At 36.3% G+C, this 121,896-nt stretch overlaps 6 protein-coding genes, 1 long non-coding RNA gene and 8 other non-coding genes across 18 annotated transcripts; 13 read left to right on the top strand and 2 right to left on the bottom strand.

Annotated features, from left to right (window-relative positions):
- Positions 1–225: 225 nt before the first annotated feature.
- Positions 226–297, top strand: Trnaq-uug (transfer RNA glutamine (anticodon UUG)). Its single transcript has one exon. It is a non-coding gene; the product is annotated as a tRNA-Gln (tRNA).
- Positions 298–2,024: 1,727 nt separating this feature from the next.
- LOC128866111 (borealin-like) lies at positions 2,025–3,949 on the bottom strand. The gene is made up of 4 exons (XM_054106609.1): positions 3,490–3,949; positions 3,318–3,426; positions 2,678–3,107; positions 2,025–2,615 (listed from the first exon to the last, which is right to left on the bottom strand). Exons 1-4 carry the CDS (start codon positions 3,709–3,711, stop codon positions 2,423–2,425), a joined length of 954 nt encoding a protein of 317 aa, XP_053962584.1. The 5' UTR covers positions 3,712–3,949; the 3' UTR covers positions 2,025–2,422.
- Positions 3,950–12,405: 8,456 nt separating this feature from the next.
- LOC128866428 (H/ACA ribonucleoprotein complex subunit 4) lies at positions 12,406–16,317 on the top strand. Its single transcript, XM_054107147.1, has 6 exons — positions 12,406–12,531; positions 12,671–13,036; positions 13,101–13,352; positions 13,590–13,864; positions 15,248–15,667; positions 15,765–16,317. Exons 1-6 carry the CDS (start codon positions 12,519–12,521, stop codon positions 15,981–15,983), a joined length of 1,545 nt encoding a protein of 514 aa, XP_053963122.1. The 5' UTR covers positions 12,406–12,518; the 3' UTR covers positions 15,984–16,317.
- LOC128868996 (small nucleolar RNA snoR639/H1) lies at positions 14,052–14,187 on the top strand. The gene has a single exon (XR_008455199.1). It is a non-coding gene; the product is annotated as a small nucleolar RNA snoR639/H1 (small nucleolar RNA).
- On the top strand, positions 15,031–15,169 carry LOC128868995 (small nucleolar RNA snoR639/H1). Its single transcript, XR_008455198.1, has one exon. It is a non-coding gene; the product is annotated as a small nucleolar RNA snoR639/H1 (small nucleolar RNA).
- Positions 16,318–16,751: 434 nt separating the features above from the next.
- On the top strand, positions 16,752–16,840 carry LOC128868960 (small nucleolar RNA Me28S-Gm1083). Its single transcript, XR_008455178.1, has one exon. It is a non-coding gene; the product is annotated as a small nucleolar RNA Me28S-Gm1083 (small nucleolar RNA).
- Positions 16,841–17,020: 180 nt separating this feature from the next.
- Positions 17,021–17,107, top strand: LOC128868959 (small nucleolar RNA Me28S-Gm1083). The gene has a single exon (XR_008455177.1). It is a non-coding gene; the product is annotated as a small nucleolar RNA Me28S-Gm1083 (small nucleolar RNA).
- A 180-nt stretch (positions 17,108–17,287) lies between these two features.
- LOC128868958 (small nucleolar RNA Me28S-Gm1083) lies at positions 17,288–17,374 on the top strand. Its single transcript, XR_008455176.1, has one exon. It is a non-coding gene; the product is annotated as a small nucleolar RNA Me28S-Gm1083 (small nucleolar RNA).
- A 180-nt stretch (positions 17,375–17,554) lies between these two features.
- LOC128868957 (small nucleolar RNA Me28S-Gm1083) lies at positions 17,555–17,642 on the top strand. The gene has a single exon (XR_008455175.1). It is a non-coding gene; the product is annotated as a small nucleolar RNA Me28S-Gm1083 (small nucleolar RNA).
- A 181-nt stretch (positions 17,643–17,823) lies between these two features.
- LOC128868961 (small nucleolar RNA Me28S-Gm1083) lies at positions 17,824–17,907 on the top strand. Its single transcript, XR_008455179.1, has one exon. It is a non-coding gene; the product is annotated as a small nucleolar RNA Me28S-Gm1083 (small nucleolar RNA).
- Positions 17,908–19,635: 1,728 nt separating this feature from the next.
- Positions 19,636–22,311, top strand: LOC128866429 (uncharacterized). The gene is made up of 4 exons (XR_008454936.1): positions 19,636–20,506; positions 20,710–21,373; positions 21,578–21,893; positions 22,097–22,311. It is a non-coding gene; the product is annotated as an uncharacterized LOC128866429 (long non-coding RNA).
- Positions 22,312–23,438: 1,127 nt separating this feature from the next.
- Positions 23,439–52,356, top strand: LOC128868677 (uncharacterized). Of its 3 annotated transcripts, none has more exons than XM_054111031.1 (9): positions 23,439–23,555; positions 42,328–44,888; positions 45,221–45,279; positions 45,351–45,511; positions 45,586–46,795; positions 47,161–49,043; positions 49,164–51,442; positions 51,540–51,660; positions 51,734–52,356. In XM_054111031.1, exons 2-9 carry the CDS (start codon positions 42,352–42,354, stop codon positions 51,896–51,898), a joined length of 8,415 nt encoding a protein of 2,804 aa, XP_053967006.1. In that variant the 5' UTR covers positions 23,439–23,555; positions 42,328–42,351; the 3' UTR covers positions 51,899–52,356. The 3 variants fall into 3 exon arrangements, with proteins under 3 accessions (XP_053967006.1, XP_053967004.1, XP_053967005.1); XM_054111029.1 differs by lacking the exon at positions 23,439–23,555 and adding an exon at positions 23,623–23,736; XM_054111030.1 differs by lacking the exon at positions 23,439–23,555 and adding an exon at positions 36,430–36,834.
- A 5,423-nt stretch (positions 52,357–57,779) lies between these two features.
- Positions 57,780–59,612, top strand: LOC128865837 (7-methylguanosine phosphate-specific 5'-nucleotidase). Of its 2 annotated transcripts, none has more exons than XM_054106216.1 (4): positions 57,780–57,879; positions 57,977–58,639; positions 58,826–59,249; positions 59,320–59,612. In XM_054106216.1, exons 2-4 carry the CDS (start codon positions 58,221–58,223, stop codon positions 59,440–59,442), a joined length of 966 nt encoding a protein of 321 aa, XP_053962191.1. In that variant the 5' UTR covers positions 57,780–57,879; positions 57,977–58,220; the 3' UTR covers positions 59,443–59,612. The 2 variants fall into 2 exon arrangements, with proteins under 2 accessions (XP_053962191.1, XP_053962192.1); XM_054106217.1 differs by having other exon boundaries at positions 57,794–57,861.
- Positions 59,613–62,930: 3,318 nt separating this feature from the next.
- Positions 62,931–68,607, top strand: LOC128866430 (ubiquitin-protein ligase E3C). Its single transcript, XM_054107148.1, has 8 exons — positions 62,931–63,572; positions 64,544–65,276; positions 65,344–65,749; positions 65,840–65,961; positions 66,046–66,828; positions 66,951–67,095; positions 67,157–67,856; positions 67,921–68,607. Exons 1-8 carry the CDS (start codon positions 63,237–63,239, stop codon positions 68,086–68,088), a joined length of 3,393 nt encoding a protein of 1,130 aa, XP_053963123.1. The 5' UTR covers positions 62,931–63,236; the 3' UTR covers positions 68,089–68,607.
- Positions 68,608–74,029: 5,422 nt separating this feature from the next.
- Positions 74,030–87,707, bottom strand: LOC128866569 (lipase 3). The gene is made up of 5 exons (XM_054107406.1): positions 86,250–87,707; positions 81,823–81,981; positions 76,221–76,305; positions 74,371–74,516; positions 74,030–74,304 (listed from the first exon to the last, which is right to left on the bottom strand). The coding sequence occupies exons 1-5, from the start codon at positions 87,000–87,002 to the stop codon at positions 74,152–74,154; spliced, it is 1,296 nt and encodes a 431-aa protein (XP_053963381.1). The 5' UTR covers positions 87,003–87,707; the 3' UTR covers positions 74,030–74,151.
- Positions 87,708–121,896: the final 34,189 nt, after the last annotated feature.

Genomic DNA, 121,896 nt, shown 5'->3' with positions numbered 1-121,896 from the left:
CTTGCTATTGTATAGAAAATCTCTGACTTCATTAGTTTATTAGTTCATTTCACAAAATTGCAGTCTACATTAATTAAGACAATAAAGTATACATACTCGTATACCAGAGAATGTTAATGTAAATAACAAAGAACTGTAAAGGTTAACAGAAAAGTAAAGAAATGTTATTGGAATTGTTGTTGACGTTATCTGTTAAATACAACATTAAGATAGGTTTTAGTAAATGGTTCTATGGTGTAATGGTTAGCACTCTGGACTTTGAATCCAGCGATCCGAGTTCAAATCTCGGTAGAACCTTGTGAGATATAATTGTTTCACTTCTGATTCACATTTTGCAAAAAATTTAAATATTGTGCTTATTTTTCGCATATTTTCTATTTTTACAAAAATTAGAAATTTTCATTTTTGTAGAAGCTTTTCTCTTATTTTTACGAATATGTGGACTTTTGAAAAGAAAAAAAAAAATAATTCTTTAGACCTACCACTTTTCATCTATCCAAGCACCCTACTTGAATATTAAGCGCCTTTGGACTATTGCCGCTGATTTTTATACAATGATGCTTGACATGTCAGACTTCTTGCCAATATCCTTTTTACCATTGAGTTTGCGTTCGTACGAAATGAAGTTATTAATTTTCATAATACGCATAGACAGACGAAAATTCCTATGAACTAATGGAATCTGGACATCAAATACATGTTTCTTTAGAGATTTGGATGGATATTGAGGAGATAGGTTTCTGGATTCCGTTGTTTTGCTATACCGATTAACAGGCGCTGATTACTCAAACTTTCTGCAGAATACAATCGACGACATTATTCGGACCAAAAGCAACAAATATGGTTCTAGCATCACGATGATCCAGTTCGTTTTTCGATTGGTGTTAGAGAGTATTTACTCCAAACTTTTCCACGTAGATGGGCCTGCAACATCGTCAGACTTAATCCCACTATATTTACTTCTTTGGGGTTATTTGAGGAGTTTAGCTGAAGTTACGAATTAATAAAAAAATACAACAAAATCTAGCCACTGAGAGAGTTTTAGAAAGAGTTCGAATATATTTAAGACAAAGATTTCTTACCTAAATGGAAATGGACGAGAGGCACTTTGATGATCTCGTGAAACTCTGTTTTTTAGTTTTGCTTTGTGCGTTTGATCGTTGTTGTAAATAAGTAAATGATAGGAAATAAATGTTTCAGAAAATAGTAGTGTAGTAACTTGCCATATATCCAAAACCATTCGTTTACAGAGCACTGTTTAATAACGCGTTTTTGCTTATTTTGGCTCATACAGTTACCCCTTTAAATATTTTACATTTCACATTTTTTTAAGACTCTGATTTTCGTATAAATATATTTATTATTAGGAATGAATTATTTGTCAATTCGCGTACCTGAGAGTTTTTTGAGCCAACAAAACGACGCTGCTTGTCTTACAAGTGGCGCAGCAAAATGCTCAGCAAGCAATTTCTACTTGGGTGATACTGAACCCGTAGATACAACACGCTTCCTTGGCATACCGTTAGATGAGTTAAACAATGCGATGGATGACTACACCGCACTAGCAGGGCTTAGTAAACTGCTACAACAGCAACCCGAGGCCAACATTCGAGACACTATTGCCGAAATAACGCCGCACATATTATGCAAAACAGAGGCGTGCATTTCAATGTGGCACTATACCATACTTAATGGCATAAATGTGGCTTCAAAAAGAAACCAGATTCAATTTCATGGTATTTCACTATGGTTGATTTATTTAAATTCCATTTCCAATCGCTCTTTTATGGCCGCCACCCCATAGATTTGATTCAACAACATACAAAGAAATAAGCGACAAAGCGTCATACGAGTGTTTTATTCCAAACAGATCATCTGCTCATCACACGATTGTTTCTCGTCACTTCTCTTTTGCTCCTCTGTAGAAAGCTATTTATATAAATTTTACCATTTTATTTTTATTTTTAGTACATCGAATTATTTTTATGACTAAAACGTTTATACAAAATATAATCGAACAAAACTTTAAAACATGTGCACATAAATACATATTTATTACTTTTTTAAGTTTTACAATTGTATCTAATTTTACAAAACTATATAGCTCTAATCGTTTTATTAGTTAGTGGTTTAACAAAAGCCTTGTTCTGAGTGAATTCCGGTTTTCATAAATATTTTATACTCAAGGATATAAATCCTTTTGCGTTTATTTTCTTTTGAATTGCCAAAAGTTTGTTGTGCTATAATCTGCATACAATAAACAACATACATTATTTCCAAATTAACTTCGGTTTAACTAGAAAAATAAGAGCACGATATAAAATTTAATAATGTAATGTAAGTTTAATATAAAATTATATTTTGTAGAGAAATTAAATTAATAAGAATTATAAAAAACGACCAATAGATAGATTATACTGCCCTATTTCTGCACTGAACTATCTGCCAGTTTCATAATCATATTTAAGTTATCGTGCAATGTTCTTATTTGGTTGAGTGTGTCTTGATCGATTGCATCGATTATGTCCGATTTCAAGTCATCCAGTTTCTTTGGGCGTAAAGAAAATACTCCATTCCGTGTAGGAATATTTACATTTGCGTATTTGTCCGGCATGCTGCAATAAAAAATAAATTTTAATTATGGAAAATATTAATTTCCCTCACTACTGGTAATTACACTTGCGCTACGACTGGACTTCCACATTTGGATAACACCACTTCGCCAGGTTTAGGCCAACGCAAAAATGCTGCCGCCGGCGATTGCACCGACGTTGTCGAAGGAAATTGTTGCCCACACAATTGCGACGTGCGATCAGCACTGAAGGCTTTGGAACGCGAAGCTGTCGGAGTGCGCATTTTGCTGCGGGAAATATGTGTATCCATTACACTCGATGAACTTTTTGCGGATTTAACTGACGACACGTGCATTATGTCATCGCAAACTGAGCGACTACGACGCGGGCGTCGAGCACGAGCTGAACTTAACGGCCCGGGAGTACGACCACGCTGTGGCTGCTGTTTTACAGATGGCCCACTGTACGCAGTTAAGGTTGACGTCGAGACGCCAATGTTACTGCCGCCATTTGCGCTATCCTCTGTAAGGTAACCTTTTACCAATTTTTGTTTTGTATGTAGTTTATTAGTGTATGAAAAATGTATGGCGAACGAGTGGTGGGTATGCGAATGTGCGAGATTTTTTAGATTGTACAAAAATGTGAAAGCGAAAGATATAAAAAGAAAACATTAAGATAAACAGAAACCGTCACCAAAGCAAAAATGCATTGTAAAATTGTATCCTTTCCAAAATTAAGAATTACCTTCATCGTTGGGGTTTAATTGTTTGGTAGATTTTTTTTTAAGAGTGCCGTTGTTACTGGTAGGTAAAGTATTAGCAAATTGTTTGCAATCTTCGAGCTTTGTCAAATTCTAGAATACCAAAATTCAAATTAAAGCAATGCGTTATACGAATTATTTACGTTCGGTACTTACGAAGGTCAGTAAATCACCCATTACCAATTGAAGAATACTCGAATCTGTGAGCATTAATAACATATCTAGTTTGTCTGCAATGGCTTTGATCTGCGTTTCGCCTTTTGCCTTCAAAGTGTGCATATAGCCATCGAAAGAAGCTTCGAACTCCCGCAATTTCTCTTCAGAATTGGATGTCTCGCGAAACCGCTTAGTGGATTTGGAAACTTTAGTGCGCGGCATTATTCCTTTCTCCCGCCTTTTAGATTGGCAAACTAACTTATGATGTTTAATTTTTTACTGGAAACTTCCCGTTTACGCAAGAAATTGTTTAATGCAGTAAGTTATTTTAACTCTATTTATATTGAATATGAATGAGACTAATATTTTCCTTAAACGAATTTCACTAACTCTACTATTCTCTACAAAATCGGAATAATGCCATTTTGAATTTAATAAACTAACGTCAAAGAATTTTTCAGCTGAATTCAGCAAAAATAGCAGAGTTGCAATACGCCGATTATAGATGACAGGGTAGCCAACACTGAGTATTGTGCAAAGAAGCATAGTAACCGTATTTGAACGCATTTCTTCTATTAATACGTTTACATATAAGTAGATCCTAGTGGCCAGTGTGCTAATTAAGTTAGGGTTATATTGTATATATCTCCTATAAATAATAATCATATAAGTAGATGATCTATTTTTTCGTGCTTAACACCCAATCCGTAATTAAAAAGCTAGATTTCCCATACAAAATTTCTCTCCCAAAATCTGAGATTATAAAATAATTCTAAATAATAACCACATTTTTTGACATTCAATCCCGTGTTTTCTGTGTAAAAGATCATTATTTTTACGCTTATAAAGAAAAGCATCAAAGTAAAAAATAAATAAAATGGATGCCGGCAAAGACAACAGGTTTGTAGACATAATTATAATAAAATGTTTGTTAGGTATTATTAACTATGCATTCATATAACATAAAAATAGCGCGTGTTCATAAACGTGTGCGCTCTGATAACTTACTATAAAGTGTAATATCGAATTTCAAATGCGTATTGCTGCCATAATTTTTGGAAGCCTCAGTAAACGTCGTTAACGGATTTCCTCCAACTGTTTATTATTAGCAACCAATTGCCTTTTTAAACCCTTTTTGGGTGAATATAAATAAGTTTTATAATTATGCCAAAGACATACAAAATAATAATCATAAGATATTGTATATATCAAAAGAAAAATAAGTTATAAACTCCTAGATAAATACAAATGTATGTTAGGATAATGCTTAACAATCTAATTTTATCATCCATTAAGGATTTCGTCAGGCGTAACCCCATGGTTTGGTGCCAGCAAGCCTCCCTTAGCCCTAGCTCTTCACGTCTGAGCCTCTCCTTGATGGTGCCAAAGACATACAAAATAATAATCATAAGATATTGTATATATCAAAAGAAAAATAAGTTATAAACTCCTAGATAAATACAAATGTATGTTAGGATAATGCTTAACAATCTAATTTTATCATCCAGTAAGGATTTCGTCAGGCGTAACCCCATGGTTTGGTGCCAGCAAACCTCCCTTAGCCCTAGCTCTTCACGTCTGAGCCTCTCCTTGATGGTGTGTTGCCCCATGGAAAAGAAGGGCTATGGTCCTATTAGAGGCGAGGCCGCAGCCTCTATCGTCAATGCGTCCGCTACTTTGTTACCAGTAATACCCCCGTGTCCTGGGACCCAAATTAGCCGGATGCAGTTGTGCATTTCTACTAGATTAAGTTCCTCGATACACTCAAGTACCAGTGAGGATCTGATCGCACAGGACGATAAGGCCATGAGTGCCGTCTGACTGTCACTCAGAATGGTGATTCGCTCATTGCGAATATTCCTGTCTAAGTTTATCTCTGCGCATACACAGATGGCATGCATCTCCGCTTGGAAGAGGTTCCAGCGACTATGCCTTCTAAGGTCTTCGAGCCATCTGTGTATCAGTGCAGGGTCCACTCTTGGAGGTTTTTTTTTTTAATGCAGGTCTCTCCAGTTCAATTTATTGTTCAGTTATATTCTTAACTTATTTTCGAATTTGATCACCTTAGTGATATCATCTCTGGGTAGCTGGGTAAGTGCGAGCTGCAGCTTTAGCACTTCCATGTTTTTAGATGACATCACTTTTCCTCTCCCGAAGCCTTCCCTGGTAATACTCAGCAGGGTGCGCTTGGCTGATTGCTGAATGGCTATATGGAGCGACGTGAGCTCGAACATCACCTCCATCGCAGCTGTAGGTCAGTCTGCAAGCGCTGAAGATTAGTTAGTGCTGCCCGCACTGTCGAAAGAATGACTCTCGATGCCCAAGCAAAATATACTAGTTACCATAATTTTTGGCGAAAATATTCAAAATCAATCCTTAAAATCTCTCCACAAAATATTTGATATTGTTAAATGGTCAATTTCAAATATAATGCAGTTGGCAATTCATGCTAAAAATATTTTAAGTCATATATTGTCAATATCTGTGAGGCAATGAGCTGCCATTTTGTATGTTTGACAGCCATTTGTAGTTTTTCGTCATTGACATTGTCAGCATCTTTGATAATTTTAGTTTTCTAGACGGTGCATATCTCTTCTTCATAAATATGATTCACCCATAATCCGGGCGTCCTTCTTTCTTCTTCACCGTATAAATCAAACAATGCTTTAAAAGAATCAAGTGCCTGAAGACAACGTATTGGTCACTTGACTACATTTTCATAATGACCATAACATATCATGGCAAAGCCCTCATTTAATATATTGCCAACGCATTCAATCCAATTTGACAATTGTTATAAAATGAACAATTGAGTGCCGAGACATTAAGTAAGCTAATCCGCAGGTGATTGCTTTTGTAGTATAGAATATATATAACATGGTGCTTACAGGGCACAGTTTTGCAAAGACAATAGGAATATACTATATATTCACAATGCAAGAATTGTGAATGCATTAGTAAAAAAGTGCAGTTTTGCACATCTCACATCGTGTAAACTCCAACTAACGAAGTGCCCATTTACACGAGGAGTCATCTGGAAGGGAAACATTTTGTTCGGTGGTGAAGGACGGCCGCGGAAGAGAGAAGGGAATTTGTCTCCTGTACTGGCGACACGCTTTGCTCTTCTTATTCGTATTTCCAATCTTAAAGCAATTTTTGACAGTTGCTTCATTTGTTTTCTTCTTTTGTGGGAGAAGGTTCTGAGTTATGTGTTGGTTTTCAAGAAAACGGAAGATAACAAAGATGACAAACATCCGAACACTGCTTGGGAAATGCACGATTATTTTTGCTAGTAAAGTATGTAGGTATAATTTAAAATATATTATGGGGCATGTTTATGTTGAATTCTAATTTTCCCCGCATTTCTAGATACTCAAGTTAATTTTAAGTTAATTATTTATGTATGAAGTATTTTTAATTTAATTTTTTTTATTCAAGTACAACTATTTATAAATATATTTAAATAAAAAAACAACACATTATTTATTATTTAACCAGTTTGCATTTTTCATTCATATATTTAAGAAATTGTTGACGAACGTTTTCCGCTTTACATGTAAGCGCGTGCGAGAATACATCCGAACCAGACGATGCTAAAGCATTAAATGTCAAAATGTTGCCGAAAACAATTTTGCCCGTGTGGCCGCGAATGAGACATGAAAAGAGAATTTCCAGTGTCTCCCTTCCAGATGTCTCCTCGTGTAAATCGGGTGTAACGAAGCGTCGCAGTGGAAATCTTGGAAATTCATCGGTAGTTGACAAAATAATGATCAGCTATTTAAATATATTCAAATGTCAAAAAGTAACGGAAAACACGTAAGGGAATAATTTTTGTTGTCAAAGCTCTGTAAGATTGAATAGAAAATATGCACTATTAGGTGAATTTTAAACAATTAATTGGTTCCCCTACCCATTTTTCCACTCATTCCACTTTTACTCATATTGACCTTACATTCTGTTCTACTTCACTCTCCCCCAAAGTTGATTGGCATCGTATTGATGATCTTCATGGAAGCGATCATTTTCCTATCAAAGCTAACATTTCCCACCATAATTCAACTTTTACTAAACCTAGAATATTATTCAAAACCTCTTCAGCTGACTGGCCTAAGTTTGAAGGATTTTGTTTGAAATACTCAGATAAACTACTTCCTTCTAATAATATTTATCAAGAAACTTCCAGGATTCAAAAAATTATAAGATCTGCAGCCAACCAATCCATTCCACAAACCTCTCCTAAGCCCCGCAATAAAACCCCTCCTTGGTGGGATAATGAACTTTCCTCGCTTAGACTTCACAAACAACAAACTTGGCATCATTTCAAATATAATCGCTCGCCATCAAATCTTGTAGCATATAAAAAAGCGAATGCAATTTTTAGAAGAAAAGCTAAGTTGGCAAAAATTAAATCTTTTCAGACTCTCACCTCCAGCATAAACTCCTCTTCTGATCCCAAAATGATCTGGAGAAACATAAAAAGACTATCTGGTAACCTGACTTCCTCTCCTATCCCCTCCCTCAACTCCTCCCAAGGCACTCTACTATATCCTCAGGATATAGCCTTAGAGTTCGCCACTTATTTTTCTAACATCTCCTCTGACTCTAATTTCTCACCTGTATACTCTTCTAACAAGAAATCTATTCTCTTCCATAGTTACTTACCTCCTCCCTTATCACATTCAGCCAAATATCTCGACTCTGATTTGTCTTCAATTGAACTCCATCTTGCCCTGTCTTCTGTGAAAGGTAAAACTCCTGGCTTAGATAAAATTTCCTATCCCATCATCAAACACCTTGCCCCTCTTCTCCTCAATAGACTCCTTAAACATTACAACAATATTTTTCAAACCTCCATCATCCCTCAAGTCTGGAAAACCAGTGCCATCATTCCAATTTTAAAACCGGGCAAATCTCCCTGCGAAGTTACCAGCTATCGTCCTATTTCTCTTCTTCCTTGCCTAGGTAATAATAAATAATAATAATAATTGGCGCGTACACTTCTGTTACGCGTTTGGCCGAGCTCCTCCTCCTATTTGTGGTGTGCGTGTAGATGTTGTTCCACAAATGGAGGGACCTACAGTTTCAAGCCGACTCCGAACGGCAGATATTTTTATGAGGAGCTTTTTCATGGCAGAAATACACTCGGAGGTTTGCCATTGCCTGCCGAGGGGCGACCGCTATTAGAAAAATGTTTTTTTATTAATTTTGCTTTCACCGAGATTCGAACCGACGTCTCTCTGTGAATTCCGAATGGTAATCACGCACCAACCCATTCGGCTACGGCGGCCGCCTAGGTAAACTCTTGCCTTGCCTAGGTAAACTCTTAGAAAAAATTTTTGCTACAAGGCTTTCCTGGTTCCTCCAATTTAATAAGCTTATTCACTCTAATCAGGTTGCTTTTAAAAAAAGCCAAAGCACAATCGATGCTCTTTTGTACCTTGACCACTTCATTTGTGATGCTCTATCTAACAAAAACCACGTTTCCCTTCTCTCGCTTGATTTTGAAAAGGCTTTTGACCGTGTTGGCATACACGTAGTTCTAAGACAATTAATTAAATGGAAGGTAGGACCCCGTGTTTTTAATTTCGTAAAATCTTTCCTTTATAAACGTAAAATCAAAGTTCTTATTTCTGATACATCTTCTTCCACACTTCCCTTAGATAACGGAACTCCTCAGGGATCTCCGTTATCAGTTATTTTGTTCACCATAGCATTTGACGAAATTAGTTCTATTCTATCAAATTTTCCTAATATATGTCACCAGCTATATGCTGATGACCTTCTCCTATTTTCCAAATCTTCCGACCTGAATTCCATATCATCTTCCTTTGTAGATTTCCTTTCCCAGCTATCATCTTGGTCCCTTTCGTCAGGCGCTTCAATATCGTACTCTAAATCTAAATCATTCCACATTTGTAGAAAACAAAATTGTAATTTTCCAACCATTTCATTTAATAATGTTAATATTACATGTTCTCCTACACTTAAGTTTCTTGGATTAGTTCTAGATAGTAAGTATGTATTTAAAGATCACTGTCAGTATATAAGAAATAGAATTATTAAAAACTCAAATATTGTTAAGTACCTATCATGTAAGCGCTCGCTCATTGGCCCAGCTCTATTAATTCAAGTCGTCAACGCTTTAATACTCTCAGTAATAAACTACGCTATTGAAATTTATGGACATCACTCAAAAAACCATCTCAAAATGCTTGCTGCACCCTATCATTCAGCTATAAGGAGATCGCTTCGTGCATTTCCAACATCGCCTATAAAAAATTTATTAGCTGAATCTGGCCTTCCCTCACTAAGGGATAACATGGAAGACAGTACTATGAAACTCTACCCTAGGATTATTCTTGGTTCCAACAACATGCTACGAAAAGTTTTGTTTTCATCGTCATCACGGATCCGATTGCCAAAAATTGAATCAGCTATATACATTTGCGCGATTTTCGCTAAAACAAATAACTTGCCATTAAAACCACCTAAATTACGTAAACTTTGTCATCCACCATGGTTGATTCCTAAAGAATCTTTTATAGACAATCTTGTCCGCCTACCTAAGAACATCACTCCTAATGCGATTTATATCGCTGAGTTTCGAGTAGTCGCGAGCGAATTGAAACATAATAGTTGGAGATTTCTTTACACGGACGGCTCTAAAAACTCAAATACGTCTTTTGCTGTCGTTAGCGAGGAAGGTAAGCCGATATCCTATGGGCTGCTTTTCCCTTTCTGTTCTATATTTATTGCTGAGGCCACCGCAATTTTCCACGCTGTTCTACATGCTTCTAAAAACTCTGGAAAGTATGTAATATGTACCGACAGCTTATCATGTTTTCAAGCTATAAAAAATTGCTATAACCAAACTACTGTCATCAATTCAATTAGAGAATATCTTATTTTATATCAAAAGAAAATTAAGCTAATGTGGGTTCCTAGCCATACTGGTATAACAGGAAATTTTTACGCAGACGAATTAGCAAAAGATGCATCTAACGCGCCCACATTAACACTCAACTTCTTTACAAAATCTGATATACATATATCGTCTCATCAATGAAAAGAGGCACTCGAAACTCTTCATCGATTGGATTTCTTATAATCATCATTATACAATAGTCAACTCAGCAAGGATCAAACTAGTATATCCTGCAACAATTCCAGCTAACTTTCTCACTCCATACATACGTCTCCGGATAGGACACACAATAGCTACGCATGCTCACCTCCTTGGTGGCATAAGAACCAATAACTGTCCATTTTGCAACGACACAGCAACTGTCCTCCACCTATTAGAATTTTGCCCAATGCTTCGAGATAAAAGAGAATGTTACTCTAATACGGATCCTATTTCCCTCCTTTCCAGCCCAACTGAGGAAAACATAAAAACCATATATAACTTTCTAAAAGATTGCGACCTATTGAGAAGAATTTAACACAAATCATTCATTCAACGGTCAGCTGATAGCCTCTGATGCTAGCGCTGCATGTTTTTAGGTTGTACATATGTAAATTTACATTGTATAAGCTTATATAAATAAATAAATAAATAAAAATAATTGAGATACACAAATCTCTTTTTTCTCTCCTCCTTTGTTTTTATTCTAAATTGTACTTGTGTATAATGAAATTATCATAAATCAGATGGTGAGAAAGAATTTTACCAAACGAACAGAAACAACTCAAAAACGTCGTTCACATCAACACGTATTTGCCGAACTGCTAACAATATAAACACCAAAGTAACGAGCTTGTTAAGGTTGTATTCGTTAACTCGGTAAACTTTTCTAAGTGTGAACGTCCTTTGTTCTCTTTTTTTATATTTTATTTTGGTATTGAATCCTGTAAATCAGCTAATGTGTTATTTGCAGAAAGAATAATTCGGCTTGGTGTTTTATTTAATATTGAAAGGAAAGAATAAGACAGTTGTTAGTTAGACGTTTTGAGCGAAGACGAATTTTCAGTGGATGAAGTACTTGATGAAGTCTACTAAGACTTGTGCGTGGTAAATAAGACTCACCGAAATTGATTTACTGGTACGAAGATATTTTAACGTATTTAGATGACAATCGCTTGTGAATATATATTCAAGTTTTAATATTTTATCTAAATAAATTTACATAAAATAAAATAATCTCAAGATGCATTATTTCTTTGTCTAAAGGTGTATAAACGCTTGAAATATGTAACAACATTAATCAGTTGGAAAGCTAAGAATTCCATTGAAATATTCTTTACAGCGTTATAACTTGTTAAGACTTTATTCGGTAAATCGGAAATTTTACAAAAACAAATTAAGCAGCAGAAGTTAATGAATAACGAGTAAACTTTAACGAACTCGGTGTGAAAACCCTTACCAATGTTCAGAAAATTGTTTTCAATATTGCATCATTAAACATGGTACTCTGTTCCTATGTTACGTGTAATAGCGGTCAAAATCCATTTAAAATTCTTGGTGGTAAAATATGCGTGAAATTTCACAGTAATAACGATGATAGCAAAATTTTTCCAGCTGATTAAATTGCATTTGCTATTTAAAATTTCATAGAAAGTGACAATTCGTCGAATTTGAAAACTGTGTTCAAATTCAGCAAGAATTTAAAATATCTGCCTAAAATATAATGGAAATACCAAACCCAAATAAGAGAAAAGAGGTAGTTTTCTTCGTCTCAACCAACAATGACACCATTTTTACACCCACTATGCAAGATTTTTTTTTTATTTAAAATTTTCCTGTTTCGATTCTTTTCAATTTGATTTCTTTGAGAGTAGACGCCAATGTGGACGAAAATAAAATGATGGACGAAATTTCACAGCTGTGAATGAATGGTTCGTAACTTGGCTATCTAAAAATGGCCGCTCTATTTCCAGCACGTGTTTGAATAGGTGGTGTGAAACTGCAACCCTGTCTTTTGGCATTTGTCTATAACCTTTCTTTTACACTTTTGTATGCTGAACGTGTTGCTTTTTAAAACGTGTCTGGTTTCTGTTTTTTGGATTATAGTTTCATAGATTTAAAAATTATGGCAGAAATTGGTAAGAAATGTGTAAATGCATTTGAGATTGGATAACTATTGTTTGAATTGGGGTTCTGAATTTTTGAAAAAAAGTTTAAAGTTTCTGTCAGCATAACAATTTTAAAATTGCCTCGTGGTTATAATCAAACTAATTTCAGAAATCAAGAAGGAAAAGAAAAAGAAAAGGATCAAGGAAGAACCCATCGATGTGGACATCGGTGTATTGCAAAAAACAGGTGACTTTTCGGTGAAGCCGTCTGAGATATCGGCGAAATTAGATGCTTCGCAATGGCCATTACTATTGAAAAATTTCGACAAGTTGAATGTGCGCACCAATCACTACACACCATTACCTCATGGGTCTTCTCCGCTTAGCAGAGATATTAAAGAATATATGAAATCTGGTTTTATCAATTTGGATAAACCATCTAACCCCAGTTCGCATGAAGTAGTCGCATGGATAAAAAAAATTTTAAAGGTTGAGAAAACTGGACATTCTGGAACATTGGATCCAAAAGTTACAGGTAGGTCGTTTGCATCGTGAATAAAAAGGTTTATTCATTAAAAAAATATTTCACTGTTTTTCAGGATGTCTCATTGTATGCATTGATCGTGCCACCCGCCTAGTTAAATCACAACAGAGTGCTGGTAAAGAATATGTTGCCATCTTTAAGTTACATTCTCCAGTAGAATCTGTGGCAAAAGTTCGTCAAGGATTGGAAAAGTTACGTGGTGCCCTTTTCCAACGGCCACCATTGATTTCTGCAGTCAAACGACAATTGCGTGTACGTACAGTTTATGATAGCAAACTGTTGGACTACGATGAGGCTCGTAATATGGGTGAGTTGGGTTCACAAAGAATATTTGTCTTCAATTTTTTTTTATCAATCTAAAAGCATTGATGAAAAGGATATGACCACTAATTTCAATATGAGTGGTGTTATTTTTCGCAATTGTTATTTACATGAAAATGCTAAATTAAAAGCTTTTGTACATAAATGTTCAGAAGCACATTTCATTTTAAGTTTTATGTGGTTAAGACAATTTTTTTTTCTTGTTTTGCCTCATATTCTAAAGGTGTTTTTTGGGTTAGCTGTGAGGCTGGGTCTTATATTCGAACCATGTGCGTGCATTTGGGCCTAGTTCTAGGCGTAGGAGGTCAAATGTTAGAGCTGAGGCGAGTGCGTTCTGGAATACAGTCTGAGCGTGATGGTATGGTCACAATGCACGATGTTTTGGATGCCATGTACCTGTATGAGAATCATAAAGATGAGTCCATGTTAAGACGAGTAATAAAACCACTAGAAGGCTTACTTGTTAACCACAAGCGCATCATAATGAAAGACAGTTCGGTAAGTATTTTAGTATATAATCTACGCATGACGAATATTGTAGACAGATTAATGATGTTATTCTATTTTGATATTGAATGTTGGTAGGGTAGGCTAAGTTAAATATAATTTGCAACATATACAGTAGTACTCAGTATATCATTTATAATTTCTTAACAATGTTTAGAGGCTATTGATACAATTTTCTACCCCATGACATAAGCCGGCAGAAAAAGAATTTGTAATTTTCTCTGTGACTATGATTGGGAACAATAACCTTATTCCGATGTGTGTATATTTTAAAGCGCGTTCATGCTTTAACATAAAGATTTTTTCAGAATACAACGTTTGGTTGCTTAACAAATTTACTAGTACTACATATTTGATACTTGAACTTGTAAATGCAGACTTTAGCAGTAAATTGATTTTATTAAATAGTGTAAGCAGAAGTGTATTCAAACAAATGTGTTTTGTAGTGACAGCTCAAGAATGTGGCATTTTTATTGTGTGTTTTGGATTTGTTTGTTATTAATTTTTTTAGATTTTTTAATTAGATATAATAGAAAAACACCACTGATACAAATATGCACGATGCAAAATGGTTCTTTAAACAATTCTATGGTTCTATGTGACAATTTCTAGTTTAAAACATATAAGCGAAACGAACCCATAGTAACGGGCCTATAAGTCAAATTTATGAGGAAAAATTCCCTCACAGCTTTTGCTTAACCTAAAATGTTAAGAAAAATTTTATGGTAGTCAATGGAAATTACATAAGCATCAACAAAGACTTAAATTAATAGTGTAATATTAATATCATTTCCACGACAGTCGGTTCTACGTTACCGAAACGACCCGGATTTATATCCGGTCAAGGACTGTCACTCCAGCAGCATTCGCCGTATGGAAGTATGGGGAATGTTTATGCTGCTACAATAACAACAACAACTTAAATTAATATCTTCAGACAATACCGAGATGAGATTTTAACTGTTCAAGTAAAAGAAAATTATTTCTCAAGTGTATAATACATTTTTTTAAATTATATATTTATTTAAAGAAAAATCTTAAGGCAAAGCACATCAATAAAAAAAAAACGGCAAAATACACGTGGCAGTTTAGACATAATAAGGATGCCGCCCTTACTACGTACACATATTTCAATACACTTTGGTATGACCGATGTCACCCCATGATATAAGCCGGCAGGGAAAATATTTATGACCAGTTTTCCCTGTGACTATGATTGGGAACAGAAATACTTTTCCGATGTGTGTATGTGGCAATGACATATCTGCATTGCAACAAAGATTGATTCGGAGGACATTTGAACACTTTAGTTTCTTATAAGATTCTTAAAAAAAATTCAGTTATTTTATAATCTGGAAATATGTGGTATTTCAGGTAAATGCCGTTTGTTATGGTGCTAAAATTATGTTACCCGGTGTATTACGTTACGAAGACGGCATTGAGATTGATCAAGAAATTGTTATCGTAACGACTAAGGGTGAGGCGATTTGTTTAGCTGTCGCACAGATGACTACAGCAACAATGGCGTCTTGTGACCACGGTGTCGTCGCTAAGATCAAACGAGTTATCATGGAGAGAGATACTTATCCGCGTAAATGGGGCTTAGGACCGAAGGCATCGGCAAAAAAAGCACTAATTGCTGCAGGAAAGTTAGACAAATATGGACGTCCAAATGAAAATACACCCAAGGAGTGGCTAACTGGATTCGTGGATTATAATGCGAAGAAACCAGAGGCAGCTGTAGCACAAAAAACTACACCAATAAACGGTACCAGCACAGAGGAGGGCAAGAAGGTAAGTTTAAATACATTGAAGAAACTCGATAACACTAACTATAATTAGATTAATAACATTAAGTTTTGCCTAATTTTGTGTAACGTTTGACTTTTAGCGTAAGCTTAGTGCGTCCAGCCAAGATGAAAACACAATGGCAGCAGCTGAGGCTACGTCAGAAAAGAGGGAAAAGAAAAAGAAGAAGCACAAAGCGGACAAAGAGAGTGTCGAGGAAAGTGTGCTAGCTGTTGCGGCTGAAGAAACAGAATCAACAGAAAAGTCAAAGAAAAAGAAGAAGAAAAAAGATAAAGACAAAGAGAAGGATAGCCAAGAGTAAATAATGTGTTTAAACTGCTCGATTCCTTTCTGCGGACGGGGTTTGCAATGCATTTCTTAGATTACTGCTCTTATTGACGAGAATCTTAATTTACTTTTTTATTTTCACTCTTTTTTATGTAAAGTGTGAAGTCGACTCAAAGGTGTTAATAGGTTATTGCATATTGTTGCATAACTTAACCGTCGACCTCAGTTCAAATACAATGTTTACAAATATTGTAGCTATAAGGTTTAAGAAAAGTCTGTTAATTGTAGACTTCACTATAAGTTTTGAAGCTGTAAAAATGTCATGGGACATTTAAGTCTGCTAAAATATATGTAGTCTATAGAATGTATCGATTTGTTTTTGTTAACCAATCCCTTTTTTGAAGGGATTTTCGAATACTTCGTATTTAGGCAAAACAGAGTGGCTTTGAGGTACGTGTCTGCATTATTAAACATAAATAGCCAAGTGCATACAAATTTTATTAAAATGAATATATAGGGATGTTCCGTATATCGTACAATTTGGAAGTAGTGCCGTTTGAAAATATTTCTGAATATTTGTAATCAAAGTTTTTTTTGTTCAGAAATCACTGAAATGGGTTGAGTAAATTGCACTGATTTGAAATCGTACGATTTGTAGAACATCCTCGATAATCTTATTTGTTTTAGACATAAACTTCGCATCTCAATGAGGCCAGACCAGGAAAATGTTAACCTGCTGAGCTGACTAAAAATGGTAAGTTTCCCAAATAATTAAACTATTTACCATATTGTACCATATATATTTTAATGTGATGAACAATTAACTTTCGCCCCTAACTGAAAAAAATATTCATGTTGAATGCGATTGATTGGTCTTACTGAAAAATGCTTCATAGTTTTTGTGCATCTTATTTTTTTTATTGTATTTTTGAAACAGTTGTTAACTCTGCTCCATTCTTTCTCTTTTAGGTCTATAGTTAAGGAAAAAGGAAACATTTCAATCGATCATTCGCCTGAATTTCTAAATAAAAATGTAAGTTTTAATTTAACAAATTTTTGGTTTTAAGTAAATTTTAAATGATGAACAATTAACTTTCGCCCCTAACTGAAAAAATATTCATGTTGAATGCGATTGATTGGTCTTACTGAAAAATGCTTCATAGTTTTTGTGCATCTTATTTTTTTTATTGTATTTTTGAAATAGTTGTTAACTTTGCTTCATTCTTTCTTTTTTAGGTCTATAGTTAAGGAAAAAGGAAGCATTTCAATCGATCTTTCGCCTGAATTTCTAAATAAAGATGTAAGTTTTAATTTAACTAATTTTTGGTTTTAAGTAAATTTTAAATGATGAACAATTAACTTTCGCCCCTAACTGAAAAAATATTCATGTTGAATGCGATTGATTGGTCTTACTGAAAAATGCTTCATAGTTTTTGTGCATCTTATTTTTTTTATTGTATTTTTGAAACAGTTTTTAACTTTGCTTCATTCTTTCTTTTTTAGGTCTATTGTTAAGGAAAAAGGAATCATTTCAATCGATTATTCGCCTGAATTTCTAAATAAAAATGTAAGTTTTAATTTAACAAATTTTTCGTTTAAAGTAAATTTTAAATGATGAACAATTAACTTTCGCCCCTAACTGAAAAAAATATTCATGTTGAATGCGATTGATTGGTCTTACTGAAAAATGTTTCATAGTTTTTGTGCATCTTATTTTTTATTGTATTTTTGAAACAGTTGTTAACTTTGCTGCATTCTTTCTTTTTTAGGTCTATAGTTAAGGAAAAAGGAAACATTTCAATCGATTATTCGCCTGAATTTCTAAATAAAGATGTAAGTTTTAATTTAACTAATTTTTCGTTTAAAGTAAATTTTAAATGATGAACAATTAACTTTCGCCCCTAACTGAAAAAATATTCATGTTGAATGCGATTGATTGGTCTTACTGAACTTAAACTTACAATACTTAATTTTTTTCCTCATTCTTTATGATACTATAAAAATGCTCTCTAAATTTTCAGATATTCACTTTGTTATTTTGCGACCTCGAAGTTATTTTTAAAACGTAAGTAAGGATACCATATATTTTCGTACACTCTATTATAGTATTTGAGTCTAAGGTTTAACTTATTTATTCTTTAACCAAATACGCCCACCCATAGATCTGATTTGATTAAAATTATACAGGCCAATTTACATACATATATAGGTCAGAAGTTGGCATTAGGAAAAAAAAATTAAAAAAAAAAAAAACTTATACACCAAAGGGTTTGACTTTATCTCTAAAATCATTTAAACTTTAATTTTCAACCAAAAGTAACGGAAGGGGTATTTTTTCTTTTTGGTAGAAATCTTTCTAAGTATAAATCTTTTATATTGAAGAATTCTTAATAGAACAATACAATTTGTACAGATTCTAGGCGTTAAAAAATACAATTATTAGCACTGTGAAATATTGTAAAATATTTCGTACAGTTTTAGTATGGACTTCTGTATTAGCAGCTTCTTTCAGCTCTTTGACGATAGCTACAGCTGAAATTTTGGAGTCCTTTTTAATACAACGAGTAATTTTTTTTTCTGCCAGGGGTGTGTTTTTGGACCTTCCGCTACTACCTGGTCTTTCTAGTTCACCGTTTTTCATGAATTTGGTAATAATATACTGCACCGTCGTGTGTCTTTTTTTAACAATTTCGGCTATTCCGCCAGTGTTTTTGTCTTGTCACCAATAAAACATCAAAACATTATTTAAAAAACCGCACACAATGGCTTTCAAAAGAGGAGTTACAGAATTTTTTTTTAAGTATGTTACAATGAATTCGTTTTTACAAATTGTATTAACTTATTAAATATACATATATAAAAATGTTTGTGCATATACAGTGCACTCGCGATAACTCGAACTAATTAAAACAGGCGCTGTTCGATTTATCGAATTTGTTCGACTTATCAATTGAGTGTGCTATGTTAAAAAAACAGTCATCGATATCGATTTTTCGATCGATTGTTGAAAATGGAAGCCAGTAGAAAATTTCTGTGGTATAGTTTCGTTATACGAATTACATTTTGGTCCATTGGCTGGATCAATGGTGTCACATTCGGCGGCATAAACATAGTTAAAATTAAACCATCCTCGGACTTTAATTCGATTTCGTTGGGATGTGATGGGGCATTATCAATTAGAAGAAGAGCCTTCTCAGGTAATCCCCATCTTTCAAATTTTTTCTTACCTAAATATTAAAGTCATTTAACTTGGTTAAAAAAATTGTTTTAATGAATCTGGATTTTACCTGCGGCACGAACGAATTATGAAACCAGTCTTTGAAAATCGCCGAAGTCATCCAGGCTGATTTGGAATTTTTGTACTCCACCGGACAGTTAAAATTTTTGAAAACACGAGGATTTCTTGCTTTGTCAATAACGAGAAGTTTAAGCTTATGGTTGCCGGTAGCGTTAGTGCAAGCCATAAATTGCCTTATCTTTCTTTTTTATAAGACTTATGGTGGACTTGGCTACCCCATATTCCTTCGCTAGAGAAGTAACACTACGTCCACGTTTAATTTTGTTAAGGACTTCAGCCCTCTCTTTTAATGTTAAACACTTCAACCTTTTACGATCCATTACTCACGTGCACTGATATACTACAAATGACAAATTTAAAGCAATTTGGTCAATGCAAGATGTTGTTCCCAGAAAACTAACGGGATATTAACGCCGAAATAATCATATGGACAATACACTAGTATATATATAATTTATATACATATACTATTACATATGTATCTATGTACAAAATGTACATGTTTGAAAAGAATGTGTGTACAAATAAATTTGTTTTTTTGTTCGAGTTATAGCGCTTTTTTATTGTTCGAGTTACAAAGAAGTCAATAGGGGAAAAAATGTGTTCGAGTTAGCACGTCGTTCGACTTAGCGGCTATTCGAGTTACCGCGAGTGCACTGTACTTTTGGTTGCAATCTAAAAGCGCGTATGGTGTTAGTGGTAATGCTTAAGAACCTTTTTTTTAATTTTTTTTTTATTGTATGTACCAAATTTTTATAACAATTTTTTTATGCTAAAATCTCTAATTAAAATTTTATGTGTCAGTTTCAGTGATAAATCGCTTTGGCGCTATTATTTTAAATTTTGTACCGATTAGAATAAGTTATTTTAATTCTTTCTTTCTTTGGACTACTTTCTATTTTTCATACACTTGTTACGTATGCATATATGTATACCAGAGGCCTTGAATTCTACCAAAAATGGCGCAATTAGAAAATGCAAGACAATTCATGCTTAACATCTACGATATTAATGGATTAAAAACAATTTATATGATGAGAAAAGGATTCTGATCTATGTGTCATGATTCACATAAACCGCAACACAACTATCTAAATAGGTCCTACTGACTATTACGACTAACTACACTAAAATCTGTGAAGTTTATTCAATAAAATCTAATGAAAACTTTTCTTTAACAGCGCAAATAAAGTGCTCAACCCTATAGTTCACTGCACGTCATCTTAAAGAACGCTATGGATCTTTTGAAAGGAGCAGAGGTGAGTGCAATGTTTCGTTTTATTTGGTGAAATAATTAAATTTTGTGATGAAAAAAGGAAAGCTGAGTTTTGTGGCATGATTCACATAAACCGCAACAACCAATCCTCAAAAATAGGTCCTACTGATATTTAACTAAAAAATGCTTGCTTTTCGATTGTAATTGAAACAAATTCATATTGAAAATTTATTATATTTTCAACAGATAATTATGTGTATACACACCCGATATCTGGCCATACTTAACTCCAAGGATGATTGAAAATAAGGTTTGGCCATTCGAAGCAAAATTGTGAGAGTAACTTCGGCTGCCACGTCATCGGAGATTCAGCCTGCTCATTTCACACGTCCGACGACACCGAAATGACATGAGCGGAGGGTGCTTCAATTTTTTGTCGTTACTTATATGTTAGTTACGGCAGCCGCCGTAGCCGAATGGGTTGATGCGTGACTGAATCCAGAGAGAACGTAACTTAAAATCTCGATGAAAAACCAAAACAAAGAAAAAGTTTTTTCTAGTAGCGGTCGCCCCTCAGCAGGCACTGGCAAACCTTCGAGTGTATTTCTGCTATGAAATACATATGTGGCGTTCGGAATCGGCTTGAAACTGTAGGTTCCTCCATTTTTTGGAACAACATCAACACGTACACCACAAATAGGAGGAGGAGTTCGGTCAAACACCCAAACGAATGTACGCGCCAAACTTATATACATATATACGTTAGCTAATCAGCTGGCTCCTACAAAACCGCTGAGAGCCGGTTAACGGTCTGATGGTAACCACGCCTCTGGGGTCTGTACATCGCGATGCAATCCTATAGCACGACGCCATTTTAAAAAACGCTATGGTTGTGTTGAAAGCAACAAAGGTGAGTTCAAATTTTTAATTTTATCTGATAAAATAATTTAATTGTGTGATGAAACAAGGAAAGCTGAGTTTTGTGGCATGATTCACAAAAACCGCAACAACCAATCCTCAAAAATAGGTCCTACTGATATTTAACTAACAAATGCTTGCTTTTCGATTGTAAATGAAACAAATTCATATTAAAAAATTATTATATTTTTAACAGATACACACCCGATATCTGGCTATACTTAACTCTAAGGATGATCGAAAATAAGGTTTGGCCATTCGAAGCAAAATTGTGAGAGTAACTTCGGCTGCCACGCCATGACATGAGTGCGGCCAAACACCCAAACGAATGTACGCGCCAAACTTATATACATATACATATACGTTAGCTAATCAGCTTGCTCCTACAAAACCGCTGAGAGCCGGTTAACGGTCTGATGCTAACCACACCTCTGGGGTCTGTACATCGCGGTGCAATCCTATAGCACGACACCATTTTAAAAAACGCTATGATTGTGTTGAAAGCAACAAAGGTGAGTCCAAATTTTTAATTTTATCTGATAAAATAATTTAATTGTGTGATGAAACAAGGAAAGCTGAGTTTTGTGGCATGATTCACAAAAACCGCAACAACCAATCCTCAAAAATAGGTCCTGCTGATATTTAACTAACAAATGCTTGCCTTTCGATTGTAAATGAAACAAATTGATATTGAAAAATTATTCAATTTCCACAGATTACCTCTATATATGATTGTCTGGATCCGGTACCTGATAATACATTGTGGGCCCGTTCTCCAACAAATTAAGACTGCGCATGACGTCACATCTTTTGATGAATATAAGATGACCGCTCTGCTGGATGCGAAATCCTCAGTTATGTGAACGTCAAATATTATTATTTATTTATTTGAATACTATGTAATAAAATAAAAATTAAAAAAAAATTGGATCAGAAATCTTAATTAGCGCTTTTAAATTGCTGAAAACAAAATATTTCTCCCTAAATTGCAATGATTCTAGGTGAATGGGCTGGTATCCCTGTTTTAAACCGTCCCGGTCAGGCAGTCCTTCCTAATTTAACCCTTTACACTCACATTTATTACTTTGATTAGATATCGACTATGTACCCATAAACTCTACATAACCAAGAATTAATAATAAGTGGTGCCCTTTCACGTACTGCATGCAATTTGATCTTACGGTTTTTAGCCAAATGTAATGGCGGGTTTAAGGCAGATAGGACACAGTCTATATATTAGTTGTGATTTAAACAATTCCTTTTATTGACACTGATGTATTTGCCGTTCGAAGGCGGCTTAAAACTGTTGGTCACTCCATCTGTGAACATGAAGACATACAACACAAATAGGAGAAGCTCGACGAAACACCCAAAAAGGGTGTAAGCGCCAGCTATATATACATACATATGTATGTATTATTATTGAGCCATAATGCGCTGCGATCTCTGATGTTTATTGTGAACTCAAGTTTTCGGAATTCTGAAAAATACAAAAATGCACGGGCATTGCACTGAACAAGGCAAATAGAAAATATTAAAATGCCCCATTCACGTGCCCTATCTCACGCTTGGCGCTTAATTTAAAATGGCGACACCTAAGACGCCATTTCATTTTTCGTTCCGTTTTCATAATTCATATTCCGCCTCGTTCCACGTGGTAAAATTTCCCAGTATTATAGTTATCGACTTTCCTCAAATGCATAGCTCAATTGCCGTTTGTTTGGAGGAACTCGGTACAGTATTTCTTTGACACGCGGCATAAGAATGCATTGAAATACAGCTGTTCATTCTTGTTAAAGGTTTTACTTTTAATCTTATATTTTCCTTTCATGGAAGACGCGCTGGTTCATGCGTCATATTTAAAAGAGCCTTAATTTTTTGCTTCATTGAAATAGTTTTACACGTTTTATGAGTATAAAATCATTCACAGTTTATATGACCAAATTCAAAACAACAGCATCTAAGCAGCAAATTATAGTCGCCTTGACACGTAATGACGCCATTCCGTTTCATTTTACACTATTTCTTTTTCACCTCGCAGCTCAACGTCCTATCGCATTCTTTGTGAACCCACGCGAGATGGCAGACTAAATGCGTAATAACAACTTGAGTGATATCGTGTTTTAATAGTATACAAAAAATAACATAAATTCATTTTCAAAAAACTCGCACTGGTAAGTTTTAGTTGGATTTGCACTGTTAGCAGATCACCAAAAAAGAAAACAGTGCATTTGGCTAAATTTTTGCCCTTTGATTATGCTTTTGCAAAGTACTATCGTGCACATTCGTACTTACATATGTAGCTCTCGGTCCGCATACACACATTTGTGTAAGTATGTGTCGTCAGTGATTGCGGTGAGTTGGATAAGTTCTTGTTTTGACCGTTCGTACATCTTCGTTTTGTTTTTGTTTGTGATACATTTTTTTGAAGTATCTAACAATTATCGTTGAAAGTTGCCGATCCCAGCTGCTGTATGTTTGAATTTTAATCTATCACTCTGCACAAAAAAACTGCATATTTAATATTTCTAAAGTGATTCAAAGACGGTAAGACATATTTTACATTGTCATAGCGTGAAGCCTGTGAGAAAGCTGAAACAAATATTGTTCAATTACCTACAATGAAATTATATGTTGAAAAATATTTAAAAAACAAAAAAAAAAAAATAGTTGGAAAATTTCTCTTTAATTTCCTCTTATCAAATTTTCATTGAATTCTACACGTCAATATAAAAAATTAAAAATTACAAAAGTGTTATAAATTGACATGTAACTTTGTATAACCGAGTAGCCATTTCCACAGGTCGTAAAGTCGTAACGAAACTTTATTGGAATTACTAGAAAAATATATTAATCAGGCAATTTGACACATGCTTTTATGTTTTACGGTGAACTATTTTTTTCAAGTCGATCCAAAGGTTTATTGAAGTGAAACTTCTTTAGGCGCGTCGGGGGCCCCAAGGCAGATTGAAAATAGGCGAGTGAAACGGTAAGTTCGGAGCGTTACCGAAATCCATCAAATGGGCGAGGCCAAGGAGCAGCTGCTCCTTCCCACTCTCGCCTATTCGCTCTCTCTGTCGCTCTCTCGCATCGCAAGCGCTGAACGATGTGAGGGAGCCACCGAGACTCGCCGAAATGTATATAGCACACAAGTAAGCATTGAAGTAGACTGGCGACATGCAGGCAACCGACAACGGGTATTATAGATAGCCATAGCCCGTGCAAATGAGTGCTGTGTGTGAGTATCAGATAAAGCGCCGATTGAATGTGTGTAAGCGGGAAAGCAATAAGAAACTGCTGTGAAGTAAATAGATGGTAGGTATGGAGGAGACGAAGCGATACAATGAGTGCGTTTGCCAAACGAGTGACGATAGTTGAAGTAGAAGGTTGTAAAATAACATTTCAACCGTTTCGGTGATCAAAGCAAATTGATTAACGCGCCAAAAGTAGGCAAAAAATACCATTGGAAGTGCAAAGAAATGTCAGCGTCAAGTGCAACACTGCACCCAAGTGTCAAATTTGAAGCTAATAAGGACAAAAATAAATAGTACAAATTTATGTGGAGTGATATAGAAAAAAAATATGAAAACCTGAATTTAACACGAGAGAGGGGGGAGAGATCTAAACCGGGGCTCCCATGCATGGAACAACCAACTTAGAAGTTTCACTTCTACCGTGCGTGAGTCTGACAGACCCTAGTTTTTTTTTTTCATAAAAATTTAGAAGACAGCACCCTAACTAACCCTCCCTGTAAATGATGTATCCCGTTTTCGAAAGAAATCGATAAATTTGTGGATTATATGTAATAACGTCATATCGATTCGATCCAAAATGCTCTGTTGGCCGAGAAAGAGTGCTTCCAAAGTGTATCTATTAAAGGTGGTGGCACTAGACTAACAACAACGTTGTGTATATTAGAACGTCACGACAAAATAAAGTAGAAATGAAAAAGACGAACTACATGAATAGTCGACATACAGTTTGAGATAACAGCATACGACGATGGTGCGAATAGAGAGTTTGCGCCATTTCATTTTGTGCTGACATCCTAACATACATACTAAAGAAAAAAATCAGCTGGCCAAACTTTGATAGATTCACCTTTTTCTGTAAAGCAAATGTGGAATGGCAAGAGAAATGGCAAGCCAATTCGTTTTGTTTGCTTGTTTGGCATTATAATCACGTTCATAAATCACTGAATTTCATGTCAAATACCATAAACTACAAGTACCTCTTTTTTTCGTGAGCATATGCATTTTTATAACTTCCGTCAGTAATGCCACACCGGAAGAGACACGAATTGGGTATTTTTTATGTAAAAATTGGAAATTTTAAGTTTCCACACCATCATTGAGTTTTTCATTTAGAAAATGTGCATTACCGAAGTTAGTAATGGGTACTCGGTTCTCCAGTAGGCCTTTATCACCCATATACACATACGTGCCATAAAAAAGCAGAATCAGTCTAAACTACATAAGTAAAAAGTGGGTAACAAAAACAAGTTCGTAAAAAAACAAACTGAATAAGTTAATGCAAAATAAAACTAACGATTAATAACGACTTTATGTGTTTATTTACATATGTATATATATATATTTTTTTTTTTTTTTATATATTTTAATGGCTTACACCTGATGCAAAAAGAAGGCACTTCACTAATGGACATTAGTAGCCATGTTAGCCATTTATTTTTCAACTATCTTCAATACAAATTCAGATTTATAAATTAAAAAAATAAAAAAAAGATGAAATGCGCATTTTCAAGCTGTAAAGGCGGTATTCAGTTTTTTAAAGGAAATTCCCAAACTCCGATTTACTTAATTGTGCATTGATTTTAAACTGCCAGTAGAAATTTTCAGTAAACAATAATAATTTTACTGGTAAATAATTACTGATTATTTCTATTTTTTCAGTAATCTGTAAAAGTTTACTGGTAATGCATATTAAATTACATTATCAGTAAAAATGGACCGTCCAAGAATGCGTGTCCAACAATGTATTCCAAATTCTGTGGAATATTACTGCTAGTAATATTATTTTTAATATTTATCTCGCCTCGGTAACAACACATTTTTCGCTTGCCTTGATATATTTTTTAAGAAAAATTTGTTTTCTTAATATTTTTTGTTTACATTTGTTTGCTTACGTTTTACGATTGGTTCATGTTATAAAAAGAATTTTTAAGAAATTGTGAGTGAAAATTATACTAAAATTAAATGTGCTAAGCTAGGGTGCGAAAATAAGTTTTGAGAAATGGAGTATTTCATTTTATGCCACAGAATCAGCACGACTTTCACATGCTGGACTTTCGCATCAACCCCATAAAATAATTCTACCATGACCCTATTAGTTTTTACTTTCAGTTATCGCAAGTAATCTCACACGATCACAAGTTTTTCTATTTTTGTATTTCTGAAAATGCATGAATTTTGCAGAAATTTAAAAAATCACACGTCCGAAAATCAAATAGGTTTGCTTTGTTTACTTTTTGTTCGCCAGATAAAACAAGATGGCGTAGAACACGCTCAAAAACTCTACTTCTTTCATTTGCTTGTTCATAGTGATCTGAAGCCCGTTTCTGTATGAAATCTAAGAAAATTGTCGATTAATATGACGCCCCATCGATTGGAACAAATTGATCGATTGGTCGAGAAAAAGTATCGTACCGTAAACTCATAAAAAAAGAAATCAGCTGGTCTACTGACTGTACCAGTCGACCAGGAATATGTGAAATTGAAACAACAATAGTCTATGGCAACATTGAGAAAAGTAAGTATGAAAACCAAAATGTGTATACAGAAATTTCAAGATTGATAAATAATTATTTATACTTTTCCAGAAATGTGCAATCATTTCGTTTTGTACTAAACACGGCGGAATTAGGCCGACGTTTGTATATGGGAAACCAGCATATTAAAGTTCCGTATGCTAATTGAATAGTCTGTCAGTTGCGCATAGGATGGTTGCTTGGAGGCTCGGATGTCCGTTACAGCCGTTGCTAGTCACTTCGTTCAGAAATCTTGAGAATGTCAGTCAACGAAGAGCCGTGCGAAATATGTACTATTAAAAAAGCACTTCTGTTTATCATATTTAAAATGTAGTTAAACAATACCTCCACTTAAATACAGGGTTTGTTTGAAAAGTAATGAGCCTTCCCGCGCGGAGCGTCTGCCAAGCGATCAACCGAATCGGCTGGTGGGGGAAAATAATCGTTGGACCTTTCCCTTCCACTAGAAACCGGTCCCAGTTCGCTCGCAACAGCGGCAGTGATGGTAAATGTAGGGAAAATTCCCTACATGTAGGGATATTTGTCGAAAAAGAAGGACAGATTTTTTTAAATTCTGTAAATGTAGGGAATTTTCAAAAAGGACAGAAAAAATTTTACAATAGCGGGAAATATTAAAAAAGTTCATTTAAAATAAAAAGCCGCAGTAAGATTTCATGCCAGTATTTTTTTTCTTATGGCAGCATACTTTTAAAGCATTAATACGGCAACATTTCCATTTTTTCCTCGTTAACGCTAACGCGATTTTGTCTTCGCGCGAAAATTGTTAGTTGTCCCGGGTTTTTTTTTTTCAGTTTTAGCTTTTTTTATATTTAAAATGTACATAATTTACAGAAATGAGCTCCTCCTCTTCGAATGACTCTTCGGTTGAACACCAGGAGAAAAATTCAAGTATCGGAAACAAAAGTTCAATAACAAGTGGCTTGACGACGACAATTTTAGTGGCTGGTTGAAAGCTGTGGCTAACGATCCATTCAAATGCAAATGCGCTGAGTGCGACAAAGTTTTAAACTGCGGCAATTCTGATTTGCAGAAGCACGCCGAACCAAAAACGTACCAAAAAAATATGAAGGCAATAAAAAAGACACCTAAAATAAACAGTTTTTTTAAGAAAAAGCCGAGTAAACCAAATGGTTCCAGAAATTTCGAAATAAGATTTAGCATGTTCTTCGCTGAGCATAATGTCGCGCTGCAGGTGGTGGACCATTTTATCCCAATCTTAAAAGTAATCGTGCCGGATTCTGAAAAAATAGAAACTCTGTCTTGTTTTAAACAGAACTAAATGTAATGAAAAAGAGTAATTTTTAGTCTTTTTGCTGAATTTTTCTTCATATATGTGTTTATAATATAATAAATATGTGTATTTATATATATTTTTCAAATAAAATGTCTTATTAAAGTGTCTTATAAAGTGTCAAAATAGCACCAAGCCCAAAACTTAAGCAAATAATTCAATTTTGACGTTGCAAGTGCGTCATTATAGTGTAAACACAGGAGAAAAATATGTGGGGAATTTTGTAGGGAAAATTTTTTGAAGCGTAGGGAAAAGTAGGGAATTTTTTTGGGCTGTGTAGGGATTTTTCAAAAAATCATTTACCATCACTGAACAGCGGTGCAGTCAACATCGCTCCGCGCGCGAAAGCTGTTTTAAAAGTGTATTAGGATGTTGCAGTGGCGAAAATGCAGCTTTAGTTGGAGTAACGTTACTCAATCAAATTTTGCGTAAAGCTAAACAGTTTGTACCTCCAGGAAACACTATAAATGCGGCATTTTACAAAGAAGTGTTCCTTCGGCTGAAAAACCGCGACGCCCGGGTTCGGCTCGACCTCGTCAACAATTGGACTCTTCATCTCGACAATGCGCCGGCGCACACCGCCTTTCTCTGCACCTCTGCATTGGCCAAGATGGGGGTTCCGGTGCTTCCCCACCCTCCCTACAGCCGAGACCTGTCCCCTCCGGGGACAAGAAAGTTGAAGGGGAGGCGCCTGAAAAGAAAGCTGAAGGGGAGGCGTTTCGACTTCAACGTGAAAGCCGAATTGAACGCGATTCCGGCAGATGAGTTTTAAAAAAACATAATAAGTATAGATAAAAAATGCTTTTATGTAGACCTACAGTTTTAAGCCGACTCCGAACGGCAGATATTTTTATGAGGAGCTTTTTCATGGCAGAAATACACTCGGAGGTTTGCCATTGCCTGCTGCGGGGCGACCGCTATTAGAAAAATGTTTTTCTTAATTTTGGTGTTTCACCGAGATTCGAACCTACGTTCTCTCTGTGAATTCCGAATGATAGTCACGCGCCAACCATTCAACTACGGCGGCCGAATACTGATCGGCAATATTTCACTTCATTTGGTTAGAGAAAACCTTTCAATTAACTATTCGTACTGAAATATAATAGTCAGTTGACAACCACGATTGGCAATCAATTCGACGCATTTTTAGCGTATCGTGCTTAATAAGAAATGCGAACTATGTACGTAAATACGTACATATGAATATAGAGGGAATTTTTTCGTAATGTTAGTGATGGGCGGGTCCAAAAATGCACTCGCTGCCCGGTAGTACCGCAAGGATGTTTTTCTATTGTTTCGAGCCTTTTCTTTCAATTAATTTCAATTAACCGAAAAATTGGTTTATCTGTTCTCCTAGCAAGATCCTATGGATCTAAACAGTTATGATAAGGCCTGTTATCACCTATACATCAGTGATCTGGACGAGTAGACTCTCTCGTGGGAGTCAGGAGAACTGTATCGCCCAGCATTAGATGCTTTGCAACGGACTCATGAGCAAGATAGATGATAAAGTCAACTCCATGAGCCGACATGGAATCAAAATAGTTGCGGTCCTAAATACAAAACTGCACGCTAGATCCTCCCTGATAACCAGGGCTATAACGTGCACAGAAAGGATCGCGAGCGAGACAGTGGTGGCGGCCTAGCGTTTATAGTCCACCACATGCAAAATCATCTTATCGATTAAGGCAACGACCGCAGGGACAGCCCCTTATAATGTTAAAATATAGCTGTCTGGTCAGGCGATGCCGAGCTCGAAATTTTTAATATATACATATATATACCCTGCCACCTGCTGCCCGGCAGGATATCACCTTGAAATCGGTACTCTTATCAGAGGTAAAATGCACATAGCGATATTTGGCATTCATGCCTACCAAACGATCGTAGGGGACAGCACCTGGCAGAGCAGATAGACGACTCAACACTTAGCAGTGTGGACGACGACGCCCCCACAGGGTAGTGGGCAATTGCAGCAGCTCGCCTGAAAACAATTGCTAGCACTTGTCTAATAAATAGCATAACCTGGCGACCTATGCTATCGCTTACCTCCGACCACTTGCTCATTATCTCTCAATTGAGAAGCCTGTCGAATTTGTTTCCGCGAATCACAAGACTTATATTAACTTTAACAAAGCTAATTCCGCATTCCGCAAGGCGCTCGCGATCCCCACTTAAAAGATCTCAATTTAGAGATCCCATTTGTGGTGTGCGTCTTGTTCCTCAAATGGAGGGACCTACAGTATCAAGCCGAATCGGAATGGCAGATATTTCTTTATGAGGAGTTTCTTCATATCAGAAATATACTCGGAGGTTTCCCATTGCCTGCCAAGGAGCAACTGCTATTAGAAAAAACGTTTTCTTCATTTTGGTCTTTCACCGATATTTGAACCTACGTTCGCTCTGAATTCCGAATGGTACTCACGCACCAACACATTCGGCCACTGGGACCGTTAGGGTCACCCAAAATAAGCGGATTAAATGGGAAGAGCATTTGAAGACCTGCAACTTCACCACTGGAGTGAGTAGGCTGTGGTCCACCGTAAGGTCCTTGTCGGACCCGACGAATCACAACAACAGGGTGCATATTACCTACAATGGTTAAATTTCGTCGGACCCGAAGAGATGCACGAATTACTTTAGCCGGCAATTCATACTGCATCTTCCGGCCGACAGATTCAAGCGTCGTACCAACAGACGGCTGCACAAACTTCCGAACAACAGTGCGCCGCTTGCTTTCTCCACTCATGAAGTCAAGGGGGCCGTCAACAAAATTAAATCATCAAAAGCCGTTGGCCCTGACGGACATAACATGCGGATGCTGAAAAAGCTGGGTCCATTGGGGTAAAGTACCTCACAAGGTATAGTCAGCCACTCCACACTACTAGATGACATTTTACAGTCCATACTCCCCCAGGGCTGAAGAGGTGGTTCGCGAGCTATCTGAGTGGTCGACACTCGTCGGTAATATTTCGAGACCAAATCTCTAAACCGAGAAAGATAAAGCAAGGAAGTTTTCCTGGTCTCCTACGCCGACGACTGTACGATAATAGCGTCGGGCAATGACATTGATGGCCTGTGCGCAAAAGTAAACGACTACCTCACTTGCCTTGCTCGCTTCTTTATTGTGAGGAATCTATAACTTTCCCCCACTAAGGCCACTTTACCACCTGGACAAAGGAGGTCAAAGTTGACGACATACCAATACTGACTGTTAACAACCCCAAAATTTTGCTCTCCTTCTCTGCGCACACAACCGCAATTGCTACTAAAGTCCAAAACCGCAACAAGGTCCTCAAATCGCTAGCCCGCAGTACTTGGAGCAAAGACAAAGAAATGTTGTTGGCACCATTTTAAGCAATTGGCCGGCTCTCAGCTCTTGGAATTATTTTGCTACCGCCTCGTGTACTTCTTCCTTTGTAGGGATTTCATAGGTCACGAATTTCAATTTGCCTCAGATCTGTTAGTGTCCTGACATCTATAGTTTCTCCTAGTGCCACCTTAATAGTTTCATGATTTTTCCAGCAGCAGCAGTAACTCTCCTTTGGCAGTTTTTTTGACATCTTTTATGTTATTATTAAGATCCTAAAGACTTCGCGCTGTCTTAACGCACTTAAAAATTTCGGTATATGAGATGTTACCAGCGCTTTTGACTATGATAGCGTCCTTTCGTGGTGGTCTTCGATTGCTTTTGGTGTCGCTATTTTCTGCTTTCTTTTCATCTCGTTTGAGGGTATTCTGCGTATAACCCTTCTGGTTTGTCTTAGATTTAACCACCTCGCATTTTGTTTGTTCTTGCTGGCTCGTTCGATGTAACTGGCGTATTCGTCAAGACTTTTACAATTTGACACACGGCTCCTTTGTCTGTATTAGTTGGTTTAGTTTAAATCTCACCACTGAATTTTCATAAACATGTAGTTTTCTCCTCCATTTGTTTGTTTTATATTGAAAAGGGGCCTGATGTCAGACTTGTCAAAATCGCGAAAAATAAAATAACAGTTTTGGGAATACACTACCATTTGTAATCAATTCGCCTTGGTGACAACCTAGATGGCGATAGGGATGTTATAATAGGCCTCTTCTATTTGCCATTTCCCGGCTCGCTATCTCTATGCTCGATTAACTTGACAAAAATTTTGCATGCGAAAGCAACAACAAAGTTATAAGATTCGTCGCTAGCGAACATGGTTATACCTCCTTAAACTGGTATAACTCACTATCTTACAAACCCATGCAATTTAAAACAGCTCTATTCCAGCGTTGCCAATATATGTTAATTTATACCAGTTGCTTCATCTATTCGGCACTTGCTAACACTTGGCAAAAAAAAGAGGCCTAATATATGAAAAGGACTTTGTAGAAGCAGAGAAGACATACATGATGTCACAACTGTAAACGAAGAGGATAAATGAGGCGCTAAGCAGTGCTGTGATAAATAACAAAACATCAAACGAAGAGGAATCTGATGAAATTGATGGAGAAAAGTTTGAAAAAGGCACCAAATTATCTGAAAAGAAGAAAACTGAAGGGGACAACGCAAAAAAGATAATGTTGAGATAGCAGACGTCACAGCAATTAACAAAATGAAAGAAGAAATCAAACAAACCTAAATCACCGAATCATCATCTGAATTGAAAATGGATAAAAATAAGATTGAAGCCGCCAAATCTGATTTGCAATCCGACAACTCGGGTAATGCTAGTGACAAATTTTAAAGCGATAGATCTACTACTTTGCTTAGGGACGACGAAGCAAAATCAACAAAATCAAAGGCTTCGGATGCCATTGATGAAACCAACAGTAAGTGCAGCAGTAGCAGCAATTTGTTACAAGAGACACAAGTCATCGAAAAAATAGGTACAGACAGCATTTGTATCCTCTTCATGATTCATTTGATGAGCCAGAGAATGATGAGAGCGAGAGTAGCGGCGCCATTTAGTGGAAGACCATAGTAGCACCGTTGGTGAAGAAAAAGGATCTGCTACCAGATCCAAAAATTATGATAGTTATTAAGTACATGTATATAAGCAGAGGTGCACGCGCATAGGGTTTCAGTCTTAGGTGAAGAGCGTGAACGTGTAAACGAAAAGTAGTAAATTAAATTGTTAAAGTAAGTAAATTGTGTTGCCATTAAATCGTGACTTTTATTCAACAATCCAGTGATCGAACGTAGAGGAATTATTGTGAAAGATTTATTTGGATTTTAACGTAAGTAAATTTTCAGCAACAGTAAAGATATGAGATAATTATTTATGAAATATTAAAAAAATAAAGCGGAAAAATATAATTGATCGATTTTTATTTATATGTGATGGCTATTTACATATATCAAGTTTGAATTGTAACTAAAAATTACATAAATTGTAATGTTTTCTGAGCATTGCCGAATATTTCCAAATATTTCAGCCAAAGGACTTCGGACTTCTTCGAGTTGCAATCACAACCGCTGTGTTGCACGATTTTTAATATTATCAAGTGTGATGTCAAATTCTGGAAGCATCATGGAAATTAAATTGTTCTAACTGTTCAAAATTCCGCCACTGTTACGGAAAATTTAGAAAAATAATTTTTGTTTGTACAATTGCTTAATTTTTTTTCTTTGTTATTTTCAATAGTAAATTTACATTAGTATCGAAGTTATCAAGGAAAATATTTTTGGCAAACTTCATAATTTTTATTTATGTATTCACCTTCACCTCCCTATCTATACTATAAAGGTGAATGTCTGTACGTTGTCCGCGCATCACTACGAAACGTCAACACCAAATGACGTAAAAATTTGTATACATTCATATTTTCACCCAATGAAGGTTATAGGCATGTTTTTATGATGGAACTCCCTTCAAACAGCCCCCAGGCCGCGCCACCACTCTCATTCGTCACTTATAATCGAATATTTGCTTAAATTTAATCTAAAAAATCTTAGGTTTTCCTATTTCCCCACTATTTATATCTATTCATAATCCGCATAAGCTGTTCAACTATGACCCAAATGCAAAGTTCAAAAACGGTTTGAGATAGAAAATTAATAAAAATAATTTTGCTTGAGGCATAGCAACGAATGCCTGGTATTGTAATATTATGGTTATTAATAAAAAATTATTTTCTACGAAATTATTGTTTGTAATTCTTTTATATACATATCCTAAATCCCTCAAAACTACTCCTACGCGAGCGGGCCGCGGGTCAAAGTTAGTATAAAATAAATTTCGAACATTTGAAAAGTTGCAATACTGCCGATTTTGCAATATTTGCGATTTTCAGACAAACAATAATAATACCCATGCAATGGTGCTGATTTTGGAAGTTTGTCTAATACAGATGTCATATGTATGTATATAAAAGTGGTTTTACCTATAAAAAAGGTGCATTAAATATCCCATTTTATAGATAAAATGTTCAAATAGCTAAATACCTGAATATACGAGAAATATTACTGAATCAATATCAATATTTCCGTACCTTGTGTGATATTATATTTTTAAACTGGGTAGTGGGGATAGCAGCTCAAAGTTGTGAGGTTATGGTTCTTAAATCCCAAGGTGTTCTTTGCTCTTACTTTATTCACTTCAAATATTCCAAAAGTTCCAAGCATAGATGAATAATTCGGAATATTTCAAACGTCTTGCTTTCCCTCTGCCAACTGAATGCATAAGCATGTACATCAGCGTGTACCTAAATAATATACCTAACATATGTATGTACAACGCATGAATCTGAAAACCCTTACATACGAATATGGAGTAATAGATATTTATGTATGTATATGTTTTCGTGTGTTGCGTCAGCTTTTTAAACAACGGAAAGATAATACAATGCAACTATACTCTTTTTAAACTAAACCCTTGAAAATTTATGAGAAAATACTAATGAACATGCTTAACATAGGTAACGCATGGAACAGTCATATTTGTTTATTTATTTTAAAGTCTTCAGAATTGAATTTTTACAGACCAATTAGAGCAATTTAAAATAATTAATTAAATAATAAAAATAAATTAATTTAATTAGATAATAAATTTAATTTCTCTGTGTGTTCAACGACTAATGAGGACTTAGCCTCAAGGAATGACAGAGCCAGAATTGCAATTAGCTCATTCCACAGGTTTCTTCCTAAATCGATCTCTGCACATAGACGGATGTTATACCTTGCTGTTTGGGAATTACTGGAAAAACTACCACGGGCACAGATAGCCGGATATGCATACATACATATGTACATATATGCAAACGTACATTCCTAGGTATGCTTTCTAGTTGAAAACACATTTATTTATGTGGAATTTAGCAATTTTTTGTTGCTATGCGTCATAGTTTTGGTTTTTGTAACAGACTATTTCTGATATTTATCCTTAAATATAATAACTTTTCCTCCAAAATCCTAATACTGGAAACTGTGAACGAGTAATACAGAAGCTAATTAAAGAATGTGAAATCAAAATACCGTAATATGAACACAATTCTATTCAAATCTATTCGCATTCGCCCAGCGTTGCATTAAGAATTGGTCTTCTAGAAGGAAATGGAACATTATTAATCGATAAAATAGGGGTATTTATACCAAACTCTTTTTGTTATTATCAAAAGTAAAAAAAAAAATTTAAAGAATAAAATTTACGGAATTAATGAACTTTGCGTGAATCACTGAAAGAGTTATTTGCAAACGTGAAAATTCGCAAACAATTGTTTACTATTAAGTTTCTTCCATAAAGTTAAAATCTGAGAAGAACTAGTTTTGCGTAATTGCTCTTGTTGAATTATTAATTTATTTGAATGTACCAATAATTGGTATGTATTTCTGTTCATTTGTTTTTTTAATTTTTTTTTTTTTACTTTCGATACCGCACTCTGATTATTTCCCATTATTTTCTTTAGAAGCATGTGGTGTATTTACAGCAACAACATAATTGTAGCGATACCTACTACACGAGGTATCAGCGCGTTTCGCATGCTCGTCCATTTGGTGAACTTTCTGTCAATCTACACACGAAACAAGTATAAATTGAAACACAAGTGAAAAGACGTAAAGGTATTACGATCATACGGGAGTTCTTTTATATACAATGATATTTTTTACTTAGAAATCCAACAATTAAGTGAAAAAATGTGCATAATTTGAGAGGAAGAATATGTAAATGCAATTCTCGTCGTGCATGTGATAAATAATGCAGTATTAAGCCGGTGATTGGCAACAGCGAGCAACTGCTTACATACTTCGGAATCTGTGTACATGCTGTTATGTGAAAGTGTGTGTGTCAATGGTGGCGGCATTCAGTTCTTAGTTAATCGACTAGCAATAGTGTCAACATCTGAGTTTACCACGTTGATTAGCTTCTGTTGGATTTTGGTGTCTAGATAGAAGCAGTGGTTGTGGGTGAGTGTGCTTGTAATATCGATGTTTGAATATGTACAAGAAAGATGAATACTTAAAAATGGATTTTATTTTTCTGATACATACAGCTGTTTGTGTCAATTTCATGGTTTCGGTGGTTTTTTTTTTAGTCAACATCCCGAATTGTTTCTACGCATTTTCTTTCGATAATTTTTAGGATCTGGTTCGGTTAAAAAAAATCGAATGTGACAGGGCTGCCAAATCCCAAATATAAATATTTAAATTTTTAACGGTTGTCTAAAGCGTCTTGCCGAATTGTATTTATATTAGGATCGCTTCAATTGAAAGCCGTGGTTATGATGGCAGATATTTGCTCTACGAACATGACATGTTTTTTGGAGAGGGGTGCTTACAATTGAGATTGTTATAGAGTTGTTTTTTGGAAGACAGAAATTTGGTTTTCTTTGCGATTGGCAACACTGATTGAGGTATACAAGTACAGTTTGCCTCACACATTTTTCATATGAAAATATTTGACAAGGAAAAATGTATAGTAAATCCGTATTCTATTTTTCAGCCATTTATGAAAAAAGAACAATTTATTTAAAGTGATTTATGTAGAAAAAAAAGCAATTTAAAAAAATATGTTATATTCATAGCAACAAAATAAAAGATCAAATAAATCTATGTTCATGCTTATTTTCATGGTGATATACATAATATTTGGCGTGAACACCTGCAGCATCTATTACCAATTGAAACCTGCTGGGCATACATGAAATCGTTTTTTTAAGCCATACTTGTGTGGACTCTTCTCGTTCCCCTTTGCTGCACCGTATCAAGTCGCTTTTGGTCCTTTCCTTTTTCAAATACGGCCACAATTTTTCAATTGGGTTGATGTCTTGGCTTTGGGCGGGAGTATCTATCACTTTTGAGCAATTCTTTGAGGGATTATAATCTTGGTATAATTTTAGTGAATATTTATTTGGATTTTCTATATCAGTGAGCCTAAGTTTTTGCGTACTTCGTTTAAAATTTGTCACGCAAAATGTCTTAAATAGATTTCTTTTGTCATGGTGTCTTCAATAATTTTATTTTCACCAACACCTTTGCTATAAAAATACCCCGTACTATGACATACCCCATACCAAATTTCACTATGGGAATAATGACCTTTTTTAAGGCTGTTAGAGGCTTTATCTAAACTCGGTACAGCTATACAACATTTTTGTCTCATCACAAAGGAAAACATTATCCCGAAGTTCCTCTGAGTGCGAAACTTCAGTTAAAGCAAAATGAAGTACTTTGCAACGTTAGCTTGCGATAGTAATGACTTTTTCTTCTTGACAAGGCGCATTCATTAAGGGGTTACATGAGTTTCCATGGTTAAAAAATCGATTTATTTTTTGGCTTATTAATTTCTACAATATCTCAGGAATATTATCCTAAATTTTCAAGTCGATCCGAATAATAAATTCGGAGATACAGCCTTTGGAATGTGTGCGCTCCAAGCCACTTTTATTGTTACTCAAAACTTTAAACACGTTTTTCTAGGAGCCGTGTTTTCAAAGTCGGTTGTCAAATGTTCTCGAAAACTACTCAACCGATCTTGATGAAATTTTACACAGGTGTTCGAAATACAATTTTCTCGTGCTTGAACGAAGGACTTTTTTTTCAATTACAACTATTTTAAAAAAAACAAAATGTCAAGCAAATTTGACCGAAATTTTAATTTTTTTGGAAAAAAGGTCTGCCAAAAATCCAATTTTTTCATTTTTGATGATCCTGTCAGGAGTTATGCTGACAACGCGGACGCACCTTTTTTTCGAGGGGTCACCAGAAATGACGTCACAATGGAGGAGTTTTAATTTTTTTTTTTTAATTTCAGAAATTATACTTCAAATATGTATCTATAAGACAGAAAAAAGTCTGAATTAAATAAATAAATTTTACATAGAAAAAAAAAAAATTGAAAATAGGCCTTTTTTTACCCGACGAAACCCATGTAACCCCTTAAAGGTGGTGGCGCTAGACCAACAACAATGTTTTGTACGTTTGATTTTCCAAGCAAAATATTGGCAAATCAGAAAACAAAGAATGAATTCGCCTTGTTCCATTCTGACCTGACAGCCACATGGATACGGCTGCGGCTAACATTCTTAAGACTTCATTGTTGACCTTTCCATTCTTGGTGTGAACACTGTTGTCTACCACTGAAGTGTTTTAACTATAACTGATTTTCGTTTTCTACGCGATTTATAATGTACATTGTTCTTGCATTAGTAGAAAATATTTAAGACATTTATTTCGCTGATTTACCTTTATGGTAATTATAATTGCATAATATTTACACTCAGCATTATTGCAGAAAATATTTCTTATTGATGCCAATTTTGAGACAACGCAAAATATGACGCAATTTGGGTTTTGTTGTTGTTTTCCCATATTGCACATTCAAATAACTATTTTTGTTTACAGGATCAAAGTGTTCTGCTAAAAATAATCGAATCTACTAAGAAAATAATAGGTCTCTTCTATTCGCTACTTCTATGCTCGCTCACTCGACGAAAAATTTGAATATGAAAGTAACAACAAAGTTATCGAGAAAGATTCGTCGCTAGAGAGTGCAAGAGCTCTGTTTGTCTATTCTTTGACTTTACTTAGTTTTCAAAGAATTTTAGAGGTTGTTACTCAGGAAGTCGTCACGATTGCACCAGCGATATTTCTCATTGTCTAAAATCTCTGTTAGCCAAGACTTAGACATAATTTTACATTGCTTAAATACAACTTCTCACACCAGCAATAGGTGTTTCTGGTTAGTCTAAACTGCACTAAACTTAGAAAACATAAAGAGCTGAAGATTTCAGTTTCCTAAGTTATGTGGTTTACGTCAATCGAGAGCCGTGAGAGAATCATGCCGTCACATAATTTACTTTAAATATTTTGAATAATATTCCTCCGATGTAATACCTACATATCATGTATATCATACAAAATAGAGAGCATTCTATCTCCGAGTGAATTTTTGCCATGAAAAAGCTCCTCATAAAAAACCATTTGCCGTTTGGAGTCGGTTTGAAACTGTAGGTCTCTCCATAAATGGAACAACATCAAGACGTACGCAACAAATAGGAGGAGAAGCTCTGCCAAACACCTAACAAAAGTGTACGCGCGAATTATTATTATTTTTTTTAAGCATATGAAGGCGTGTTGCATGACTCTAAACACATACTAACATGTCCCATTAATCCTACTCACCTAACATCCCTTTCCCTCTGGACCCAACATGTCGAAACAGCACGTTTTCTGGTCCTCCGGTTAAATGAAGATGGTTGGGCGACTACACCGCACTGGCAGGGTTTAGTAAACTGGTACAACAACCACAACAGCAAATCAAAACATTGTAAATATGGACTATCTCTAGATCTAAATTCCAAATCTGCTTACGATATATCATATCTGTAGCCCGTTTTCGTAGCTATTCTCGATCAAGTTCTCTATTGAAATCATAGATGACTAGATGGGAAACTCTTTTTCTCGTGAGAGCGCTGAAAAATGTGCATTTTGTATAACATTTGCCAATATTGCCACACCGGTAGAAACATGAATTGGGTATTTTTTAAACAACAATTGGGAGTTTTTAGTTTCTACACCACCATTGAGGTTAGTAATTAGTGTGCGGTTGCCCAATAGCCTTATACACCTACATATACTAAAAATAAGCACAATCCGTATGAAATATGTACATAAATAAGCAAAAAATTAAAAAATGTATATGAAAATGAAATTATTTAAAACTGAAATGCAAAAGTAATTAAATAATAATAAAGTAATGAACTCGAAAAACATAAGTTATAATTAAATACATGACATATCGCGATTTTTTAATATAACGCAGAAAGTGGGTAACAAAAAAATTCTCAAACAACGAACAGAAAAAAATGAGTCGAATTGATCGACAATCATGGTAGTCAACTGACGTGTTCCATTCCATTTTAGTTCGAATACTCGATTGAAAGGGTTCTGTAACCAAATGAAATGAAATATTGTCGATCATTATTCGCACTTCGCTTTGGGGTGGTCACAACACACATTCATTATTTCAATATTTCCACTATTAGATTTGATTAAAATCGCCGGAACGCTATTATAATATTTCCACTTCGAATAAGAATTTCCCCTTCAATTTGTATAATGTAAGCAACGAAATATGTAGACAAAGCACACATTTTTGACACAAGTGCCCAAGGTGGATTATTCAGCTGATCTACTGATATCAGCTTCTATAGACACACCTTGCTTTTAAGTAAACTTATTTTCACTAATATTTTGCTTTTTAAAAAGTTTGTTTTGGTTTCTCTACCAAATTAACCTATGTGTGACTGCGGCGGCCGCCGTAGACGAATGGGTTGGTGGGTGAATACCATTCGGAATTCAGAGAGAACGTAGGCTTAAATCTCGGTGAAATACTAAAATTAAATTAAATTAGTTAAACGTTTTTTCTAGTAGCGGTCGCCCCTCGGCAAGCAATGGCAAACCTCTGAGTGTATTTCTTCGTTCTTCGTTCTTGACTAATTCTTACTGGACTTTTACACAAACAAACCTTTCGCTTTGTTTTACTTAAAAGATTCTGTAGTCAAGTGATAGCTTTGAACCCTGTCATAATATTAAATAAAAACAGAACGAAGCCTGAAATTAAGAAACCGACAAAATTCTTCCAAATATAACAATGCGTTACCTGAGTTTTTAAAGCGCATGAAGCAAAGGTGATTTAAGCTGAAATTAGTGGTGCCATAACTGTAACCATATCAATCAGCTGTTCTGATCAAAGATGTGGGCATCACTGTAATCGATTTTAGGTGCCTCATCATGGCCATAACCGTAGTCGTGTGCATCTATAGCCGTATGTATGTGAAAGCTGCTTGGGGGTGAAAACTCCAAAGTGAGGCGTGATTATGCTTTTAGTCAACCAAATTTATGATGAATCCGCTTCTTCTATGAAGGAATTTCTCAACTTCGCGATGTTATGTAAAAAAAAAAGTTTTTGCTACATTTTTACCAAAAATGTATTTAGTTTTTCCACTTTTTCACCCTTCTTAAACGCGACATTTTGAAAAGGAGTGTCAGAATTCTAATGTCACAAGTGAGCAAATCTTTAATAATTGAATCATGGTTATGGTTACGGCTATGGCTATGGCGTTATGGCTATGGCCCCGCCAACTGAAAATTCTGAAGTAAATTCCTCTTCCTCACCTGCTCTTCCTCTCTGATGTTGGGAATCTGAGCTGTATTTAAATTTAATTACCTTTTGATTTTGCTATTTTAAATCTTTTGACAGTTAATAAAACCCAACTCTCAATACTCTTAAATTGTTTTTAACTAAAATTTTGCTCAGATGTTTAACTTAAACTTTGGTTATTGAATCGGGATAGATGGAAAAATGATTCTTATTTGTAACTTGAAAGCTTATTTGTCACAATCTCCACAAATTGCAAATATTTCTCTAATTATATATGTTTTTTTATTTTATTCCAGTTAATTGTTGCATACGGCTTCGTAATGAAGTTGACAAAGCATCAGTTGAAGATAATTCCACTCATTCAGCGCAAATACAATGTGTCTATCGGCTTTTTAAAGTCAAATTTGGCCAATATTGAAAAATTCCTTTGGTATGCCTTGAGTCCTCGATTGGTTATAAAACGCATTGCTATTCGAAAAGGCAGCAAACAACGCGTCATATTGAACTATTACCATTTGAGGCGAGTGTTATTTGATCAAGCGGAGCGCAAGGTAATAAAAACTCGGAGGCGAAATGTACAGCAATGGTCCCGACAGATGGTTTGCTACTTGCGTAGAAAATATGGTGTTAAGGAACATATTGAAATCACATCGTGTGCGGATAATATAGACATAATAGATAAAGCAACTGAAGGCACTTCTAGAGGTGGAAACATGGCTCCAGAAGAAGTAAGCAAGCAATTGAAAGAGCAACTGGAACTACTACGCAGCGGAAAACGGACAGTGCCACTCATAGAAAGTGAATCAAAATCTGCTGAAAATGAGATCACCGAGACAGATAGATCGAGGTGTGATTCATCAGATAAAACTTCTAACTGCGCGGCATCATATACATCAGCTTGTGTTGCTGAATGCAATAAAAAAGATATGACGGACTCCAGTGAATGTAGTCATGTCGCAACAGAAGTATTAAATAAGGCTGATAGCGTTGTCCAAAGCACATTGGAAAGGACACCAGAAAAACAAATTATAGGAAGGGTCGAAACTCGATTAAAGCAACCAAAGCATAGCTATAAGACAGATAGGAATATTGATGCTGATGGTGAGACTGTGGAACTGCCTTCATCTGATTGCCCAATAATGATGCCCCATTTAGAAAAATTGCAGCCAAGTGCACCTACGACAACATCAAAATCACTAAGTGGGAATAGTAATTTTTTGGATATGCTTATGAATAAAGTTCGCGGAAAAAATATCTTAACTGAGGTTCCCGCCAACACAAATGCTATTCAACCCTTATCTGGGGGTGACAGGACCCCGGAAAAAAGTTTTGATAAAACGCATGATAACAACGAACATTTTACAGACTCAGGCGAAGAGTTTTTTGGTTTCGATGAGACAGAGCGTTTGCCCGGTATGATGCTTACTCCCCTTGTGCCATTTTCGGCTCAATCCAAGGGCAACGCAAACGTCGCCTTTGTTAGCGAATCGCTAAATGAGTTTATGCGTGAAAACTTGCTAGAAAGTAGTGGGTGTATAGCTGACAACGTTGAAGGTGCCGCTGGGCGCAAGCATCGGCAGGCTACTTTGGATGGATTGGTCACTCCCGAGTGCGTGCCACCGCGTATGGAGATGCCTTTGGTTCCCGAAAGTTTGCAGAAGCTACGAACAGTAGCAGAGAGACGCCAGTATCTTCAGAAATTCAACCGAAATCATAAATTGGCAATTATCAATAACGAAGCGGCCATTTGCAGGGAGCTACAAAGGAAAATGCGACACCATAAATCAAAAAGCGTGTCGCAGCAGTTGTTACAGGCGCCAAATTCACAAATGCCGTTTACACGGCAAGGCTGGCAAGCGGCTTCATTCGTTACCACGGAATTCAACCATTATTATTACCAAACCTTAGATGTGAGGGATGGGCAGGAGCGTCTATGTGTGCGACTTCCAGGAGTGCGTGGCAACAACGAAGAACGCAACAAGCAATCATATTATAGTCGTGTGCCGAGCAATCTCTTAACGAGTAAATGCAATACCGATAATTGTAGTGATGCTTTAGTATGGCGCGATTTGAAACCAGTTAAAACTGAACCAGATAAAAAGAAGTTGAATAAGTCACCATTACCAAGCGTTTTCAAACCTTGCCCACTATCACATAAGCCTTTCCAAAAACCTTTGGACGATGAGACAGCGCCACTGCTGCTAGCTGGCGGAAGTATGGCCGTGGTACGCATGCCAATTGTGGAGTTGGAAGTTTTTCCAGCCCTCGGAAAGCCGCTGCATGAAGTGGCTAAAAGGTACCTTGAGTACATACTTCCACACTGCGACATAACGCGTGAGTGGGCCGAGTTCAGTGTGTCTACATTGCAGCAATCTACAGAGTGTAAGAAAAAAGAAAATACACCGGATCAAACAAATGATAAAGTAAAGTTGTCCAGCGAGTCATCTGAATCATTTTCGTTCCCCATTCCATATCAAAATGATCGGAGCCACATTTTGGTGCGTCGTGTAGTTGATCGTTCAGAGAAACTAGACGAGACATTCGAGACTGCAACATCACCTGTAGAAGATTTTTCCTTTCGTGCAAACATTGATGAAAGCGATGATGTATTAGTGGAGTGTGCAGATGTGCTTAGTGAAATGATTAATAGTGTTGCCATAAGCTGCAGTGAGAACTCGTTCATAAAGTCAGATCCAGACGAATTGCCAGTCGGGAATGATGTTGCCGATATTAAACATGAAAAGGTATCTGAAATATTGAATGCTAAAGACGATAAAATTTGCAACAATAGACCAGCGCTGGATGACTCAAAGATGGGTAACCAAGCTGTTGCGAACAAGAAGCAGAATCGACTTCTGTAAGTAAAAATATGAATACGAATATTAAATAATTAACAAGGGCAAAGCTTCACTTATACTACATACATATATGCATATACAGTTTCGAGCGAAATAATAGCAGTTCTTTAAATAACATTTTAACTACCATTGCAGTTTTACTATTTCGAAAATTTGTCAAATATTTCTTTTTGCTAATGCGTTTATCAACACTAGTAATGAATTAGAAATCGTTGAGTATTTTCAATAAGAATGGTTTCTAAATTTGAAGATTGTGATATGTTTGGGATAATATTAAAATATTTTTTAGTTTATCTTATTCCAAAAACTTAATTATATAAATTTTTTTCAGACTTGAACTACGTCGTCTAAACGCAACAATAATTGATGCAGCTGTAAAAGCGGAAAAAGGTAACTCCATTCAGCATGAAGTATATCGTCCTTTGATTTTTAATTTATGTTTTTAATATTTTTTGTTTTAGGAGTGAAGCCTTGTACAAAAGAATACTGTGCGCTTGGTTGTGTCTGTAAAAGTCTTGCAGATGACTATCCTCTACGCCAACATTGCGGTAAATCTAGATGCGTCATAGAATGTGCTTGCAAATCATCTAACCAGTCTCGTATAATGCGCCTGGAAACAGACGTAAGTTTTATTTAGTGAAAGGAGATCTTGCATCCGGTCTTAAATTAAATAAATATTTTTATGTAACACATTAGGGACGTTCAATCACAACCGAAGACGCATTTATGCTACGTAGACAAGCTACTGCACGGCTGGCTCGTATGGAGAAAGAATTTACATCTACAATTGTTTTAACTGAAAACGAAACTCTGCTCATCAATGAATCACAATATGACAAAAAGCGTCGATGTACGAAAGCTCCAAAACGATACGAAGACTTTGCCGATACCGACGACGACTATATAGGACGATCTACAGCGAATACCCCACCAAAGAAAACCCAAAATGCTGCAGTAGTGTCAATTGAGGCGGCAACGGAATCATCCTTAAATTCTGGTTTCTCAGAGACATCTACTGAGCTACGCGAACCTATATACGTCAAAGACAAAGTATTGGAAAAACTCAAGCATTGTACCATTCCATTGGTTCGCTTTGAAGGTGCACAAAATATGGCTGTATGGTGTATGGTTCATGAGTTATACAAATGCTATTGTGGTGGTCGCGCTACAGAAGGAAAACCGCTCGTCATCGAAAAGGATACTGGCAACCACGCAATTGCTTGTAGCGACCAAACCAATTTAGGAAAGAAGCAAAGTGCACTTGCAGATGATGAATACGTAGTTACATCAACAAAGGCACGTTACTCGTTTGAGAAATTGGAAGAAGAGCCAGAGGAAGACGAAGAAGAGGAGGAAGAAGAGATCCGAGAAGAAAATGAAAATATTAGAAAAAGAACCGAAAATAGAAGAAATGCTGATCTAAAGTCTCAAGGCAGTAGTTTAAAATATATTAGCACAGATGACGAAGAGAGTGGAAGTGACAAGAGAGATGAACCGTTGGAGGATCCACTAGGCTCGGACTTTGATGTTGAAAGCTGCCGAGCAAAGAGACCGAAGATGCTAACAAAACGTCCAGAAAGGCGAGGTCGTCCAAGTGAGATGACTTTCATTAATAAATATTTCAACACTGCATCGGACGGATGCCGTCGAGTAGTTGTAGTGCCTCGAAAAACATATTTACGTATGAACCGTAAACGGCGTGCGGAAGTTCAAGATTTCATAGCGAAGCACGAAAACAAACAATCTATGTTGTTGTTGAACGAACACATTTTGCGCTCAGTTTATTATCACAAACACGAAGTGGAGAAGCAACGCAAGGAAGCAGCACAGGACTCATTGTTACTCAGTAAAAAACGAAAACTAACAGAAGGGGAAAATTCAGAAAAAGAAGATGAGCCAATTCAAGGTAATATTTAAAACCTTTCCTATTATGTACCGGTAACAAAAAAGTTTGGAGGTAAGTAAAGAATTTTGCACTCATTTCGTAATGTGGCCAGAAAATTTTGGTGAATACTATAAAAGTAACAGTTTCTGGTCGAATATAAATCCGCGTCAGTGAGTAAAATTATTCACTGACAATTGTATTGAGTACAATTATTAATTATCAGTGATTTTTGTTAAAATATTATTAGGGAGTAACAACTACATATAAACCAGCAAATGTGTGGTTATATTTTTTAGTGAAGAAATGAATTATTTTACTTTTATTAATTCGTATTGAAATTGCTTAACATTACGCTTTTGATTACAAATATTTTCTACCGCTTTTAGAATCTATCACAGAACCGGTGGCGAAGAAGCCCTTGAATGACGAAGATAGGAGAATTTTAGAATTAACTGATGAAGATTCATGTCAGTCATCCCTTTCGTCGATACTGTCAACATCCTCAAGCAAACCAGCATCTGATAGACGATTGCGTAAAAGAAGCCACCGGCAGCAACGAAATCTGCCAGATGGCAATAGCATTGTACATAATACCCCCGAATTCGTCAAAAGCACTATTCTGGAAGAATATAGTAATGATATGGCAGACGCCGCAACCTCTGCCAAGTCCACCAAGGTGGAGACTCTTGAGCCAGCCGTTAATAGTATAAAGCAAGTCAAGAAATTATCGGACATTGAAAATTCGAATAATGACAATGAGCTTACACTCATCGATGCAGAGCCGTCATCATTAACTGTTTCCGGTCATAAAGGTGAAGGCGAGGGTATTACAGACTTCAGTTCTGCGGCCTCTGAATGCTCAGCCGCACTATCTCTAAATATGCAACCAACGTCTTCCTTTTCACATTCTCGAATAGATTTCTTCAAAGATGTGGTGCGTAGCATGAACAGCTTAGTGAACAAAAAGATGCAGGATATTGGCTTAGCTTTGAAACGTGAGAGTAAAGTGATTCCTGCTCCGAATGATGAAATATTGTGCATCATTAAATGGTCCAACTTTTTGGATGCCTTTATTGAAGGATTTGTTTTCATATGGGAAGTTAAACTTCGGGATGAACAAACTTTCTTTGCAGCCACCATTAGTAATATGATGCCTATGGTGTTGGACGCTGTAGGTGTGGTAAATATCGCAGCCCTACCAATGAAGCAGCTACCGCTACTAGGTCGCATGCTGCTGCAACGCTGCCGCAGCCCTCAAACTTGCGATCTGGCTATTGTGATGCAGGGTCGCTTGAAGTATTGGCTTGTTAAGGGTTTCTTACGCGCAGATAAGTCTAGTGCTTGTGCAAAGCCAACGCCAAAGTCTCACCCGTTACTTACGCGTAAAATTAATGTCCTATCTACTTTACTAGCCAAACAGCACATCCGAGAACTTAATAAAAAAGTTACTCAGAAACAAAAGGAACAACATCCAGATACATCGGAGGAGGATAAAAAGAGCACAACAATTTCAACTCAAAGCGCTAGTCCAGAGCAACATTCCCTTTTGAGGCAGCAGCTCTCACCACCGGTACATCGTGAACAAAAAACTATATCTGCGAGCAACAGTAAGAATAGCAATACGAATACTCGCGACATGCAAAAGACAAAACAAGTTACAACTGGGAGGAAAAGGACACTGGAAAACAAACATCAACCAGCGATAGTCCGTTGTCCAGTAACATCTAGCACATCGACTAATAGTGCATTGGTTGCAAAGGATAAATCAAAAGCGCACACCGGATTGTCAATGTTGCAGGAGTTGATTAACAATAGCGAGTATTCGGACATGAAGACGAACATTGCACTTCGCAAAGTTACTTCCGCTGATGTTGATGATCTGCATGGATTGGACGTCACAACGGGTCCACATCGTTGGCTTGTACTTGAGCTCTACAAAGATTTTTCACATATATATGTCCCAGACTTTCGAGAACTACTGTCGCTCGATCGTATACAGAAAGTCATGGCATTCAGTAGGCAAAAGCAAAAAATTGTCAAATTGCAATTTTTCCTAAATGCCGCTTTCGATGCGTTCGTAACACCGTCTTCTCAACGTAAAATCTACTTTGGTCCGTTAAAACTGAATATGCCTCCGCCATTGCTGATTTTATTACAAAGCGTCGACGGCAGGATGATGCTGCGGGAATCATATCAGCAAATGCACAATATACGAGGGGATTCAGGCGAGAGTACAACAGGTTTTTGGATGGTACGAAAGAATGGACAGGTAAATATTTTTAAACGTTTTTAATTATTACAGCCATATAAATTTCGTTGAGTATTCTTCTTTTCTTTACCGAGAAAACTTGTTCGAAACCTCATTCATGTATTTTAAATAAATTTTAAGCTCGATTTGCAATTGACTGATAGTACTGAAGAGGCCTTGCATGGTGAGAAGCAGTTATTTGGCGAATTGAAGCAGATCAAAGCAACACAACAAAACAATGCCTATGAATCTGATGATGACGATTGCATGATTGTAGATACTGTTGAGCCCCAGTTGCCGTTTTCCCCACTTGTACCACTGTCACAACCAAGTATTACAGTGAAGCCCCTTGCGGAACTACAATCAAAACCTAATCAGGCGGCATTGTCGCGCCAACTTACTAATTTTACTATACAAAAAAGTTCTAATTCCAATCGCTTGCAAATAACAAATGTGGGAACTACAGCAGAGGTGCTCACCTCCCAGTTACAAAAGCTACCAAATACTACTGATGGAAATTTGCTAACAAGCACGCAAATGCCGATAAAATTGCCACTAAATACTCAAATAGCACCGTTATCTAACGCACCCCCTGGCCAACAAATAACGTCACTAGTTGACAATCAACCTACGCCTATTTTGTGTGGCCTTCCACCTAACGCTGTTATCACAGGCGTAACACCGGCGCCACAGGAAGCGCCGTACGCCACTACAATCTTCATTTCCAATCTTGGTTCAACAGCCCCAACAGCCGGCAGTGGTGCACAGCTTTTGGATAAACAAGTAGCATCCATTACACAGCCAACATCACACATTTGCCCCGCCCCGATTCTTTCGAAACCCCTTACCAATAGCAGGTTTCTTACACCGGATGTCCGTGTTACTACTACCGTAAATTCTGTTATTGGTGATGCAGTTTCCACACCTGTATTGACAACAGTGAGCAATATAAATTCCAATATTTTCTCATCGCCAATAGCTGAGCTTCAGAACGAAGCATTAGACAAGAACGAATTGTTGCTAAGCACGTCGAGAAGTCAATCGACAACAGAAGTCGCTGCAAATTTCGAAACAACAACAACAGTCTCCATTGTTAGAGAGCGGCAGCAATTATCGGCAAGTGATTCAAATGCACCCAATAATTCCTCAGCCGATTGGAAACGGTTTCTATTGGATGAACATTCTAAAACATCAACTATTGGTTCTACAACAATTACGAAAATGGTTGAAAAACACGAATCGACCGTTCGGAATTTATTACCTGACAATCCGCTGGAAATCCCGACGAGTCTTGAAGAAGATGAATTTGAGCCAGCTGCATCGATTGTTTTTAAACAGCATGCGTCGCAAACTTCGCCTGAAGCGAATGATTCACGATCTTTAGCCCCAAAAGTTAGCGTGGGAAATGTTTTAAATTCTTACCCTACAAAAAGTATGCTTAATACATCTACTACTGTAATTTCAATAACAGCAGCTACAGCAACGGCAACGGCAACGGCAAGCACACTTACTACCACGACAATAGAGGCGAACACAAAAACTGTGCCAATGACATTAGCACAACCTGTAACAACGAGCCAAATTTCGTCTTCTTCAAAAACAGATACAGTAGCAGCAAAATCTCAAGTTATGGCTCTACCGCTTCGTAATTTGCCAACTAAAGTGGGACAAAACACGTTCAAACAAATTATTGCGAAATCTACTTCGCTTCCGTATGGATCATCGGCGAAGATAACCAAAACTAATGCAGCTGCCACAAATTCATCAGCTATATCGAAAACATCAAAAATAATGATTTCGAAGGTTAATACGTTGAAAAAATCTTGCATTCAACAGTTTAAAATGCCGTCCCAGCCTTTGAAGCTACCTACGACGCAATCTTCCGGTTCTCGTCTATCGTTACCGGCTTCATCTCGTATCTCTGCAACCAAAACAACGATGTCACCAATGACAAATATCAGTAGTCCTGCACCTAAGCCGTTAATAAACGTTCGACCAGCAGTTTCATTACCACAACGTATGGGCACTGGAAGCCCCACAACGCAACGTCGCAGCGATTCTGCACTTTTGGGCCCGAGTATGGTCAGTAAGAAAGTAGGTGGCATAATTACGGCAAGAACGGGACCAACTCAATACACTGTTCCGCAAAAATCTAATGTGGCTGCAAGTACATCTAGGGTATCTTGTAAAGCAAAAGCTGAGCCATCAAAGTCTACAGCACCTAATAATAGCAATACCACATTTAAATCGGGAGAATCTAAACCTGAAGAGCAGTATGGTATTTTTTGTTCTGGTTCCGCCGACAGTTCTCCAAGATTTTGGGCAAAACGCGTAAAAAATGCTTTTATCATCAAGGTACCAGGCCTAAGAAGCGTGGTGCATCGTCCAGATTTGGAAAGCGTAGACACATATCTTAATCAGTGAGTAAAGTCGTTATATTCTTTTTGGCCATTGTAAAAAAAAACTACTGCATTCATATTAATGTCTAATAAAAAAATTGTATTTCAATTTTTGAAGGCATCTCCTGTGGCAGAGTCCCGCCATGAAATCAAAACTTCCGATTAAGTGGAAGTTTGTGCCATCAGATCAATTAAATCTACCAATTAAGATGTTAACAACTAATAAGGATGGAAGAACTGTAAGTATAGCGATTAGCAACTCATTTATAATGATATAATCTACTGGCAATTGTTTTATAATCGACGTTTTAGACTGAGAAAGTTCTTGTGCGACGCGTAAAAGTGGCAGAAAGCGGTGCACCTGCGCCAAAAGTCACATCGCCCCGCCCTGTCTGTAAATTTTTAAAGGATGTGGCGAATGCTGCAGCTTCTACGCCGGATACTAAATGTAGCGAACCAATTTTAATCGAAGATTAAAGATAAGGGTCTCGTCTTATATTAAAATAGTTAAATAAATATGCATAATATTATATGTTTATATTTGTTTCTATTTCTACTTTCCACACAATCGAATCTCACCATTAAATTATAATAATTATTATTTTGAATTTACTTAAATTTATGATAGTATTAAACTTAGGTTTTGCTTGGTTTTTCTGAAATAATTGTAGTCGCCTTATACTGTTAAAGTAGTCACATACGATTTGTTAAAATAATTATTTTTAAGGTTTAATTTTTCCATTGTTATTCTTTTTTAATATATTGCTCGTAAGGGAGACATATATGAACTGCTTTATGAGATGGTTAAGATATTAGTTTGCTTATTTCAATACGAGTTCACGTAAATGGGTGTAAATGCACAAAACAGAAGCGATATGTGGGTTATTAAAATGGTCTGTAAAATATAATAAATATTTAACTTAAACAAAATTAAACGTAGCAAAACTCGTTTCTATCTGCTATTCATACTCATAGTACACCGGATCTAAGTATTGGATTGAGACCAAGGGCTGTGTCCCCAACTAATCATTTTTAGTGCTATGAACGGCACTCAATAATTACAACAAAATTGCGACCCTGTCACTTTTTTGATGTAGCGATTTTAAAAGAATAAGCTGATTTCCTGATGTAACGGTATGCGGCAGCGGCTTTTTTACGACAAAACTGAGATAATTAGTTATTTTTTACGCGTTGTTCCTGGCAACCCGCCATTTCATCTACCAGCGGTTCATCAGTCAGTGTAGGAGGGCCTCAGCTGTTCATCAGCGCTGCCGAGTTCTTGGGCGAGCCCTCACACGAAAGAATATGGCTAGTTTTCAATCTGTCCCCTACAGGCCTCTTCTATTTGCCACTTCTCTGCTCGACTAACTTGACGAAAAATTTGCATGCGAAAGCAACAACAAAGTTATCGAGCAAAATTCGCCGCTAGCGAGTATGGTTATACCTCATAAAACTGGTATAACACAATATTTTATAAACACATGTATTTTTAGACAGCTCTACTCCAATGCTGCCAATATATGTTAGATTATACCAGTTGCTTCACCTATTCGCCACTTGCTAATGCTTGGCGAAAAGAAGAGGCCTACTAAAAATTATGGATGCCGGTAAAGAAAAGAGGTTTGTAGACAAAGTTTGGAACAAAACTTCGCACTGGTGCGAACACTTCTGTGAGCTATTGTGTTTCCCAAATGTACCACCAGAAAACGATAAGAACAAACCAAGTAATAACGAATAAAGAATTAGTATTTAACCGCCATCACTAGACGAAATCGCAAGGGCCGTCAAGGCCCTTAAAAGCAGTAAGACGCCTAAAAGCTTCCCCGGAAACCACTGCCAAGCTATTTAAGGATTGGCTAGAAGGCATACCGTAATAATAAAAGTACCAAAGAAAAGTGATCTAAGCTCGTGCTCTTTCGCTAGTTTACACAAAATATGAAACTCTACCAGTGAACATATTCTAATCCAATATCTTCACAGTTCTTTTATATGATTGCGAGATATGGCTAGCTAACGATAGCCTTAGAAACAAGCTACGCAATATAAGTAACTACCCGTTATACACACGGTAACAACGAATCAGTCGCCACAATCGTACTGAATCGGGTATTTTACTCCCCGGGAAATCGGTCGTTATTCACTAGAATCCCCAGAGAATGCTGGAAAATCATGGCTAGAGCTAAGGATTTAGGAAAAAAATTGAACTCGGTTCATATTGTTATGAATTTTCTAAAATTCAAACAAATCTCTGATAATAATTCCTCTGAGTTCGATCACCGAATTGTCAAATAAAAATCTCAATTTAATGGCAACGCAACTTGTTTTACTTTACGTTCACCTCAAGACTGAATCACTATTACTTTTCGTTTATTCACTTACAAGCTCAACTTACAACTGAATACCCCATGCATGCGCACCTCTGTTAATATACATGTGCTTATTAACTATCGTAATTTTCAGATCTGGCACCTCGTATCTTCTGATGGGGGTCAGATGTTTCGTGTAGAGTGGGTGTAGGAGGGCCTCAAGAGTCTTCACTACTGGGGAAAGGAGAGTTATCTGAGGCCACTCTCGCTGTTTTAATCCTGGTGGATGCGTTGTCGTTTACTGTGTAGAATGTCGAATCATCTATCTACTCTACAAAAAGCTGTCCCCTATGATCGTTTGGTAGGTTTTAGTGCCAAAAATTGTGGTGCCCATTAAAGTCACCTACTATATAACTCGGTTTTCACCACAGATGAGCTCTACCAGTTTCAGGGTGATATCCAGACACGCAGCAAGTTACGGGGAGTATATATATATGTATTACATATTGGGATTCTATGTCGGTTTATGAAGTCGACTATATCGTCAATCTTTCTTATAAGTCCGTTACAGTTGTATTGACGGAATTAAAAGCTCCTCGGGATGGCGGTTGCTATTCGGGGTGTGAGGGATACGTGGGGTTGTCTACTTTGGTCCTGCTGTGCATTCCGCTGTTGCTGTTGCGAGGAGCTCCTTGGAACCGTGGAGGCTCGGTTTGTGGTGCTGGTTGGTTGCGCCAATACATTTATTGAGATGGAGCTGACGGAGCCAAATGGCGTGAGCAACATGTGGCCACATACGGCGTGGACTGCTCTGGCCGGAGCAGATCTTCTGATGGCACCACTTGTCGTACCGTTTTTGGCGAATGCAACAGAAATATACTTCAAATACGAGTATACTTCCCTTTGTTTGTATATTCTCGAACCCTGACAACATAGCGAATATTTTTGATTATACCTCAAGTCGTACAGAATACGGAAGGTGGAGCCTTCTGAAAACCGTTTCTTTATTTGTACAACCGCCAGAGACGTGAATAAGCAAACAAAAATAGATTAAGTTACTTGTTTGTTACACAGTGCAACATGACAATCTCTTTGGCATCCTAGCATCATCGATATTGGCACAAAAGAGTTACGATGTTTAAGAAACCTTTATTGGAACCTGATTGTCGTAATTAATGTTGACAATGGAAAATCACAGGAAATACCCATTTTTAAAGGCGTAAGGCAAGGGTGTATATTATCACCTATCCTTTTCAGCATCTATGCTGAGAAAATCTTCCAAGAGGCTCTTTATGATTCACATGAAGGCATTTAAGTTAATGGAATGCTTATAAATAACATTAGATATATGCCGTTGGCGGCCTTTAGCAGATAACTTGCACGATTTGCAAACATTATTAAATAAGGTTGTTCATTACAACGAAAATTACGGTCTTAAAATTAACATTAATAAAACATGAATATAGAAAGAACTTAATCTGCCATGACTTCAGTATGAATCTTAAAAGTCGTTTTGTGAAGTGTTATGTGTGGTCTGTACTCTTATATGGCATGGAATATTGGACACTGAAAGTCGCTGACATGAACAGACTCGAGGCCTTCGAAATGTGGATTTTTAGGCGAATTTTGAAAATTTTAACTCAGAGTTTCTGCGAGTTAATCGAGAACGTGAACTTCTACAAACAATAAAACGTCGCAAGACAGCTTATCTTGGGCATATCATGAGAAAAACCAAATACCACATGTTACAATTAATATATATAATATATATTATATATATAATTGGCGCGTACACACTTTTTGGGTGTTTGGCCGAGCTCCTCCTCCTATTTGTGGTGTGCGTCTGGATGTTGTTCCACAAATGGAGGGACCTACAGTTTCAAGCCGACTCCGAACGGCAGATATTTTTATGAGGAGCTTTTTTGGGAAACAAGATTCTTCAATTCACTTTTTAGATAACGGGAAAATAATTTCAGCAGCATGTAAATGTGGCACCAAAAAATCTGCGTTCAGCCTGTTTATGTTAATGATACCGTTAATTTTAAGATATTTTTCCGTGTTTATATTAATTTTTGATTGCGCATTACTTCGACTAAATGTTAACAATGCTTAGTTGAACATTTTATTTATAACTGGAGATAATTAAAGAACATGGAAGGAAAGGGAAAAGAAATAAGCGTTTCTGAGAGAAAAATAATTATAAAAATGTGGAAAGACGGAAAAAGTTTCCGAAATATTGGAAAATCTATTGGGAGAACGTATTTCTCTATTTAGCGAGTTGTAACAAATATTCGGCAAACTGGAATTTTTCCATCTAAGCCCAGGTCAGGGCTTCCGAAAAAATTATCGACCCGGTAAGAGCGCTCTATAATCAACTTGGCAAAGGTTAACCCCCGCATTACATACTCAAAATTAGTTGAAAACATAAATCAAACATTTAAAAAAAGTCGCCCGAAGAAAGCCTTTCATTTCTCTTGTGAACAGACGTAAACGGATTCAGTTTGATAATGAGTACATAAATAAGCCTCCCGAGTTCTGGAAAAAAGTTATATTTTCAGACGAAAGTAAATTTTGAATACAGTAGATTCTGTTTTTATGCGGTACATATGTTCCGCAAGAAACAGCATAAAAAAAACCAGCTTAAAAAAGCTACCAGTTCTATAGTAAATCTATAGATACGTTTCAAAAGTGCTAAGAACCGCATAAATCTGAAATAATGTAATAAAATCGCATAAACAAAAAATTGTATTTTTGAAAATTATATCTTTATTTAAGAAACGTCAGAATCGAAAAGTAAATTTACATCGTCAGAAATAGAATCAGATAATACCCTCATGTTGCGCATTCGTTTAGGATTTGGCGTAAAATCACTTCCGTCACTTGAGGAAATATACACGTCTGATCTGGATGGTGATGCAGGCGGTTCCATACTTGCAGGGTTAGCATTTTTGATATAATGTGTAATGAGTTTTTGCTTAGCTGGTTTAGAATCTTGTTTATATGTACACTTCCCGATAGGTCGACATGCATTTTTTAATTAAAAAAAAAACCGCACTATTTCAAAACCGCATAAAAACAGAATCTACTGTATTCGGAATAAAAGGCCGTCAAATTGTTTGTTGAAAACCTGGAACTGCTCTTGAAAAGCAAATTCTTGTTGGCAGGGTTAAGCACGGAGGTGGCGGGGTTACGGTTTGGGGCTGCATGGCGACAAATGGGGTGGGTCAGTTGGAATTTATTGATTCGATGATAAATTAGAAAATCTCGGCTTATCAGGAACATTTTGGTTTCAACAAGATAACGACCCCAAGCACAAAGCTGAGATCGTTAAGCTTTGGCTCTTGTACAACGCCCCAAAACAGCTTAAAACACCGCCACAGTCCCCAGATCTTAACCCCATCGAGCATCTCAATTTTTCCTGCTCTATTCTCATATGAAATACATTCCACAGGGGCTTATGGCAATATCTTTGTATTGTCGACATATAATGAGGACACTTGTTCTTCGAGAAAAGAAAACAAAAACTGTTACTAATGTTAGTTGCCCATTGTGAGAATTCACACTTTGAACTGGGAGTGAAGTGAAACAGTTCCTTGCTCGTTTTTATAGAGATGCGCAAAAATTATATTTGCTTTAATGTACATAATAAGCACACTGTGCGTAAAAAGAAATACCAACCTCTTTAGGTGTATACATACATATAAATATAGAGGGAATTTTTTCGTAATGTTAGTGATGGGCGAGTCCGAGGTGTTTAAATCATCGAGAAAATGACCCCCGTAGCAAAAGGACAATCGAGTAAAAAAATCTGCTCGCTGTTTTTCTATTGTTTCGAGGCGACTGCCGCAAATAACGTTTATATGTTTAACTACTATTCGGAATATAAAAACACGTTATTTTATAAAAGGAAAATAAAAAAAAAGCCGGTACTTATATCCAATGATAATTTAATTAGCATACCTATTAAATGCAATGATTATGATTCGCTTCATACAAATTGATTGCAATTACAAATGAAGCTGTCATGGATCAGACTTGCCCATCTCTATGCAATGTTGTCGTTTTTTTTTGTTGTATGGAATGCACTGTCATTACTGTCTGCAGGAGTGCCTTGAATGTAGTGACAAAACAGCTGTAGGTGATAGTTTTTAGGTATCAAAATAAAAATAGATTAACTTTTTTAGAAATTAAAATTTTACCTCTAATAAACTAAATTTTAAAGAATTCAATTATTTCGGTTCGAATCTAGGCACAAAAATTGTATAATTTGCATTTTGCAAGCTGCAGCGTATCAGCGATATCAAATTATTTCTAATACTCAAGTTCTGTAATTTGATAACTCGATTTTAAAAAGTGGACACAATTGGTCATCTGTACATCGTAAACACATGAATTAAAATTGAATGCAAGAACTTTGTTAAGTGCTTATTTATTTTAAAACTACGAAACTGTTTCGCCGGATTCGAGGCGCCCTCACCAGGCTTTTTGAAAAAATGGCTGATGTTGAACCGTTCCACGATGCCAATGGTAGTTCTCGGCCAGATGTATCGAGGCCAGGAAAACCGCTTCGCTTGGAAGATATACCCATTTTAAACAATGAAAATTGTAAAATCAAAAATAGACAACGTGTTGAAAAAATTCTAAACGAATTCGTGGAAGGAGGTCATGAAAGGTTACAAATAGTTTCAGACTTTGACTTCACCATTACAAAACAGCGAACAACCAATGGAGCACCTGTGCCGAGTAGTTTCGGAATTTTTGAGGAATGCAAATCGCTGCCACCAAATTTTGTAAAAGAAGCTCGAGAGCTACATGACACCTATCGTCCTATTGAGGTTGATCCGCAAATACCGCGGGATGAAAAGGCAATTGCTATGATTGAGTGGTGGACTAAGTCGGGCAAGAATTTAATGTAAGCTACTTTATTGTTTCAAAATAAATGTTTTAGTTGCAAGATAGTTTTTACTTACGGAAGCAAATTTAATGGCAATTCTGTGAAGATCTTTCTGAGATCCGAAAAAAATAGTATTCTAGGATTGAAACCGTCACATTGAGAAGCAACGAAGAATTCTTCTAATCAAACTTTTTGTATTTACAGGGGATTTGCCTTTGATCTAAATGAAATCGATGAGATTGCTAAAAAATATAGTAATTCTGTTCGTGATAACACACAAGAACTATTTCGCCGTTTAAATACGCTAAACATACCCGTGCTTGTATTCTCTGCCGGATTGGGAAATTGTGTTATTGCTGTGCTTCGACAAGCGGGAGTTATGTATCCTAACGTTAAGGTTATTTCAAATTTTCTGCAATTTAAAGATGGCATGCTTAATGGTTTCCAGGAGCCAATAATCCATACTTTTAATAAAAACGAAACTATGCTGGAAGGGAGCGACTACTACGATTTAGTTCATAATCGCGATCACATCATTCTTATGGGTGATACATTAGCCGATTCTGGTATGGCGGATGGTGTTCCTGCTTCGTCCCATGTAATAAAAATTGGCTTTCTATTCCATCATGTAAGTGTACATTTACTCGAGCGCTCACTTAAGATGCTATTATTTGTACCCTTTTATTATTTAATTTAAGGTGAAGGAAAATATGGAGCAGTACATGAACACTTTTGATATCGTCTTGGTTGACGATCAAACAATGAACGTCCCACTAACGCTGCTGAAACTCATCCAAGGTGAACCTCTCTTATTCGACTAGATTTTTTTTATAATTGGTAATAAGTAGTATTTAATTACAATTTAATTGACAAGTACGGATTGACGAGGGAAAGTACATAAGCAAGAAATATGTATGTATAGAAACTTTGTGTTGCCCATTTTACTCAAGCTCAAATAAATATATGCATGAAAGTAGTAATTTTTAAATAACATGTTTTTGAGAATGGAATAATATAAAGGGTCATCAGATTGGAGGTCCTTTTTGCAAAAGTATTTTTTAGACAAATCACGCGTGACTACTGTCATTTCATCATGGAAAGACTTACACCTCAACAATGTTTACAAATCGTACAATTGTATCACGAAAATTGGCGCTCATATGTTCGGCATCTGAAGGTACCCCATACGGAACTAGCCTCCTATTCGCACACCCCTTTAATCCCACTCATCTAACACCCCTCTCCCTTTCGACCCATCCCATTTCAACCTCATTTTTCTTGGGTCCACGGTTAGATGAGATACACGACGATCACCGGTGGCTGCACCGGGCCCGGCATGGCTTGATGAACTGATATAAAAAAAAAAAACAACAGATAACACTAGTGTAAAATAAATGCGGTTTTGAGATGCAGGTCGGATGCAAAAGAATACGTATAAGATTAAAGATTTTACGATTTCATACAGCTTAAATAAAAGGCCTCTGATTAAACATGGATCTTTGCGAAATCCAGAGCAAACAAAACTAAATTTTTTGTGTGGCATCCGCTGCCATTTATTTTTGGTTGGCAGCTTATCAGTAGCTCATCTTCCAGTAAATTTTATCAGAAGTTAACTAACCATGCCTTGAGAAATCAATTTTTGTGCCGATGTGTTCAGATTAAGGGATGAATCAGACTTTAAGGAATTTAAATATTTAAATTAAAAGTGTTAACAAAAAAATGATACGTCTATGCAAAAATTCTCCATAATCGGTTCACACATAACTAAATTATTTACTTTTACTTTGAGTTTAATTGGATCACGGATTGGGAGCGTGATTTAATACGATATTATATATATATAATTGGCGTTTACAACTTTTTTGGGTGTTCGACCGAGCTCCCCCTCCTATTTGTGGCGTGGGTATACAGTTTTAATCCGACTCCGAACGGCTGACCTTTTTTTATGAGGAGCTTTTTTCATGGCTGAAATACACTCGGAGGTTTGCCATTGCCTGGCGAGGGGCGACCGTTATTTGAAAACACTTTTTTTTTTTTTTTTGGTGACTGCTTATTACGGCGACTGCTTTACTTTATTTCCATTACTTTAATTTAAATGTGCACGTTCAGCTTAATAATATATTCACATATAAATAGATCTACTTTTTCGAGCTTAACTCCCAATCTGTAATTAAAAAGCGAGATTTCCCATTCAAAATTTGAGATTATAAAATAATCCTAGATAATAACCATACTTTTTGACATACAACCCTGTGTTTTCTGTGTAATAGATCATTATTTTTACGCGTGTAAAGAGAAACGTCAAAGTAAAAACTAAATAAAATGGATGTCGGCAAAGAAAACAGGTTTGTAGACATAATTCTAATAAAATGTTTGTTAGGTATTATTAACTATGCATTCATAAAAAAATCGTGTGCCCATAACCGCTTTGCCCTCTTATTACTTATTATAAAATGTAATATTGAATTTCGAATGCGTATTGCTGCCATAAATTTTTGAAACTTAAGTAAACGTCGTTAACGGATTTCCTCCAACTGTTTATTATTAATAATAATTAAACAAAAACTCCAAAATATTCCACCAACGCAATTTCTATAATGAAAAACCTTTCAAAGCAGTGCTGTCAAAGCTGTAGATTAATTTGGTGGATTTAAAGGTGATTAATGCATATGTGAACGTATTATTAAAAGAGGATGACTATAAATTACAGACTTTTGCTTACACCAATAATAACAATGATTATAAATTTCAGACATTTTACAGAAGGTCTAAAAATGCTTTTAAAGAGCTTGTAGAAAATTTTAAGCCGAAAAACAAAACAAACTCAAAATACTAGCACTGAAAATCAAAAACAAACTACAAGCGTACAGGATATTTGACGATTCTGTTGTACGATAAGCGTCATGCTGCATGCTTGCTGTGACGAGTACGAGTAGCTGACGACCCGTATGTGGTTCGCCATTTGAACACAAGTGTGCGTCAACGAAGCGTATTCCTCGGAGGCTCTAAATCATCTAGCGATAGATTTAGAAAGCGTGCTCTGTCTCGTTACCTGCTGTCGCTATCAATACCAATTCATGTCTTTGTTTCGGTTGGCGAAATTTCGGAATTGCAACAATACGATTTTACCCATATAAAATTTTTATCCCAAAATTCGAAATTATAAAATAATCTTAGGTTATATTTATTATTATTATTATTATTTAGTGACTGGTATGAATACCAGTACTAAAATTATGTTTGAGCATTGGCTGCAGAGGCCATCAGCTCTGTGTCGTCTGTGGGTGTCTGGATTATTTGTTATATTGTCATTTCGATAGTTTTAATGAATTTGCTTAGGTTATAACAATAACTTTTTCCCTGCAAACCTATATCTTCTGTGCTACTGATAATTGTTATCAAGAATGTAAGCAAAGTTGTGAAAGGAAATAAAATGGAAAATAAAAGAGGTTTGTAAATATTATCCTAATAAAACGTTTATTAATTATTATTAAACATAGTATTAAATACAGTAATACAGTAATATCTAAAGAAATAGAGTACAAGCAGCTTAGGCCATCGACTTTTTAGATTAATGTTAAGTGGTAGATACATATGAAGTACGTGAAATATAAAGATAATAAGAACTAAAATTATAGGTTACATACATTATTACAAAATTTCATATACTTAAATTGCTTTCTTGGACGAAATTATATATGCTTAAAATGTTACGCGATGTTACATATTTTAGAATAGACGCTGGGTTCGCCGAGCCAGAGTGTTTTTTCTTTAATCTCTCCAAAATTAAGCATTCGTTGAGGAAATGCTCTGCTGATGCTAATTATTTATTATTTATTATCGTTATATAAAAAAGCAAAGCAATACTGGTTGGTGCTGGAAGTAATATCCAATTTTCAAAATTGCTTATTAATATAATATAATCGCAACTGCTTAGGACACACTATAGACTCTTTGGCACAATGTTTTGCAACCTCAGGAGCGTTGTTAACTGATTTCCTCCTACTATGTCAATTGCGCAGTCAAACTTACTAGAACCTTCTTTCCTTATCGTTAATAATGAGTGAACAAACCAAAAACTAAAATATTCCACCAAATCAGTTTTTATGAAGAAAAACCTTCCAAAACAGTACTGACAGTCGTCAATTTTGTAGCTAATCTGCTATAGATGTATCGGTAGATTAATTTATGTGGATTTATTTCTAATCACTGTATATGTGAACGTACCTTAAGACTTTGAATACATTTTTCTTGCAACCACAGTTAATAATATTTAGCCCCTTCTGTTATTCAGTGCAACCCTGATCTAAACAGATGACTAATGACATTCGCGAACCATCAGAAAATAAAAACTAATTATTTGGTGTCATTCCTGCTTATAGATAACTTAAAAATTTTAAAGCAGAAGTGAAAGCAAAAAATTAATAAATTATACATTAACAGTGGTTCAAAACCGGAGATGAAATTGCAAACCGAAGGAGGCTCGAAGATAGGGATATTCTCGAATAGAAAATAAACGTGACGAATATTTCTTTGAAATTTCTAGAGTATCCCGTGAAATATAACATTTAATAGAGATAGTTTTAGACAACAATTTTTTTACATAATTAATATCATGTTTGGCTTCGATGGAGATTACCGCCGGCGTCCGGTGCAAAGTTTGGGTGGTGCTTCACAGACCTGTGACCGTGAGACAGTTATACGGAAGGCTCAAAAAGAACGCCAGAAAAGAAATGAGCTGCGTCTGCAAAACAATGGCGCAATTGTCCTGCAATCATACACACGCTCTTTCCTTCATAGGCAACACCGAAAGAGGTTGGAGCGTGAAGCTTTCGACGATTTCTTGCGCACGCATCGTGAACGTGTTGTCGAAAATGAATGTCTGGGATATTTACTTCGACGTCTTCTGTTTTTCTATTCTAGTAAGGAAAGCAAAGATGGTGATCGATTGGTAAGTTAAAAATATGGTCATGCAAAAATTAAAAAAATATATATTTGAAGTTACATCTCCATATGTCTAAAGGCGTGTTCCATTAGAGCGAAATGCACTCTCATAAAAAAGCGGGTTTAGAGAAGCTGATAGTTCGCCATTTAACTTTTTTTCAAAAGGGGGAAACGAATATATTGATAAGATTTTATTGTCCATTATTACATTATTTGTCCAATAAATAGAATGTCATACTACTAAATCATCTTGCAGATACTGTTTTAAATCTCCAACGTTACATTTCTAAAGACGAATACGTTCGGCGCTTACTTGTGTTGTTGGTAAACTGAATGAAACTCGACATATAGATTGAAGGCTTTCGGGACATTTCTCGACAGCTTTAAAAACGTTCTCAGTTTTAAATCCCTCTCTCTGTGCTATAGTCAAAACGTTTTCAATTAAATTATTTCGAATCGATCTGACACTAGGTCTCTGAAAAAACGTACACGTTTCTCAATCAGATCCAGATCCTTCTACTTTTTAAACTTGGCTTATTTGCTGAAATTTTTCGTTAATGAAGCTAACCAATGAGCAATCGAATTTTTTAGCCATGACCTAGCTTTGCTTTTCAATTACTTTACAACCTTGAGTATCAGCAAAGCAACTAAAAATAATTTCGTCAGAAATAGGTTAAAATTTTATCAAAAGAGTCGTAATTAAAATGTTAATAATCTCTTCTCATATGATTTTTTAAAGACCTTTGTTTCCCAATAAACAACGTTTTATATTTCTAATATACCTACTCTATAAGCTTAAAAACATATTTTTGCTTTTTCTGAGAAATGACAATTTTTTCATTAAGCCTCTTATGAGGGTGGGCGATACGTAATAATACTTATATTATTATAAAATTTTCCTTCTTACTACTTTGAAGGAATTTTTCAGATGTCCGAGAAATGCGCTACATATATGTTTTATTACTATTTAATTTTTAGATTGAGGTTTGCCAGCAAATATTGCGCCAGCCTGAACGTCTTCTTCGCAACTCTAGCACAGAATTTATCTGGTTACACCGTCTGAAAAAACTGCTTGACATTTGTATAACGCAAATGACACTGCCACATGCTTTGCCCGCCATACCGCTTCGTATGCTGGAGGTCTTCACAGCTACGTCAGTCGTGGAAAAATATATGGAAGATGAGACTCGAGTGCAGGGATATTTGCAAGTAGTTTTCAGTTTTCTGGTGAAGCGTAAGTACTTTGAGCGTCTGCGCCAGCTAATGGAGACAAAATGTCCACCACTGGATGGCGAGACTTTACACACACCAAGTCCATTCGCTGAGGCTATTTTCCAACTTATGTTACGTCCTTTGCTGATCAGGGAGAAACTGTTTAGTATCTATGAAGAATTCAGTAAACATATTCTAGCTAAGCCGTTTAGTGACCCTATACGAAATTATGTGTTACCTTCGCTGGCTGAGTGCTCGGATTTTCCATTCTCTCAGCTAATAGAGACTTTGCAGCATTTGATCAGCTCACGGCGGTTAGAAAAAATGCAAGTGGATTTAACTTCTGGTTCGACTCCGACTTTTACTGGCGTGTCTTCGTTGGCTCAGATCTCGATGACTCAATCTGCACTTACAGAAGATAAGTTGGAAACTTGGTATTCTGAGGTGTTTAGCAGCTATCTTCTTAATGCAATTTTAATTCTTGACCGAAATCACTTAGGTAAGCATATATTTAAAATACATGTATTTGTACTCTTCTTATTGGAAACAATTTGATCTATTTAAAGATTCGATACATAAACAAAATCTAGTGGGCGATTATATTAAAGTAATTGCGGAAATTTCCGTAAAAATATTACAACTACCAAAATCAACCCTCAAACTCTCAAAGGTTCATCATCAACGCACCGATGCGGAAGAATCTAGTGATGACGATGAGGAAGATGAAGAGCTATCGAGAGGAGTTCAAAGGCAGAAGTCAAGCTCTGATTTAGATGGAGGGCCACCATCCCTAAGTAGCGGCGAACAAGCGGTGCTTTTGGAATGCATTAATTTGTTAAATGATTCTCAGCGTGTACGTGTGCTGGCCGAACTAGATGACACATACATCACCGACGAGAAGGTGTTATACGCGTTGTGCGAAATTTGCCACAATCTTATGATCTATAATAAGCAGGCAATTTTTGAATATAAGTATGTTATGCTTCTTACTGAATGTAATCGCTTTAAATATGTGTATGTTTATCAGTGATATTTTATTACTGCTGTCGTTTCTTCAAACAGATTGCTGTACACACTGGCGTTCATGCCAAATATAGTTCGGACCATTTGGTTCACATTGACGACACAATCCAGCCAGTTAGGATTCAATGCACCCCTCTCGCTGATTTCCAAAGGTGTAGTCCGTAAGTAAAGTTTTTTCATTTATTTTATATTTTTTTGTAATAATAGCAATATTTATTGGTTTGAATCGTTTTTAAATTTCACAGCGAAACAAAGCGGTGTTGAACAGACGATTCCTATGTTGGCTACATTTTGTATGCTTTTCGGGCGGCTATTACCAACTTTGCATGATGCAGAGTTCTGTGATGAGAAACTTTTATTGGCGAAATCCCTCCACTCTTCATTGGTTGCTGCGACACATATTCGACTTATGCCCTTCTCAATCGCCGAAATCGTGCAGTTGTCAAAGACCTTGAAAGAAATTTCGCTTGGATTAGTTGATTTGGCTTTCCCTGAGACGCGCTCAAACCTCAATGAACATTATCGATTCGTTTTGGGTCGTTCAGAATCCGATGACAAGAAAATTTGGCAGCAAAAGCAGATTTGGGCGAACTTGCTGAAAGTTGTTGTATTTGTTTTGAATCAAATACATACCCGAGATCTCCGACTTGGTTTTTGTCCCGAAACACATTGGACGGTAAGTCGTTTGGATTTACCACTTGACCGACCGACTGATTTACCACTGACTCGTGGTAATCGTACTCGGGGAATTCGACCATTCCAACCCATTCGGGACTTTACACGCGAAGATTTTGAAAATGGCCCACCAATGTCCACAAAGCAAATTCGCTCCATTACAATTTTGCGAGAAATTCCATTCGTTGTGCCTTTCAGCAAACGTGTGGGTATATTGCAAGGCTTGGTGGCCGCAGATAAGATGCGTGTGCAGGGCAACTACCAAGCGTTTTTGCAGGGTCCATCTATTATCCTGAAGGTTAGACGTTCATATCTTTACGAGGATGCCTATGATCGGCTGCGTCCAGAGAATGGTACGTATTTAGTACAAATGTTTTCTGATGCAATTAAATCTATTTAATAAATAAATAATAAATATTAAATAATAAATGTTTCTGCCTGTGAGTCGTTTACTACATTATTATTAATTTTGCAGAACCTGATTTGCGTTTGAAGTTCCGTGTGCAGTTCGTTTCATCTCTTGGGTTGGAGGAGGCAGGCATCGATGGAGGCGGTGTATTTCGTGAATTCCTTTCCGAGCTTATTAAAACGGCATTCGACCCCAATCGAGGTTTCTTCATGTAAAGACCGTTGAATGACGCAAAATGAATATAAATGAATAACAATTATTTTTTCCTGCAGGGTCACTACGGATAATAAACTGTATCCCAATCCCGACGTTGCCGATTTGGAACCTGATTTCGAACGGCATTACTATTTCATTGGACGTATCCTCGGCAAAGCTATTTATGAAAATTTGCTAGTCGAGTTACCATTGGCAGAATTTTTCCTAACAAAGCTCGCCGGCAAATATGCTGATGTAGATATTCATCAATTAGCTTCTCTCGATCCGGAACTGTATAAAAATTTGCTATATCTGAAAGATTACGAAGGAGATGTAAGTGAACTAAATTTGGATTTTACTGTGGCTAGCAATTCTCTGGGCCATACACAAGTGGTTGAGTTGAAACCAAATGGGCAGAGCATAGCTGTAACCTCATCCAATCGCATTGAATATCTCCAACTGATGGCTGATTATAAGTTAAACGTGCAAATACGTAAGCATTGTGTAGCATTTAGACGAGGTCTTTCAAACGTATTACCCGTCGAGTGGCTGTACATGTTTAGTAACAAGGAATTACAAATACTTATTTCTGGCGCCGAAATACCTATTGATCTGGATGACTTGAAGAAACATTGCAAATATGGAGGTGAATATAGTCCTGAACATCCATCCATTATGGTGTTTTGGTCGGTTTTGGAAAACTTCAATGATCTCCAACGCAGACAGTTGCTTAAATTTGTGACAAGTTGTTCCAGACCACCGCTTCTAGGCTTCAAGGTAATTTCAACAATTATTATGTGAAAAGCAGAAAATAAAATATATATTTTTGGACATTCAATAGGATCTGGATCCACCGTTCTTCATACAGAACGCTGGCGACATGGAGCGATTACCGACGGCGAGTACCTGTACGAACCTGTTGAAACTCCCCCCGTTTAAAACAGAAGAGCAAATGCACGAAAAGTTACTGTACGCTATACAATCAGGGGTCGGTTTTGAGTTGAGTTAAATTAGTTATTGTAAATTCCTGAGGTTTTTAATGAGGCCAGATTCTTATAATGAAGGCACTAAAGCAACTAACTATCCTTTAAGAATATTAAAAATTTATAATAGGTAGCTTTTGTTTGTGGTAAAGTGAAGTCAGGTGCAGCAAACAGTAATATGCTATAAATAAAATGAATCAAATTGATTGGGCAAAGTTGCCAGCGAATAGCTAATTGCTTAATATAGAAAAACAGTATATAATCGCTACTACCCACGTCTTAAATATAAGGGTTTATTAAACACAGATTCGTTATATTATACGTATCGTAAGAAATTAAATCTAAATTTATTTCAGCAAATAGTTGAATATTTATTTGGAAAAACTTATTATAAAATACCTATAAACAAAAATACTTACATGTATCTATTATTGTTTACATTACAATATTAACCGATTTTAAACTTCAGGAGAAAGGTATTTAGACAAAAGATTAAAAAATGACAAAATGAAAATATACGAACCATTTATACATTCATGAGTGTATATTAATGTGTAAAATTTAATTTCGCTTCAACCCTAACCTCCTAAGTGAATGTGATCGGCATCAAATATGAGAGTAGCTTGCTTTTTCTTTTGTAGTTGAAGATGACGTAGTAAGAGGGGTTAAATATCTAGGATTCGGTCCGGACTTCAAGTTGTAATGGAAAAATACGTGTGGATGCAACCAAGGTATTCAAGAAGTGCAAATGTCTGACAAGAAAATCTTGGATCCGTAGTCCGAAAATCTTGAGATAATGGCCCCTATTATGAGTTAGATTCGATCTTCGATATTCGTTGGTTATCGAAGATCGAAAATCGAATGTCAATTTGGTATTATGAGCGGTGCAATGCTGTCGAAATTTTCGTTGTATACCGAATTTAGAGTCGAATGCAATTTTGCTTTCGATTGTGTAGCGTATTGTAGGAAAAATTGTTAAAATGTAAGTTGTTTGCGATTATTTATGGTTTTAGAGTAACCAAATAATAAATATATACTAATGTTGTTAATTTTATGCAGGTCGAAAATCGTGAGTACCAAACAGCAATTAGAAAGACTAGTTGCATTAATGAAAGAGAATCCACAATTCGCAAAAGGGATGTGCACCAAAGTTCAAGCAGCAAAAAAATGGAAGGAATTTACAACGGAGCTGAATTGCTTGGGACCACCAGTTAGAACGGCAGCAAAACGGATTAAGGTTAATAATGGTTTTTTTTTTGTGATGTTTATAGAAATACATTTTTATTTTCCCTTGACAGGCATGGGCTGAAATACGTATAGGAACTGAAATACATATTTTTTTCGAATGACGAATAATTGAATAAAGAAAATGTATAACAAAAATAAAACAGAAACTGTGGCGTAAAGGTTTCTATTTAATACTTTTTAGATTTTTGTATAATATCCTAAGAATTTCATTTCTTATGTTTTCTGCTTCTCCGTTATTTGACTCCCCTTCAATATCTTCAGCATCATCGTACACAGTGGGTTGAGCAAGTCCTAGCATACCTTCATTACCAATACTCAATTGGTACGATCCCTGAGCACAAAATCGCAGGACTGTGGCTAGCTTTAAAATATTTGGAATGGATTTGGCTCGGGTGCACTGTGGAAGCCATTTCTAGCCATTTCTAGGGGGTTGGATGCGTCCCTCAACTGTTTTCTACTTCTAGCTAGTTCCACTAATCTTTCATCGTCCGATGAATCGTAGAACCACAACCCCGTTGTACTCATTTTCACAAAAAATACTTTTTTAAACTTTTAAAAATGTTGTTAGCAAAAAATTTCAACACAATCGGTTGTTCTTTTATTTTGATTTTCTGTACCAACTGAGAAAAAATTATCTATTGTAAATGCGTCGAGCGATCGAAATTCACAATAGTCATATTCTTCAACGAATGAGCACCATAATACCAAATGAAAATTCGTTCCATCAGCACTTTCGACTACAGTCGAAGATCGAATGTTGCTCATAATAAGGGCCAATAGATCTTTTGGCTGCACTCAGGACTTGATTATCCTTTGAAGTGCAAACATTGACTAGACTCTTTTGGGAAGCGCAACCACATTCATCTTCTGTTGGTCCGGGCTATAAGAGCAAAGACGCGAAAGATGTGCCCAGAGGGGTTGCGGCTTCGAAACATATAGGACCTCTATCTTTCCTGGTAGTGGGACAACACATCATCAAAAGCCGACTTAAATTGGCACTACTCTTACGGGAATCATATGCACTAGGCAGAGTTCTTGCCGGGGTAGTATAACCTTAAAACTCTCTAAGAAAAATTAATAATGCTTATTGGTATTCTCACTCGTCTCTCTCTTAATTCCTGTCTTCTCTGATGCGAGATAGGCCCTCTACGAAACGCTTCCAACGGTCACAATTTTTCGCGATAACTTTAACTTCTTTGAAAGATTTGCTTTATCTTGTCTGTTTAGAGATTTGGTCTTGAAAGATTACTGACGAGTGCCGACCGCTCAGGTAGTTCGCGGACCACCTCTTCAGCCCTGGCGGGAGTGTCTACTGTATAATGCCATCTAGTAGCGTGGATTGGCTGACTGTGTTGAAAGCCTTCTTCAAGTCCAGCGCTACTAGGACTGTCCTCTCGCAGGGGCGGTTTTGGTTAAGCCCGCGGTTTCTCTGAGTGTTTATGGCGGTGAGTGTTGTGGTGATGCTGTGGACTCTTCGGAAGTCATGCTGTAGAGTGGGAGTAGGAGGGCTTCAAGAGTATTTACTACTGCTGAAAGGAGAGTTATCCGCCGCCCTTGGTTGGCGGGTTTCCTAGGTTTTAGTCTCTCTCCCTGATTTCCACTTGCCAGAAATTATGAGAGTGGCCATAGACAATTTTAATATCCTTCTGAGATATCCTACTCCCAATGGACCTAGGTTTTTCAGTATTAGCATGTTTAGTCCGTCAGGGCGAATGGTTTTTGATGCTTTTATTTTGTTGATGGCCCCCTGAACCTCATCAATGGTGAAAGTAAGTGGCGCACTGTTTTTCGGTAGTTTGTGAAATGCAACCGTTGATCCACCTTATCAGTGTGAAGCACGCCGAGTTTGACAGGGACCTTACGGTGAACCAGAGCCTACTCACTCCAGTGGTGAAGTTGCAGGTCTTCAAATGCTCTTCCCATTTAGCTCGATTATGTTGGGTACCCGAATCTCCAAATTGAAATCCTTTATGCGGAGATGCGGATGCTTCAGCTGGGAAATCGGGACGTATGCCCCGTATCCTTCCAGCGGGAATGAAGTGAGCCGCGGCGGCTGTGAGACCAGCGCTAGCAATTGTTATGTCAGGCGACCTGCTGTAATTCTGTATTTTCCCACTAACCTGGTGGGAGCGTCGTCGTTCGCTGTGCTGAATGTCGAGTCGTCTATCTGTTCTGCTAATTGATGTGCCAAATATTGAGATGCGTAGTCACCTACTACCAATCGGCTTTCACTTCAGCAAGTGACGGGGGGATATATACATATATATATTTTTATATATATATACATATAATTGGCGCTTACACCCTCCTTGGGTGTTTGTTTTGTCGAGCTCCTCTTCCTATTTGAAGCATGCGTCTTGTTGTTGTTCTTCAAATGGAGGGTCCTACACTTTTAAGCCGACTCCGAACGGCAGATTTTTTTATGAAGAGTTTTTTCATGGCATAAATACATTCGTAGCTTTGCCATTGTATGCTGAGGGGGGTATATATTATATAAATGTATGTTGAATATTTCGAGCTCGGCATCGTCCAACCGGACAGCTATTCCCTGACATTCTAATGAGCTATCCTTGCGGTGGATGCCTTCATCGATAAGACGATGCTGCATAGTGTCGTTAAGGTTTGATTTGTTGCGGCGGTTTGTAATGCCGGGGTATTGGAGGATGTAGCTGTTGAGGCCGGGGCCGCCTGGTGGCGGGAGCAACACGAGGCTCTTGAGGTGGCACTACCTGTTGCACTTTTTACACCTAACTGAGGTGGAGTTCGGGTGGAGTCAAGGTTGGCCTCGATACCAGTCCTGAAGAGAAGTATTTGGAACAGACTTGCTGCGTAGGATTGCTTCTGTGATGATAGATGTGTGTTAAGGTACGGTCCAAAAGACAAGGCCAGTTTAATGGGGTGGCAGCCCTTAATCGGGAAAAACCAGAGTTATTCCGCTATCGTGGAACCGGCTGCCATGGGAATGTCAAAAAAAAGCACTATTTACAAAAAAGGATTAGTGTCGATTGGTGTACAGAAATGTTAAAAATCAGCCGTGGTGGTTCAAAGCACAACTACGAGGTCGTAACAGAGGACGCATCTAGGATAAACGCAAGACGAGCTTAATCCCAGAAAAGTTCTTCGTGGAAGAATCACCTCAAAGCAACTGGTCGCCTGTTTTTTGGGAGAATCTGGTGATGTCGCACCTGTACCACTAGAGCAACTTAAAACAGACTATTCTGAGTGGCACACAGATATTTGTTTGCCACAAATTTTCGGGGAATTAGTGAAACCAAGCAGCCGAAGCGAATGCCCTTTTACCCATCATGTAAAGAAACCCCGCACAATTCTAATCACATGTTTTTTTCTCCTAAGTAAAAGTAAAAGTAAAGGTAAAGGTAAAGGTAAAGGTAAAGGTAAAGGTAAAGGTAAAGGTAAAGGTAAAGGTAAAGGTAAAGGTAAAGGTAAAGGTAAAGGTAAAGGTAAAGGTAAAGGTAAAGGTAAAGGTAAAGGTAAAGGTAAAGGTAAAGGTAAAGGTAAAGGTAAAGGTAAAGGTAAAGGTAAAGGTAAAGGTAAAGGTAAAGGTAAAGGTAAAGGTAAAGGTAAAGGTAAAGGTAAAGGTAAAGGTAAAGGTAAAGGTAAAGGTAAAGGTAAAGGTAAAGGTAAAGGTAAAGGTAAAGGTAAAGGTAAAGGTAAAGGTAAAGGTAAAGGTAAAGGTAAAGGTAAAGGTAAAGGTAAAGGTAAAGGTAAAGGTAAAGGTAAAGGTAAAGGTAAAGGTGAAGGTAAAGGTAAAGGTAAAGGTAAAGGTACAAGTAGAGGTAAAAGTAAAAGTAAAGGTAAAGGTAAAGGTAAAAGTAAAGGTAAAAGTAAAAGTAAACCTAAAAGTAAAAATAAAAGTAAAAGTAAAGATAAAAGTAAAAGTAAAAGTAAAGGTAAAAGTAAAAGTAAATGTAAAAATAAAAGTGAGTTAAAAAGATCCGATGTTATTGGCCCGCATTTCCATGTTTTCAAAAGTAAAAGTAAAGGTAAAGGTAAAAGTAAAGGTAAAAGTAAAAGTAAAGGTAAAAGTAAACGTAAAAGTAAAAGTAAAAGTGAAAGTAAACGTAAAAGTAAAAGTGAAAGTAAAGGTGAAAGTAGAAGTGAAAGTGAAAGTGAAAGTAAAGGTAAAAGTAAAGGTAAAAGTAAAAGTAACGGTAAAAGTAAAGGTAAAAGTAAAGGTAAAAGTAAAGGTAAAAGTAAAAGTAAATGTAAAAATAAAAGTGAGTTAAAAAGATCCGATGTTATTGGCCCGCATTTCCATGTTTTCAAACAACTCTTTCGACGCGAAATAACTACTGAAATACTGCGGCAGCTGAGAATCAACAACAGGCCATCAAATAGTAGCAGTGTCGCAATGTTTCTGTATTTATTGGGTGCAGCGGAGGCAGCCCTTTCTTTCGCCGTTTTAAACTCCGGTTTCCGGCGGCAGATTAAAGTCGTTTGATTGTTTAATTGCTTTTTGGGCAGCAATGGGGGTTTTTTGAGAAAGAAAGAAACAACACCGCTGATGTTTTTTACACTTTTTATGAATAATAAAATAATGAGCTTTTTTGAGAACTGGTGGAGGAAAATAAAGAAGTATTAAGAAGCAACAAAACATAAAATGCTTCTTACGATGCATTTTTGGACCCCAAAAAATATTCAATCTTATATAAAAATGTAAATATAATTTCTTCTCAATTACAATTAATTTCATTACAATTAAATTACGACTAGGCAGTTAAATCAAGTTTTTAGCTGATTGAAATCTACATAACGTACCACAGCTCAATGGCAGTAAGATCTGATTCTTTGTTTCATTTTACACAAACATTAGTGAATTTTTAGGAATATGAGTGCTTTAAATCATTAATAATCTGCTTGTAAATAAGTCGCGGCGCAACTGTTGAGTATAAAAGGTCTATGTGATTTAAGCCGCGTAGTTCATGTAAAGTATAGTTCGAATTCTGCAGCTTCCTGGTGAGACGCAAGACGTCCTTGGGGATTTGGAAAGAAAAAAAGAAAATGAGTTGTATGAATTTTGTTAACGCTTATCAACTCACCTCTTTGGTCATAAGTAAATCACGTGTGCCAAAAAATAGGTGCAATGGAACGCGGACGTTTCGTAGATTATATTGCGGTGGTGTTTTGCTTTTGTAATGGCGCATGTTTTCACTCTTCGAATTGTAATCATATTGCTGGAATTTGCCTAAAAGACACCAAAGGTTAAATAATTCCACACTAGGATGTAATTTTTCTTATATGAGTATGAAATATGTCTTCTACTTTTCCTGTGCAAATATTTCATCGAAGTTCTAGGTTATTTTGCCTTAAAGACTATAATAATATTAATTTAGTTAAGAAATTATTACAGAAAAAAGCGTTACGGGAATTCGAAGAGAGGCAGTTTGGAAGTTAATGTCATTGCGTTGAAAATTGGGTGGACTTACTGATGGGAAATCAATTCTTCAAAAGATCCGCAGACTTATGGCACTAAGAAAAACGACGGACGAAAAAGAAAGCTGATTAAGAGGGATTGAATACAAATTTCCTGAACTGCGACCAAACCCATTCCGAATTGCTTCAAACTTTATGGAATCAGTATTCTTTTCAGGAATCAGCATTAAAATCCAACAGAGAGTTTCTCTTGCCAACAAGTGCTACTTTGGACTAAGTAGGCAATAGAGTAGTAAAGTCCTCTCACGATGCACAAAACTAACGCTCTACAAAGCTCTCATCATCCCCGTCCTACCGTATGGCGATGAAGCTTTAACAATGACAATATCGGATGAGGAGTCACTTGGAGTGTTTGAGAAAAAGATTCTATGGAACATTTTCGGACTTTTGCTCGTTGGCGAGGGGGAGTATCACAGGCGATGGAACATTGAGCTGTATGAGCTTTACGACGGCATAGACATAGCGCAGCTAATAAAGATCCAGCGGCTAGGTTGGCTGGGTCATGTCGTCTGAATGGATACAAACGTTCCGTCTCTCAAAGTATTTGATGAGATACTAGCTGGTGGTAGCAGAAGAAGAGGAAGACCTCCTCTACGTTGGAAATATCAGGTGGAGAAGCACTTGGCTTCACTTGGTGTTTCCAACTGGCGCCGATTAGCACGAGAAAGAAATGACGGTTATCACGTCAATCAAGAGGAAGAAGGAGAAGACGATGAGGAGGAAGAAGAATAGGAGGAAGAAGAAGAGGAGGAGGAAGAAGAGGAGGAGGAAGAAGAAGAAGAGGAATAAGCAGAAGAAAATATTTTTTATTAATAGCCGCTATATTTTTCAAAACGCCACTTAGGCGGGCGAAACGTTGCTAGAGCTACACTTTTCTTCGAACAGAAGAAGGTGCTTCAACCATAAGAACAATTGAATATTTGAACGAGACAAGTAGACAAATAAATCAGTGGATGACAGCAAATTCAATTAATTTACTTGTATAGCCGGCATGCTCCCCAGATGCTAATCCGGTGGAAAATATATTGGGGGAACTCTTGTGTGCGATATACATTTGTACCATATATGCAGAAAAAGATATATGTATAATACCGTGAAGGAATTCTAAGCCGCCATTATCGAGGAAAGTGACAAGCTGGACTCTAATTAAAAAAAAACTTAGTCTTAAGTATGAGTATGAGGATTTTTTTATTGTAATATAATATTATTAATTTATTTTCATATAAGGAATGGGCGATTCTAAAGCTACATCAGTTTTTCACCGACTTCCATTCCACTCCTTAAAAAACGACAAAATGCGGTGGCACTACGAGTATATGTGATATTCAAAGTCACATACGTACATATGTACATAGTACATATAAAACTACATATACAATTTTTAAAATGGCAAAAAATAGATGACCGTAACTCATTGGCAAAAACAACCTGATTGATTTGTTTTTATTTCGATTACCTGACTTAATAAGTTGACCAAAGTGTTGAAATTGTTTGCGCGATATACCAGCCGGAGTCGTCTCAAAAATGCGAGGAAAAAGATTCTGTGAAATGAAAATCAAATTTTGTTAAACTGTAGTATGATACACTTATACGAGTACATAAAAATTGTACCTCAGCTCAGGTAGTTGATGGTTATAAAGCCAATTATGATATTGTGAAAATGAAAAAAAAAAATTAAAAAAAAAACGAAAATAAAAAATGTTTCTGAGTCGAGTGAAATTCATAATTTTTTAAGCCACGATTTATTTATAAATATTATACAGATTAATAAAGACCGCAGATTTTCATTTATAAATAAAAGGCAGTAAAATATTTCGAAATGATTTTTTTACTTCATCATGTTTTTTAGTCTATGGCATTTATGTATGAAATAAAGTATCCATAAAAATACCATCACAATTCTTCTGGCAACACACGATGTGCATACTGAAATCCATAACTTAATCATTTATGGTAGCCGCTGTAGCCGAATAGGTTGGTGCGTGAATATCATTCGGTAGTACCCAGCTTTCGAAACCCCGGGCTGAAACACAAATGATAGAAAACTTTTTTTCTGTTAGAGGTCGCCCCTAAGCAGGTAAGCCTCCGAGTGAATTTCTGGCATGAAAAAGCTCCCCATAAAAACCATCTGCCATTCGCTGTCGGCTTAAAACTGTAGGTCTCTCCATTTGTGGAAGACCACTAAAACGTACGTCACAAATAGAAGAAGGAATTTGGCCAAACACCCAGAAAGGAGTTAAGTGAGAATTATTAGTATATATATGTATGTCATAAGATTGGGTTTATTGGCATAGACCACACTTTCCTCGCCCTTTCAGAGAAAGAAGTTCAATTATGTCAATTCTTAAGATCTAGGTGGTCATTGGACCACCCTAAATGAGGGGTTTTGGGTGAATGTTGACCGAAAAAATCGCAGAATTTACGAAATTTACTTCTTCCAGAACGACCAAACTTTTGGAACACTTTTACGTGTTGTTTAATTGAGAATCGTTCCATGACTAAGTATGCCAAAGCCTGTAGAACAAATTGTCGAAAGAAAACAAAAACAAAAATTAATCTGTCAAAGATTTGCATCATCCTTGAAGTGTACCTTTATACTACACAATGGTGGGATATTTAGATTTCCTTAAGGAACTCCACGAGCCTTGACGCTTATATTTTCCCAATAATAGTAAATTCAGATATTAATAGTGCACAAAAGGAACAATATAAGTAACTTGGTAGCTGGCCCTGAATATTTTTATATATATTTTATATACAAACTACGCTAGAAGTATTAGATACATAAATGGTGAGCCCGTGTTTCACTGGATATGATTTTGTGCTTGTCGAGGATTTTGCCAAACCAAATTTCTAGTACCTTATCGAAAGTTTCAAGGCTTGTTTTACGATTTTGGCTTGGCCAATTTCACTTGAAGACGCTGAATATCTGTCTGATATTTCTTTCAGTACATCCCTTAATATTTTGAATGCAGCTAAATCGAATATACAGGGTTTGATTGAAAAGTAATGAGCCTTCCGGCGCGGAGCGTCTGCTAAGAGATCAACCGAATCGGCTGGTAAGGGAAAATGATCGTTGGACCTTCCCTTTCCACTAGAAACCGGTCCCAGTTCGCTGGCAACAGCGGTGCAGTTAACATCGCTCCGCTTGAAAGCTGTTTTAAAAGTGTGTTAGGATTTTGCACTGGCTCGTGTGCCACTCCGCACTCTCTCTCTTGCCTTCAGGATCGTACTCAAAGCACCAGTTAATTTAAGTCTAAGTTAAATTTAAGTCTTCACTGATCTCACGTAGACTAGCACGACGGTTAATGTTCAAAAATTCACGAACCCGGTTCACATCTTCGTCTGTTTGCGTCGTCGAAGGCCTTCCAGATCGCTGTTCGTCTTCGACGTCCTCCCGGCTTTCCTTGAACGAATTTTGCCGCCGTTTTAACTGGGCACTGAACAGAGATCGGTCCCCGCAAGCCTTCTTGAGTATCCCAATGGTTTCGGTACTCGTTTTGTTGACTGCACCGCTGTTGCCAGCGAACTGGGACCGGTTTCTCGTGGAGCCTAGCCTGGCTGCTCCATTCTCGACGAAGTGCAGGCGAAGTCGATGCTCCTATGCGAATAATCCGAGATCTTTGTACTTATACAATATTCAAACAATGTTGCTAACTACAGGCCTGTCGCCAAGTTGTCGACTTCAAAGTTATTTGAGTAAATTGTCAAACACATTCAAATGTTTGATTTTCGAGAACCAAAATGGTTTAATGTCTGGCAGATATGCCACAAATTCCTCAACATTTTCCGAGCTTTGTGTGTCGGCTATAAACGACGAGAAGCTTTTGACAAAGTTTGCCACTGAATTTTGGTTTCTAAGTTGGCCAATGTGGCTTTGTATTCAAAATTTTTATTTTAAATCAGTGCTACCTCAACGTAATTACATATGTAGACGTTGTTGCTGCACGCATTCAAACTATTTCAGAACTTTGGCCAGGCTAGTCAATGGGAGTATGTCGGTTCCTTTTTTCTTACACTAAATTTCTATTGTATACTGATGGTTTGTATATTTATTCTATCTGTCCAAATCATTTCGAATCCGTTAAGATTTAATCTAGACTCGACAATATCTTAGCTTAGTGTCATACGAATAGCTTACAGCTGAATATGATTAACTTTTCTCATAGGACCATCTCTAAATTTTATGTCGTTATCCCTGCCTCTTATTCGACTATTCAAGCATAACAAGATAACCAAGATTGGAGTAGTTTTTGACTCGAAACTTCTTTTTAATAGCTACCTAAACTACTCTATTATTAAGTGATGCTTAGTGATTACCTTTATTCACCGATTTAGCCCCGATTTCAAGGATCCATAGACTCTTAAGTTATTCACGACGTCAGTGCGCCCTAAGCTACCTATTAAGCTATTGTATTGATACCTCATTCCGAGTGCCATCCCCATAGGCTAGAAGGTGTTTAAAAAATGTGTGTATGCTTTGCTCTTCGCTCATTGAACTTAGCTGACCCATTCCTCCATATAGTAGAGAACGTGAAATACTTTCAAAGTGGGATAATTATGTACTATTTCTTTCACTCTCTTCTCACTCCTCGACATAATAATGGGTGTAATTAACTCTCTATTTCTCCTCGAGTACATTTGCTTTCATATCCCTAATACTTAGGTTCCTCCGTAACTTAGATATCTTTTATACAGAATGTGTCAGAACCCTTGTACTTCTAACCCACATACGTTTTTCGTGCTTTGTAAGAATTAAATTGGTTCAGATTTGGTGGAATTGTACTAGTGTTCAACCAGCAATTTTTTTCACTAGCCAGGATAGTTCTGCTGGGGTTTCACTTTACATACGATAGAGATGTGAAAGTGAACTTCTCGTTTTCATATCCGTTTCCGTTTACACTAGAGCTTTCCTGGCAGTTTCCGTTCTTCTTTTGTTGGCACAAATTCACAATTTTATTGCCATTTAGAGTTGAGTGCAAAAAACCAACAGAGAGTTGATATTTTTCTACAAGTGCTTAGTTCATATGTTTACATAGCACAGAAATTTGTCTTATTGTCATTTCTTGTTCTTCCGTAAGCACTTTTAGTTCCGCTTTTATTTTAATCGAAATAACATGACTGTGAGTAAAGAATTTTCTGCAAGTAAATCGTAAAAATTACCTGTTTCTCTCTCCCAGAAGAGTCGGACGTTGATCAATTAATTTGTAAAACAACTTATTAAATTATTAAAAAGGTATTAGCAAGTAAATAATTTGCAACAGGTTTAGTGGTTATATAAAACAATTAAAAATAACAATTAACCCATTTATCTTACGAAAATAAACTAAAAGTATTACCAGATATAGAAAATTTTGCATACCTTAATAAAATTTAATACTACTTCTTGATCAAAAAGGAACATAATCTTTTATAACGTCCATTTGTATACCACCTTGATCGAAAATTCCCTGAACAACCGCCAGGTGACGCTCTAAGTCAACTGATTTCAGTTGTTTTTTGTAGGTTGCCACATCCGTGATTAATATTCCTACCAAATTTTATCGCCAAGGCTTAATATTTGCAAAAGTTATGACGCTTTGAGTAAATCTACCTCTGCACGTGCTTTCGACTTTTAACAGTTTTAAAAATGGATTTGAATTTGCAAACGGGTTTGTATTATTTTTGAATATTTTTAACCCTTCTAAAAAGTTAAAACCCTAAAAAATTTAAATAAAATGAAATATTACAAATGGGTACTAAATAGGGTACCCTACTACATTAAAAATATTCCGAAGTTCCGGGATCACCATTTTCCGCTAATATTGGCATCCCAAGTACGAAAGAAAGGGTTGAGAAAACTTGATCAGAATTTTTTTTCAAAGTTTGCCATCTATCCAAAATGTGAAAAAATTAAATGGAGATAAAATTTACAACAAAAATATACTATACATACATAGTTTTCAAACAAAATGTGATCAAAAACACTTTTATTCGAAATTTTTTTCCGTAATTTATTTATTTTTAATTGTTAGTTTTTAATAATTTCATAAAACAATAAAAAAGTAATCAATTAATTATTGATTATAGCAAATAAATTTTCTCAAATACTGATTGTCAGCAATAAAATTTCTGAAACCGAGTCTAAATTGTTCGATTACGAGTACTAATTGTGCTATGGAATACGCCTGAAGATGGATGCGTCGTGGTCATGGTTGCCGCCCAAACATTTTTTCTCTACCAACATTTTTATAATGTACAGACAACCTAAATTTTAAACAAGCAAAGCCACATTTATCGTTTGTTTATAAGAATTATTTTTTTACATGTTTGGCCGAGCTCTTCGTCCATTTTGTTACGTGGGCCTTCATGTTGTTCTACAAAACTGTTTTATGTCGCCTCCGAGTGACAGATGGTTTTTTCTGAGGAGCTTCTTTATGGCAGATATACATTCAGAGGTTTGCTATTGCCTGTCGAGGCGACCAAAAAACAAAAAGCTATTAAGCTAAATTTGGGAAGCAGTCCTAGTGATGGCCACATTTACATACCTCCGCTATTGCATGATGTTGTGGTTTTTAATATCAATTACAATATATCTTTCAAAATAAATATATGTACATACATATGTATCTACTATTCTGAGGCTGCTAAAGAGCTGCTCTTTGTATCTCAATGAAGTTCTTAGTCAAACAACTTTTCCATATCTTTCTTTTTCTGCCTTTTTCTCTTTACCAAAATGCATCCATACCATAGGTTGCAAAACACTTCAAAGTTAGATGCATAAAAATGCAAATTCTGAAAACTTTCTCGCATGCAACCACACAAAAAGAAATTAAATGAAGAGGATAGTTGGATAAAAAATAGACAAAAGAAACTCGAATATTTTCAGACTGGGCATAATACTTTTTGTAACGTTTTTGTGTCTTTGGTGTGTGTATGCATTGATGCAAAAGTGTGCATACATATGTACATACATACATACATACATATGTAGGTGCTTCATTGTGCTGGATTTTGACAATATTTTAACTCTAAAAAAATATCTATAAAACTAGGAGTAAGTTTAAATTTATACTCACGCGATCCATTTCGTAGTCGCTGAATCCCACTGAGAGAAAGGTAAGCAGCAGGCAGAGATTCTGTGTGGGCGCAGCTTGTCCGCAGAGCAAGTGCCCACCCAGTTGATTTAGAGCGGTCGATGGAAAAAGTTCGTGTAATCCCAAATGATTTAGGAGCACCTACAAGTCGAGCAGTGGGTGTGTGAGAATAGGGATGTGCACAGTCCACAATTTGTGCGATAATGGTAGCAATGTACGGTTGTGGTGTTGGTGCCCAATAGCATAACGGTAATTGTGAGTAGTTGTAATTGTTTCGCATGTGTTTTTTAATGCCCAGCAAAGCAACATTTGCATGTGAATTGGAGAGCCAAGTAAATAGGAGCGAAGAACAGGTGGCCCGGATGTAGAAGAGACAGACCGGAAATTGTGTAAAAGTACATATAAAAAGAAATTCAATATTCACGCAATTTCGTTTTTGTATAAATGGAAAGTTGTATGGTGCATTCCATTTCAAATCGTCGATGGTAATTTTTCTTAAGATTACTTTCAACTTTTTTACTGAATACAATAAAAAAAGTGTTTTTGATGATTGAAATCTTTATTTTGCCTTCATTGCTTGTCTGATTGTATACTGCATCAAGTTTATAAGTCAAATATGATTGACGTATGACGAAATTGCAAAAAAGATAGATCTTTCGATTTGCATCACCTTGTAGATAGCATCGCCTTTCTTGAAATCTCATTTTTTTGTACTGTTTCTAATATCTCAACGGTACCAATCCTAGATCTTCATATTGATATTTTTATGTTCAAACGTTTTGCAAAAACTACTACATTTTCGGGATCAAAGTCAGTCAGACTACATTCTTTACTGCTGGTTTTGCCGTGTAGGCTGAGATTTTCGACTACAAAAATTTCATTCCTCTTGCATGTACGCTCCAAGTGCTCATAGAAGCGTTATGGTGCCCACACTCATCGACGAATTCGTAGCCCCTGTCTGTTGCCGTGAGATACACAAAATTGAGCTAAACGTGAGCCCGTAGAAAATAACTGCTTTTTTGGTTACATATTTACACAATACATCGGTTTATGTGGGTTTGTGCATAGTTGGGGTATATTCAGAAACGCATTATAATGTACAACGTACTTTTGCAGTGTTGGCAATGCGTTCAGAAATGCAAATATGGCAGTACTGCAAATGCATCGCGTTCCAAAACGCCAGTTTTGTATCAAACGTCACGCATTATTTGCAGGAAAAATTTTAATACTACCGCTGATTACGCTAATATGATGTCTGATGAAAAGTGAGTATTAAACTAATTTTTTTAGCTTTTAATGCAAAGATATATTAAATATACGTTATTAAAACAACATTTTATTACATTTTTCTTGATTTTAGCGATTATCTAAGTACATCGGAAGTAAAGTTGCTTCTCAGAGTCCGACTGAGCATGGAAAGTGAATTTGCTTCAGGGAGGAGGAAAAAGAGTGTTTTGTGGAATAAAGTGGCGGACGAAATAAAAAAAGTGAATAAAGATTTGAAAATAGACGGGCAAATCGCGCAGCGAAAATTTTCTAATTGTTTCAAAAAAAGATTTTTTTTTTTTTTTTTGTGAAAATTGGAAAAGTAATGAATTACAATCACAATAAATTAAAAAGCATTAGCGACTAGGAAAAAAAGATTTATTTTTGGGAATTTTTCGTTTTAATGAACATCTTACTATATGTGATCTTCTTTTTAGCTTTACACGTCTTTTTTTCTTAAATTTAGCAAAAAACTATCACTTTTTACTTCAAATATATCGTCAACAACTAAACTCAATAATACTTCCATTTTAGTGTAAAACGCGTTCATAAATGCAACAAATCTTTTTGCAAATCGTCAACAAATCTATCAATTGCATCACTTGTCACATTGGCAGTGTTGCCAGCGCTGCAATTACTGCGCATTTATAATGCGTTTCTGAATATACCCTTGTATCGACACGATGTTGCCATTGATATTTTTGCATACACACATCCTCGTTATCTGTTACAATTTTTCATTGTTGCCAAAAACCAGCAAATGCAAATAGTTCATTTATCTATAATTAACATTATTCAACATTGTTTTTAAGATATTGTAATAAAAATTAAAATTTTTCTAAGTTTATTTTGTTACTGATTTCGAAATATACTGTTTGGTAAGAGAGCCTTATCTACAGACATTACATACCCCATTTTTCTTTTATTGTCACTTGGGTACTCGCCTTAAATCGTGTTACTTAGAAACCAAAAGGCTTGCCTTTCTAAACCGTATCTAAATTTATTTCGTCATGGGCTATTTCTAATACTACTACTTAAATAAAATGTTAGACATTTATCAGTCCTAAACTCAACGAATAGCACGATTGTAAAAAAAACACATTTTAATACGAGACATACCTATACATATGAATACACATATTTATCAGTCCAGGTAATATACTCAAAGAGTACTATGATTTTTTTTAATTTCTAAATATACTTAAATATAAGAACGTAAAAACTACTGCCCCGATTTAAAAAAAATTTTCATATGGTTGTTTTGTAGATGGTTTATGTGTAGCACTCATTACAACAGGGTGTTGTATAAAAAAAAATTATTAATAAACCAAGGTTTTGATAGTGTTGCCATATGAATTTTATTGCAAAGATATCAATGCATCATACATTTCAGTTGAATACTAAGATGTAGGTATCAATAGAAAGGTGTTTCAACAAGCTTAAAAAACAAATATTTTTAACAGGTGTAGCCACATATTTTTTTTGGATTTTACGAAATTGATTACAAAAATAAATTATGTAATTGTAAAATTGTGAAGGTAAATAAGCTTCAATTCAATCATATTTTTAAAATGCGTTGCCATTTACTTTTAAAGAAAAACTGAAATTAATAACAAAATTTAATAAAAGGGAGATATGGGCATCAAACAAAATGTGTTCAAAAGAAGGAACAAAGCTTTAATTAAAATTATTTTTGTGTGGTGCTGCCACCTAAAACATGAGAAAGTATTGGAATGTAATAATGAAAAAAGCATTATAATGTGGGTTCCATACAAATTATGAGTGGGAAAATTTTAATTATAAGGCTTTTTGTGATTGTTCTGAATTATGAGTACTGCGGGATCTAGATACAGCCCTGTGCAAAATATTAGCAGAATAGTTTTAAAACTGAGGGGATTATTTATAAAAAGTTAAAATTGAAGTAAATTTGCTAGCAAAACATAAAAAATTAATCACAAAAAAAGTTATAATATTAAAAAAGTCAGTTTGTTTTTTGGATTCAGATTTAACTATTTTCCATTTTGAAATTCATGATGTAAGGTTGTCATTGAGCTGTCATCGACGCCATAGAGTAATTTCAAATATCGTTATCTTGAAAACTGCAGCCAATCGTTTTGAATTTAGAAACCTTGAATTAAGTAAGACCAACTATCATAACCTCGTGCAAATATCGAACTTGTACAGAGTATTTGATTAAATGAAAAAAGAAATCGAAAAATATAAATACTTTAATACAAATGCTTTATTTTTATTTATAATATTTTTCTAAAGACAAGGCGACTTGAAAAATATGTACAACCTTAATTTGCATTTATGTTTTCTAGACCATTTGAAATGGAATGTACCATACACACATGTTTCTGTAACTGTATGCTCGATTGTGTGAATTGAGAGGAAATCTGTTGGGGAGGAGTAGGCATGGATGGAAGTGGGGCCAGAGTGTATTTTGCTTCGTTCTTTGTTTCGAAACTCAGCATTAAGGGCGATATTACTTTGGATAATGGCCGCTGCATTCGCATCGCCGTGAGGATTAGCGATGAATAATGTGTGTGAAGCTGCACTAAAAGTGTGTGAATAAATGTGAGGAAAATTAAAACAGATTAACGTTGACTAAAACCTGAAAGGGTTTCTTTGCTGTGGTAAAATATCTTAGAGAATACTTACACACAAATGTATGTATTAGAACACCCAGAAATGCTAAAATGTAAAAGTTTTGCGCTCCCTGCTTTAGATAGCTTGAAGATGTATAACATCATCTCTAAAAAAATTCGGACATTTTGTAGTGGAAAAAGCCATGAGCCCAAATTTTTACCATAAAATCAAACATGGATTTGAATATTATATAATACACAAATACTTTTACGTAAACGGAAACTGGGAATATTTTTCTCACGCATACTTTTGACCTATAAGTGCCCATTCTTGGGATTTTGCTGAGTGAGTAAAAAATTGGAATAAGTTGATTTAACGTTTGTCGTCGTAAAGCGAAAAGGTTCATATTCGAATGCTATGCTCACTCGCCTAAAGGCAATCTTTTCCAAAAACACCACTTCCTTGTAGACTGCTCCTACTCAAATATATCTCACATAGTTTTCAGCGTAAACACACTAATGGATAAGGTTTTTATTTGCAAAAGAGCGAACCTCAATTTTTTCATCTTCGGCTGCCATTATCCTTAACGGTGGACTACGTAAATTTGCTAAAAACGCCACCGGTGCCAGAAGCGCAGCTGATACAAATTTTTCATTATATTCCGGTCTCTCAGAGAGCAGCACGAAGAATATAGTAGATCCTTGAGAATGTGCTACATAGTGTACCTGCTGATGACCTGTCGTCTCGAGCACATAATCCACAATGGCTGGCAAATCAAAATAGCCAATCTCGTGCCAGGTGAAATTCCAAAAGCTTGCCCTAGACGAATCCATATGTAAATGTCGTTTGGAGTAAGTGGTGCCGCGAGCATTAGGCAACCACACATCGTAGCCCTGTTCGTGTAGAATACAACCGAGAGAGCGAGCGCGACCAGGTAGCACAAAATCCGAGGCAGAGCCAATCAGTCCATGCATGAGAATAAGGGGTCGATGGTAGTGGCGGTGGGTATAATTTTTCGGTGGAATGCGATGAAGTGTGAGCTCATAGCCATCTGCAGTGTGCACCATATGACGTTCGCAGGCATATTGATTTGAAGTGATGATCTGGCAAACTAGATCTTTGGAAAAGGCGGGAGTAAAGCTACGAACACTAACGAAGCATGTGAGCATTAGGAGCAGTCCATGGAGTACACATTTATATGGCACGCATGTGTTCCAGTGTAGTAGGCGAGCGTCATCCCGCTTTGAGTTACCGAACGTTGGGTGTATGAGTGATATTTCTGTGTCAAGGTTACACGAACACATTTCGGAAGTAGACGAAAAATTGTCGTAGACCGTCACGAATTGCAAAGTAATTTGAAGTGCCTTGTTTAATTTTTTTTATCACAAATATTTTTATTTACAATACACCACTACTCATAAACACTTGAGACACAGTATAAATTTAACTTTTTTTGCTACGTCGTATATGTAGAATACTTTGTATCGTTGCGCGAGATTTGAATAGATCTTTTCCATTCAACTGTCACTTTTGAAATAAGAAATATATAGCCAAAATTAAGAAAATTAATTCAATTCAACTTAATTCAAGTTCATTGTCACAATAGTTTGTTATGGCAGCGAAATATTAATGACTAGTCTTATGAAAAATAATATCTGTGCTTGAAGGCATGCCGTGCTGGTGAAGATGCATACTAAGATCAATTTCGTAGTTTGCTTCCGCTACGTTGTGGAAGGTTTTCTTTTTAATTTCTCGCCAATATGGTACTAGTTATTATAATCACATTTATAAGAATATAATTATTTGTATAATTTTTGCGGGCTGTTATTTTTGTAAACTTTCATGGTTTCCATTTTATACTCGTATTGATTTTTCATCCTATATTCTTAGTCTGCACGCGCCAAAAGATTTTGTTGTCACTAGTTAAGTATCATCCGATTATCGATAATTAATTCAAGACTTTCGTTGTTGTTTTCAACTGCGGGTATCGTAAGCGATATGTAGCTTGTGCGCCGATTCATTACTGACTGTTCAACGATCATTTTGCTCAAGTGCGCTTCACCTATATTTGCTCGTCATTCGGCATTTCAGCTGAGGAGGATAATACACAGTGTTTTAAGTAAACTAAGCAATATTCATGTATGCCAGCATAAATTCCTACTTGAATGCTTGCACTAAAGTATACTCGTAAAGAGAAAATTTAAAAATGTCAATCGTTTTTGAACACTTAGCTTGAGAAGAATTGAAAAATCTTATTCGATTGCTAGGACAAGTATACAGTTTCTTTGCTCTTATAAGTTATTTACTTCATGTCCGACTTTTATGAATGATATGTACCGTTATATAGGTAAAAGGGCGCATACTGAAGCAATGATATTATTCTAATATGTCAAATTAAAAGTGTGAAAACATCACCCTATACTCAGTGGAAGTAAATAAATAAAATAATAAAATATGAGCAGACATTGATTTGCAGGGGCAATATGTAGATTTTAAATGCTTTACATTTAACAATATTTGTTAACTATATTTTACTTGGCAATATTGTGCATTGTACATCTCTATAAGATATCTAAGAGATGGTGTCTGAAAGCTCAACAATTTTTGGAAAATAAAATCTAGTAAAAGGGGATTATCAAAATTAAAAAAAGAGATTAGAGGTAAATAAAGAATATTTTATCTGATTGAGGGTTTCTGGGCATAAAAGTATAGAGGGAAATGAGCCAGTGGATGGAATAGCTGAAGAAGGTGCGAGTCTTGCAAGGGATCAAGTCAGATACTAAACCCCTGCGCACAATTCAAAAATAACTAGAGAAACGCATGCTTAGAAAGGCAAAAGGCAGACGGCTTAGCTTAACCAATTTCAAAGTTGCCACGTGTGTAAACACGTATATGATGACAAGTGTGCTCAATCGGTTTTATCGTTCGATAGAAGGAACTGCAGAACTTTAGTTGGTAACCTAACAGGGCACTGCCTAGTTGCAGCACACGCTTATAAGTTAAATCTAACGATGTTTAACGATGTTTGCAGAAAATGTTACGAGCCGGCTACAAGAGAAACTCTGTAGCATCTTCTATGCTACTGTCCTGCTCTCTCGAAAACTAGACTATGCTGCCTGGGTGTTCTCAGCTTTGAAAGGCTAGAAGCTATCCCTGGACTGGAGCTTGAGCGACTCCTAAAATTCGCGAACAGTACGCGCCTCTTGAGTGATGCATATTTTCGCTCAATAGGACTCTGATCTGGTATGGCTATGGACCAAAATGGTCTCTGCGTGGCTTCCGCCAGCCAGTATAATCTAAACCTAAACCTATTCGAGAAAGGAAACTAGGCCAGATTTGTGGCCGAAGAGTAACTCGAAGCCATTCAAGAACAGCCATTACATCCATTGAAAGCAAGCCTATGCCCATATTCAAAGATGAGCCTGGCGCCAATGTAACAGTGAGTGGCAAAAGCTATCACGCCATGATAAATGACAACAAGAAGGCGCAATGTGCCATACATCCCGTGAAACAATGGATTTCTGCGTCGTCGTTTCGGTGAGCATTTTATCTCTCGTCTTGATTGGCCACCAAGATCATGTGATGTCACACCTTTGGAATTTTATTTGGGGGGGTATATAAAGTATAAATGCTTTGTGGATAAACGAGCTTCGATTGAGACATTGAAAGCCCACATTACTAAAGTTTTTCACGAGATAACGACTGAATTCCTCTAGCGAGTCATTCAAAATTGGTGTTTACGGATATCCGAATTACGGCACAACTTAAAATCCGACACCTCTAATTTGAATACCCTTTATAAGTATATGTAAATCAGCGGTATAATGTTCTGTTGGAATTGTCTATGAATTTTATGTTTCTGTAAATAGAACTTTGAGAGAATATAACTCTTTAGCTAAACAATATTTAACATTTTCACTTATTAAATTATTTAAAGAAACATTAATTATGTATGTATGTCGAAATATAGGATTTTCTCTTTTTTGTAGGCCGTAAGAAATCATGTATTTCTATATTCACTTTAGAAGTTTGTAAGATTTTTGTATCATAGACTGCAATAAAATTGAAATGAAATGAAATAAATCAAATCGGAAAATAAGTCCGCCTTCCTTCAGTTTAACGGTTGCGTTCAAAATTTCAAATAATTCGATGTGTCAGCAACTAATGAGGAACATCTATTATGGTGGATGACGTCAAAGACAGTATGCGAATATTACAAAATTTTGGAATATTAAATTTTGTCATATCGTATGGGGCCTTCTTGCGGAATGTTATAACAATCATTTATTTATAATACAATAAATATGACAATAGGCGGACAATATTAATTTGCCTTTGCTTACAATCCAATGAAAACTTACGCCGGGTATATAAAATGTAATTATTTAGTCGCTTCTTTAATTTATCATTTTCTGTAAAACTAATTTTAAGGCAATTAGTATAACCGCCAGTTTCACAAAAGTACTTGATCGTCTTAAAACAAATTCTCCCATATATTTCATTCTCAATTAAATTACAAAATCAAAAGCCTTTCTGCATACACTTCAAATTAAAATTAAAAAAAAAAATCAGTAATAAAAGAAGTAAATTATGTGCAATGATTTCAAAAGTAAATGAATTTAGTCACCCTTGCACGTCGTCGTCGTTTGAGCTAAAGTAATTTCAGCTAATAAATTTTTCAACATTTTATGCTAATTTATCCGACACTAGTAAATATAAACTACACCAAATGGCTAGTAAACAAACAAACCAGAAATGACAGTAGCAGCTAAAAACGAATAGAAGAGCCATTGATTTAGAGGAAATCACTAGCAAACCAAGCAAAATTCGAGCTAAACATGTTAACACTACGTCGATGTGTTTGTCATAAAGCAATAACAACATTAAATATTGGCTATTAAATGAAGGGCAAAAATAGAAACCAACAACACTAAGTTTTACTAATAAGAAACAAATATACAGATTTGGCTGATAAAATAGCGCCACTTGATTTAAAAATGCTTTAAGCCAAATTTTTAATTAAACGAATTCAATTAAATTGGTAGAAAAAAAGTATCATTTCGCTTCCACACTAAAAATTAAATTAAATACTTCAATGTTGAAATTTGAAGAAAAACTTAAAATGCTGGGGGAAAAAATTGCGTGCTGAAGAAAAAAATCATATTATACCATATAACATATATATATATGAGTAGATATCTGGATTATTTGAAACAAGCGCCAATATCACGGATGAAAAGGACAAATAAAAGTAAATAATTGTGAGCTGCCCTAATGTTCTTAAATATTGAGGGAAAATATAGAATTTTCATTAATGCGGAAGCCGTGGGTACTGGATTTGGTAGAATTGCGGATATTAACTAGATGCTTGACATTCTGTATGCAAGTATGAGTTTCTGCCAAGAAAATGTATCTGCAGATTGAAGGTTGCAAAACAACTCTCCATTTGCTGGTAGAGCAATTTGACGGCGCGCACCCGAATTGTAGCAGATACTCTGCATTGACGACTTACAGGATGTCTGCGATAGTCCATTGTTATAATTTCATAGATAAAAATATGTCTGTTGCATTTATAATAGGGTATTGGGCATTTAAGTGCAAATATCCATGGCAACACAACAACAAAATGTACTTAGTTGTGCCATAAATTCTGTGACAAATTCTACAATGGGTACGGCGAGGACAAGTTTGCTGAAGAAAGTTCCTTTATTTTTGTTTTTATTCGTATGTATTGTCTACTCTTGAATTATAAAAGTGCAAGCGAGATTTACGAATTGCTGAAGAAACTTAACATTTGAATTTACCGCACGATCAACAGCTTTTCCCATACGTTTGAAGTGAATTTACGAATTGCTGAAGAAACTTAATATTTCAACTTACCGCACGATCAATAGCTTTTCGCAAGAAAGGCTCGTCCTCAAGTGGTTCGAGCCAGTGCAATCATAAAAGCCGTTCGAGAAAGATTTCGCAGAAATACCTTTAGAAAGCAGAAAATCATGTCCAGGAAAATGAATGTATCGACCAGATCCATGTCAAGACTAATTAGAGATGATCTCCACATGAAAGCCTTTCGTCGCTCGACTAATAATCTTTTGACAACGCGCTTAAAGAAAATTAGACTCGCCAGATGCAAGCAGCTTCTTCGATCGAAGCGGTCAACGGCTATGAAAATATTCTTTTCACAAATGAAAAATTTTCTCTTTTAAGAAGTTTTTAATAAACAAAATGACAAAATCTATGCTAAAACTTCTAAAGACGCAAAAAATGTTATTCCAAGGGTTCAACGTGGCAACCATCAAGTTTCCGTAATGGTTTGGTGGGGAGTGTCTTGTAAAGGCGTAACACCGGGGCAAAAGTGTACCAGGAGGATATCTTAGAAGGCGTGGTGAAGCAGCTGAGCAGTACTCTCTCCAATGGACAGCCCATAAGGCAAAAACCACCCAGGAATGGCTAAAAACAATGTTCCTGGGTTCATAGCTGTAGCAGATTGGCCGTCTGGAAGTCCAGATCTGAATCCAATGGAATATCGCCACTTGGAATATTTTAAAAACTCGTATGTTTTTACCATTGTTTCCTTTTTTTATAAATACATAGTTTTATTTATAGAATCGCTTATAAGTAAACATACGTTTTCAAATATTGAAGATATTTAGGTGAACCCGAATATATATGCTTTGCTTTAAAATTATCACCGGTTAAAAATATTCGAATAACCCAATGTACTAAAAAATTCTTCAAATAATTTGAAAAAAAAAATCTGTGATTTGGACTAGAAGTCGATGGGCAAAACTAAGACTTATTTGCTAGCTTATAAATTTGGAATCATTTACTGATAATTAATATCTTGAACGTATTTCACAATTTTTGTGGGTTTGAGGTAACTTACTGATATATAACATTTCCGTATGTTTGATTAATTATGAAAATTTTCAATTTTTGTCTGAGAAAAAAATATCGGAAGCTTATAATTAAACCATCCATGCAACCAATAATAAGCATATATGCAAGTTCAAAAAAAAAGTTATAAACAGTTTTGAATAACATGGGGTTAACCTTTTAAGATCCAGCATTTCACATTGCACATTATCAAACTACAGCAAACTAAGCTAGTAAAGTTAATACTTAGCGGCTTTTGGGGTCGCTTATCATGAACGCGATGCCGGATGCGCAGATTACAAATTCAAAATGGCAGATCCAAGTTGGCGTACAAAACCTAAAAATTTGAGCCAACGTTTTGAAACTCCTGGGCCGTACTTAAGTGCCTTTTACGTCCATCCTTGTACCCCAGAAACCTAATTGGGCTAGCTCACCACTACTTTTCTTAAAAAGGCAAGGCACTAAAGACTTTTGCCTGTATTCAACTTGAAGCTTGGGTTAATCCAAATTTATTCACGCTCCTTTAGCTCAAGCTTTAATTTGAGTATGGGTTTAAGCATTTTACCCTACCACTAATTGATGGACCAACTCTCTCAATTTCATCGAGTACAAAGCACTTAGGAGTAATCTTAGACGCCAAACTTCGCTGAAAACATATGTAGAACGGGTAAGGAAAGCAGAAATAGTTATGCAGGCCTGCAAATGTATGTATGGAAAAAGAGGGGGCTTTAACCAATTTTATAATACGGATCAGTAATTTGGTGGAAAGCTCTTGAAGGAGATTACAATATCAAACTACTTAGTGGAATTCAAAGACCGTCCTGTACAATTACGACCATGTCCTAGGGAGGCTCTTAATGCACGGGCACAAGTTACTCCGGTAGAGCACTATATCAAGAAGATGGCTACCATGAGTGCATTTAGGTTAAATGAAGCAGGGTGCTGGGGGGAAAACACTCATGGTAATGCCAGTCTATTATTGCGATCAACTCAGCTCACCTCGTAAAGGACCGATTACACCATCCCAACGATCCCAACGGTGACAAGTACTGGCAATAGGGGAAGCTTCTTTGCTACTAATTGCAGATTTCTCTTTTAAGTTACCTTAGTCTGAGTCCCGGACCATCGGAACATTGAAGGAAATGAAAAAGAGGACAAACTGGCAAGAGGGGGATCTGCAATGAGCAATATTATTGTAGAATCCTTAAAATATCAAAAAATCGGGGAATGCAGATGGGAAGACCAGACAACCTGCAAAGCTAGCTACAACTACAAACAGACGTCAATACTGATAAATATGAAACAAAGAGATGTCTTCAGACTCACGGCGGTAATTACTGGCTTCAGGTCTATCGGGGAACAAGCAACCAAATCGGCATCCCTCATAACACACACTGTCACAGTTTTAAACAACCAGAGAAAAAGGAAACGCTAGTTGGATTCTGGGTGAATCACCTCTTCAACCAACCAACCAACAATATTTCCAATCTCAAGTATCTTACACAGAGACCGAATTTCTCCAAAAAGGAAATATTAACCATTCCATCTGCTAACACTGAAAATCCTTGTATATCGATTTATTACTTAAATATATAAATTTTTACTTTTGTTTTGCTAAAAATTGATGGATGCTCAAAAGCTTTAAAGCAGACAAGAGAGTGGATCGTCCGGAATGCCTTCAACGCTTCTTTCGAAAAGCAGACATTTTTCGCAAGAGAAGTTTTTGAAGACCCAAAATACCGATATAAAAGCCAACTGCCCTATAATTTTTTCTGCAAATAATCCTTTTAAATTTTTTCGCATTTAATTTTTGTCAATTTAGTAACAATTTTTGGCTAAGTGATATCTCACGTAAAGCTTAAACAACTACTATTTTTTCGCTCCCTGCTATTCACCTTTTCTTCTTTTAATTTATTTTTATTTCATTAAATTTATCTGCAATGGCATTTACTTGAAACGAGCTGACCTTCAAAATGTTTGCACCCAGGTGCTAAGTTGTCGTTGCCAGAAATGAAACAGGAAAGTTAGTAAACGAAGTTGTTATTTTGCATATAAACGAACATACATAAGTAAGTACGTATACATATGTACATGTACGTATGTAAATGAAAGTATATCAATTAAGAAATATGGAAGAGAAAAGGGCAAAGGGAAGATTTAAAGCGAGTTTAAAGATAAGAGCTGTAACTGAGTGGGTAATTTCAATGTGGTTATTGGGTCATCAAATTGATAAAGTGTTTAGGGATTTTCATACAAATTAAATAATAAGAAGCCTTACATTACATCACATTTCTGTCTCATTGAACGATTATTACGCTCTGAAAGTTGCAACTACAGAGTCTGAAAATCGGTAGTTATTTTGTTTGATTTCCGAATGTTGACATTACCGTATATTAATTTGTAATGCACTTATTTATGTTATTAATTGTAATGTAATTTTTATGTTTTTCATTTTGCGTAATGGTGCAACTCATACAATAAAAACTTGGAACGTTATCAGTAATATACCGAACGAATTTAAACTGTCTGAATTTAAGGTAATCTGTTGGTGCAAGACTAAGAAGGTATCCATTCCAAAGAAAGCTCTAATAATTTTCGGCCATATTGCCAAATATATGTGAGGTATAGCTGTCTCTTGCTGTTACCCGATTGCTTTACGATTTTGAAAGTTCCTTAGTTGTTGATTGTAAACATCTGAAATTGATAACTTCATTACTTGGAGGCAGCTCTAAATATCACTTTATTCTTTAAATCTGAGTTATAGACCTTGATTGGATTTGCAATTCAACATACACTTCAAAGTGCTTTTTACCTGACCATTACTGTTGGATCTCCGTTTTTGATTAATCTTAAGATGACCTATTTTTCATCTCCTGTAAAAATCCTTTGTTATTGACAGACAGTTAGAAATCCTAAGCAATAGTCTATGTGACTCTTTCAATGGGTCGACAACTAACTTGGCCATGCTTGAGTGAAAAATCTTTAGGACATATTTTGTTAACCCTAAAGACTTTAAGACTGGGTCTGGTGGTGAACGAAGACAAAACGAAGTACCTCTTATCATCAAACAAACAGTCGGCGCACTCGCGTATCGACACCCACGTCACTGTTGACAGTTATATATTCGAGGTTGTAAAAGACTTTGTTCTACTTTGGACTAAGTAGGCAACTGAGAAGTGAAATCCTCTCTTGACGAACAAAACTAACACTCTACAAGGCTCTCAAAATGTCCGTTCTAACGATGGCAATATCCGATGAAACGTCGCTTGGAGTGTTTGAGAGAAAGATTCTGCGGAAGATTTTTGGACTTTTGCACGTTGGAGACGGCGAATATTATAAGCGATAGAGCGATGAGCTGTATGAGCTTTACGGCGACATTAAGCATCGCATACACACATATATATATATATATATATATATATATATAAATACCTCTCCTCTTCGCCAACGGACACGGTTTTGTGTTAGGGATCTTAGTTCATTCCACGATAATCCAACAGACTTCATTTCAGCTTCTGTTGAGCGTCGCCAGGTGGTACGTGGTCTGCCAATTCCTCTACCATTTTGTTGCAATAGATTCTAGCGTAGCGCTTGTTTAGCGATGTTGTCGTCATTTTTTTTAGCGTATGGCCAATTCATTGCTATTTCCTGCTTTTGATTTCTGATGCAACGTCTGATGCGTTGGTTATTGTCCGAGGCCAGAACCGCCATCTATCCGGACCATGCAGTCAAATAGCAGAATTTGTCAACGAACTGTTGTCGAACTGTTGTGTACCCACTATCAGTGGTTCCGATATGGTGCCAATGAGATGCAGCGCTTTCGATTTTTCGACGTTGCCTTTGAGGCCGGATGGTTTAAATTTTTCCTGCATAGCTTGTGTCAGAAATTTGAGGACACACAGCTTGTATGCGAGCAAACAGATGTCATCAGCGTATGCCAGGTATCTGAGGAATGTGTTGTTAATCTGCCTGTGCATGCCCCTCTGTTGATTTTTGTTGCTAAGTGCAGCGCTCAAGACGTCTTTGATGACAAGAAGAAAGAGAATTTATTGACTGGATGCAGCCTTGTCGTACACCAGTTAGCACGTGAAAAGGCTCTAACAAGTTTTTCAGGGATATCTCTTCTCCTAGGCGCAGCCCAGATGGTCTTCCGCTTGACATGGAATATTTTAATATCTAGAATGAGAAATTAACAATTTAAGCACTTCCGGCCAAAAATTTATTTTAGTAGCGAGGCTCTTTGCGCGTCTTTCGTTGAAATCATGTAAAACAAATTACGAACTTAATGAAATATTCCGATTATGGCAAAATTTTAATATTAATTCCTGCACTTTTATCATAAACAAATCTATCTTCTCTCGCAATAAATGATTCACTATGGCATATCTCTAACTGTTGCATTTCTTTTTTGCAGCTGAATACTAGATTCTTAATTGGTCCTTGCAAACATCGAAAATCATATGGGTAATCCAGTCGTTATTCCTCAATTCACTACTCATTTGGCTATGGAATCATTTTTCAACAAACCAATTACTATCCTTGGGAATACTGTAGTCAACCAACCAACCGGAGCCGATACACTCACAGCGGAGAGAGATTGCCACCTTGGTCTACAAGGAGGCGAAAAGCTTCGTCTATTCTATTGCATGCAAGAATCCAGTATATCAACCACACACAAAAATCTCTACCGAATCCATAAATAAATATCATTTCATATTTTATCATAAGTTTCATTGTAATCAACTATTTTTTCTCCAACCTTCTTCGAAATTAGTCAAAATAAAGAATAAAACAAACAAAATGTTTTTGACAAACCAAAATAATTTCAGCGACAATTTTTGCTTTTGTAAATACATACTCGTACCTGTAAGAAATTAAAAATATATACCTGCAATACTTAAAAATAACTTATAAATATGGCCCATTTCCCACATATTCTCATCAAATGCATGTAAATACATAGGGTCTGACTAGACCCGGGCTCCCAACCGAAAGTTTAAAAAGAGGTTGTCTGTAAAGTCGGTTTACTGACGATAGTTTAACGTGATAACGACATAAGAAAATACTGATTGAATGGTTGCATTTTTCAAAAGAAAATTTTTATTTTATTTGTTTGATAGATATTTTGTATGGATATAGAGAATGAGTTAACATTAACATAACATAATATAACATAACATAATATAACATAACATAACATAACATAACATAACATAACATAACATAACATAACATAACATAACATAACATAACATAACATAACATAACATAACATAACATAACATAACATAACATAACATAACATAACATATCATAAAGCATTCACCAACAGCTTTCACTTGATACCCATATTGTACATACAGACCGAAGGTTACCCGGGTCCACGTTTTGACCTATATCTCGAAACCCTATCTACCAATAGGTATTCAAACTATACGGAAATCATCTTCAATACCTACTTAACAATGTGTGTAAGTTTGGTTTAATTCGGTTCAAAGACACGGCGAGTCCACGTTTTGGCATATATTTCGAGACCCTAGTCATCAATAGGTATGAAAATTACCCCGTATTAAAGCACTTATCAACAGCTTTCATTTGATATCCATATTGTACAAACACATTCTAGGGTCCACGTTTTGGTCTCTATCTCGAGACCCTAGTCACGGAGCGGCATGAAAAATACTCTGGACTAAAGCATTCACCAACAGCTTCCATTTGATACCCATATTGTACATACACATCCGAAGGTTACCCGGGTCCACGTTTTGACCTATATCTCGAGCCCTATTTCCAAAATAAAATATAATCCATGTTACTCGTGGATGATGTAGCTTTCGAATGGTGAAAGAATTTTTAAAATCGGTCCAGTAGTTTTGAGCCTATTCATTACAAACAAACAAAGTTTTCCTCTTTATAATATTAGTATAGACAACATATCTTATAAGGTATATGGTAAATATTAAAATACATTTTTTCCTTCATATATAATAAAAAAATTAATAATTATAACATTAAAACAACAGGTATTATTAACAAACTTGGTTTTATTTTAAATTCTTCAAGTGAATCAAATTAATAATAATCAATAAGAAGGCATATGCAAATACAAATACGTGAATTTATATATGTACATATGCGCATATACATACATATATACGCTCACTTAAGTAAGAGAGAGCAAGATGTCGAACGTTGCCGTTCGTTTGCTTTATTTGCTTTGTCGTTCGTTCCGCGCTTTCGCTTGCAGTTCATGCAATGCAATGAGCAAGGTAACGACAAATGAGCAAGGTAACACTAATGAGCAAGGTAACACTAATGAGCAAGGTAACACTAAAGAGCAAGGTAACACTAATGAGCAAGGTAACACTAAAGAGCAAGGTAACACTAATGAGCAAGGTAACACTAATGAGCAAGGTAACACTAAAGAGCAAGGTAACACTAAAGAGCAAGGTAACACTAATGAGCAAGGTAACTACATATGAGCAAGGTAACACTAAAGAGCAAGGTAACACTAATGAGCAAGGTAACTACATATGAGCAAGGTAACACTAATATGAGCAAGGTAACACTAATGAGCAAGGTAACGACACATTTTTTCGTGCGTGCAGCCTGTTAAATCGAATTATAAGACGTTATCACGTCAAAAAAAAGGGTCCAACCCTCTATTGATGCAACCGTAAATTTAAGGGGAGGTAATTGTTTATTCGGCATTTAAATTTTGTTTAGTATCGAGAGAAGATGCAAAGACTTGGTGGTGTTAAAAATGAAAATTAATATTTCTATAAAAGCAACCCAGTTCAAAAACCGGTAGGCAAAATGTGGTATTTAAATTATAATTACATAGTCAATAACAATTTTAGCATACGAATTCCGAAATAATTTAGTGGTCAGTTTAATTAGCGACAGCATCAAAATGAATGTACCAAACGACGGATCAGTTAGTAAAATAAACAAATACGTACGAGCATAGGTAAATACAAACATACATTTAACTACAAGGCGCATTCCGAAGTGAATGGAACTCTAAAGAATAAGAGCAGTAAAGAGTGATTGTTAGAAAAATTGACTTATTTTACTCAAAGTGGTTCCCCACCGATTCAGCAGTCAGTGATCATCTGAGTCTTAAAGTAAAAAATATACAAAACGAACTTTGCACACAAATTGCTGTATTCTACTTAGCTTACTTTTTCATAGCTTCCAACATTTCACAATTGTTTTTAAAGCCAATTAACTCTTTTTTCTATCATCTGGTCACACTGGTATGCATACTACAGGCGTTACTCCTTGCGTTGTTAACACGTAACGCTTATTTTCCAACTAATCTTATGAACGGGATCTTGTAATGAGTTTGAACATAAAACACTCGCTTCAGATGAATAAACGAAAGGGTTCACAGAGTAATAAACTTACATACATACTTGCATAATTATGCAACTGGAGACTGAAGACTACTAGACTGAAGAGACTGCAAGTTGTTTTTGTTTTTGTTTTGTGCTATAAACGTTGTTATCCTGCTGGTAATGGTGGTTTTCGCATCCTTGAACTGCTGCTTAATGTTCGTTGAGAAATGATTACAGTCGGTTAGGAGAAGATTTAATGAAGCGCTAGATTCTGGATTAGTTGGGGTGAATTAATTGTTTTGTCAGCTGTTCGGTTGGTAGGTAAACTTGAATCTATGTGTATGTAAAAATATATGGCAATACAAATAAAAATGTTTACTATGATTGAATGCAGTACAAAATAAGTTGTCTATATGCCGCAATGTTGGTTGTGCGGTTGTGCAAAATGACGTTTGACAATACTTGCAGCGCCGTCAAAATTAGGAAGGACGTCTACGAGACGTTTGATACCAAACGAGGTTTCAGACTGGGTGACTCTCTATTGTGTGACTTCTTTAATCTGATTCTGGAAAAGATCTTGCGAGCCGCTGAACTTAGTAGCTTCGGCACAGTTTTTTATAAGAGCGTCCTGTCATCAAACAAACAGTCGAGGTTGTAAGATACTTCGTTTATCTTAACATCAATAACAATGTCAGCCTTGAAATCCAACGGAGAATCTCTCTTGTCAACAAGTTCTACTTTGGACTAAGTAGAGTAATAAAGTACTCTCTCGACGAACAAAACTAACGCTCTATAAGGCTCTCATCATGCCCGTCCTAACGTATGGCGCAAAAGCTTGGACGATGACAATATCCGATGAGGAGTCACTTGGAGTATTTGAGAGAAAGATTCCACGCAAGATTTTTGGCGCTTTGCACGATAGCAATGGTGAGTATCGCTGGCGATGGAGCGATGAGCTGTATGAGCTTTAAACTATTCGAAAAGCTGTTCTCCAAACGCTTAAAATCTATAATTGCATATAGAAACATCATACGCTTACATCAGTTTGGCTTCCGGGAAAAACACTCTACCGTCGAACAAATACACAGGATAACACATACAATAGAAGACGCACTAGAGAGTAATAAAGTCTGCTCAACAATATTCCTTGACGTTGCCCAGGCATTTGATAAAGTATGGCACGAAGGACTACTTTGTAAATTAAAAGGCCTTCTTCCGTTGCAGTTCAATGACATTTTGGAATTGTATATAACAAATAGGTACTTTAGAGTAAAGCAAAAGCAGGCGTATTCGGAAATAAAACAAATATTGACCGGAGTACCACAAGGCAGCATACTCGGCCCAGTAGTGTACCTACTCTATACCGCAGACCTGCCAGTACCGAAAATGTGCAAAGTAGCTACATTCGCTGACGATACATGCATCTTAGCTGTTGGATCAACTGAAAACGAATCCATCCAGAAACTGCAGAAGTTCATTGACGAAGTAGTCACATGGACTGAAAATTGGAACATAAAGCTAATGAAACCAAATCAGTTCACGTGGATTTTACTAAAATTATCTACAAACCAGTTCATATTTTGTCAGCAATAGTGCCAAATGCTAATAGTGCAAAGTATCTAGGCATGACTTTAGATGTAAAGCTCAAGTGGAAAGAGCACGTGAAAATCAAAGCTGCTGAGCTGAATCTAAAGACGCAAAAACTCCAATGGCTAATTGGCAGAAACTTTGAGCTATCAACTCAAAACAAGCTCCTCATTTACAACCAAGTGCCAAAGCCGGTGTGGACCTATGGTCTCCAATTATGGGGATGTACTGCAAAGACCAACATCGACATTATACAGCGCCTCCAAAATAGAGTAATCAGGGGAATCGTTAAAGCTCCCTGGTACGTGCGTAATGAAGATCTGCACAAGGATTTAAATTTAAAAACCGTCTCAGACACAGCCAATCTCTATGCAGTTAAGCATGCTGAAAAGTTAAAAAACACATTAACGCAGAAGCTTCCGTACTACGATGAAGCAACTGTCAAAAGAAGATTAAAAAGAAAGAAACCTCACGACTTAGTTGTCAATATTGTTTAAGCTACACTTCAAATTGTGAAATGAAAATTACTTATTAGTTTTATACTAGGTGTAATCTTTATGGAATGTAAATAAAAATTTATAACATTTCAATAAAACAAAAAAAAAAAGAGCTTTACTACGTCATAGACATAGCGCAACGAATAAAAATCAAGCGTTTGCGTTGGCTGGGTCATGTCGTCCGAATGGATATAAACGCTCCGGCTCTGACAGTTTTGATGCGGTACCAGCTGGTAGTAGCAGATCAGGTGAAACCTGAAAAAATCTAAATTTTACGTGTTTCATTTTAAAACAACATCTAGTCGTGTCTTTTAAAATACCCTTTATAACCTTTTTAATGTTTTCTGGGACGTTCGTTCAATACTTTCCAAAGGAAGCTTTTTTGGAATTTAATTGTTTGCAATTTAAGTAAAGAGTCAACGTAAAAAAAAAAATTTAAGGTTTTATTTTGCAAACAAAAATTTCGAAATTTCGAATCATTTGAAAAATTTCATTCCCTAGTCACGCATTTTATAATTTCCACCGCTCGATTATAAGGCCAAGATGATTACGATGATATTTACTAATCTACAATAATAATAAAAGGCCCCAATATCGTTTTGTTTATTGTATGTTTAAAACGGCATCTCATAAAAGAAATTATTACGCATTTTTTGCTGGTATTTTAGTAACGCGCAAATTCTTGTTCTGTGCAAAACGAAATAATTATAAGGCCAAAAGCGTTTGCCTTTAATTTAAAAGTTTACAATGTAAGTTATTGAAGGAAAATAATTTTTTAAGTGTTTTTGATCGCTTTATCTCGTTCTCATATTTATGGGTTTTTTTGGTTTAGAAGCCAAAAATACGCCATGCGCAAAAGGTTTGTCTAAATTTAAACGGGGAAAATTTTCAGCATGGAGCGAGAGGTCTTACAATATAAGAGATTTCTTAAAAATTAAAAAGAAGCGAAATTGTGGTTTTGCATTATTTCTATTTGAAAGAAAAGTACGGATGTACCAAAATAAATGATAGAAGGCTTATTGCTAGGGATGTTTGGGAAATCAAACTTTTAGCTATAAATAAATCAAATAGCCCTGCTGAAATTAAACGTACCGTTAATATGAAATTCTCGTGTAGAAATGTGAAACGAGTACCTTAACCTAATTTAACTACACAACACAAACAGGCCAAATGACATTTGCCGAAAAGTACCAATTTTGTGAAGATTAATGGGGAAATGTAATTTTTCCCGATGAAAAAAAAATTCAGCCGGGGTGGATCAGATGATTCCCAAATGTATTGGCAAGATAAACAAAAGAAAAAGGAGAAGAGGATGGCATGTAATTTCGGAGAGGGTTCTGTCATGGTTTGGGGAGACATTAGTTTCAGAGGCAAAACGCCTATAAGTTCCATATTCACAAAAATGAATAGTGTTAAGTATATAGAACTTCTACCACTTACTTTACTTTATTATTGTACTTTTTTTGATGATAATTTCGATGAAGAGTGGGTTTTCCAGCATGACAACGCAGAGGTTCATGCTTCCAAAGCAACAAAAGAGCTTTTGGTACTTCCTCAATCGGTTTTTAAAAATGAAACACAGCTTGATCTCGCTAAAAGCTTAAGAAATGCGATTAATGTCGAATCGTCAAAAATTGATCAAAATATCATAAAGAAACTTAAGCAAATCGACGCCTCGACGACTTCAAGAAGTTATAGTCAGAGGCGGATCCAACACAAATAACTAAGCCCCAAATAATAAACTAACGGCAAGAATTCTACTAAATAACATTGGTTCACACCCTTTTGTTCTGTAGATTTTACTTTTCTCAATAATTTATTTAAGTTTCGTGAAATTTGTGGATATTTTTAAAACATTTATCTTTAAAAGTTTAAATATCAAAAACATAAATTGTTAGACCTAAACTGATAATAAAAATATAAGAAATTTAGTTGGTCTTATATTTTTTCGTGTGGTGTATATTTCAAATACCATTTTATTTGAAGGGGATACATTTTCAAAATGATGTAGTTAGACACGCTTGAGGAATCTAAGAAGAACTGGAGGTTACAATTTAGTAATATAAGTCGTAACAGCGGAGACGAACAGAGCAGAATATTCACAAATATTGATTGTAGTCGATGCTTACTATGCGTACTATACGCCATAGTTTTTCGGTCCGTGTTGGTACGTAGCTAATTTTCAGTTTTTGAATTCGTTATTCGAGGCGAAGGAGTATTATTATTAGCATTAATCTTTACTAGTATATTCCTATACTCTATTTTACAATTTTCCTTATTTTAATTCAATCATTTGGTATGTAGATTAGTAAATATATTTGTATATGTTTTTTTATATATACATATGTATTTGCTACGTATTTAACATGCAAGTAAATATGTATAAGTTCTGAATAAGAGGTCATTACACTTTATCTCATTTACGAGAATTCCTTATTTACTTCAGGGTACTGCTGATTTGTTTGTCAATTTAATGAATTTTTAAGCAAACATGGCCGTAGGATACTTGACCATCGAAACCTTTTATATACTGTTGATACAACTGCTATTCACTCTCATTTGTACTCACATTACATTTTTGCTTCCGCATATGCGGTCATCTCTATTAAGGAGCCGTTAAGTGCGGGGGATCAGTTGGGTGTTTAAAAAGCTATTTAGCTCATTTCTTAGAAATCTCCATTGCCAATGCAGCGAACGCAAACAATCATTAAATCCAAGAATGACAGAAAAGTCAAGAATGAAAGAAAGAAGATACGTGGGGAGTTCAGGAGAAAGACAAAGCAGAGAAACTTTTAAAATTGAGTTGAGTTGTTGAGTTTCTGTGGCGAAATTTGAGTTTGTATGTGGAAACAGAAAGTTGCGGTTGGGGCTGAAAGGATAATGGAATGCATTAATTTCAAGTGAGCACAGCGGTAAGGCTGTTTGTGCAGCAGAAAAAGTTTCACCAGAAGTCATTACCGTGTCAAAAGAAGCAAAATGAAAGAAATAACGGAAAACTGCGCCAAATTAAATTTCCATGGCTTTTACTGTGCTTTGATATATGTACATACACCTTTTTACAACGAACAATAAAAATAACACTTGGAAACATTTCCAAAAACCTTTTTAACTAAAAAACTGCAGTTTAAATGACTTTTCCTTTCACCCTAAGGGGAGTAAAAGGTTAAAAAAGAAACTGCTAATGTATTTCCTTCAGGGTAAGTTTATTCAAGGCTGCTAGATTACAAGGTTTGACCATTGTGAGAGTATTTTCGGCAGCCACGTTATTGGGGATTCGACAGCAGAATTGTGCCCACTCATTTCATAGTGAAAATAATTGAGAAGGTGTGGCCAAGATCGGGCCGTTAACCGACTCTCAGATAATTTGATAGGCAGGGCAGACGTAACTGTGGTTATGAAGCTGTTTGTTTACGAAAAAACTAAGATTGTGTTGGTGCTATACGATAAACATCAACACAAACTCCACTCATGCTGCTTCGGCTGTCACGATACCAGGTTCTCGGCGATCAGCCATGGACTTAGCGAGCTTGAGATTTGGCAAATATTTTCAATCTGATTTTAGTGTTTTGGTAAATATTATGCGGGCTGCCATGCACTTAGTGAGCTTGTGAATTGGTTTTGACTTCATTTTTCACTGTTTTAGAAAAATAAATTGAGATTTAAGTGTTTTGGTTAACATTATGCTGGTTGCTAACATCACCAGGTACTCGGCAGCCGAAGATACTCTCACAATTTCCTTCTGCACCATAGTTAATGGCCAAATCTGGTAAATATATCATCCTTGCGTCCACTCTGACGTTGTTCATATGACAACAAAGTAATATGGGTGATGGCTGCGTTGATTTTTTCATACACATTTCACCAACACAATTACCGTTCTTGTAAACAAACCGCTGTCATAACCCCGGTTATGTCAGCAATTTAGCGGATTCTTTCAACATCGCCGAAAGTCGTTTATCGGTCTAATGTTTGCCACAACTTCTGAATTCGTTTCACCGTGAGTTTGTTGGTTGCCTACTATTCGACCAATTCAAATAGTAATTTGGTTAAAATATGACACCCTATGATTTTTAGATCGTAAACTATATTTATCTTTGTTGTTTTACTTCTATTGGGCCGTATTGCACTGCGGCCTCTGATGTGGTCTAATGCGCTTGATTGCGAGCCTAGAGTTGGCGGATTCTAAAGAATTTGAGAACTTCCCCAGACTTTTTGTTCTATATTACCAAGGGATTTAGAGTCACATCACCTAAGTGTGTGAGTCTCCGTCTTGCGAGAGCTCTCAGTACTGGTACTCAGTACTGGCGAAGGTGTACCGCTATCCCGTTCACAGTGAATTTGACATAATCAGCTACTGAGCTGACGTATTAAGTGGGTATTTGTTTTAATTTTATTGTTGTATTGTAATCTATCATTCCTGGCGGTAATGGGGCTTGGGTTCTATGTTGTACTTAAGGGTGGTGGGACGTTAGGGTTGACTATAAGGGTGGTGAAAACCATAACGCTCCGAAAACTAATTGAGGAAGGTTTTGAGACAACTTACTTCGATAAGGTATCTTCAAACCAACCAGAGCAGTTCATAAAATTCAATATGTTGAAGGGACTGTAAATGAATGGATTCTACAGAGATTTGCATTCAAATCAGTTTAGATTGTCTTTCGCTCACTCATTAAAGCTAATAAGATAGAAAACAATTTTGCACAGAAGTCACTCATTAAATTAGCAGGAGCATTTCTCTTTCCATTTTCTCTTTCCCAAAAGTTCTGTGAAAGCCCGTTCATCCATCTAAAAAATCAAAAAAGAAATAAAGTATATGGTATATCACTCTATCAGGCATGAAGTTTAGCTAGTTTAGAATATTCATACGTATAGGGTGATAAGATAAGAGAAAATAAATTTAAATAACAACGGCGAAATGAGACTTAACTTTGTCGTTTTGAAGCCATATTCATGCCTTTATGAAAAAGGCGCACATCATTTAAATTGCTGACTCAACTTTCCTGATATTACTCCGAATATAGATCCATTTTTTTGAAGGCTCCGTCCAACATATGCGGCGCTATTTCCGTATGCTTGTTTCGAGCTCAGCCAAAGTGGTTGGCTTGTTAGCCTAGATTAAGGAGGTGACATAACCGCAAAGAAAATAATCGTGGGGTGTGAAGTCATATTAATGCGGTGGCAAATTATGAACGCTCGCCGTGACCTAACTGCCAAATTCCTTTTTCAAAACGTTATGTGAACGTTGATAGTAGGGATGTCAATATCGAGATCCCGGATCTTAAAAAAACTTGCCATTTTAAGTCGCGAAAATCCCGGGATTACTTGGCAGCAATCCTGCTATTTTAAAAATTTGTAATTTCTTACGAAGCATATGAAGTAGAAGAAAAAATAATTCTTTTTATTGCAAAAAAGCAACTTTGGAAAGCATTATGCGTTTACGCGTGGCAGAAATCAGTGGATTTCTTATGTTCAATGCTCCACTCTTCAAATGACTGAAATATTAATATTCGGTTTGTGTCAAATAATAGTTGCTTTCGATTCAACAACCATCTAGCGAGTGGTGAATAAAACAGAGAAGCACTGCGCTGCATTAATTTCTTTTTTGACAAACTGCTATGCACATTTGCAACTATAAGAATGCAAAATACAATAAATAAATAATTTCTTCTTATTCTTGGAAGCACTGGTCCAAGCATGTCCATTGTGAGTTAAGCGGCTAAAATCAAAGCCGCTTGATTATCGTTTAACTGTGTTGCTTTCAGCCGGTAGCGAGCAGCCGGTTTTTCTAGCGAAAAATGGTGAAACGTAAGCGGCAAATACTAAAATAATATGAGTGAACAGCCAGCCATACATGGATTTAAGCTATTGTCAAAACGCACTTGTGACACGGTGTATTACCCTGATGAAAAATAATTTTTTGTTTTGCAAACTGGACTTTTTTCTTCAGCTGGTTTCTAAAGATTATAATAATATTTAGAATTTTTCGTTTTATCAGTTTGGAAGTAATCCAAAAATAAAAATAATTCCTATACCAAAAAACTGAGGTTAACACCTTCTTGGCCAATTCCTGGACACGAATTCGTTTCGGAGTCAGGTTCGGAAGAACCAGGTTCACACCACTCTTTAGCCTCTGGTTTTGATTTAGGATCATGGTGATGGACCTAAGTCTTATCCATAGTTATGAGTCGTCGCACAAAATCCACTTTATCTTTTCGCAAACGCTCAAATGTTGCTGAGAAGGTCGCATTCGAATATGTTTTTGTTCCATTGCACAGTGGTCCCGCCGCGTAGGAAGAGCGGTCATAAGAACTTTTGGCGTGATAAATGACTTTTTAGTACGTTTTTAAGTTGAGAAATGTTTTTATTTGTTAAAAATACATTAAGACATATTAAAAGTAATATATATATAATAAGAATATATTTAAGATAATATAATAATAATAATACATAATAAAGTAATATATAATTAATATAAAAAGTCAAAGGAAAATTAGGTACACACATTTTTTATATTATATAAAATTTTTTTGTTTCGTTTAAAGTTCTGCATAAATCTTAAATTATAAACAATAATTGAAAAAAAAAACATTAAATTCCGAAAGGATGAGCATAAAGTATACTTTGATGACAGTTAACTTATTCTTATTTATGAAAGCAACAATAAAATATTCACTTCCAAAAAAGTTAATGTAATAGGTCTATTTATAAGTTCGTGCGGTTTTACAACAGATGGCGTAACTTGATTATTATTCCATCGATCCACATTTCCAAACATTCATTGGAGAGCTACTGTCGTAAGGCACAAACGTCAGTATAAGTTTTTTATTTGAAGCGTAAACAACAATATTTTTACCACACTTGAAAATGTCGAATTTCGTGCCAAATAATGTGTTTTTGCGGGGAATTCTTCTTCATTATTTTAATATGAAGAAAAAAGCAGCCGAAAGTCATCGTATCTTGGTGGAAGTTTATGGTGAGCATGCTCTATCTGAGCGAACGTGCCAGAAGTGGTTTGCACGCTTTAAAAGTGGTGATTTTGGCTTGGAAGACGAAGAACGCGAGGGTGCGCCGCCAAAGTTCATGGATACCGAATTGGAGGAATTGCTCGATCAAGATCCGGCTCAAACGCAAGAAGAGGTTGCAAAAACTTTGGGAGTTGATCAATCAACCATTTCCAAACGTTTAAAAGCCATGGGAATGATCCGAAAGGTAGGCCATTGGGTGCCGTATGAATTGAAGCCAAGAGACGTTGAACGCCGTTTTATGGCATGCGAACAACTGCTTCAACGGCACAAAAGAAAGGGTTTTTTGCATCGAATTGTGACTGGCGATGAAAAGTGGGTCCATTACGACAATCCAAAACGTCGGGCAACGTATGGATACCCTGGCCATGCTTCAACATCGACGTCGGCGCAGAATATTCATGGCCTGAAGGTTATGCTGTGTATCTGGTGGGACCAGCTGGGTGTTGTGTATTATGAGCTACTGAAACCGAATGAAACGATTACGGGGGATGTCTACCGACGACAATTGATGCGTTTGAGCCGAGCACTGCGAGAAAAACGGCCGCAATACGCCGATAGACACGACAAAGTTATTTTGCAACATGACAATGCTCGGCCACATGTTGCACAAGTGGTCAAAACATACTTAGAAACGCTCAAATGGGATGTCCTACCCCACCCGCCGTATAGTCCAGACCTTGCGCCATCCGATTACTATCTCTTCCGATCGATGCAACATGGCCTGGCTGACCAGCACTTCCGTAATTACGATGAAGTCAAAAAATGGATCGATTCGTGGATTGCGGCAAAACCGACCGAATTTTTCACAAAGGGAATCCGTGAATTGCCAGAAAGATGGGAAAAAGTAGTAGTAAGCGATGGACAATATTTTGAATATTAAATTTGTAACCATTTTACGTCAATAAAGTTTCAAATTTCGAAAAAAACCGCACGAACTTATTCATAGTCCTATTACTTAGAAATACAAAACTTTTAACTCAATAAATCTAACACTTCTCTTGACAGCATAAATTTCTTTTTAAATGTTAATTTTCGTAGACTAGATATAAATGGATCGGAATTAAGAAGAAGCCTGTGCAAAAGATCCGTGTTAGTTACAGTTCTTGAGTGCTTTCTGGTATTGTCACGTCTGAATTGTTTCACTAATTCATTACATGATTCAGCTGCCTTCTCTGATAATTCTCCAATTGATAATAAACAATGGTCGATCACCTCCGACCCATGGATGATCATTTTATGAACTGATGCAGGTAAATTATACCATGAATATTTACTAACTTGAATTTTAGCATTGTCTAGTGCGTATATTTTGAATTTATTCGAATTCATTTTAAAACCAGATGAAAGACATTGTAGGAGATAACTACATCTGTCTATAACGTGTTTGTCTATTCCTGTGATTTCGGATGATATGGTTGAATGAAGGAAGCATTTTCGTGCTGTATTTCCATCATTAGAGGTGCCACTTCCTCCACTTCGCGGTTTGTCAACTATCAAGCTTAATTGTTCTCTAAACTCCCTCTGAACAAATTCCTTTCTCTTAGCTAAAAGTGCTTTTTCCTCAGATGAACGTGCTTGCCACCTTTTAAATTCGATTGTATAAGAAACATGAATAAAGTATTGAAAAAATCCGTGAACAGATCCAAGAAACACGATTTTCAACGTCTTCTAAGGTTAAATTCTCAGAGTTTGGTAAAGCTTGAATTATGTTCTTCAGTATGTGGCGACATCTATCAACATCATTTTTAATGCTATTGTAACATAACCACGTGTCCAGAATATGCATGCGCGTAAATGAACACTTCAAATTTACACCTAAAACAAAAAAAATATCTTTATTAGCAATCTTGGTAGAATCACATTTTTCAAAATCCTACACATAGGTAGAGATTAGACCCTGTATCAAGCGCAATCGCAGGTCATCGCAGCTGGAAATTATTTTTCCTTAAAGAGGACATACGTAAGAATATTTAAATGTATGTTTCATTTGTGCAGATTCGTGCGAACTTAGTTAAAACTTTATAAACTTCTTATAAAAAAAATAAACGGCAAATTTTAAAGTACGTATTTCGTACGGTCTGAAAACCTATTAAATAATAATTAAAAAAGATAACAAAACGTTTAACATGTCATACATACCTTCAACTTGAATTTCAAGTGTACAACAGGTCATAAACACAGTAATGCTTAGAAAAATAACGCTTCCCGGAACTGCGTAAGTACGGAGCGGAGACCACGCTAACTATCACTTTTCAAATTCTCTTTCTTTGGAGGCACAATTAAAAGTGAATTGTTTGTGCAGTTGAAATTTCTTTTGTACTCTAAGTTACTATGACTAATGAACTAACATTTAGCAAAATAGTGTTGCATAATTTCAACATGACTATTTTCATCCAATGTCCTATGGCGGAACCACTGTGCATTGTTAGCGAAAGTGGCACTCATTATGCACACAGTTTTCTGAAACCCCATACTTCAGTCAAAATATTGTTTACACTGCCCAATGCGATGCCTAGGGTTTCTACTGAATATATTTTGGTCAATCGACGATTTTCCAATACGATATCCTGTATTTTTTCTATGATTTCTGGTGTTTTTGCTGCTTTTGGACGTCCTTGAAGTGGATCGTCTTCAAGACTTGTACGACCGCGTTTAAATTCAGCAACCAATCTGTTTTTGTACTCATTGATGGCGAAAAGTCCTTATAAACTTTCAACATTCGTTCATAAATTTCCTTTAATTTGAAACAGTTCAAAAATAAAAATTCAATCACTGAACGATGCTTGATTTTCTCCATTGTAGAAAAAACTACGACACGTCGATATTAAATGGCTTTTAAGCAAAGAATGAATTGACAGATTGAAATGAAACTTCAATTACGTTCATATGAAGAGCGTACCAACATAGCAAACCAAAAATTGAGGCTAATAGCAAACGCCCTCACTTAACGAACCGCAAAACTTATTGAACAGCCTAGTATTTGGTACAGAAGAAAAGGACAAAAGTTCTTCTAGGCTCTTAAAAGTTCAGCGACCGTAACGCAAACTTTTTGTATACGCCCAATTCTTTTTATGTAAGTGGCTTGGAAGGGACGCCAGAAAAAAAATTCATATTCTAGAGGAGCCCTAACAAATTTCGTGTATAAGGATCTGAGAAATATCTACAATTATGCCTCACTAGGCTAATGATTACTAAAAGTGAGTTTAGAGTCGGAAAATCTCCCTAGAATTTTAATTTAGTCTAAAGTTATCAGTTTAGACGCCGAAATATTATAGGTATGTATAATCTATGGTATTTGATTTTCTTGAAAAAACTACTTGAAAGCACTCCTCTGTATTCAAATACATTTTCTGGCATCAAGAACAAATTCTGTCAGATTGCATTAAAACTGTATCCTCAATATTCGATATGGCGGAGTAAAGTTTAAGACCATCAGCGTAAAGGAGAAATTTCGAAACTTGAAAACATGAACTTATATGATTAATAAAAATTATAAAGGGAAGTGGGAGGAGAATATTACCAACTGAGCAGGTCCTACCAGAAAAAAAATTTATGAGAAACCCTATTAAAAGCTTTCCAAAAGTCAGAGTAGATGACATCCATTTGATAGCTAGCCTTAAGACTATCGATATACATAGTAAAGATAGAAACGGTTTGAAATCGCAGACCTTCCACTAATAAAGCCGTGTTGATTCGGGCTTATAAGGCTAGACACAGCAAAAACCAGCTTTGTCTTAATAACAATCTCAAATAATTATTTATGTACATACGAGTACTTCAAAACTTTAATTTATATGTTATTTACTTACAGGTAATACATTTTTTTCACAATCTTCAGAACAAGCATTGCGACTGCATTTATCAAAACATTGTTTAGAAGATCTGGATATTTTTGATGGACAAATGTGACAACGGCACAGGTACAAATGATTGAGTATATGATCCTTGATCTAATCCTGCCACTGGGACTAATTCCGGGACCCCAGTAACGACAGTGTATTAATCAGAATTTCGTTTCATCTGCAACAACAGCAAATACCGACTACAATATGCGCTTTGGCAGAGAAGAGTGGCAGTAGCAGAGGCGACATTTCAAATATTTAACCGGAAGTAAAATAGACACCGAGCTAAACAGCAAACGAGCTACAAGCATTCGTTTACAAAAACTCCTACGATGTGCTTGAAGAGGTGGAGGGGTAGTCAGTGTAGTAGGTGGGGATGTTGCTAGTCTCCTTGTGAGATTATGTACTTTTTGCATTTTATTATTGTTGGTAATAACAGTAACAGCATTTACGCTGTTGTTTTCCCTGCTGTTGTCGTTGTAGTGCTTTCTACGCTAACTAGCGGCTGCCACTTGTGGGAGTTGTTGCTTTTGGTTGTTTGCACTGTCAGGTTGAATTCGCTTTGGCTTTGTCTGACAACAAGTGCCACTTGACCCAGCGCCGAAGGGCAACTCCGAACAGTTGGCAGCAGGTAGAAGGCGACGCCTTCAGGGGTCGCTTGAGTTGCAGTGTCAGCGTGATGCTACATTCGTTAGTGGCAGAAAACAGATTTGTTGCCATTTTGCTGTGACTTCGAGTGGGTCGCTAACGGGAAAAGCCAGTCGAATAGAAGAACAAAATAAATAAGTGCGAAATGGTTTGCGAGACATGTGACAGGAAGATGCCGTTAAATAAAGGGACAACAACTACCAGATGCATACCAGGGGGTTGGTTAACATCCCGTCGGTTACTGGCAGAAATGAACGTGAAGCTTTAAGAGGTAAACAAATACGCATAGCCGAAGACACCGAAGTAGTCAACTGGTGGCGCATAGATGAGATGGTTGAGGAAGGCAAATATAAGTAATAAACGAGTATCATTTATAAGTAAATGTTGCTGGTTTATTTTGTAGCTTTTCCGTCCTTAAATCCTGTTTTAATTTCTTTAAACTGCGTGCATGCGAAGATATTAAAAGTAAGAAAATAAAACGCGTTTGAAAAAGTACACAAATGATTTCAAAACCACTTTTATTTACTATCTATAATTAGTTTGGTAATTGTTTGCGCAAAAGGTAATGCTAACCCGCAGGATTGGTGTAAAAAGTTGCATGAGTAACGCATTTGGTGTAATCAGACTTAGTATTGCCGTTACATTGAGCCTTAACTTATTACCAAAGAAATCACAACTAACAATGTATTGGGTATGGGAATAAGTTTTTCCCTCCTTTCTTAGCCAAAAGTTACGAATTATTTAAACAGTTATTGCACATCAATCAAAATTAACATCACAAAAATAGGTTCGACAACAGATTCTGGTAGAGTCGAAAAAACGGCGATTTGAAAGTTTTCTCCCTTTTGCGTTTTTATGGTAAATCGGCATAGAAAACTATGCGATCCTTCAGTTTTAGATTTATGTTGTGTTCGGCAGTTTTCGTGCAGCATTTTAACCCTCTAATTCCACTTTAGATGGACCCTTTTTATCTCTTTTGTGAGAAAGGACGAAGAATACTCATGCCAGAGCAATATAACGTGTTGAAATGTACCTCAAAAATATTTATCACAAATATTTATCTAACCAATTCTTAATATGCGAAAGCTTGAAATTCAGCTTAATCGCCGAAAAAAAGTCAAAACGGGAAGAGAATTTATTGAAAAAATTATTTTTGTAAAATTTCAGTATACGTTAGTTGCAATGTGCAAAGAAAGCTTTAGTTATAAAGAAATGTTGGTATTGAAGCAAGCATTTAATTATCCAACAATATCGAACATATCTCAGCTATACAATAATAAATACTCTTGCCTTTAAAGCGCTAGAGTTAGAGGGTAAGAACTGCTGAGCAATCCTTATATCAAATAATTCCCGGAACAACCGCCATCAACGCTCTAAGTCAACTGATCTCAGTTCTGCTTTTTTTGTTGCTTGACATTTATAAAAACTACGTCGTCTTGAGTAAATTTACATTCCAAATGTTTCCGATTTTTTACAGTTTTAAAAATGGATTTGAATTTGCTTATGGATCCGTTCAGGACATTGGTTGGTTGATTAGTTAGAGTGATGATTCACCTAGAATCCAACTAGCGCTTCCGCACCATTTTGTTGCCACATCCTCGTTATCAAATTGCCTACCAGTTATTTACGGCATGATTATATCCAGTCTGTGCGGCTTAAGAACCTTATTAGATTGTTGACATCTAAGCCATACAGTTGTTCGAGACCCTCGAGTAGCGGTTTGCCCAGGGTTAACATTCTGTCCTTCCATAGGGCAGGGCATTCACAGAGGAAGTGGAAGATTGTTTCCTTTTTCCCCGGTTGTTTGCAACTGTGACAGTAAGTGTTGTGAGGGATGCTCTTTGGCTGCTTATTCTTCGACAGACCAAAAGCCAGTTCATGTTTAACAATATTGACGATTGTTTGAGGCCATAACGTTCTGCTAATTTTTTATTTCGTCTGGTCTCTCCATCTACAATCCGCGATTCGGAGGTATTTTAGGGAAATTGTACTCTTGACTGCACGTAATGGTGTGAATACCGATTATGCAAGAGCGTTATTCATGGCAGATCTAGTTTTTGTCAGTTCATCTGTTTTTTCGTTACCTTCAATACTCCCATGTCCCGGGACCCAGATTAAGGTAATATTATGGTTTTCATTTAAGGTGGAAAGGTTATTCCTACTTTGCTCTGCCGCCATAGAGGTTGTTGTTTGGCTATTGGCTATCCGAAAGAATAGCTCTTAAAAGAGAAACCTGCGATTAGTAGCCTACAGGATTCCCCAATTGCCAGTACTCCCGCCTGGAAGACACTGCTGGTATAAGGGAGACGCACAGATTTTTCAATATAAGTCTGTAAGAATATATACCAGCTCCAAAACTACAGTCCATTTTACTGCCATCTGTATAGACTGTAGTGTCGAAGTTGTTTAGAGAGAATTCCTTATTTCATTCTTCCTTAGATAGAAAGAGAGTGGCAAAATTTCTATTGAATGTTACCGTCGGGACGATGTAGTCAGTCCTCACCGAGGTTAACTGAGTTTGTCGCAATAGTAGACGGGCATGACCATACGTTTTTTCTTTCCAGCGACCCGCTTCATTTAACCTAAATGCACTCATGGTTGCCGTCTTTTTAATATGTAGGTCTATTGGAATAACGTGTGTCAGCGCATTAAGAGCCTCTCTAGGACATGATTTGATTGCACCGAAGGCTAATCTTTGTGTTCTGCCGAGTAATTTGATGTTGTATTTTCTCTCTAGAGCTTTCCACCAAACCACCGTACAACCGCCTTATACAAACATAATATATATTTGGGTTGAAGACACCATCTTCTTCCAAGCATACGTTTACAGACATCTAAAGCAATTTCTGTTTTCCATACTTGTTCTTTAACGTTTAATTTCCAGCTAAGTTTGGATTCCAAAATTATCCCTAAGTACTTTGCACTGGGTGAAAGTGAGAGGGCTTGTCCGTTAATATTTGGTAGGGCCAAGATTGGTAACTTATATCTGGTCGTTTAGGACATTGACGTTAATGATTTCGGTTTGCGCCGTGTTGATGCAAAGTTGATCTCAAGGAACTTTAATTTAATGAAAACAAGGGACCGCGTTGATATCGCCAAATACATGGTTTCCAAGGCTGCATGCGACCCTAAATTCATCAAATGTATAATTACTGGATACGAGATGTGCGTACGTGGGTTTATGAGCACGACAAGCAATCCAGACATCAGGCGAGTGAGTGAAGCGCTCCGAGTGAACCAATACCAAAAAAAGAAAAAAACTACGTCGTTTTCAGTAAAAAAAGGAAAGCGATGCTCACGGTTGTTATGCATTATAACGGTACACCACAAATTTTTGCCAGAAAGTCAGACAGTTAATAAGAATTGAATAATTAGTAAGGATTATTAGGGCGGTATGTCATACATACGTCTCGATATTAACAACGTGATGAACTTCATTAGCAGGATGCACGGGTTAACTCAAACTGACTCGGTCATCGTTCGGTCGCCATTCAAAATAACACAATCAGTACACTTACCTCAGTCTTTTGCACTTCTGCATATACAAATACATTGTTTTTCTCTTTAAAAGCATTATGCATATACATATTTTATTTTTTGCATCCGATGTTGAGCGTTATCTATAAAAGACTTCCATGCAAAGGGCGTCGTATCCAAAAACAAAAAAAAAAATTGTAAGAAATCAAAGCGATGTTTGGCGACTTGCAAACTTGAACTGCTCTGAAATTGAAAGGGCTATAAAACTGCATACTCAGAAGTTTTATAAAAATTGTGTTTAAAAAGTTGAAAATTACGATGGCATTTTTGTGAAATTCGTTAAATTTTGGTGAGAGTTTTAAGAAGTTAAGAACTTTGTTTATCGTTTGAAAAATGCTGAGAATATTGTAAAAGAATGCACAAGTGCACAGTTTCAGAGGAAATTTCATCGATTTTTCATTTAGTTTTTCCGATTTCGCATTACAAAATTTCAAAGTCCAAAATTTCATTTTCCAGCTTTCCCAACTTTTAAAATAAAATATTTTGTTTAAATTTCGCATCAAATAAAATGGATTTTTAGTACTGAGAAATGTAGCACGAAATGAGATTATCTGTTTAATTATCAGGAAGATCATATGGTTGCCATAATTTTCAATAATTAAAGCTGACTAAAGACAAAACGAAAAAATCAAATATTAGGTAAACTCGTGCGGCACTTCATTAACACCAGGCGAAAAATTTTGCGTATCACTTTTCGGCAACGGAATACTACATGGTCCAATAAGTTCGTAAGGTGAGAGGGTAAAAACAATTTTTTCAACCAAAATTCATTTTATTCTTCAACATAGGTCCCTTCTAGGGCGATACACTTTTCCCAACGGTCTTCTAATAGGACTATGAATAAGTTCGTTACGGTTTTACAATCATTTAATAAATAATAAATAAATGAGTACTAAATATACTTTTTATTTAAAGATACAATTATTTCATTAGCAACAAAACAAAAGACAGTAGCTAAAATTATAAGCTTTTAGTAACACCTTAGTGTGCAGGTTCCTATTTAGGTGGTTTAAGGTGTGTCGAAAAATGGCGAAAAAGCAAACAAATGTTTTGTGGTTGAAAGTAGTTAATATATCGATGGTTTACGAGAAAAGCGACACAACTCAAAATTAACTCAAATTCGGAGTTCTGCCGTTAAAAGCAAAAATCAACAACAGAGTTTATATATTTTTATCTGGAAAAGCGTCACAAGCGAATCTTGAAGCAATTCTGAGAGATAGCGTTAGTGTCGTTTTGTCAGGTGATCGAATTGGCGGTGATGAATAAGTTCGTGCGGTTTTACAACAGATGGCGTAACTTGATTATTATTCCATCGATCCACATTTCCAAACATTCATTGGAGAGCTACTGTCGTAAGGCACAAACGTCAGTATAAGTTTTTTATTTGAAGCGTAAACAACAATATTTTTACCACACTTGAAAATGTCGAATTTCGTGCCAAATAATGTGTTTTTGCGGGGAATTCTTCTTCATTATTTTAATATGAAGAAAAAAGCAGCCGAAAGTCATCGTATCTTGGTGGAAGTTTATGGTGAGCATGCTCTATCTGAGCGAACGTGCCAGAAGTGGTTTGCACGCTTTAAAAGTGGTGATTTTGGCTTGGAAGACGAAGAACGCGAGGGTGCGCCGCCAAAGTTCATGGATACCGAATTGGAGGAATTGCTCGATCAAGATCCGGCTCAAACGCAAGAAGAGGTTGCAAAAACTTTGGGAGTTGATCAATCAACCATTTCCAAACGTTTAAAAGCCATGGGAATGATCCGAAAGGTAGGCCATTGGGTGCCGTATGAATTGAAGCCAAGAGACGTTGAACGCCGTTTTATGGCATGCGAACAACTGCTTCAACGGCACAAAAGAAAGGGTTTTTTGCATCGAATTGTGACTGGCGATGAAAAGTGGGTCCATTACGACAATCCAAAACGTCGGGCAACGTATGGATACCCTGGCCATGCTTCAACATCGACGTCGGCGCAGAATATTCATGGCCTGAAGGTTATGCTGTGTATCTGGTGGGACCAGCTGGGTGTTGTGTATTATGAGCTACTGAAACCGAATGAAACGATTACGGGGGATGTCTACCGACGACAATTGATGCGTTTGAGCCGAGCACTGCGAGAAAAACGGCCGCAATACGCCGATAGACACGACAAAGTTATTTTGCAACATGACAATGCTCGGCCACATGTTGCACAAGTGGTCAAAACATACTTAGAAACGCTCAAATGGGATGTCCTACCCCACCCGCCGTATAGTCCAGACCTTGCGCCATCCGATTACTATCTCTTCCGATCGATGCAACATGGCCTGGCTGACCAGCACTTCCGTAATTACGATGAAGTCAAAAAATGGATCGATTCGTGGATTGCGGCAAAACCGACCGAATTTTTCACAAAGGGAATCCGTGAATTGCCAGAAAGATGGGAAAAAGTAGTAGTAAGCGATGGACAATATTTTGAATATTAAATTTGTAACCATTTTACGTCAATAAAGTTTCAAATTTCGAAAAAAACCGCACGAACTTATTCATAGTCCTATTAACATTTTGATGCCTTTCGAAAAATGATCGATAGAAAGTCCTTCAAAATACGCGTCTGTTCCCCATTCAACTTTCTCATTTGATCGAAATCTCTTTCCCTGAAACCATCTCTTCAAGTTTGGAAACAGCCAATAGTCGCTGGGGGCCAAATCTGGAGGAAGGGGTGGATGGGGAAGCAATTGACAATCGTTATATGTGAGCCGGTACATTGTCTTGGTGGAACAACACTTTTTTCTTTGCTAAATGAGGCCGCTTTTTCTTGGTTTCGTCGTTCAAACGGTCCCACAAGCTGGAATAATACTCGTCGGTGACCGTTTTACCCTTTTCAAGATAGTCGATGAACATCCCAAAAAATGCTGGCCAAGACCTTTCCAGCCGATTGTTGCGTCTTTGGACGTTTTGGTCGGCCTTGGCCGGCTTCCGTCCACTCTGCCGACTGTTTATTCGACTGTGGCGTGTAGTGGTGGATCCATGTTTCGTCCATTGTTATGAATTGACGCAAAAAATCGCTTGGATAGCGGCGAAACAGCTCCAAACAATGCTCAGAATCCATTATTCGTTGTTGTTTTTGGTTGATTGTGAGAAAACGCGGCACCCATCTTCCGACTAGCTTTTTCACACCTAAATGTTCATGCAAAATCGTTCCTACTGACCCTTCGGATATGCTTACGGCCTCTGCTAACTCGCGCACTTTCACTTTACGATCAGAAACAGTGTTTTATCAATACACGAAATTCTTTTGAAGCCATTTTTTCACAAAACCAAAAGTAGCTTCACTTAAACGACTGTAACTCACAAACTAATAGGCAAAATGTCATGAAAATTTGACAAGTAGCTCCTAAAGGGCGGTTCTCACTAAATACCATATGCTTTTGATATTGACGCCACCATCTATGCCTCACCTTATGAACTTATTGGGCAAAGTTGTCTAGTTATGCTCTTCAGAAGCCTATCGAAATTTTATATTGCTAGAATGAGCCCAAGACGGCCCATTCTTTAGTTGATGCTTTTACGCAGCCATAGTAAATCGTTTTTATTTAAAAAGTGTAATTTTATTTAAACAAATTTTAATTGAGATCATTAGTACATGATTCGTATGTTTCACTTAGAAAACGAATTGGCCCGTCTTAATAAACGACTTGTGAAATTGGATAAATTACAATCCAACGTCAGTGAAATACTTACTGAGGGGCTGATTAAAAAGTTGGTAGAACCCCTAAAACAATTCATTGGGCTTGGGGGGATATGGCACAGGAAGTATCCAAAATTTGTACATGGATTAACTAGGTCTTCTGAAAATGCGAAAAATATCTCTTTTGGGAAACTTAAAGTTTTTAAGATAGAGGTTGTTTAAGCTTTTGTAAAACGTATCGAAAGTTGCAGAAATTGTTAAAATCCAATTGTTAAATCCAATTAAGTTGAAAATACTAAGTTAAGTTGTATTTTATTTCGGAATAAATTCGATTATCACATTTGTTTAGGATTTAGGATTTTTACCTTTCTAAAACCTAAAAAAATGATAGCAAATTTGGGAAACATTACTAAATTAAAGCTTTACAAACAAAAATACCATGAAATATAGTATATAAAGAACTTGATAGCTAGGCTCCTATTGATGCCAATCACATGATAATGCATGTGAACATAGAATTGACACATATTCCATTCATAAAAAACATAAAATTATCGACCTTCTTTTTTAATTTTTTATTACCTTTTTTCTTTGCTTACAAATAGCATCAATGGTTTATAGGGCTGTCACAATGGGTCTTTTGTGTCCGTTGCGGCAAGGCGTTTGACTGACATGACGTGCAAAACGTACCATGGTGCCACAATGAAGGTATTGCCGCATATACTCGTAAGCGAAAAAAACAGCAGATGTTCTTTTCGTGAAAGCAAATATCATATTTCGTGTTGTAAAAACAGGTTTTCGTTGATTGTGAAATATATTATAAAATGAATGTTTATTGAAGCGAAAGAGGGTTTTAATAGAATTTATGGTAGTCGTATACGGTGGGTGCGACCATAACTTCCAGATCTGGACGCACATTCATTTTGTAGGACAACTTGGTTAAGCCTAGCCTTTTCTCTACTCTTTCAAACTTTTGTCGAAAAGAAAAGGGTGCATTTGAATTGACTCAATTCAATTTAATTCCATTTATTTTCTGTATTTAATTTGATATAATAATAAATACAATCGATAAAAATTTGCGCGATACAAAATTGTTCTTTAAACAGTTGTCCTTTTCGTCGCATTTACCGTACGGCAAAAGTAGAAAGGTGCCAATCTTTATGTATTCTGGCATGGCG

Source organism: Anastrepha ludens, chromosome 6, assembly GCF_028408465.1.
Source record: "Anastrepha ludens isolate Willacy chromosome 6, idAnaLude1.1, whole genome shotgun sequence".
NCBI lineage: Eukaryota > Metazoa > Arthropoda > Insecta > Diptera > Tephritidae > Anastrepha > Anastrepha ludens.
Note: the sequence above shows the minus strand (reverse complement) of the source record. Positions and strands in the feature narration are given on the sequence as shown.

Coding starts and splice junctions, on each gene's coding strand:
- LOC128866569 (XM_054107406.1), bottom strand. CDS start 87,002: ATGTGTTCGTGTAACCTTGACACAGAAATATCACTCATACACCCAACG. Junction 81,982..86,249: donor CCGAAGATGAAAAAATTGAG/GTTCGCTCTTTT, acceptor CTCGACTTGTAG/GTGCTCCTAAATCATTTGGG. Junction 74,305..74,370: donor ATTTACTTATGACCAAAGAG/GTGAGTTGATAA, acceptor CAAATCCCCAAG/GACGTCTTGCGTCTCACCAG.
- LOC128866428 (XM_054107147.1), top strand. Junction 13,865..15,247: donor TCATAATGAAAGACAGTTCG/GTAAGTATTTTA, acceptor GTGGTATTTCAG/GTAAATGCCGTTTGTTATGG. Junction 15,668..15,764: donor GCACAGAGGAGGGCAAGAAG/GTAAGTTTAAAT, acceptor TTTGACTTTTAG/CGTAAGCTTAGTGCGTCCAG.
- LOC128865837 (XM_054106216.1), top strand. CDS start 58,221: ATGGCTGATGTTGAACCGTTCCACGATGCCAATGGTAGTTCTCGGCCA. Junction 58,640..58,825: donor AAGTCGGGCAAGAATTTAAT/GTAAGCTACTTT, acceptor TTGTATTTACAG/GGGATTTGCCTTTGATCTAA. Junction 59,250..59,319: donor TTGGCTTTCTATTCCATCAT/GTAAGTGTACAT, acceptor ATTTAATTTAAG/GTGAAGGAAAATATGGAGCA.
- LOC128868677 (XM_054111029.1), top strand. CDS start 23,638: ATGCTTTTGCAAAGTACTATCGTGCACATTCGTACTTACATATGTAGC. Junction 45,512..45,585: donor TAATGCGCCTGGAAACAGAC/GTAAGTTTTATT, acceptor GTAACACATTAG/GGACGTTCAATCACAACCGA. Junction 49,044..49,163: donor TGGTACGAAAGAATGGACAG/GTAAATATTTTT, acceptor ATAAATTTTAAG/CTCGATTTGCAATTGACTGA.
- LOC128866111 (XM_054106609.1), bottom strand. CDS start 3,711: ATGCCGCGCACTAAAGTTTCCAAATCCACTAAGCGGTTTCGCGAGACA. Junction 3,108..3,317: donor ATTAAACCCCAACGATGAAG/GTAATTCTTAAT, acceptor AATTGGTAAAAG/GTTACCTTACAGAGGATAGC. Junction 2,616..2,677: donor AGTCCAGTCGTAGCGCAAGT/GTAATTACCAGT, acceptor TTTTTATTGCAG/CATGCCGGACAAATACGCAA.
- LOC128866430 (XM_054107148.1), top strand. CDS start 63,237: ATGTTTGGCTTCGATGGAGATTACCGCCGGCGTCCGGTGCAAAGTTTG. Junction 65,750..65,839: donor CAGGCAATTTTTGAATATAA/GTATGTTATGCT, acceptor TTCTTCAAACAG/ATTGCTGTACACACTGGCGT. Junction 67,857..67,920: donor CACCGCTTCTAGGCTTCAAG/GTAATTTCAACA, acceptor GACATTCAATAG/GATCTGGATCCACCGTTCTT.